At 37.9% G+C, this 144,179-nt stretch overlaps 1 protein-coding gene and 3 long non-coding RNA genes across 4 annotated transcripts; 2 read left to right on the top strand and 2 right to left on the bottom strand.

Annotated features, from left to right (window-relative positions):
- Positions 1-9,799: 9,799 nt before the first annotated feature.
- LOC128020817 (uncharacterized) lies at positions 9,800-31,825 on the top strand. Its single transcript, XR_008185402.1, has 3 exons — positions 9,800-9,900; positions 15,635-16,300; positions 31,115-31,825. It is a non-coding gene; the product is annotated as an uncharacterized LOC128020817 (long non-coding RNA).
- LOC128020816 (uncharacterized) lies at positions 25,381-43,690 on the bottom strand. The gene is made up of 3 exons (XR_008185401.1): positions 43,622-43,690; positions 35,914-37,632; positions 25,381-28,286 (listed from the first exon to the last, which is right to left on the bottom strand). It is a non-coding gene; the product is annotated as an uncharacterized LOC128020816 (long non-coding RNA).
- Positions 43,691-48,520: 4,830 nt separating this feature from the next.
- On the bottom strand, positions 48,521-57,297 carry LOC128020818 (uncharacterized). Its single transcript, XR_008185403.1, has 3 exons — positions 56,962-57,297; positions 53,804-55,063; positions 48,521-48,639 (listed from the first exon to the last, which is right to left on the bottom strand). It is a non-coding gene; the product is annotated as an uncharacterized LOC128020818 (long non-coding RNA).
- A 12,404-nt stretch (positions 57,298-69,701) lies between these two features.
- LOC128020814 (zinc finger SWIM domain-containing protein 6) lies at positions 69,702-137,543 on the top strand. The gene is made up of 14 exons (XM_052607554.1): positions 69,702-70,237; positions 108,469-108,825; positions 110,714-110,862; positions 111,845-111,995; positions 118,326-118,505; positions 119,865-120,041; positions 120,312-120,458; positions 121,496-121,645; positions 124,938-125,204; positions 129,087-129,222; positions 132,973-133,130; positions 134,596-134,759; positions 134,855-134,936; positions 135,938-137,543. Exons 1-14 carry the CDS (start codon positions 69,811-69,813, stop codon positions 136,798-136,800), a joined length of 3,408 nt encoding a protein of 1,135 aa, XP_052463514.1. The 5' UTR covers positions 69,702-69,810; the 3' UTR covers positions 136,801-137,543.
- The last annotated feature ends 6,636 nt before the right edge of the window (positions 137,544-144,179 follow it).

The following is a 144,179-nucleotide window of genomic DNA, read 5'->3' as shown; positions in this document are numbered from 1 at the left end:
TTCACATGTTGGATAAGACTCTTGACCTGAACAGATCTACATGCCAATATTCAGTTATAGTCATAGCGCCACCTATTGGCAACAGGAAGTTACATATTTTACACTGCGACAAACTACTCCTATAATTTTTTTGAGATTAACATATATTTTGTGGTCAGTCTAATCTAAAGGCCTGTGCAATGTTAACTTTTGAAGATCTTGAGTTTTTGTTAAAGGGCGTTTCCATGGCGCCATGACAAAATTTGATGTCTTGCCACAGCAAGAGAAGTTATTGAAACTCAAGCATAAAATGTTCAATCTTCCCCAAACTTCACTTGTTTGATAAGAGTCCTTGCCTGAACACATCTGAAGGCCAATATTCCATTATAATGATAGCGCCACCTGCTGGCAACGGTAAGATTGGCACATATATGGGATATACTTTGATATATTCCACTTATATTTAGGACATTAAATGCATATTTCTCAACGTTCACCTTTTTACTAAAGCCACACGATGGCGGTGAGCCCGGGTGCGAGGGCCCGTTCATCGCTGCTTGCAGCTTTAATTATTAGGGCCCGAGCACCGATGGTGTGAGGACCCTCTTGGAATTGCTCCGTTTATTATTAGGGCTCAAGCCCGAAGGGGCGAAGAGCCCTATTGTTCTTCTAAGGATTATTCTTATTATTATTTTTTTTATTTTTTATTAAACCTTCCGGGGGTTTTTGGGGGCCTTAACATGCTCAAAAACTCTTGAAAATTGGCACACACATTGGAATCTGCGGCCATCAGGACGCCGCAGAGGCTGGGACCCGGGCGTGGCACAGGGGCTCTACAGCGCCCCCTGGAACACAGTCAGAAATCTTGAACCATAGCTCACACACACTTGCATATATTTATATGAAACTCAGTACACTTGTAGATCTCATTGAGCTGAACAACTTTCGCGCTTTATGTCATAGGCTCCGCCCAACAGGAAGTCAGCTATTCAGGGCTGTTTAAAAAAAGCATGCTCTGGAATTTGAAATACTCCTCTGAGGTTTTCAACCCGTTCGCCACGAAACTCGGTGAACATGATCTCAAGACATTGTGGATGAAAAATTGCGAGGGGATTTTTGATATCTCGAACGGTTTGCCCGTGGCGAGGCGTGGAACTTATGGCGAGAAATGAGGAACAGGAAATGTCTAATAACATCCACATACATTTCCTGAATTTGATCAAACTTCATGGGTTTGTTCGTTGTATGATACTGATCGTATATATGTGACTATTAAGAGTCAACGTTATAGCGCCACCAACTGGCAGCAGGAAGTGTGTCATTTTCCAAATGCTTTGAATTCAGCATCTTATTTTTACTCGATTTACTTAAAACTTCATCAGAATAATGACAAAACACGGCCGATGTAAATCTGTTGTGGGGATATTGATATCTGATATAGTGTTGCCATGGCAACGTGTCAAATTTGAATGTTCTGTTATGGTGATTTTGAGGCAGACAACAACCTCAGATTTACATGAAACTCAAAACACATATCAGTATTAGTGATAGCTAGACAATGGCAAAAGCTTTTAAAAGGGCGTGAAGGAGGCACTCTATAGCGCCACCATTTGTCAAAAGTGGGGGGGTTAGTTTTAGCTACAGACACAAAACTTGGTACATAAATTGTTCTTATCAAGACGGACAACTTTCTAATTCACAGTCATCAGCTACGATCAACAGGAAGTCAGCTATTTTGATTTGAATGTGGATTTTTTTTTTACATTTAGCTGTGAATTAATGCATACTGCTCAGAGGAGAGCAACACTATACACACCAAACTTTGTCTACATGATGCCAAAACATTTTAAACAACTTAAATTGCCAATGGATTTTGGATAGCTTGAACGGTTTTGTCTTGGTGATTTTTTTAAATGACAGTAAAAATGGAATTATTAATTGTCCTGCATTTTTAAATTCCAAACACTTCAAAACCTTTTTTCATACAGAAAAAAAGTCATTCTGAGTAAATATGGATAGTTTCACAACTTTACAACACTGTATGGATAACAGAAAATTAAAAAACTGTCAGACATCTCATCTCACTCTGTCCCTCTGTTTGAGTATATGTGCTTCAGACTTCCATTGTCTGAGAGAAATAGCGCCCCTACAGGTTCAATTCCCGGACTTTTACTTTCACTTTTAAATTGGTTAAAATACAAATAAATACTTAGATTTAATTCACACTGACAAGCTAAACCAACATATCTGATTATTACCGGGTCAGGGCTCATTAATAATTGATGTATGGTCAGTGATACGTGAGAAACACGAGAGATGAATCACCGCTCTGAGCATGAGCGTGTGGAATGACGAGCTCAGAAAAAACAAGTTTATTCTTGTTTTATAGCTTTTACAAATACAATATTGCAGCGATATTACACAATTCACCAATTAAAACACACCAAGAGCTAAATTCAGATGTTTTTGAACTGTTTGTGTAAAAATTAAATATTTGCGGCTGCCTATCTGAAATCACCGCTCCGATCAGGGCATAGTGTTACGAGCTGAAAACAAACGAATTTATTCTTGTATAAGAGCTTTTTTAAATAAAATATTGCCACCAATGCACACAATACACCGATTATAACACAACAAGAGCTAAATACAGGTGTTTGTGACCCGTTTAAGTGTGCAAGACTATTTGAAAGCGCGACTGGCAGAATAACATTTCTCTTGAGCTGCAGGTTTCTGCCTTTCGTCGTACGAACGAACACATCACGGACAAGATTATTTCAAAATAGCTTGGCGAATATAAACGAAAACAGCCACGTGAACATAAACTGTTGAGAAATAAATCTGAAGTGGATCTACTGGATTTGAATATTAAAGTGACCACATTTACCACTTGCTTCTGTCTTCAATTTTAATCTATATAAAAAAGGAAACTCATTCGACTTGGCTGCTTTTTTAATGTGTGCGTATTTATTTATTTACCTTTTTATACATTTTGTATAATTTCATAGTTTGTGTATTACAATTATAAAAACAAAAATAAATTTAGCCACTCACATATAAATAGCTTAGGCCTTATCCTTTTTCTGACAGTTTTAGGGATTTTTAAAAATCCTAAAAAAAACCTTATTTGTGCTGCAAATAATAATTTCAAACTCATTTGATACTGACCTATGACATCCTGTAACATTATATTTATTTGAATTTACAAAATCTCATGGATGTAACAGTAAATCTGTTCAGCTCACAGATGAAGACTAAGCTGTAATGCAAGCAGAACTTTCACAAATGCTTATGAGTCATTTAAGGATTTGATAACACTGTAAAATAATGTCTAATTTGTTAACACTAGCAAATGCATTGATAACATTTTATAATAACTGCACTCATTAGTAAATAGTCAGTTCATGCTTTATAAAGCCTTGTCCCAATATTAATAGTCAGTAGTAAGCAGTTTATAAATACAGCTATAAATAGCTTGTCCTTGGTTTATAAGCACATTTATTAAAAAGGAGAGTAAAGGGTCAGTTATCTTCCTATGAAAAATAAAAGATAAAAATAAACAAACAACAACACAGATTGATACAGAAATCAGAAATTTTATTGTGGATTTATGAAAAAATCAGCCTGTAAATGAATTCATACTCCTCCTCATACTACTCCATACTCCTTTTTCAACATGATGCCAATATACTGAAATTGTGAATGGGTTTAGGATAGCTTAAATGGTGTTGCCATAGAGATTTATTAAAGTAACATAACAAATACAATAGTTATTTTACTATATCTTTAAAATGTTTCATTCTAACTCTTCATAATTTTTTATATAAGTAGAAGTCATCATTTGAAGGAAGCACAGTAAGTTTCATAGCTTTATCATTTTCAAGAGCCAGCATAAAATTAAAACTATCATAACTTATAAATCAAGCTTGCAATTCTTAGTACCAATAATGGCCACCAGAGGGAGCTATAGGATTACTTTTAAATAATTATTGTAGAAACGAGTATAATTTCAATCATTTATAGAAATCTTTCAAAAAAATAATATGAATTGTATGTATTTTACTGATAAAGTGACCCTCACTTAATTAGAATAACAAGCTGAAGTATTGTGAACTGTATATTAAGAATAATTCTTTATAGGCTTTATGGACAGATACGTTTTGAGTGACTCTTGAAGGTTCAGCACCACATCCTCTTTTACCACTGTTTAAAGAATTAATCTTACACAACAGGTGTGAATGAATTTTGGATAGCTTGAATGGTTTTGTCGTGGTGATTTTTTGAAATAATAGTAAAAAAGGAACCAGTAAATGTCTTTTTATTTTTTTAAAGTGCAGCTTCTAAACACTTCAAAAAAATGTACACATAGCAGACAAGTCATTCTGAGGAAATATGCATAGTTTCATGACTATACAACACTATATGGATGATAGAAAATTAAAAAACTATCATACATCTGATGTCACTCAGTCCCACTGTCACTGTGGGTAATGTGTGTGTGTGTGTGTGTGTGTGTGTTGTCAGTTCTTCTTGACCTGCTTTTTTCTTCTTCTTTTCTGACCTCATGACCCAGTCAGCATTTTTTGTACAATGGTCAAGTCTTAACTTATCAATTTCTGTATTGCATTTGTGTTTGATATTTCTCATGGGTATTTCATAATTTTCGACCTTACAGTTTGAGTTAAAACTCTATTTTAGCGCATTTCATCTGTAAAAGAAAACATGCCTAATAATTCTGCACACATGAATATAAGGGCCCTATTTAAACGATCTGAAACGCAAGTGTCAAAGCGCGAAGCGCACGTAACTTTGTGGGAGGGTCTCGGCGCTGTTGCTATTTTCCCGGCGGGATAAATGGCTCTTGCGCCCGGCGCAAATCTAAAATGGGTTGGTCTGAAGTAGCTTCATTATTCATAGGTGTGGTTTGGGCGTAACGTGAAATAAACCAATCAGAGCGTCATCCAACATTCCCTTTAAAAGCAGGTGCGCAAGTTCCATTATGGATTGCTATTATGGCGTATTTACCAGGCGCACGCCAGGAGCGGTTCACAGCCGAGGAGACTGATGTTCTTGTAAGAGCAGTGAAAGACAGAGAAGTTGTGTTGTATGAGGATGGGAGAAACCCACCCAAAATAGCGTCTTGATTTCTGTCATCTCATGTGTTAATATTTTTTTAGTGTAACAATTTATGATTTGCAAAAATAACTGTTGCATCTGTGTAGATTACATGAGCAAAGTGTATGCGCGTTGTGCACGCTATACATTATGGTCAAGCATGCGCCCTTAAAACAGCATAATGAACAATGCGTTTGACTTTAGACTAGGTTTTTTCTGGTCAGTGGCGCAATTGTTTAATGGAACAGCAAAATAGCACCAGGGATTGTTTGCGCCGGAACAAGCCTCCTTTTTTGCGCTGAACCGCCCAGGGAGCGCAAGTTCATTCACTAGTTTAGCGACGTTCTTCTGTGGAGGGAAAAGCGCGCTTTGCGCAGGTGCAAAATAGGAATGACACATGCGTCGGTGTACAAAGTCAATTGCGCTGGGTGCAAGATAGGGCCCAAGGAGTTTTTCTCTTCCAGCTTTCCTGGACTATTGTATAGCACTCATAAATGATTAAATAAAAAATAATGGTAGTTATTAAGATTGATATGGTTTGGAATTGGTAAAATGTACTTGGAAAAAAATCACAATAAAACAATGTTTTCATGTTTAAGTTTGGAATATTAACTGACATGAATGAATGCTATATAAATATTGTTCATGTTAACATAATGTTTATAAATAAAATCTTATTGTACAGTGTTACTAAAGTTATATATATATATATATATATATATATATATATATATATATATATATATATATATATTTACATATACATATACATATACATATATATATATATATATATATATATATATATATTGTTCTGTGAATGTGATTTTAAAGTCTAGATGATTCGGATTAACCCTTTAACTGCCGTATCCTATAAAACCTCACTGCCAGAGGGATATTGTGAATGCATGTGCCCGCTGGGCACAGTTTACCTGATGCCATGGGGGGGTTATGGCATTGGTGGCTTGAGCCCGCCATCGCTGCTTGCAGCTATATTTATTAGGGCCCGAGCACCGATGGTGTGAGGACCCTCTTGGAATTGCTCCGTTTATTATTAGGGCCCGAGCACCGATGGTGTGAGGACCCTCTTGGAATTGCTCCGTTTATTATTATTATTATTATTATTATTATTATTATTATTATTATTATTCTTCTTCTCCAAAATGAATCGCATTTTTGAGGGCCTAAACATGCTCGAAAAGTCATGAAACTTTGCACACACCTCAGAACTGGCGAAAATTTACGTCTGATATGGGTTTCAGAAGTGGGTGTGGCAAAATGGCTCAACAGCGCCACCTATACACGTTCAACGGTGTGCGCCTCGAGCTACATTTCATGTACATGTATGAAAATCGGTATACACATGTAACTCTCCAATACCTACAAAAAAGTCTCTTGGAGCAAAATCCGAAACCCAACAGGAAGTCGGTTATTTCTAATATTATGAGCAAATTTTGTGTCATTTTTGTCATTTCCATGCGTTGTATTTTAACGAACTCCTCCTAGAGATTCATTCAGATCAACAGCAAATTTGGTATGCCTAATCTGAAGGCCTTTGCGATGTTAAATTGCGAAGCTTTTGAGTTTTCGTTAATGGGCGTGTCCGTGGCGGCCTGGTGAATTTTGATGATTCGCCATGAAACAGGAAGTTGCTATAACTCAGACATACAATGACCAATCTGCCCCAAACTTCACATGTTTGATGAGACTCCTGACCTGAACAGATTGACATGCCCATACTCAGTTATAGTCATAGCGCCACCTATTGGCAACAGGAAGTGACATATTTTACACTGCGATGAACTACTCCTAGAAATTTTATGACATCAATGTATTTTTTGTGGTCAGTCTAATCTAAAGGCCTGTGCGATGTTAAGTTGTGAAGATCTTGAGTTTTCGTTAAAAGGCGTGTCCATGGCGCCGTCACGAAGTTCGATGTCTCGCCATGGGAATAAAAGATGTTATAACTCAGGCATAAAATGTCCGATCTTCCCCAAACTGCACATGTGTGATAAGAGTCCTGGCCTGAACACATCTGAAGGCCAAAATTCCATCAGGTGTGGCAAAATGGCTCGATAGCGCCACCTATACACTTTCAACAGAGTGCGCCTCGAGCTATGTTTCACGTACATGTACAAAAATCGGTATACATATGTAAGACACCAATACCTACAAAAAAGTCTCTTGGTACGAAATCCGAATCCCAACAGGAAGTCGGTTATTTAGAATTTTCTCTGCAAAATTGGCGTTGTTTTTGCCATTTTCAGGGGTTGTACATTAACGAACTCCTCCTAGAGATTTAGTCAGATCAACACCAAACCTGGTCAGTGTAATCTTAAGCCCTTTGCGATGTTAAATTGCGAAGATCTTTAGATTTCGTTAAAGGGCGTGTCCATGGTGGCCTGACAAATTTCGATGTTTCGCCATGAAAAAGGAAGTTGCTGTAACTCAGACATACAATGTCCAATCTGCCCCAAACTTCACATGTTAGATAAAACTTCTGCCCTTAACAGATCTACATGCCCACATTCAGTTATAGTCATAGCGCCACCTATTGGCAACAGGAAGTGACATGTTTTACACTGCGACAAACTACTCCTAGAAATTTTATGACATCAGTGTCTTTTTTGTGGTCAGTCTAATCTAAAGACCTGTGTGATGTTTAGTTGTGAAGATCTTGAGTTTTTGTTAAAAGGTGTGTCCATGGCGCCGTGATGAAGTTCGATGTCTCGCCATGGGAATAAAAGATGTTATAACTCAGGCATAAAATGTCCGATCTTGCCCAAACTTCACTTGTGTGTAAAGGGTCCTGGCCTAAACAGATCTGAAGGCCAATATTCCATCGAGTGTGGCAAACTGGCTCGATAGCGCCACCTATACAATTTCAACGGAGTGCGTATACACTTTAAACGGAGTGCGCCTCGAGCTATGTTTCACGTACATGTACAAAAATCGGTACACACATGTAACACACCAATATCTACGAAAAAGTCTCTTGGTACGAAATCCGAATCCCAACAGGAAGTCAGTTATTTAGAATTTTCTCTGCAAAATTAGTGTTGTTTTGGCCATTTTCAGGGGTTGGACTTTGATGAACTCCTCCTAGAGATTTATTCAGATCAACACCAAACTTGGTCAGTGTAATCTAAAGCCTTTTGCGATCTTAAATTGCGAAGATCTTGAGGTTTCGTTAAAGGGCGTGTCCATGGCGGCCTGACAAATTTCGATGTTTCGCCATGAAATAGGATGTTGTTTTAACTCAGGCATTAAATGTCCAATCCTCCCCAAACCTCACATGTTCGACAAAAGTCCTGCCCTGAACACATCTGAAGGCCAATATTCCACTATAATGATAGCGCCACCTGCTGGCAAAAGGAAGATTGGCACATATATGGAATAAACATTGATATATTCTACTTATATTTATGAGTTTAAACACATATTTCTCACCGTTCACCTATTAACTAAAGCCACTCGCTGCCGGTGAGCCCGGGTGCGAGGGCCCGTTCATCGCTGCTTGCAGCTTTAATTATTATTATTATTATTAGGGCCCGAGCACCGAGGTGCGAGGACCCTCTTGTATCTGCTTTGTTTTTTATTAGGGCCCGAGCACCGATGGTGTGAGGACCCTCTTGTATCTGCTTTGTTTTTAATTAGGGCTCAAGCCTGGAGGGCGAGAGCCCTATTGTTTTCCTTAGGATTATTTTTTATTATTATTATTATTATTATTTTTTTTTTCTAACGTTACGGGGGCTTTTGGGGTCCTTAACATGCTCGAAAACTCTTGAAAATTGGCACACAGATTGGAACCTGCGGCCATTAGGGTCGGGCAGAGACTGATACACGGGCGTGGCACAGGGGCTCTACAGCGCCCCCTGGAATACTGAGGGCCATATATCATACATACTTGCACGTAGACACATGAAACTCGGTACACATGTAGATCTCATTAAACCAAACAACTTTCGTACTGCATGTCATAGGCTCCGCCCAACAGGAAGTTGGCTATTTAGGGTTTATTATTCATATTTTTGGTCAAAGTTGTGGGGGCTTTTGGGGTCCCTAACATACTCAAAAACTCTTGAAAATTTGCACACACTTTGGAATCTGTGCCCTTTAGGAGCCTGCAGAGGCTGGGACCCGGGCGTGGCACAGGGGCTCTACGGCGCCCCCTGGAACACAGTCATAAATGTTGATGTATAGCTCACACATACTTGCCCATATTCATATGAAACTCAGTACACATATAGATCTCATTGTGCCGAACAATTTTCGTATTGCATGTCATTGGGCTCCGCCCAACAGGAAGTCAGCTATTTAGAGTTATGTAAAAAGCGCATGCTCTGGAATTTGATATACTTGTCATAGGTTTTTTACTCGTTTACCACCAAACTCGGTCAACATGATCTCAAGACATTGGGGATGAAAAATTGCCAGGGGATTTTTGATATCTCGAACGGTTTGCTCGTGGCGAGGCGTTGAAATTATGGCGAGAATTGAGAAACAGGAAGTGTCTAATACCATCCACATACATTTTCTGATTTCAATCAAACTTCATCAGATTATTCATTGTATGATGTCGATCACATATATGTGACTATTAGGAGTCAGAGTTATAGCGCCACCAACTGGCAGCAGGAAGTGTGTCATTTTCAAAATGCTTTGAATTCAGCATCTTATTTTTATTCGATTTGCTTCAAACTTCATCAGAATAATGTTAAAACACAGCCGATATGAATCTGCTGGGGGAAATTGGATATCTAAAAATATTGTTGCCGTGGCAACATGTCAAACTGGAATACTTCTCAGGTGATTTTGAGGCAAATAACATGCTTAGAATTTCATCAAACTCAGAACACATATCAGTATTAGTGACAGCTAGACACTGGCAAAAGTTCATAAGAGGGCGTGGAAGAGGCACTCTATAGCGCCACCTTTTGTCAAAAGTGGGGGGGTTAGTTTTAGCTACAGACACCACACTCAGTACAAAAATTGTTCTTATCAAGACGGACAACTTTCTAATTCACAGTCATCAGCTACGACCAACAGGAAGTCGGCTATTTTGATTTGAATGTGGATTGTTTTTTACATTTAGCTGTGAATTAATGCATACTGCTCAGAGGAGAGTAACACTATACACACCAAACTTTGTCTACATGTTGAAAAAACATTGAGGAACTTAAATTGTGAATGGGTTTTGGATAGCTCGGATGGTTTTGTCGTGGTGATTTTTTTAAATGACAGTAAAGATGGAATTATTAATTTTCCTGCATTTTTAAATTCCAAACACTTCAAAACCTTTTTTCATACAGAAAAAAAAAGTTATTCTGAGTAAATATGCATAGTTTCATGACTTTACAACACTGTATGGATAACAGAAAATTAAAAAAACTGTCAGACATCTCTCACTCTGTCCCTCTGTTTGAGTGAGTGTGCTTAGACTTCCATTGTCTGAGAGAAATAGCGCCCCTACAGGTGCAGTTACCGGACTTAAAAAGGGAGGAGACTCTCTTTTGGTTTCACTTTTAAATCGGTTAAAATACAAATAAATACTTGGATTTAATTCACACTGACAAGCTAAACCAACATATATGATTATTATCAGGTCAGGGCTCATTAATAATTGATGTGTGGTCAGTGATATGTGAGAAACACGAGAGATGAATCACCACTCTGAGCACCAGCGTGTGGAATGATGAGCTCAGAAAAAACGAGTTTATTCTTGTTTTATAGCTATTAAAAATAAAGTATTGCAGCGATATCACACAATTCACCAATTAGAACACACCAAGAGCTAAATTAAGATGTTTTTGAACTGTTTGTGTGAAAATGAAATATTCGCGGCTGCCTATCTGAAATCACTGCTCCGATCAGCGCGCACAGTGTCACAAGTTCAAAACTAACGAATTTATTCTTGTTTAAGAGATTTTTTAAATAACTTATTGCCATAAATGCACACAATACATCCATTATAACACAACACGAGCTAAATATAGGTGTTTGTGACCCGTTTAAGTGTGCAAGACTATTTGAAAGCGCGACTGGCAGAATAACATACATCTCTCGAGCTGCAGGATTCTGCCTTTCGTCGTAAGAACGAACACATCACGGACAAGATTATTTCAAAATACATAATAGCTTGGCTAATATAAACGAAAACAGCCACGTGAACATAAACTGTTGAGAAATAAATCTGAAGTGGATCTACTGGATTTTAATATTAAGTGACCGCATATACCTGCTTCTGTCTTCAATTTTAATCTATATAAAAAATTAAACTCATTAATCTTGGCTGCTTTTTTAATGTGTGTAGGTATTTATTTATTATTTTGCTCTAACAAGACTTAATCTATATTTAATTAAATCAATTACATTTTATTTTACATTTGATTTGTCCATTTCTGCATCTAAACGCCTAAAAACCTAAAACATGCTCTATTATATTATTGTTAGCAATTTCTTTATCGTCCAATTTATCTGGTGTACACACTTATATTTTCATAATAAACTTGTTTGTTAGATTATACACAGTTATAGTGGTCTATAATAAATATTAACAGGTTTTATTCAAGCTGTTTAGAATGATTGCGTAGGCTAATTTTTTTAAATGTAAAAAAAATAAAAATAAAAAAAATAAAAAACATTGGAAAAGAATAACTGTTGTACATTTTTATACATTTTGTATAATTTCATAGTTTATGCATTATAGTTATAAAAACAAATAAATTTAGCCACTCACATAGAAATCCTTTTCTGACAGTTTTAGGGATTTTTAAAAATCCTAAAAAACCTTATTTGTGCTGCAAATAATAATTTCAAATTAATTTGATACTGACCTCTGACATCCTGTGACATGATATTTATTTGAATTTGCATAATCTCATGGATGTAACCGTAAATCTGTTCAGCTCACAGATCAAGACTAAGCTGTAATGCAAGCAGAACTTTCACAAATGCTTGTAGGTCAATAAAATCATTACAAAACACTTACAAATCATTGAAAGGATTTATTAACACTGTAAAATAATGTCTAATTTGTTAACATTAGCAAATGCATTGATAACACTTTATAATAACTGCACTCATTAGTAAATAGTCAGTTCATACTTTATAAAGCCTTGTCCCAATATTAATAGTCAGTAGTAAGCAGTTTATAAATACAGCTATAAATAGCTTGTTCTTGGTTTATAAGCACATTTATTAAAAAGGAGAGTAAAGGGTCAGTTATCTTCCTATGAAAAATAAAAATAAACAAACAACAACACAGATTGATACAGAACTCAGAAATGTTATTGTGGATTTATGATAAAATCAGCCTGTAAATGAATTCATTCTCCTCTAAGAAGACATAAGTAGTTCACACCAAACTGTTGCCATAACATGAAGCCATATACTGAACATGTTAAATTTCGAAAGGGTTTAGGATACCTTAAATGGTGTGGCCATAGCGATTTATTAAAGTAACATAAAAAATACAATAGTTATTTTACTATATCTTTAACATTTTTAATTCCAACTCTTCATAATTTTTTATATACGTAGAAGTCATAATTTGAAGGAAGCACAGTAAGTTTCATAGCTTTATCATTTTCAAGAGCCAGCATAAAATTAAAACTATCATAACATATAAATCAAGCTTGCAATTCTTAGTACCAATAATGGCCACCAGATGGCGCTATAGGATTACTTTTAAATAATTATTGTAGAAACAAGTATGATTTAAATCATTTATAGAAATCTTTCAAAGAAAAGTAATATGAATTTTATGTATTTTACTGATAAAATGACCCTCACTTAATTAGAATATCAAGCTGAAGTATTGTGAACTGTATATTAAGAATAATTCTTTATAGGCTTAGGGACAGATATGTTTTGAGTGACTCTTGAAGGATCAGCACCACATCCTCTTTTACCACTGTTTAAAGAATGTATCTTACAGTACAGGTGCGGATGAATTTTGAATGGCTTGAATGGTTTTGTCGTGGTGATTTTTTGAAATAACAGTAAAAAAGTAAACAGTAAATGTCTTTTATTGTTTTAAAGTGCAGCTTCTAAACACTTTAAAAAATTGTACACATAGAAGACAAGTCATTCTGAGGAAATATGCATAGTTTCATGACTATACAACACTATATGGATGATAGAAAATTAAAAAAACTATCATACATCTGATGTCACTCTGTCCCTCTGTCACCGTGGGTGATGTGTGTGTGTGTGTGTGTGTGTTAATTGAATTAGGTGTGAAACTATCAGGGAGCATTTAGTCTCCAGCGCCAACATTTTACAGAACTGCCACTTTCCTGGAGTCTCAGAATTACAATGTGTCAGGTTCTGAGAGATCTAAGATTCCAAAAAATTATTTAATTAGAATACCATGAAGTATTGTGAAATACTATATATTAAGACTTATATATATATAAGACTATATATAGGCTTTCTGAACCGATTACAGTGACTCGTGAAGGACCAGCACCACCTCCTCTTGTCCGATGGTTTGAGGAATATATCTTCCAGAATCCGGGATTAAGATTTAGGAGCTCATTTTTATTCCACCTCCTTTCCTGAAAAGTCTGTCTTGCAGAATTGACTAAAAATTAATCTTCAAATTAATTCCTAATTATTTTGCAATTCTTTTTGTCAGTTCTTCTTGACCTGTTTTTTTTTTTCTTCTTCTTTTCTGACCTCATGACCCAGTCAGCATTTTTGTACAAGGGTCAAGTCTTAACTTATCCATTTCTGTATTGCATTTGTGTTTGATATTTCTCATGGGTATTTCATAATTTTCGACTTTGAGTTAAAATAGTTTGAGTTAAAACTCTTTTTTAGTGCATTTCATCTGTAAAAGAAAACATGCCTAATAATTCTGCACATGAATATAAGGAGTTTTTCTCTTCCAGCTTTCCTGGACTATTGTATAACACTCATAAATTATTAAATAAAAAATAATGGTAGTTATTAAGATTGATATGGTTTGGAATTGGTAAAATGTGCTTGGAAAAAAATCACAAAACAATGTTTTAATGTTTAAGTTTGGAATATTAACTGACATGAATGAATGCTATATAAATATTGTTCATGTTAACATAATGTTTATAAATGAAATCTTATTGTAAAGTGTTACTAAATATATATATATATATATATATATATATTGTTCTGTGAATGTGATTTTAAAGTCTAGATGATTCGGATTAACCCTTTAACTGCCATATCCTTTAAAACCTCACTGCCAGAGGGATGTTGTGAATGCATGTGTCCGCTGGGCACAGTTTACCTGATGCCACCGGGGTGGTGATGGCATTGGTGGCTTGAGCCCGCCATCGCTGCTTGCAGCTATATTTATTATTATTATTATTATTATTATTAGGGCTCAAGCCTGGAGGGCGAGAGCCCTATTGTTTTCCTTAGGATTATTTGTTATTATTATTATTATTATTATTATTATTATTATTATTTATTATTATTATTTTTCTTCAAGGTTTCGGGGGCTTTTGGGGCCCTTAACATGCTTAAAAAGTCTTGAAAATTGGCACACACATTGGAACCTGCGGCCATAAGGGCCGGGCAGAGACTGATACACGGGCGTGGCACAGGGGCTCTACAGCGCCCCCTGGAATATGGAGGGCCATATATCATACATACTTGCACATAGACATACGAAACTCGGTACACATATAGAACTCATCAATACAAACAACTTTCGTATTGCATATCATAGGCTCCGCCCAACAGGAAGTTGGCTATTTGGGGTTTATTATTCATATTTGTCGTCAAAGTTGTGGGGGCTTTTGGGGTCCTTAACATACTCAAAAACTCTTGAAAATTTGCGCACACTTTGGAATCTGTGGCCTGAAGGAGCCTGCAGAGGTTGGGACCTGGGCGTGGCACAGGGGCTCTACAGCGCCCCCTGGAACACAGTCATAAATGTTGATGTATAGCTCACACATACTTGCACGTATTAATATGAAACTCAGTACACATATAGATCTCATCGTGCTGAACAACTTTCGTATTGCATATCATAGACTCCGCCCAACAGGAAGTCAGCTATTTAGAGTTATGTAAAAAGCGCATGCTCTGGAATTTGAAATACTTGTCATAGGTTTTTTACTCGATTGCCGCCAAACTCGGTCAACATGATCTCAAGACATTGGGGATGAAAAATTGCCAGGGGATTTTTGATATCTCAAACGGTTTGCTCGTGGCGAGGCTTTGAAATTATGGCGAGAAATGAGAAACAGGAAGTGTCTAATACCATCCACATACATTTCCTAATTTTAATCAAACTTCATCAGATTATTCATTGTATGATGTCGATCGCATATATGTGACTATTAGGAGTCAAAGTTATAGCGCCACCAAGTGGCAGCAGGAAGTGTGTCATTTTCAAAATGCTTTGAATTCAGCATCTTATTTTTACTCGATTTGCTTCAAACTTCATCAGAATAATGTTAAAACACAGCCGATATAAATCTGCTGGGGGGATATTGATATCTAAAAATATTGTTGCCGTGGCAACATGTCAAACTGGAATACTTCTCAGGTGATTTTGAGGCATATAACATGCTTAGAATTTCATCAAACTCAGAACACATATCAGTATTAGTGACAGCTAGACACTGGCAAAATTTCATAAGAGGGCGTGGAAGAGGCACTCTATAGCGCCACCTTTTGTCAAAAGTGGGGGGGTTAGTTTTAGCTACAGACACCAAACTCAGTACAAAAATTGTTCTTATCAAGACGGACAACTTTCTAATTCACAGTCATCAGCTACGACCAACAGGAAGTCGGCTATTTTGATTTGAATGTGGATTGTTTTTTACATTTCGCTGTGAATTAATGCATACTGCTCAGAGGAGAGTAACACTATAAACACCAAACTTGGTGTACATGTTGAAAAAACATTGAGGAACTTAAATTGTGAATGGGTTTTGGATAGCTTGGATGGTTTTGTCGTGGGGATTTTTTAAAATGACAATAAAGATGGAATTATTAATTTTCCTGCATTTTTAAATTCCAAACACTTCAAAACCTTTTTTCATAAAGAAAAAAAGTTATTCTGAGTAAATATGCATAGTTTCATGACTTTACAACACTGTATGGATAACAGAAAATTAAAAAACTGTCAGACATCTCATCTCACTCTGTCCATCTGTTTGAGTGTGTGTGCTTAGACTTCCATTGTCTGAGAGAAATAGCGCCCCTACAGGTGCAGTTACCGGAATTAGAAAGGGAGGAGACTGTCTTTTGGTTTCGATTTTAAATCGGTTAAAATACAAATAAATACTTGGATTTAATTCACACTGACAAGCTAAACCAACATATATGATTATTATAAGGTCAGGGCTCATTAATAATTGATGTGTGGTCAGTGATACGTGAGAAACACGAGAGATGAATCACCGCTCTGAGCAAGAGCGTGTGGAATGATGAGCTCAGAAAAAAACGAGTTTATTCTTGTTTTATAGCTATTAAAAATAAAGTATTGCAGCGATATCACACAATTCACCAATTAGAGCACACCAAGAGCTAAATTAAGATGTTTTTGAACTGTTTGTGTGAAAATGAAATATTCGCGGCTGCCTATATGAAATCACTGCCTCCGATCAGCGCGCACAGTGTCACAAGTTCAAAACAAACGAATTTATTCTTGTTTAAGAGCTTTTCAAAATAAATTATTGCCATAAATGCACACAATACATCCATTATAACACTACACGAGCTAAATGCAGGTGTTTGTGACCCGTTTATGTGTGCAAGACTATTTGAAACATATATCTCTCGAGCTGCAGGATTCTGCCTTTCGTCGTAAGAACGAACACATCACGGACAAGATTATTTCGAAATACATAATAGCTTGGCTAATATAAACGAAAACAGCCACGTGAACATAAACTGTTGAGAAATAAATCAGAAGTGGATCTACTGGATTTTAATATTAAGTGACGCATATACCAGCTGCTTCTGTCTTCAATTTTAATCTATAGAAAAAATTAAACTCATTCATCTTGGCTGCTTTTTTAATGTGTGTACGTATTTATTTATTATTTTGCTCTAACAAGACTTAATCTATATTTAATTAAATCAATTACATTTGATTTTACATTTGATTTGTCCATTTCTGCATCTAAACGCCTAAAAACCTAAAACATGCTCTATTATACTATTGTTAGCGATTTCTTTATCGTCCAATTTATCTGGTGTACACACTTTATTTTCATAATAAACTCGTTTGTTAGATTATACACAGTTACAGTGGTCTATAATAAATATTGACAGGTTTTATTCAAGCTGTTTAGAATGATTGCCATAGGCTAATTTTTAAAAATGTAAATCCCCCAAAAAAAAAAAAAAAAAATGTAAATAAATAAAAAACATTGGAAAAGAATAACTTGTACTTTTTTATACATTTTGTATAGTTTCATAGTTTATGCATTATAGTTATAAAAACAAACAAATTTAACCACTCACATAGAAATCATAGGCCTTATCCTTTTCTGACAGTTTTAGGGATTTTTAAAAATCCTAAAAAACCTTATTTGTGCTGCAAATAATAATTTCTAACTAATTTGATACTGACCTCTGACATCCTATGACATGATATTTATTTGAATTTACATAATCTCATGGATGTAACAGTAAATCTGTTCAGCTCACAGATCAATACTAAGCTGTAATGTAAGCAGAACTTTCACAAATGCTTTTAGGTCAATAAAATCATTACAAAACACTTACAAATCATTTAAGGGATTTGATAACACTGTAAAATAATGTCTAATTTGTTAACATTAGCAAATGCATTGATAACACTTTATAATAACTGCACTCATTAGTAAATAGTCAGTTCATGCTTTATAAAGCCTTGTCCCAATATTAATAGTCAGTAGTAAGCAGTTTATAAATACAGCTATAAATAGCTCATTTATTAAAAAGGAGAGTAAAGGGTCAGTTATCTTCCTATGAAAAATAAAAAAATAAAAATAAACAAACAACAACACTGATTGATACAGAACTCAGAAATGTTATTGTGGATTTATGATAAACTCAGCCTGTAAATGAATTCATTCTCCTCCAAGAAGACACAAGTAGTTCACACCAAACTTTTTTAACATGAAGCCATATACTGAAGATGTTAAATTGCGAATGGGTTTAGGATACCTTAAATGGTGTGGCCATAGAGATTTATTAAAGTAACATAAAAAAATACCATAGTTATTTTACTATATCTTTAAAATTTTTAATTCCAACTCTTCATAATTTTTTATATACCTAGAAGTCATCATTTGAAGGAAGCACAGTAAGTTTCATAGCTTTATCATTTTCAAGAGCCAGCATAAAATTAAAACTATCATAACATATAAATCAAGCTGGCAATTCTTAGTACCAATAATGGCCACCAGATGGAGCTATAGGATTACTTTTAAATAATTATTGTAGAAACAAGTATGATTTAAATCATTTATAGAAATCTTTCAAAGAAAAATAATATGAATTTTATGTATTTTACTGATAAAATGACCCTCACTTTATTAGAATATCAAGCTGAAGTATTGTGAACTGTATATTAAGAATAATTCTTTATAGGCTTTATGGACAGATACGTTTTCAGAGACTCTTGAAGGATCAGCACCACATCCTCTTTTAGTACTGTTTAAAGAATGTATCTTACAGTACAGGTGCGGATGAATTTTGAATAGCTTGAATGGTTTTGTCGTGGTGATTTTTTGAAATAACTGTAAAAAAGTAACCAGTAAATGTCTTTTATTTTTTTAAGTGCAGCTTCTAAACACTTCAAAAAAATGTACACATAGAAGACAAGTCATTCTGAGGAAATATGCATAGTTTCATGACTATACAACACTATATGGATGATAGAAAATTAAAAAACTATCATACATCTGATGTCACTCTGTCCCTCTGTCACTGTGGGTAATGTGTGTGTGTGTGTGTGTGTGTGTGTGTGTGTGTGTGTGTGTGTGTGTGTGTGTGTGTGTGTGTGTGTATGTGTGTGTGTGTGTGTGTGTGTTAAGTGAATTAGGTGTGAAACTATCAGGGAGCATTTAGTCTCCAGCGCCAACATTTTACAGAACTGCCACTTTCCTGGAGTCTCAGAATTACTCGGTGTCAGGTTCTGAGAGATCTAAGATTCCAAAAAATGATTTGATTAGAATACCATGAAGTATTGTGAAATACTATATATTAAGACTTTATATATAGGCTTTATGAACAGATTGGAGTGACTCGTGAAGGACCAGCACCACCTTCTCTTGTCCGATGGTTTGAGGAATATATCTTCCAGAATCCGGGATTAAGATTTAGGAGCTCATTTTTATTCCACCTCCTTTCCTGAAAGTCTGTCTTGCAGAATTGACTAAAAATTAATCTTCACATTAATTCCTAATTATTTTGCAATTATTTTTGTCAGTTCTTCTTGACCTGATTTTTTTTTCTTCTTCTTTTCTGACCTCATGACCCAGTCAGCATTTTTGTACAATGGTCGAGTCTTAACTTATCTATTTCTGTATTGCATTTGTGTTTGATATTTCTCATGGGTATTTCATAATTTTCGACTTTGAGTTAAAACAGTTTGAGTTAAAACTCTTTTTTAGCGCATTTCATCTGTAAAAGAAAACAGCCTAATAATTCTGCACATGAATATAAGGAGTTTTTCTCTTACAGCTTTCCTGGACTATTGTATAGCACTCATAAATGATTAAATAAAAAATAATGGTAGTTATTAAGATTGATATGGTTTGGAATTGGTAAAATGTGCTTGGAAAAAAATCACAATAAAACAATGTTTTCATGTTTAAGTTTGGAATATTAACTGACATAAATTAATGCTATATAAATATTGTTCATGTTAACATAATGTTTATAAATGAAATCTTATTGTAAAGTGTTACTAAATATATATATATATGTTTGGGGAATATATATATATATTGTTCTGTGAATGTGATTTTAAAGTCTAGATGATTCGGATTAACCCTTTAACCGCCATATCCTTTAAAACCTCACTGCCAGAGGGATATTGTGAATGCATGTGCCCGCTGGGCACAGTTTACCTGATGCCACCGGGGTGGCGATGGCATTGGTGGCTTGAGCCCGCCATCGCTGCTTGCAGCTATATTTAGGGCTCAAGCCTGGAGGGCGAGAGCCCTATTGTTTTCCTTAGGATTATTTGTTATTATTATTATTTTTCTTCAAGGTTTCGGGGGCTTTTGGGGCCCTTAACATGCTTAAAAAGTCTTGAAAATTGGCACACACATTGGAACCTGCGGCCATTAGGGCCGGGCAGAGACTGATACATGGGCGTGGCACAGGGGCTCTACAGCGCCCCCTGGAATACTGAGGGCCATATATCATACATACTTGCACGTAGACACACGAAACTCGGTACACATGTAGATCTCATCAAACCAAACAACTTTTGTACTGCATGTCATAGGCTCCGCCCAACAGGAAGTTGGATATTTAGGGTTTAGTATTCATATTTTTCGTCAAAGTTGTCGGGGCTTTTGGGGTCCTTAACATACTCAAAAACTCTTGAAAATTTGCGCACACTTTGGAATCTGTGGCCTTTAGGAGCCTGCAGAGGCTGGGACCCGGGCGTGGCACAGGGGCTCTATGGCGCCCCCTGGAACACAGTCATAAATGTTGATGTATAGCTCACACATACTTGCTCGTATTAATATGAAACTCAGTACACATATAGATCTCATCGTGCTGAACAACTTTCGTACTGCATGTCATTCGGCTCCGCCCAACAGGAAGTCAGCTATTTAGAGTTATGTAAAAAGCGCATGCTCTGGAATTTGAAATACTTGTCATAGGTTTTTTTGCCGATTGCCACCAAATTCGGTCAACATGATCTCAAGACATTGGGGATGAAAAATTGCCAGGGGATTTTTGATATCTCGAACGGTTTGCTCGTGGCGAGGTGTTGAAATTATGGCGAGAAATGAGAAACAGGAAGTGTCTAATACCATCCACATACATTTCCTGATTTTAATCAAACTGCATCAGATTATTCGTTGTATGATGTCGATCGCATATATGTGACTATTAGGAGTCAAAGTTATAGCGCCACCAACTGGCAGCAGGAAGTGTGTCATTTTCAAAATGATTTGAATTCAGCATCTTATTTTTACTCGATTTGCTTCAAACTTCATCAGAATAATGTTAAAACACAGCCGATATAAATCTGCTGGGGGGATATTGATATCTAAAAATATTGTTGCCGTGGCAACATGTTAAACTGGAATAATTCTCAGGTGATTTTGAGGCATATAACATGCTTAGAATTTCATCAAACTCAGAACACATATCAGTATTAGTGACAGCTAGACACTGGCAAAAGTTCATAAGAGGGCGTGGAAGAGGCACTCTATAGCGCCACCTTTTGTCAAAAGTGGCGGGGTTAGTTTTAGCTACAGACACCAAACTCGGTACAAAAATTTTTCTTATCAAGACGGACAACTTTCTAATTCACAGTCATCAGCTACGATCAACAGGAAGTCAGCTATTTTGATTTGAATGTGGATTTTTTTTTACATTTAGCTGTGAATTAATGCATACTGCTCAGAGGAGAGTAACACTATACACACCAAACTTGGTGTACATGTTGAAAAAACATTGAGGAACTTAAATTGTGAATGGGTTTTGGATAGCTTGGATGGTTTTGTCGTGGGGATTTTTTTAAATGACAGTAAAAATGGAATTATTAATTTTCCTGCATTTTTAAATTCCAAACACTTCAAAACCTTTTTTCGTACAGAAAAAAAGTCATTCTGAGTAAATATGGATAGTTTCACGACTTTACAACACTGTATGGATAACAGAAAATTAAAAAACTGTCAGACATCTCATCTCACTCTGTCCCTCTGTTTGAGTATATGTGCTTCAGACTTCCATTGTCTGAGAGAAATAGCGCCCCTACAGGTTCAATTCCCGGACTTTTACTTTCACTTTTAAATCGGTTAAAAATACAAATAAATACTTAGATTTAATTCACACTGACAAGCTAAACCAACATATCTGATTATTACCGGTTCAGGGCTCATGGATAAATTATTTCTGGCCAGAGATACATGAGAAATAGGAGAGATGAATCACCGCTGTGATCAGGAGCGTCTGGAGTAAAGAGCTCAGAAAAAACGAATTTATTCCTGTTTTAAAGCTTTTAAAAATAAATTATTACAGCGATATCACACAATCAACCAATTAGAACACACCAAGAGCTAAATTCAGATGTTTTTGAACTGTTTGTGTGAAAATGAATTATTTGCTGCTGCCTATCTGAAATCACCGCCTCCGATCAGCGCGTACAGTGTCGAGCTCAAAACAAACGAATTTATTCTTGTTTAAGAGCTTTTTTAAATAAAATATTACCACAAATGCACACAATAAACCCATTGTAACACTACAAGAGCTAAATGCAGGTGTTTGTGACCCGTTTAAGTGCGCAAGACTATTTGAAAGCGCGACTGGCAGAATAACATATATCTCTCGAGCTGCAGGATTCTGCCTTTCGTCGTACGAACGAACACATCACGGACAAGATTATTTCAAAATACATAATAGCTTGGCGACTATAAACGAAAACAGCCACGTGAACATAAACTGTTGAGAAATAAATCTGAAGTGGATCTACTGGATTTTAATATTAAGTGACCGCATATACCAGCTGCTTCTGTCTTCAATTTTGATCCATATAAAAAATGAAACTCATTCATCTTGGCTGCTTTTTTTTAATGTGTGTACGTATTTATTTATTTATTTATTTATTTATTTATTATTTTGCTCTAACAAGAATTAATCTATATTTAATTAAATCAATTACATTTTATTTTACATTTGATTTGTCCATTTCTGCATCTAAACGCCTAAAAACCTAAAACATGCTCTATTATACTATTGTTAGCAATTTCTTTATCGTCCAATTTATCTGGTGTACACTTTTATTTTCATAATAAACTTGTTTGTTAGATTATACACAGTTACAGTGGTCTATAATAAATATTAACAGGTTTTATTCAAGCTGTTTAGAATGATTGCAGTAGGCAAATTTTTTGAAATGTAAATAAAATAAAAAAAAATTAAATAAATAAATAAATAAATAAATAAAAAACATTGGAAAAGAATAACTGTTGTACATTTTTATACATTTTGTATAATTTCATAGTTTATGCATTATAGTTATAAAAACAAATAAATTTAGCCACTCACATAAAATCTTATAGGCCTTATCCTTTTCTGACAGTTTTAGGGATTTTTAAAAATCCTAAAAAACCTTATTTGTGCTGCAAATAATAATTTCAAACTCAAACAGTAAATATTCAGTTCATGCTTTATAAAGCCTTGTCCCAATATTAATAGTCAGTAGTAAGCAGTTTATAAATACAGCTATAAAAAGCTTGTTCTTGGGTTATAAGCACATTTATTAAAAAGGAGAGTAAAGGGTCAGTTATCTTCCTATGAAAATTAATAAAAAAAAACAAAAACAAACAACAACACAGATTGATACAGAACTCAGAAATTTTATTGTGGATTTATGATAAAATCAGCATGTAAATGAATTCATACTCCTCCAAGAAGACACAAGTAGTTCACACCAAACTGTTTTAACATGAAGCCATATACTGAAGATGTTAAATTTCGAATGGGTTTAGGATAGCTTAAATGGTGTGGCCATAGCGATTTATTAAAGTAACATAAAAAAATACAATCGTTATTTTACTATATCTTTAAAATTTTTCATTCCAACTCTTCATAATTTTTTATATACGTAGAAGTCATCATTTGAAGGAAGCACAGTAAGTTTCATAGCTTTATCATTTTCAAGAGCCAGCATAAAATTAAAACTATCATAACTTATAAATCAAGCTTGCAATTCTTAGTTCCAATAATGACCACCAGATGGAGCTATAGGATTACTTTTAAATAATTATTGTAAAACAAGTATGATTTAAATCATTTATAGAAATCTTTCAAAGAAAAATAATATGTATTTTATGTATTTTACTGATAAAATGACCCTCACTTAATTAGAATAACAAGCTGAAGTATTGTGAACTGTATATTAAGAATAATTCTTTATAAGCTTTATGGACAGATACGTTTTGAGTGACTCTTGAAGGTTCAGCACCACATCCTCTTTTACCACTGTTTAAAGAATTTATCTTACAGAACAGGTGCGAATGAATTTTGGATAGCTTGAATGGTTTTGTCGTGGTGATTTTTTGAAATAACAGTAAAAAAGTAACCAGTAAATGTCTTTTATTTTTTTAAGTGCAGCTTCTAAACACTTCAAAAAAATGTACACATAGAAGACAAGTCATTCTGAGGAAATATGCATAGTTTCATGACTATACAACATTATATGGATGATAGAAAATTAAAAAACTATCATACATCTGATGTCACTCTGTCCCTCTGTCACTGTGGTTAATGTGTGTGTGTGTGTGTGTGTGTGTGTGTGTTTGTGTGTGTGTTAAGTGAATTAGGTGTGAAACTATCAGGGAGCATTTAGTCTCCATCGCCAACATTTTACAGAACTGCCACTTTCCTGGAGTCTCAGAATTACAATGTGTCAGGTTTTGAGAGATCTAAGATTCCAAAAAATGATTTAATTAGAATACCATGAAGTATTGTGAAATACTATATATTAAGACTTTATATATAGGCTTTATGAACAGATTAGAGTGACTCGTGAAGGACCAGCGCCACCTCCTCTTGTCCGATGGTTTGAGGAATATATCTTCCAGAATCTGGGATTAAGATTTAGGAGCTCATTTTTATTCCACCTCCTTTCCTGAAAGTCTGTCTTGCAGAATTGACTAAAAATTAATCTTCACATTAATTCCTAATTATTTTGCAATTCTTTTGTCAGTTCTTCTTGACCTGTTTTTCTCTTCCAGCTTTCCTGGACTATTGTATAGCACTCATAAATGATTAAATAAAAAATAATGGTAGTTATTAAGATTGATATGGTTTGGAATTGGTAAAATGTGCTTGGAAAAAAATCACAAAACAATGTTTTGATGTTTAAGTTTGGAATATTAACTGACATGAATGAATGCTATATAAATATTGTTCATGTTAACATAATGTTTATAAATGAAATCTTATTGTAAAGTGTTACTAAAGTTATATATATATATATATATTGTTCTGTGAATGTGATTTTAAGGTCTAGATCATTCGGATTAACCCTTTAACTGCCATATCATTTAAAACCTCACTGCCAGAGGGATATTGTGAATGCATGTGCCCGCTGGGCACAGTTTACCTGATGCCACCGGGGTGGCGATGGCATTGGTGGCTTGAGCCCGCCATCGCTGCTTGCAGCTATATTTATTATTATTATTCTTCTTCTCCAAAATGAATCGCATTTTTGAGGGCCTAAACATGCTCGAAAAGTCATGAAACTTTGCACACACCTCAGAACTGGCGAAAATTTACGTCTGATATGGGTTTCAGAAGTGGGTGTGGCAAAATGGCTCAACAGCGCCACCTATACACGTTCAACGGTGTGCGCCTCGAGCTACGTTTCATGTACATGTATGAAAATCGGTATACACATGTAACTCTCCAATACCTACAAAAAAGTCTCTTGGAGCAAAATCCGAAACCCAACAGGAAGTCGGTTATTACTAATATTATGAGCAAATTTTGTGTCATTTTTGTCATTTCCATGCGTTGTATTTTAACGAACTCCTCCTAGAGATTCATTCAGATCAACACCAAATTTGGCTTGCCTAATCTGAAGGCCTTTGCGATGTTAAATTGCGAAGCTTTTGAGTTTTCGTTAATGGGCGTGTCCGTGGCGGCCTGGCGAATTTCGATGATTCGCCATGAAACAGGAAGTTGCTATAACTCAGACATACAATGACCAATCTGCCCCAAACTTCACATGTTTGATGAGACTCCTGACCTGAACAGATTGACATGCCCATATTCAGTTATAGTCATAGCGCCACCTATTGGCAACAGGAAGTGACATATTTTACACTGCGATGAACTACTCCTAGAAATTTTATGACATCAATGTATTTTTTGTGGTCAGTCTAATCTAAAGCCCTGTGCGATGTTAAGTTGTGAAGATCTTGAGTTTTCGTTAAAAGGCGTGTCCATGGCGCCGTCATGAAGTTCGATGTCTCGCCATGGGAATAAAAGATGTTATAACTCAGGCATAAAATGTCCGATCTTCCCCAAACTTCACATGTGTGATAAGAGTCCTGGCCTGAACACATCTGAAGGCCAAAATTCCATCAGGTGTGGCAAAATGGCTCGATAGCGCCACCTATACACTTTAAACAGAGTGCGCCTCGAGCTATGTTTCATGTACATGTACAAAAATCGGTATACACATGTAACACACCAATACCTAAAAAAAAGTATCTTGGTACGAAATCCGAATCCCAACAGGAAGTCGGTTATTTAGAATTTTCTCTGCAATATTGGCATTGTTTTTGCCATTTTCAGGGGTTGTACTTTAACGAACTCCTCCTAGAGATTTATTCAGATCAACACCAAACCTGGTCAGTGTAATCTTAAGCCCTTTGCGATGTTAAATTGCGAAGATCTTTAGATTTCGTTAAAGGGCGTGTCCATGGTGGCCTGACAAATTTCGATGTTTCGCCATGAAAAAGGAAGTTGCTGTAACTCAGACATACAATGTCCAATCTGCCCCAAACTTCACATGTTAGATAAAACTTCTGCCCTTAACAGATCTACATGCCCACATTCAGTTATAGTCATAGCGCCACCTATTGGCAACAGGAAGTGACATGTTTTACGCTGCAACAAACTACTCCTATAATTTTTTTGAGATTAACATATATTTTGTGGTCAGTCTAATCTAAAGGCCTGTGCAATGTTAACTTTTGGAGATCTTGAGTTTTTGTTAAAGGCCGTTTCCATGGCGCCATGACAAAATTTGATGTCTTGCCACAGCAAGAGAAGTTGTTGTAACTCAAGCATAAAATGTTCAATCTTCCCCAAACTTCACATGTTCGATAAGAGTCCTGGCCTGAACACATCTGAAGGCCAATATTCCATTATAATGATAGCGCCACCTGCTGGCAACGGTAAGATTGGCACATATATGGGATATACTTTGATATATTCCACTTATATTTAGGACATTAAATGCATATTTCTCAACGTTCACCTTTTTACTAAAGCAACACGATGGCGGTGAGCCCGGGTGCGAGGGCCCGTTCATCGCTGCTTGCAGCTTTAATTAGGGCCCGAGCACCGATGGTGTGAGGACCCTCTTGGAATTGCTCCGTTTATTATTATTATTATTATTATTCTTCTTCTCTAAGATGAATCGCATTTTTGAGGGCCTAAACATGCTCGAAAAGTCATGAAACTTTGCACACACCTCAGAACTGGCGAAAATTTACGTCTGATATGGGTTTCAGAAGTGGGTGTGGCAAAATGGCTCAACAGCGCCACCTATACACGTTCAACGGTGTGCGCCTCGAGCTACGTTTCATGTACATGTATGAAAATCGGTATACACATGTAACTCTCCAATACCTACAAAAAAGTCTCTTGGAGCAAAATCCGAAACCCAACAGGAAGTCGGTTATTTCTAATATTATGAGCAAATTTTGTGTCATTTTTGTCAATTCCATGCGTTGTATTTTAACGAACTCCTCCTAGAGATTAATTCAGATCAACACCAAATTTGGTATGCCTAATCTTAAGGCCTTTGCGATGTTAAATTGCGAAGCTTTTGAGTTTTCGTTGAAGGGCCTGTGCGTGGCGGCCTGGCGAATTTCGATGATTCGCCATGAAACAGGAAGTTGCTATAACTCAGACATACAATGACCAATCTGCCCCAAACTTCACATGTTTGATGAGACTCCTGTCCTGAACGGTTTGACATGACCATATTCAGTTATAGTCATAGCGCCACCTATTGGCAACAGGAAGTGACATATTTTACGCTGCGACAAACTACTCCTAGAAATTTTTTACATCAATGTCTTTTTTGTCGTCAGTCTAATCTAAAGGCCTGTACGATGTTAAATTGAGAAGATCTTGAGTTTTCGTTAAAGGGCGTGTCCATGGCGCCATGTCAAAGTTCGATGTCTCGCCATGGGAGTAGAAGTTGTTGTAACTCAGTCATAAAATATCAGATCTTGCCCAAACTTCAAATGTTTGATAAGAGTACTGACCTGAACACATCTGGAGGCTAATATTCCATTGGATGTGGTAAAATGGCTCGATAGCGCCACCTATACACTTTCAACAGAGTGCGCCTCGAGCTACATGTCATATACATGTACGAAAATCGGTAAACATATGTAACACACCAATAGCTACAAAAAAGTCTCTTGGTACGAAACCCGAATCCCAACAGGAAGTCGGTTATTTAGAATTTTCTCTGCAAAATTGGCGTTGTTTTTGCCATTTTCAGGGGTTGTACTTTAACGAACTCCGCCTAGAGATTTATTCAGATCAACACCAAACCTGGTCAGTGTAATCTTAAGCCCTTTGTGATGTTAATTTGCGAAGATCTTTAGATTTCTTTAAAGGGCGTGTCCATGGCGGCCTGACAAATTTCGATGTTTCGCCATGAAAAAGGAAGTTGCTGTAACTCAGACATACAATGTCCAATCTGCCCCAAACTTCACATGTTAGATAAAACTTCTGCCCTTAACAGATCTACATGCCCACATTCAGTTATAGTCATAGCGCCACCTATTGGCAACAGGAAGTGACATGTTTTACGCTGCGACAAACTACTCCTATTATTTTTTTGAAATTAACATATATTTTGTGGTCAGTCTAATCTAAAGGCCTGTGCAATGTTAACTTTTGGAGATCTTGAGTTTTTGTTTAAGGGTGTTTCCATGGCGCCATGACAAAATTTGATGTCTTGCCACAGCAAGAGAAGTTGTTGTAACTCAAGCATAAAATGTTCAATCTTCCCCAAACTTCACATGTTTGATAAGAGTCCTGGCCTGAACACATCTGAAGGCCAATATTCCATTATAATGATAGTGCCACCTGCTGGCAACGGTAAGATTGGCACATATATGGGATATACTTTGATATATTCAACTTATATTTAGGACATTAAATGCATATTTCTCAACGTTCACCTTTTTACTAAAGCCACACAACGGTGAGCCCGGGTGCGAGGGCCCGTTCATCGCTGCTTGCAGCTTTAATTAGGGCTCAAGCCCAAAGGGCGAGAGGCCTATTGTTTTCCTTAGGATTATTTTTTATTATTATTATTATTATTATTATTATTATTATTTTTTTCCAACGTCTCGGGGGCTTTTGGGGCCCTTAACGTGCTTAAAAAGTCTTGAAAATTGGCACACAGATTGGAACCTGCGGCCATTAGGGCCGGGCAGAGACTGATACACGGGCGTGGCACAGGGGCTCTACAGCGCCCCCTGGAATATGGAGGGCCATATATCATACATTCTTGCTCGTAGACGTATGAAACTCGGTACACTTATAAATCTCATCAATCCAAACAACTTTTGTATTGCATATCATAGGCTCCGCCCAACAGGAAGTTGGCTATTTAGGGTTTAGTATTCAAATTTTTCGTCAAAGTTGTGGGGGCTTTGGGGTCCTTAACATACTCAAAAACTCTTGAAAATTTGCGCACACTTTGGAATCTGTGGCCTTTAGGAGCCTGCAGAGGCTGGGACCCGGGCGTGGCACAGGGGCTCTACGGCGCCCCCTGGAACACAGTCAGAAATGTTGATGTATAGCTCACACATACTTGCACATATTCATATGAAACTCAGTACACATATAGATCTCATCGTGCCGAACAACTTTCGTATTGCATGTCATAGGCTCCACCCAACAGGAAGTCAGCTATTTAGAGTTATGTAAAAAGCGCATGCTCTGGAATTTGAAATACTTGTCATAGGTTTTTTTCTCGATTGCCGCCAAACTCGGTCAACATGATCTCAAGACACTGGGGATGAAAAATTGCCAGGGGATTTTTGATATCTCGAACGGTTTGCTCGTGGCGAGGCATTGAAATTATGGCGAGAAATTAGAAACAGGAAGTGTCTAATACCATCCACATACATTTCCTGATTTTAATCAAACTTCATCAGATTATTCGTTGTATGATGTCGATCGCATATATGTGACTATTAGGAGTCAAAGTTATAGCGCCACCAACTGGCAGAAGGAAGTGTGTCATTTTCAAAATGATTTGAATTCAGCATCTTATTATTACTCGATTTGCTTCAAACTTCATCAGAATAATGTTAAAACACAGCTTATATAAATCTGCAAGGGGGATATTGATATCTAAAAAATTGTTGCCGTGGCAACATGTCAAACTGGAATACTTCTCAGGTGATTTTGAGGCATATAACATGCTTAGAATTTCATCAAACTCAGAACACATATCAGTATTAGTGACAGCTAGACACTGGCAAAAGTTCATAAGAGGGCGTGGAATAGGCACTCTATAGCGCCACCTTTTGTCAAAAGTGGGGGGGTTAGTTTTAGCTACAGACACCAAACTCAGTACAAAAATTGTTCTTATCAAGACGGACAACTTTCTAATTCACAGTCATCAGCTACGACCAACAGGAAGTCGGCTATTTTGATTTGAATGTGGATTATTTTTTACATTTAGCCGTGAATTAATGCATACTGCTCAGAGGAGAGTAACACTATACACACCAAACTTGGTCTACATGTTGAAAAAACATTGAGGAACTTAAATTGTGAATGGGTTTTGGATAGCTTGGATGGTTTTGTCGTGGTGATTTTTTTAAATGACAATAAAGATGGAATTATTAATTTTCCTGCATTTTTAAATTCCAAACACTTCAAAACCTTTTTTCATACAGAAAAAAAAGTTATTCTGAGTAAATATGCATAGTTTCATGACTTTACAACACTGTATGGATAACAGAAAATTAAAAAACTGTCAGACATCTCATCTCACTCTGTCCATCTGTTTGAGTGTGTGTGCTTAGACTTCCATTGTCTGACAGAAATAGCGCCCCTACAGGTTCAGTTACCGGACTAAAAAAGGGAGGAGACTGTCTTTTGGTTTCGATTTTAAATCGGTTAAAATACAAATAAATACTTGGATTTAATTCACAGTGACAAGCTAAACCAACATATATGATTATTATCAGGTCAGGGCTCATTAATAATTGATGTGTGGTCAGTGATACGTGAGAAACACGAGAGATGAATCACCGCTCTGAGCAGGAGCGTGTGGAATGATGAGCTCAGAAAAAACGAGTTTATTCTTGTTTTATAGCTATTAAAAATAAAGTATTGCAGCGATATCACACAATTCACCAATTAGAGCACACCAAGAGCTAAATTAAGATGTTTTTGAACTGTTTGTGTGAAAATGAAATATTTGCGGCTGCCTACTGAAATCACTGCCTCCGATCAGCGCGCACAGTGTCTCAGAGCTCAAAACAAACGAATTTATTCTTGTTTAAGAGCTTTTTAAAATAAATTATTGCCATAAATGCACACAATACATCCATTATAACACAACACGAGCTAAATGCAGGTGTTTGTGACCCGTTTAAGTGTGCAAGACTATTTGAAAGCGCGACTGGCAGAATAACATATATCTCTCGAGCTGCAGGATTCTGCCTTTCGTCGTAAGAACGAACACATCACGGACAAGATTATTTCAAAATACATAATAGCTTGGCTAATATAAACAAAAACAGCCACGTGAACATAAACTGTTGAGAATTAAATCTGAAGTGGATCTACTGGATTTTAATATTAAGTGAACGCATATACCAGCTGCTTCTGTCTTCAATTTTAATCTATATAAAAAATTAAACTCATTCATCTTGGCTGCTTTTTTAATGTGTGTACGTATTTATTTATTATTTTGCTCTAACAAGACTTAATCTATATTTAATTAAATCAATTACATTTTATTTTACATTTGATTTGTCCATTTCTGCATCTAAACGCCTAAAAACCTAAAACATGCTCTATTATACTATTGTTAGCAATTTCTTTATCGTCCAAGTTATCTGGTGTACACGCTTTTATTTTCATAATAAACTCGTTTGTTAGATTATACACAGTTATAGTGGTCTATAATAAATATTGACAGGTTTTATTCAAGATGTTTAGAATGATCGCCGTAGGCTAATTTTTTTAAATGTAAATCCAAAAAAAAAAAAAAAATTAAAAACATTGGAAAAGAATAACTTGTACTTTTTTATACATTTTGTATAGTTTCATAGTTTATGCATTATAGTTATAAAAACAAATAAATTTAGAAATCTTAGGCCTTATCCTTTTCTGACAGTTTTAGGGATTTTTAAAAATCCTAAAAAACCTTATTTGTGCTGCAAATAATAATTTCAAACTAATTTGATACTGACCTCTGATATCCTGTGACATGATATTTATTTGAATTTACATAATCTCATGGATGTAACAGTAAATCTGTTCAGCTCACAGATCAAGACTAAGCTCCAATGCAAGCAGAACTTTCACAAATGCTTTTAGGTCAATAAAATCATTACAAAACACTTACAAATCATTTAAGGGATTTGATAACACTGTAAAATAATGTCTAATTTGTTAAGATTAGCAAATGCATTGATAACACTTTATAATAACTGCACTCATTAGTAAATAGTCAGTTCATGCTTCATAAAGCCTTGTCCCAATATTAATAGTCAGTAGTAAGCAGTTTATAAATACAGCTATAAATAGCTTGTTCTTGGTTTATAAGCACATTTATTAAAAAGGAGAGTAGAGGGTCAGTTATCTTCCTATGAAAAAAATAAATAAAAAATAAACAAACAACAACACTGATTGATACAGAACTCATAAATGTTATTGTGGATTTATGATAAACTCAGCCTGTAAATGAATTCATTCTCCTCCAAGAAGACACAAGTAGTTCACACCAAACTGTTTTAACATGAAGCCATATACTGAAGATGTTAAATTGCGAATGGGTTTAGGATACCTTAAATGGTGTGGCCATAGCGATTTATTAAAGTAACATAAAAAAATACAATAGTAATTTTACTATATCTTTAAAATTTTTAATTCCAACTCTTCATAATTTTTTATATACGTAGAAGTCATCATTTGAAGGAAGCACAGTAAGTTTCATAGCTTTATCATTTTCAAGAGCCAACATAAATTTAAAACTATCATAACATATAAATCAAGCTTGCAATTCTTAGTACCAATAATGGCCACCAGATGGAGCTATAGGATTACTTTTAAATAATTATTGTAGAAACAAGTATGATTTAAATCATTTATAGAAATCTTTCAAAGAAAAATAATATGAATTTTATGTATTTTACTGATAAAATGACATTCACTTAATTAGAATAACAAGCTGAAGTATTGTGAACTGTATATTAAGAATAATTCTTTATAGGCTTTATGGACAGATACGTTTTGAGTGACTTGAAGGATCAGCACCACATCCTCTTTTACCAGTTTAAAGAATGTATCTTACAGTACAGGTGCGGATGAATTTTGAATGGCTTGAATGGTTTTGTCGTGGTGATTTTTTAAAATATTAGTAAAAAAGTAACCAGTAAATGTCTTTTATTTTTTTAAGTGCAGCTTCTAAACACTTAAAAAAAATGTACACATAGAAGACAAGTCATTCTGAGGAAATATGCATAGTTTCATGACTATACAACACTATATGGATGATAGAAAATTAAAAAACTATCATACATCTGATGTCACTCTGTCCCTCTGTCACTGTGGGTAATGTGTGTGTGTGTGTGTGTGTGTGTGTGTGTGTGTGTGTGTGTTAAGTGAATTAGTTGTGAAACTATCAGGGAGCATTTAGTCTCCAGTGCCAACATTTTACAGAACTGCCACTTTCCTGGAGTCTCAGAATTACAATGTGTCAGGTTCTGAGAAATCAAAGATTCCAAAAAATGATTTAATTAGAATACCATGAAGTATTGTGAAATACTACATATTAAGACTTTATATATAGGCTTTATGAACAGATTAGAGTGACTCGTGAAGGACCAGCACCACCTCCTCTTGTCCGATGGTTTGAGGAATATATTTTCCTGAATCCGGGATTAAGATTTAGGAGCTCATTTTTATTCCACCTCCTTTCCTGAAAGTCTGTCTTGCAGAATTTACTAAAAATTAATCTTCACATTAATTCCTAATTATTTTGCAATTATTTTTGTCAGTTCTTCTTGACCTGTTTTTTTTTTTTCTTCTTCTTTTCTGACCTCATGACCCAGTCAGCATTTTTGTACAATGGTCAAATCTTAACTTATCCATTTCTGTATTGCATTTGTGTTTGATATTTCTCATGGGTATTTCATAATTTTCGACTTTGAGTTAAAAACGTTTGAGTTAAAACTCTTTTTTAGCGCATTTCATTTGTAAAAGAAAACATGCCTAATGATTCTGCACATGAATATAAGGAGTTTTTCTCTTCCAGCTTTCCTGGACTATTGTATAGCACTCATAAATGATTAAATAAAAAATAATGGTAGTTATTAAGATTGATATGGCTTGGAATTGGTAAAATGTGCTTGGAAAAAAAATCACAATAAAACAATGTTTTAATGTTTAAGTTTGGAATATTAAATGACATGAATGAATGCTATATAAATATTGTTCATGTTAACATAATGTTTATAAATGAAATCTTATTGTAAAGTGTTACTAAATATATATATATATATATATATATATATATATATATATATATATATATATATATATATATATATTGTTCTGTGAATGTGATTTTAAAGTCTAGATGATTCGGATTAACCCTTTAACCGCCATACCCTTTAAAACCTCACTGCCAGAGGGATATTGTGAATGCATGTGCCCGCTGGGCACAGTTTACCTGATGCCACCGGGGTGGCGATGGCATTGGTGGCTTGAGCCCGCCATCGCTGCTTGCAGCTATATTTATTATTATTATTCTTCTTCTCTAAGATGAATCGCATTTTTGAGGGCCTAAACATGCTCGAAAAGTCATGAAACTTTGCACACACCTCAGAACTGGCGAAAATTTACGTCTGATATGGGTTTCAGAAGTGGGTGTGGCAAAATGGCTCAACAGCGCCACCTATACACGTTCAACGGTGTGCGCCTCGAGCTACGTTTCATGTACATGTATGAAAATCGGTATACACATGTAACTCTCCAATACCTACAAAAAAGTCTCTTGGAGCAAAATCCGAAACCCAACAGGAAGTCGGTTATTTCTAATATTATGAGCAAATTTTGTGTCATTTTTGTCATTTCCATGCGTTGTATTTTAACGAACTCCTCCTAGAGATTAATTCAGATCAACACCAAATTTGGTATGCCTAATCTAAAGGCCTTTGCGATGTTAAATTGCGAAGCTTTTGAGTTTTCGTTGAAGGGCCTGTGTGTGGCGGCCTGGCGAATTTCGATGATTCGCCATGAAACAGGAAGTTGCTATAACTCAGACATACAATGACCAATCTGCCCCAAACTTCACATGTTGGATGAGACTCCTGTCCTGAACAGTTTGACACGACCATATTCAGTTATAGTCATAGCGCCACCTATTGGCAACAGGAAGTGACATATTTTACGCTGCGACAAACTACTCCTAGAAATTTTTGACATCACTGTCTTTTTTGTCGTCAGTCTAATCTAAAGGCCTGTACGATGTTAAATTGAGAAGATCTTGAGTTTTCGTTAAAGGGCGTGTCCATGGCGCCATGTCAAAGTTCGATGTCTCGCCATGGGAGTAGAAGTTGCTGTAACTCAGTCATAAAATATCAGATCTTGCCCAAACTTCAAATGTTTGATAAGAGTACTGACCTGAACACATCTGGAGGCTAATATTCCATTGGGTGTGGCAAAATGGCTCGATAGCGCCACCTATACATTTTCAATGGAGTGCGCCTCGAGCTACATGTCATATACATGTACGAAAATCTGTAAACATATGTAACACACCAATAGCTACAAAAAAGTCTCTTGGTACGAAATCCGAATCCCAACAGGAAGTCGGTTATTTTTAATTTTCCCTGCAAAATTGGTGTTGTTTTTGTCATTTTCAGGGGTTGTATTTTAACGAACTCCTCCTAGAGATTTATTCAGATCAACACCAAACTTGGTCAGTGTAATCTAAAGCCCTTTGCCATGTTAAATTGCGAAGGAATTGAGGTTTCGTTAAAGGGCGTGTCCATGGCGGCCTGACAAATTTCGATGATTCGCCGTGAAAAATGATGGTGCTATAACTCACACATACAATGTCCAATCCGCCCCAAACTTCACATTTTTGTTAAGACTCTTCACCTGAACAGATCTACATGCCAATATTCAGTTATAGTCATAGCGCCACCTATTGGCAACTGGAAGTGACATATTTTACACTGTGACAAACTACTCCTAGAAATTTTATGACATCAATGTCTTTTTTGTGGTCAGTCTAATCTAAAGACCTGTGTGATGTTTAGTTGTGAAGATCTTGAGTTTTTGTTAAAAGGCATGTCCATGTCGCCATGACGAAGTTCGATGTCTCGCCATGGGAATAAAAGATGTTATAACTCAGGCATAAAATGTCCGATCTTGCCCAAACTTCACATGTGTGATAAGAGTCCTGGCTTGAACACATCTGAAGGCCAATATTCCATTATAACGATAGCGCCACCTGCTGGCAACAGGAAGATTGGCACACATATGGAATAAACTTTGATATATTGCACTTATATTTATGAGTTTAAATGCATATTTCTCAACGTTCACCTTTTTACTAAAGCCACACGATGGCGGTGAGCCCGGGTGCGAGGGCCCGTTCATCGCTGCTTGCAGCTTTAATTATTAGGGCCCGAGCACCGATGGTGTGAGGACCCTCTTGGAATTGCTCCGTTTATTATTATTATTATTATTATTATTATTATTATTATTATTATTATTATTATTATTCTTCTCCAAAATGAATCGGATTTTTGAGGGCCTAAACATGCTCGAAAAGTCATGAAACTTTGCACACACCTCAGAACTGGCGAAAATTTACGTCTGATATGGGTTTCAGAAGTGGGTGTGGCAAAATGGCTCAACAGCGCCACCTATACACGTTCAACGGTGTGCGCCTCGAGCTACGTTTCATGTACATGTATGAAAATCGGTATCCTCATGTAACTCTCCAATACCTACAAAAAAGTCTCTTGGAGCAAAATCCGAAACCCAACAGGAAGTCGGTTATTACTAATATTATGAGCAAATTTTGTGTCATTTTTGTCATTTCCATGCGTCGTATTTTAACGAACTCCTCCTAGAGATTCATTCAGATCAACACCAAATTTGGTATGGCTAATCTGAAGGCCTTTGCGATGTTAAATTGCGAAGCTTTTGAGTTTTCGTTAATGGGCGTGTCCGTGGCGGCCTGGCGAATTTCGATGACTCGCCATGAAACAGGAAATTGCTATAACTCAGACATACAATGACCAGTCTGCCCCAAACTTCACATGTTTGATGAGACTCCTGACCTGAACAGATTGACATGCCCATATTCAGTTATAGTCATAGCGCCACCTATTGGCAACAGGAAGTGACATATTTTACACTGCGATGAACTGCTCCTAGAAATTTTATGACATCAATGTATTTTTTGTGGTCAGTCTAATCTAAAGGCCTGTGCGATGTTAAGTTGTGAAGATCTTGAGTTTTCGTTAAAAGGCGTGTCCATGGCGCCGTCGCGAAGTTCGATGTCTCGCCATGGGAATAAAATATGTTATAACTCAGGCATAAAATGTCCGATCTTCCCCAAACTGCACATGTGTGATAAGAGTCCTGGCCTGAACACATCTGAAGGCCAAAATTCCATCAGGTGTGGCAAAATGGCTCGATAGCGCCACCTATACACTTTCAACAGAGTGCGCCTCGAGCTATGTTTCACATACATGTACAAAAATCGGTATACATATGTAACACACCAATACCTACAAAAAAGTCTCTTGGTACAAAATCCGAATCCCAACAGGAAGTCGGTTATTTAGAATTTTCTCTGCAAAATTGGCGTTGTTTTTGCCATTTTCAGGGGTTGTACTTTAACTAACTCCTCCTAGAGATTTATTCAGATCAACACCAAACTTGGTAAGTTAAATCTAAAGGCCTTTGCGATGTTAAATTGCGAAGATCTTGAGGTTTTGTTAAAGGGCGTGACCATGGCGGCCTGGCAAATTACGATGTTTCGCCATGAAAAAGGAGGTTGCTGTAACTCGGACATACAATGTCCAATCTGCCCCAAACTTCACATGTTAGATAAGACTTCTGCACTTAACAGATCTACATGCCCATATTCAGTTATAGTCATAGCGCCACCTGCTGGCAACAGGAAGTCACATGTTTTACACTGCGACAAACTACTCCTAGAAATCTTTTGACATTAATGTATTTTTTGTGGTCAGTCTAATCTAAAGGTCTGTGCAATGTTAAATTGTGGAGAACTTGAGTTTTTGTTAAAGGACGTGTCCATGGCACCATGACAAAATTTGATGTCTCGTCACAGCAAGAGAAGTTGTTGTAACTCAGGCATAAAATGTTCGATCTCCCCCAAACTTCACATGTTAGATAAGAATTCTGCCCTGAACACATCTGAAGGCCAATATTCCATTATAATGATAGCGCCACCTGCTGGCAACAGGAGGACTGGTACAAATAAATGACTTTGACATATTCCACTTATTTTTAAGACTTTAAATGCATATTTCTCACCGTTCACCTTTTTACTAAAGCCAAACAATGGCGGTGAGCCCGGGTGCGAGGGCCCGTTCATCGCTGCTTGCAGCTTTAATTAGGGCCCGAGCACCGATGGTGTGAGGACCCTCTTGGAATTGCTCCGTTTATTATTATTATTATTATTATTATTATTCTTCTTCTCTAAGATGAATCGCATTTTTGAGGGCCTAAACATGCTCGAAAAGTCATGAAACTTTGCACACACCTCAGAACTGGCGAAAATTTACGTCTGATATGGGTTTCAGAAGTGGGTGTGGCAAAATGGCTCAACAGCGCCACCTATACACGTTCAACGGTGTGCGCCTCGAGCTACGTTTCATGTACATGTATGAAAATCGGTATACACATGTAACTCTCCAATACCTACAAAAAAGTCTCTTGGAGCAAAATCCGAAACCCAACAGGAAGTCGGTTATTTCTAATATTATGAGCAAATTTTGTGTCATTTTTGTCATTTCCATGCGTTGTATTTTAACGAACTCCTCCTAGAGATTAATTCAGATCAACACCAAATTTGGTATGCCTAATCTAAAGGCCTTTGCGATGTTAAATTGCGAAGCTTTTGAGTTTTCGTTGAAGGGCCTGTGTGTGGCGGCCTGGCGAATTTCGATGATTCGCCATGAAACAGGAAGTTGCTATAACTCAGACATACAATGACCAATCTGCCCCAAACTTCACATGTTTGATGAGACTCCTGTCCTGAACAGTTTGACATGACCATATTCAGTTATAGTCATAGCGCCACCTATTGGCAACAGGAAGTGACATATTTTACGCTGCGACAAACTACTCCTAGAAATTTTTGACATCAATGTCTTTTTTGTCGTCAGTCTAATCTAAAGGCCTGTACGATGTTAAATTGAGAAGATCTTGAGTTTTCGTTAAAGGGCGTGTCCATGGCGCCATGTCAAAGTTCGATGTCTCGCCATGGGAGTAGAAGTTGTTGTAACTCAGTCATAAAATATCAGATCTTGCCCAAACTTCAAATGTTTGATAAGAGTACTGACCTGAACACATCTGTAGGCTAATATTCCATTGGGTGTGGCAAAATGGCTCGATAGCGCCACCTATAAATTTTGAATGGAGTGCGCCTCGAGCTACATGTCATATACATGTACGAAAATCGGTAAACATATGTAACACACCAATAGCTACAAAAAAGTCTCTTGGTACGAAACCCGAATCCCAACAGGAAGTCGGTTATTTTTAATTTTCCCTGCAAAATTGGTGTTGTTTTTGTCATTTTCAGGGGTTGTATTTTAACGAACTCCTCCTAGAGATTTATTCAGATCAACACCAAACTTGGTCAGTGTAATCTAAAGCCCTTTGCCATGTTAAATTGCGAAGGAATTGAGGTTTCGTTAAAGGGCGTGTCCATGGCGGCCTGACAAATTTCGATGATTCGCCATGAAAAATTATAGTGCTATAACTCACACATACAATGTCCAATCCGCCCCAAACTTCACATTTTTGATAAGACTCTACACCTGAACAGATCAACAGGCCAATATTAAGTTATAGTCATAGCGCCACCTATTGGCAACTGGAAGTGACATATTTTACACTGTGACAAACTACTCCTAGAAATTTTATGACATCAATGTCTTTTTTGTGGTCAGTCTAATCTAAAGACCTGTGTGATGTTCAGTTGTGAAGATCTTGAGTTTTTGTTAAAAGGCATGTCCATGTCGCCATGACGAAGTTCGATGTCTCGCCATGGGAATAAAAGATGTTATTACTCAGGCATAAAATGTCCGATCTTGCCCAAACTTCACATGTGTGATAAGGGTCCTGGCTTGAACACATCTGAAGGCCAATATTCCATTATAACGATAGCGCCACCTGCTGGCAACAGGAAGATTGGCACACATATGGAATAAACTTTGATATATTGCACTTATATTTATGAGTTTAAATGCATATTTCTCAATGTTCACCTTTTTACTAAAGCCACACGATGGCGGTGAGCCCGGGTGCGAGGGCCCGTTCATCGCTGCTTGCAGCTTTAATTATTATTATTATTATTATTATTATTATTATTATTCTTCTTCTCCAAAATGAATCGCATTTTTGAGGGCCTAAACATGCTCGAAAAGTCATGAAACTTTGCACACACCTCAGAACTGGCGAAAATTTACGTCTGATATGGGTTTCAGAAGTGGGTGTGGCAAAATGGCTCAACAGCGCCACCTATACACGTTCAACGGTGTGCGCCTCGAGCTACGTTTCATGTACATGTATGAAAATCGGTATACACATGTAACTCTCCAATACCTACAAAAAAGTCTCTTGGAGCAAAATCCGAAACCCAACAGGAAGTCGGTTATTACTAATATTATGAGCAAATTTTGTGTCATTTTTGTCATTTCCATGCGTTGTATTTTAACGAACTCCTCCTAGAGATTCATTCAGATCAACACCAAATTTGGTATGCCTAATCTGAAGGCCTTTGCGATGTTAAATTGCGAAGCTTTTGAGTTTTCGTTAATGGGCGTGTCCGTGGCGGCCTGTCGAATTTCGATGATTCGCCATGAAACAGGAAGTTGCTATAACTCAGACATACAATGACCAATCTGCCCCAAACTTCACATGTTTGATGAGACTCCTGACCTGAACAGATTGACATGCCCATATTCAGTTATAGTCATAGCGCCACCTATTGGCAACAGGAAGTGACATATTTTACACTGCAATGAACTACTCCTAGAAATTTTATGACATCAATGTATTTTTTGTGGTCAGTCTAATCTAAAGGCCTCTGCGATGTTAAGTTGTGAAGATCTTGAGTTTTCGTTAAAAGGCGTGTCCATGGAGCCGTCACGAAGTTCGATGTCTCGCCATGGGAATAAAATATGTTATAACTCAGGCATAAAATGTCAGATCTTCCCCAAACTGCACATTTGTGATAAGAGTCCTGGCCTGAACACATCTGAAGGCCAAAATTCCATCAGGTGTGGCAAAATGGCTCGATAGCGCCACCTATACACTTTCAAAAGAGTGCGCCTCGAGCTATGTTTCACGTACATGTACAAAAATCGGTATACACATGTAACACACCAATACCTACAAAAAAGTCTCTTGGTACGAAATCCGAATCCCAACAGGAAGTCGGTTATTTAGAATTTTCTCCGCAAAATTGGCGTTGTTTTTGCCATTTTCAGGGGTTGTACTTTAACGAACTCCTCCTAGAGATTTATTCAGATCAACACCAAACCTGGTCAGTGTAATCTTAAGCCCTTTGTGATGTTAAATTGCGAAGATCTTTAGATTTCGTTAAAGGGCGTGTCCATGGCGGCCTGACAAATTTCGATGTTTCGCCATGAAAAAGGAAGTTGCTGTAACTCAGACATACAATGTCCAATCTGCCCCAAACTTCACATGTTAGATACAACTTCTACCCTTAACAGATCTACATGCCCACATTCAGTTATAGTCATAGCGCCACCTATTGGCAACAGGAAGTGACATGTTTTACGCTGCGACAAACTACTCCTATAATTTTTTTTAGATTAACATATATTTTGTGGTCAGTCTAATCTAAAGGCCTGTGCAATGTTAACTTTTGCAGATCTTGAGTTTTTGTTAAAGGGCGTTTCCATGGCGCCATGACAAAATTTGATGTCTTGCCACAGCAAGAGAAATTGTTGTAACTCAAGCATAAAATGTTCAATCTTCCCCAAACTTCACATGTTTGATAAGAGTCCTGGCCTGAACACATCTGAAGGCCAATATTCCATTATAATGATAGCGCCACCTGTTGGCAACAGGGAGATTGGCACATAATAAATGACTTTGATATATTCCACTTATATTTACGATTTGAAATGCATATTTCTCACCGTTCACCTTTTTACTAAAGCCACACGATGGCGGTGAGCCCGGGTGCGAGGGCCCGTTCATCGCTGCTTGCAGCTTTAATTATTATTAGGGCCCGAGCACCGAGGTGCGAGGACCCTCTTGTATCTGCTTTGTTTTTTATTAGGGCCCGAGCACCGATGGTGTGAGGACCCTCTTGGAATTGCTCCGTTTATTATTATTATTATTATTATTATTATTATTATTATTAGGGCCCGAGCACCGATGGTGTGAGGACCCTCTTGGAATTGCTCCGTTTATTATTATTATTATTATTATTATTATTATTATTATTATTATTATTATTATTATTATTCTTCTTCTCCAAAATGAATCGCATTTTTGAGGGCCTAAACATGCTCGAAAAGTCATGAAACTTTGCACACACCTCAGAACTGGCGAAAATTTACATCTGATATGGGTTTCAGAAGTGGGTGTGGCAAAATGGCTCAACAGCGCCACCTATACACGTTCAACGGTGTGCGCCTCGAGCTACGTTTCATGTACATGTATGAAAATCGGTATACACATGTAACTCTCCAATACCTACAAAAAAGTCTCTTGGAGCAAAATCCGAAACCCAACAGGAAGTCGGTTATTACTAATATTATGAGCAAATTTTGTGTCATTTTTGTCATTTCCATGCGTTGTATTTTAATGAACTCCTCCTAGAGATTCATTCAGATCAACACCAAATTTGGTATGCCTAATCTGAAGGCCTTTGCGATGTTAAATTGCGAAGCTTTTGAGTTTTCGTTAATGGGTGTGTCCGTGGCGGCCTGGCGAATTTCGATGATTCGCCATGAAACAGGAAGTTGCTATAACTCAGACATACAATGACCAATCTGCCCCAAACTTCACATGTTTGATGAGTCTCCTAACATGAACAGATTGACATGCCCATATTCAGTTATAGTCATAGCGCCACCTATTGGCAACAGGAAGTGACATATTTTACACTGCGATGAACTACTCCTAGAAATTTTATGACATCAATTTTTTTTTGTGGTCAGTCTAATCTAAAGGCCTGTGCGATGTTGAATTGTGAAGATCTTGAGTTTTCGTTAAAAGGCGTGTCCATGGCGCCGTCACGAAGTTCGATGTCTCGCCATGGGAATAAAAGATGTTATAACTCAGGCATAAAATGTCTGATCTTCCCCAAACTTCACATGTGTGATAAGAGTCCTGGCCTGAACACATCTGAAGGCCAAAATTCCATCAGGTGTGGCAAAATGGCTCGATAGCGCCACCTATACACTTTCAACAGAGTGCGCCTCGAGCTATGTTTCACGTACATGTACAAAAATCGGTATACACATGTAACACACCAATACCTACAAAAAAGTCTCTTGGTACGAAATCCGAATCCCAACAGGAAGTCGGTTATTTAGAATTTTCTCTGCAAAATTGGCGTTGTTTTTGCCATTTTCAGGGGTTGTACTTTAACGAACTCCTCCTAGAGATTTATTCACATCAACACCAAACCTGGTCAGTGTAATCTTAAGCCCTTTGCGATGTTAAATTGCGAAGATCTTTAGATTTCGTTAAAGGGCGTGTCCATGGTGGCCTGACAAATTTCGATGTTTCGCCATGAAAAAGGAAGTTGCTTTAACTCAGACATACAATGTCCAATCTGCCCCAAACTTCACATGTTAGATAAAACGTCTGCCCTTAACAGATCTACATGCCCACATTCAGTTATAGTCATAGCGCCACCTATTGGCAACAGGAAGTGACATGTTTTACGCTGCGAAAAACTACTCCTATAATTTTTTTGAGATTAACATATATTTTGTGGTCAGTCTAATCTAAAGGCCTGTGCAATGTTAACTTTTGGAGATCTTGAGTTTTTGTTAAAGCGCGTTTCCATGGCGCCATGACAAAATTTGATGTCTTGCCACAGCAAGAGAAGTTGTTGTAACTCAAGCATAAAATGTTCAATCTTCCCCAAACTTCAAATGTTTGATAAGAGTCCTGGCCTGAACACATCTAAAGGCCAATATTCCATTATAATGATAGCGCCACCTGCTGGCAACGGTAAGATTGGCACATATGTGGGATATACTTTGATATATTCCACTTATATTAAGGACATTAAATGCATATTTCTCAACGTTCACCTTTTTACTAAAGCAACACGATGGCGGTGAGCCCGGGTGCGAGGGCCCGTTCATCGCTGCTTGCAGCTTTAATTATTATTATTATTCTTCTTCTCCAAAATGAATCGCATTTTTGAGGGCCTAAACATGCTCGAAAAGTCATGAAACTTTGCACACACCTCAGAACTGGCGAAAATTTACGTCTGATATGGGTTTCAGAAGTGGGTGTGGCAAAATGACTCAACAGCGCCACCTATACACGTTCAACGGTGTGCGCCTCGAGCTACGTTTCATGTACATGTATGAAAATCGGTATACACATGTAACTCTCCAATACCTACAAAAAAGTCTCTTGGAGCAAAATCCGAAACCCAACAGGAAGTCGGTTATTACTAATATTATGAGCAAATTTTGTGTCATTTTTGTCATTTCCATGCGTTGTATTTTAACGAACTCCTCCTAGAGATTCATTCAGATCAACACCAAATTTGGTATGCCTAATCTGAAGGCCTTTGCGATGTTAAATTGCGAAGCTTTTGAGTTTTCGTTGAAGGGCGTGTCAGTGGCGGCCTGGCGAATTTCGATGATTCGCCATGAAACAGGAAGTTGCTATAACTCAGACATACAATGTCCAATCTGCCCCAAACTTCACATGTTTGATGAGACTCCTGACCTGAACAGATTGACATGCCCATATTCAGTTATAGTCATAGCGCCACCTACTGGCAACAGGAAGTGTCATATTTTACACTGCGATGAACTACTCCTAGAAATTTTATGACATCAATGTATTTTTTGTGGTCAGTCTAATATAAAGGCCTGTGCGATGTTAAGTTGTGAAGATCTTGAGTTTTCATTAAAAGGCGTGTCCATGGCGCCGTCACGAAGTTCAATGTCTCGCCATAGGAATAAAAGATGTTATAACTCAGGCATAAAATGTCCGATCTTCCCCAAACTGCACATGTGTGATAAGAGTCCTGGCCTGAACACATCTGAAGGCCAACATTCCATCAGGTGTGGCAAAATGGCTCGATAGCGCCACCTATACACTTTCAACAGAGTGTGCCTCGAGCTATATTTCACGTACATGTACAAAAATCGGTATACACATGTAACACACCAATACCTACAAAAAAGTCTCTTGGCACGAAATCCGAATCCCAACAGGAAGTCGGTTATTTAGAATTTTCTCTGCAAAATTGGCGTTGTTTTTGCCATTTTCAGGGGTTGTACTTTAACGAACTCCTCCTAGAGATTTATTCAGATCAACACCAAACCTGGTCAGTGTAATCTTAAGCCCTTTGTGATGTTAAATTGCGAAGATCTTTAGATTTTGTTAAAGGGCGTGTCCATAGCGGCCTGACAAATTTCGATGTTTCGCCATGAAAAAGGAAGTTGCTGTAACTCAGACATACAATGTCCAATCTGCCCCAAACTTCAAATGTTAGATAAAACTTCTGCCCTTAACAGATCTACATGCCCACATTCAGTTATAGTCATAGCGCCACCTATTGGCAACAGGAAGTGACATGTTTTACGCTGTGAAAAACTACTCCTATAATTTTTTTGAGATTAACATACATTTTGTGGTCAGTCTAATCTAAAGGCCTGTGCAATGTTAACTTTTGGAGATCTTGAGTTTTTGTTAAAGGGCGTTTCCATGGCGCCATGACAAAATTTGATGTCTTGCCACAGCAAGAGAAGTTGTTGTAACTCAAGCATAAAATGTTCAATCTTCCCCAAACTTCACATGTTCGATAAGAGTCCTGGCCTGAACACATCTGAAGGCCAATATTCCATTATAATGATAGCGCCACCTGCTGGCAACGGTAAGATTGGCACATATATGGGATATACTTTGATATATTCCACTTATATTTAGGACATTAAATGCATATTTCTCAACGTTCACCTTTTTACTAAAGCAACACGATGGCGGTGAGCCCGGGTGCGAGGGCCCGTTCATCGCTGCTTGCAGCTTTAATTAGGGCCCGAGCACCGAGGTGCGAGGACCCTCTTGTATCTGCTTTGTTTTTTATTATTATTATTCTTCTTCTTCTTCTTCTTCTCCCGAATGAATCGCATTTTTGAGGGCTTTAACATGCTCAAAAAGTCATGAAACTTTGCACACTCGTCAAACCTGGTGAAAATTTTCGTCTGATATAGGATTCAGAAGAGGGTGTGGCAAAATGGCTCGACAGCGCCACCTATACCAAGAAAATCAACAGCCTTCCAGCTATGTTTCACGTACATGCACGAAAATTGGCACACATATGTAACACACCAATACCTACAAAAAAGACTCTTGGAGCGAAATTCTAAACCCAACAGGAAGTCGGTTATTTTTAATATTATGAGCATATTTTGTGTAATTTTGGTCATTTCCATGTGTTGTATTTTAACGAACTCCTCCTAGAGAGTTCTTCAAATCAACACCAAATTTGGTATGCCTAATCTAAAGGCCTTTGCGATGTTAAATTGCGAAGATCCTGACTTTTCGTTGAAGGGCGTGTCCGTGGCGGCCTGGCGAATTTCGATGATTCGCCATGAAAAATGAAGTTGCTATAACTCACACATACAATGACCAATCTGCCCCAAACTTCACATGTTTGATGAGACTCCGAACCTGAACAGATTGACATGCCCATATTCAGTTATAGTCATAGCGCCACCTATTGGCAACAGGAAGTGACATATTTTACGCTGCGACGAACTACTCCTAGAAATTTTATGACATCAATGTCTTTATTGTGGTCAGTCTAATCTAAAGGCCTGTGCGATGTTCAGTTGTGAAGATCTTGAGTTTTCGTTAAAAGGCTTGTTCATGGCGCCGCGACGAAGTTCGATGTCTCGCCATGCGAATAAAAGATGTTATAACTCAGGCATAAGATGTCCGATCTTCCCCAAACTTCACATGTGTGATAAGAGTCCTGGCCTGAACAGATCTTCAGGCCAATATTCCACCGGGTGTGGCAGAATGGCTCTATAGCGCCACCTATACACTTTCAACGGAGTGCGCCTCGAGCTATGTTTCACGTACATGTACAAAAATTGGTACACACATGTAACACTCCAATACCTACAAAAAAGTCTCTTGGTACGAAATCCGGATCCCAACAGGAAGTCGGTTATTTTGAATTTTCCCTTCAAAATTGCTGTTGTTTTTGCCATTTTCAGGGGTTGTACTTTAACGAACTCCTCCTAGACATTTATTCAGATCAACACCAAACTTGGTCAGTGTAATCTAAAGCCCTTTGCGATAATAAATTGCGAAGGACTTGAGGTTTCGTTAAAGGGCGGGTCCATGGCGGCCTGACAAATTTCGATGTTTCGCCATGAAAAAGGAAGTTGCTGTAACTCAGACATACAATGTCCAATCTGCCCCAAACTTCACATGTTGGATAAGACTCTTGACCTGAACAGATCTACATGCCAATATTCAGTTATAGTCATAGCGCCACCTATTGGCAACAGGAAGTTACATATTTTACACTGCGACAAACTACTCCTTGAAATTTTATGACATCAATGTCTTTTTTGTGGTCAGTCTAATCTAAAGACCTGTGTGATGTTTAGTTGTGAAGATCTTGAGTTTTTGTTAAAAGGTGTGTCCATGGCGCCGTGATGAAGTTCAATGTCTCGCCATGGGAATAAAAGATGTTATAACTCAGGCATAAAATGTCCGATCTTGCCCAAACTTCACTTGTGTGATAAGGGTCCTGGCCTGGACAGATCTGAAGGCCAATATTCCATCGAGTGTGGCAAAATGGCTCAATAGCGCCACCTATACACTTTCAACGGAGTGCGTATACACTTTAAACGGAGTGCGCCTTGAGCTATGTTTCACCTACATGTACAAAAATCGGTACACACATGTAACACACCAATATCTACGAAAAAGTATCTTGGTACGAAGTCCGAATCCCAACAGGAAGTCAGTTATTTGGAATTTTCTATGCAAAATTAGTGTTGTTTTGGCCATTTTCAGGGGTTGTACTTTAACGAACTCCTCCTAGATATTTATTCAGATCAACACCAAACTTGGTCAGTGTAATCTAAAGCCTTTTGCGATCTTAAATTGCGAAGATCTTGAGGTTTCGTTAAAGGGCGTGTCCATGGCGGCCTGACAAATTTCATTGTTTCGCCATGAAATAGGATGTTGTTGTAACTCAGGCATAAAATGTCCAATCCTCCCCAAACCTCACATGTTCGATAAAAGTCCTGCCCTGAACACATCTGAAGGCCAATATTCCATTATAATGATAGCGCCACCTGCTGGCAACAGGAAGATTGGCACATATATGGAATAAACATTGATATATTCTACTTATATTTATGAGTTTAAACGCATATTTCTCACCGTTCACCTATTAACTAAAGCCACTCGCTGCCGGTGAGCCCGGGTGCGAGGGCCCGTTCATCGCTGCTTGCAGCTTTAATTATTATTATTCTTCTTCTTCTTCTTCTTCTCCCGAATGAATCGCATTTTTGAGGGCTTTAACATGCTCAAAAAGTCATGAAACTTTGCACACATGTAAAACCAGGTGAAAATTTTCGTCTGATATAGGATTCAGAAGAGGGTGTGGCAAAATGGCTCGACAGCGCCACCTATACGAAGAAAATCAACAGCCTTCGAGCTATGTTTCACGTACATGCACGAAAATTGGCACACATATGTAACACACCAATACCTACAAAAAAGACTCTTGGAGCAAAATTCTAAAACCAACAGGAAGTCAGTTATTTGTAATATTATGAGCAAATTTTGTGTAATTTTGGTCATTTCCATATGTTGTATTTTAACGAACTCCTCCTAGAGATTTCTTCAAATCAACACCAAATTTGGTATGCCTAATCTAAAGGCCTTTGCGATGTTAAATTGCGAAGATCTTGAGTTTTCGTTGAAGGGCGTGTCCGTGGCGGCCTGGCGAATTTCGATGATTCGCCATGAAAAATGAAGTTGCTATAACTCAGACATACAATTTCCAATCTGCCCCAAACTTCACATGTTTGATGAGACTCTGAACCTGAACAGATTGACATGCCCATATTCAGTTATAGTCATAGCGCCACCTATTGGCAACAGGAAGTGACATATTTTACGCTGTGACGAACTACTCCTAGAAATTTTATGACATCAATGTCTTTTTTGTGGTCAGTCTAATCTAAAGGCCTGTGCGATGTTCAGTTGTGAAGATCTTGAGTTTTCGTTAAAAGGCGTGTTCATGGCGCTGCGACGAAGTTCGATGTCTCGCCATGGGAATAAAAGATGTTATAACTCAGGGATAAAATGTCCGATCTTCCCCAAACTTCACATGTGTGATAAGAGTCCTGGCCTGAACAGATCTGCAGGCCAATATTCCACCGGGTGTGGCAGAATGGCTCTATAGCGCCACCTATACACTTTCAACGGAGTGCGCCTCGAGCTATGTTTCACGTACATGTACAAAAATTGGTACACGCATGTAACACTCCAATACCTACAAAAAAGTCTCTTGGTACGAAATCCGGATCACAACAGGAAGTCGGTTATTTTGAATTTTCCCTTCAAAATTGGTGTTGTTTTTGCCATTTTCAGGGGTTGTATTTTAACGAACTCCTCCTAGAGATTTATTCAGATCAACACCAAACTTGATCAGTGTAATCTAAAGCCATTTGCGATGTTAAATTGCGAAGGACTTGAGGTTTCGTTAAAGGGCGTGTCCATGGCGGCCTGACAAATTTCGATGTTTCGCCATGAAAAAGGAAGTTGCTGTAACTCAAACATACAATGTCCAATCTGCCCCAAACTTCACATGTTGGATGAGACTCTTGACCTGAACAGATCTACATGCCCATATTCAGTTATAGTCATAGCGCCACCTATTGGCAACAGGAAGTGACATATTTTACACTGTGACAAACTACTCCTAGAAATTTGATGACATCAATGTCTTTTTTTGTGTTCAGTCTAATCTAAAGACCTGTGTGATGTTTAGTTGTGAAGATCTTGAGTTTTTGTTAAAAGGCGTGTCCATGGTGCCGTGACGAAGTTCGATGTCTCGCCATGGGAATAAAAGATGTTATAACTCAGGCATAAAATGTCCGATCTTGATCAGACTTCACATGTGTGATGAGGGTCCTGGCCTGAACAGATCTGAAGGCCGATATTCCATCGGGTGTGGCAAAATGGCTCGATAGCGCCACCTATACACTTTCAACGGAGTGCGTATTCACTTTCAACGGAGTGCGTCTCGAGCTATGTTTCATGTACATGTACAAAAATCGGTACACACATGTAACACACCAATATCTACGAAAAAGTCTCTTGGTACAAAATCCGAATCCCAACAGGAAGTCAGTTATTTAGAATTTTCTTTGCACAATTGGCGTTGTTTTTGCCATTTTCAGGGGTTGTACTTTAGCAAACTCCTCCTAGAGATTTATTCAGATCAACACCAAACTTGGTCAGTTAAATCTTAAGGCCTTTGAGATGTTAAATGGTGAAGATTTTGAGGTTTCGTTAAAGGGAGTGTCCATGGTGGCCTGACAAATTTCGACGTTTCGCCGTGAAAAATGAAGTTGCTGTAACTCAGACATACAATGTCCAATCTGCCCCAAACTTCACATGTTAGATAAGACTTCTGCCCTTAACAGATCTACATGCCCATTTTCAGTTATAGTCATAGCGCCACCTGCTGGCAACAGGAAGTGACATGTTTTAGGCTGCGACAAACTACTCCTAGAATTTTTTTGAGATTAAAGTATTTTTTGTAGTCAGTCTAATCTAAAGGCCTGTGCAATGTTAACTTGTGGAGATCTTGAGTTTTTGTTAAAGGGCGTGTCCATGGCGCCATGACAAATTTTGATGTCTCGCCAATAAGAGAAGTTGTTGGAACTCAGGCATAATTTGTTTGATCTTCCCCAAACTTCACATGTTCGATAAGAATCCTGTCCTAAACACATTTGAAGGCCAATATTCCATTATAATGAGAGCACCACCTGCTGGCAACAGGAAGATTGGCACAGATATGGAGTAAACTTTGATATATTCCACTTATATTTATGAGTTTAAATGCATATTTCTCACCGTTCACCTAATTAATAAAGCCACTCGCTGGCGGTGAGCCCGGGTGCGAGGGCCCGTTCATCGCTGCTTGCAGCTTTAATTATTAGGGCCCGAGCACCGAGGTGCGAGGACCCTCTTGTATCTGCTTTGTTTTTTATTATTATTATTCTTCTTCTTCTTCTTCTCCCGAATGAATCGCATTTTTGAGGGCTTTAACATGCTCAAAAAGTCATGAAACTTTGCACACTCGTCAAACCTGGTGAAAATTTTCGTCTGATATAGGATTCAGAAGAGGGTGTGGCAAAATGGCTCGACAGCGCCACCTATACCAAGAAAATCAACAGCCTTCCAGCTATGTTTCACGTACATGCACGAAAATTGGCACACATATGTAACACACCAATACCTACAAAAAAGACTCTTGGAGCGAAATTCTAAACCCAACAGGAAGTCGGTTATTTTTAATATTATGAGCATATTTTGTGTAATTTTGGTCATTTCCATGTGTTGTATTTTAACGAACTCCTCCTAGAGAGTTCTTCAAATCAACACCAAATTTGGTATGCCTAATCTAAAGGCCTTTGCGATGTAAAATTGCGAAGATCCTGACTTTTCGTTGAAGGGCGTGTCCGTGGCGGCCTGGCGAATTTCGATGATTCGCCATGAAAAATGAAGTTGCTATAACTCACACATACAATGACCAATCTGCCCCAAACTTCACATGTTTGATGAGACTCCGAACCTGAACAGATTGACATGCCCATATTCAGTTATAGTCATAGCGCCACCTATTGGCAACAGGAAGTGACATATTTTATGCTGCGACGAACTACTCCTAGAAATTTTATGACATCAATGTCTTTTTTGTGGTCAATCTAATCTAAAGGCCTGTGCGATGTTCAGTTGTGAAGATCTTGAGTTTTCGTTAAAAGGCTTGTTCATGGCGCCGCGACGAAGTTCGATGTCTCGCCATGCGAATAAAAGATGTTATAACTCAGGCATAAGATGTCCGATCTTCCCCAAACTTCACATGTGTGATAAGAGTCCTGGCCTGAACAGATCTTCAGGCCAATATTCCACCGGGTGTGGCAAAATGGCTCTATAGCGCCACCTATACACTTTCAACGGAGTGCGCCTCGAGCTATGTTTCACGTACATGTACAAATATTGGTACACACATGTAACACTCCAATACCTACAAAAAAGTCTCTTGGTACGAAATCCGGATCCCAACAGGAAGTCGGTTATTTTGAATTTTCCCTTCAAAATTGCTGTTGTTTTTGCCATTTTCAGGGGTTGTACTTTAACGAACTCCTCCTAGAGATTTATTCAGATCAACATCAAACTTGGTCAGTGTAATCTAAAGCCCTTTGCGATAATAAATTGCGAAGGACTTGAGGTTTCGTTAAAGGGCGGGTCCATGGCGGCCTGAAAAATTTCGATGTTTCGCCATGAAAAAGGAAGTTGCTGTAACTCAGACATACAATGTCCAATCTGCCCCAAACTTCACATGTTGGATAAGACTCTTGACCTGAACAGATCTACATGCCAATATTCAGTTATAGTAATAGTGCCACCTATTGGCAACAGGAAGTTACATATTTTACACTGCGACAAACTACTCCTAGAAATTTTATGATATCAATGTCTTTTTTGTGGTCAGTCTAATCTAAAGACCTGTGTGATGTTTAGTTGTGAAGATCTTGAGTTTTTGTTAAAAGGTGTGTCCATGGCGCCGTGATGAAGTTCAATGTCTCGCCATGGGAATAAAAGATGTTATAACTCAGGCATAAAATGTCCGATCTTGCCCAAACTTCACTTGTGTGATAAGGGTCCTGGCCTGAACAGATCTGAAGGCCAATATTCCATCGAGTGTGGCAAAATGGCTCAATAGCACCACCTATACACTTTCAACGGAGTGCGTTTACACTTTAAACGGAGTGCGCCTTGAGCTATGTTTCACGTACATGTACAAGAATCGGTACACACATGTAACACACCAATATCTACGAAAAAGTCTCTTGGTACGAAGTCCGAATCCCAACAGGAAGTCAGTTATTTTGAATTTTCCCTTCAAAATTGCTGTTGTTTTGGCCATTTTCAGGGGTTGTACTTTAACGAACTCCTCCTAGATATTTATTCAGATCAACACCAAACTTGGTCCGTGTAATCTAAATCCTTTTGCGATCTTAAATTGCGAAGATCTTGAGGTTTCGTTAAAGGGCGTGTCCATGGCGGCCTGACAAATTTCATTGTTTCGCCATGAAATAGGATGTTGTTGTAACTCAGGCATAAAGTGTCCAATCCTCCCCAAACCTCACATGTTCGATAAAAGTCCTGCCCTGAACACATCTGAAGGCCAATATTCCATTATAATGATAGCGCCACCTGCTGGCAACAGGAAGATTGGCACATATATGGAATAAACATTGATATATTCTACTTATATTTATGAGTTTAAACGCATATTTCTCACCGTTCACCTATTAACTAAAGCCACTCGCTGCCGGTGAGCCCGGGTGCGAGGGCCCGTTCATCGCTGCTTGCAGCTTTAATTAGGGCCCGAGCACCGATGGTGTGAGGACCCTCTTGGAATTGCTCCGTTTATTATTATTATTATTATTATTATTATTATTATTATTATTATTATTATTATTCTTCTTCTCCAAAATGAATCGCATTTTTGAGGGCCTAAACCTGCTCGAAAAGTCATGAAACTTTGCACACACCTCAGAACTGGCGAAAATTTACGTCTGATATGGGTTTCAGAAGTGGGTGTGGCAAAATGGCTCAACAGCGCCACCTATACACGTTCAACGGTGTGCGCCTCGAGCTACGTTTCATGTACATGTATGAAAATCGGTATACACATGTAACTCTCCAATACCTACAAAAAAGTATCTTGGAGCAAAATCCGAAACCCAACAGGAAGTCGGTTATTACTAATATTATGAGCAAATTTTGTGTCATTTTTGTCATTTCCATGCGTTGTATTTTAACGAACTCCTCCTAGAGATTCATTCAGATCAACACCAAATTTGGTATGCCTAATCTGAAGGCCTTTGCGATGTTAAATTGCGAAGCTTTTGAGTTTTCATTAATGGGCGTGTCCGTGGTGGCCTGACGAATTTCGATGATTCGCCATGAAACAGGAAGTTGCTATAACTCAGACATACAATGACCAATCTGCCCCAAACTTCACATGTTTGATGAGACTCCTGACCTGAACAGATTGATATGCCCATATTCAGTTATAGTCATAGCGCCACCTATTGGCAACAGGAAGTGACATATTTTACACTGCGATGAACTACTCCTAGAAATTTTATGACATCAATGTATTTTTTGTGGTCAGTCTAATCTAAAGGCCTGTGCGATGTTAAGTTGTGAAGATCTTGAGTTTTTGTTAAAAGGCGTGTCCATGGCGCTGTCACGAAGTTCGATATCTCGCCATGGGAATAAAAGATGTTATAACTCAGGCATAAAATGTCCGATCTTCCCCAAACTTCACATGTGTGATAAGAGTCCTGGCCTGAACACATCTGAAGGCCAAAATTCCATCAGGTGTGGCAAAATGGCTCGATAGCGCCACCTATACACTTTCAACAGAGTGCGCCTCGAGCTATGTTTCACGTACATGTACAAAAATCGGTATACACATGTAACACACCAATACCTACAAAAAAGTCTCTTGGTACGAAATCCGAATCTCAACAGGAAGTCAGTTATTTAGAATTTTCTCTGCAAAACTGGCGTTGTTTTTGCCATTTTCAGGGGTTGTACTTTAACGAACTCCTCCTAGAGATTTATTCAGATCAACACCAAACCTGGTCAGTGTAATCTTAAGCCCTTTGCGATGTAAAATTGCGAAGATCTTTAGATTTCGTTAAAGGGCGTGTCCATGGTGGCCTGACAAATTTCGATGTTTCGCCATGAAAAAGGAAGTTGCTGTAACTCAGACATACAATGTCCAATCTGCCCCAAACTTCACATGTTAGATAAAACTTCTGCCCTTAACAGATCTACATGCCCACATTCAGTTATAGTCATAGCGCCACCTATTGGCAACAGGAAGTGACATGTTTTACGCTGCGACAAACTACTCATATTATTTTTTGAGATTAACATATATTTTGTGGTCAGTCTAATCTAAATGCCTGTGCAATGTTAACTTTTGGAGATCTTGAGTTTTTGTTAAAGGGCGTTTCCATGGCGCCATGACAAAATTTGATATCTTGCCACAGCAAGAGAAGTTGTTGTAACTCAAGTATAAAATGTTCAGTCTTCCCCAAACTTCACATGTTCGATAAGAGTCCTGGCCTGAACACATCTGAAGGCCAATATTCCATTATAATGATAGCGCCACCTGCTGGCAACGGTAAGATTGGCACATATATGGGATATACTTTGATATATTCCACTTATATTTAGGACATTAAATGCATATTTCTCAACTTTCACCTTTTTACTAAAGCCACACGATGGCGGTGAGCCCGGGTGCGAGGGCCCGTTCATCGCTGCTTGCAGCTTTAATTATTATTATTATTCTTCTTCTTCTTCTTCTCCCGAATGAATCGCATTTTTGAGGGCTTTAACATGCTCAAAAAGTCATGAAACTTTGCACACGCGTCAAACCTGGTGAAAATTTTCGTGTGATATCGGATTCAGAAGAGGGTGTGGCAAAATGGCTCGACAGCGCCACCTATACCAAGAAAATCAACAGCCTTCAAGCTATGTTTCACGTACATGCACGAAAATTGGCACACATATGTAACACACCAATACCTACAAAAAAGACTCTTGGAGCGAAATTCTAAACCCAACAGGAAGTCGGTTATTTTTAATATTATGAGCATTTTTTGTGTAATTTTGGTCATTTCCATGTGTTGTATTTTAACGAACTCCTCCTAGAGATTTCTTCAAATCAACACCAAATTTGGTATGCCTAATCTAAAGGCCTTTGCGATGTTAAATTGCGAAGATCTTGAGTTTTCGTTGAAGGGCGTGTCCGTGGCGGCCTGGCGAATTTCGATGATTCGCCATGAAAAATGAAGTTGCTATAACTCACACATACAATGTCCAATCTGCCCCAAACATCACATGTTTGATGAGACTCCGAACCTGAACAGATTGACATGCCCATATTCAGTTATAGTCATAGCGCCACCTATTGGCAACAGGAAGTGACATATTTTACGCTGCGACGAACTACTCCTAGAAATTTTATGACATCAATGTCTTTTTTGTGGTCAGTCTAATCTAAAGGCCTGTGCCATGTTCAGTTGTGAAGATCTTGAATTTTCGTTAAAAGGCTTGTTCATGGCGCCGCGACGAAGTTCGATGTCTCGCCATGGGAATAAAAGATGTTATAACTCAGGCATAAAATGTCCGATCTTCCCCAAACTTCACATGTGTGATAAGAGTCCTGGCCTGAACAGATCTGCAGGCCAATATTCCACCGGGTGTGGCAGAATGGCTCGATAGCGCCACCTATACACTTTAAATGGAGTGCGCCTCGAGCTATGTTTCACGTACATGTACAAAAATTGGTACACACATGTAACACTCCAATACCTACAAAAAAGACTCTTGGTACGAAATCCGGATCCCAACAGGAAGTCGGTTATTTAGAATTTTCCCTTCAAAATTGGTGTTGTTTTTGCCATTTTCAGGGGTTGTACTTTAACGAACTCCTCCTAGAGATTTATTCAGATCAACACCAAACTTCTTCAATGTAATCTAAAGGCCTTTGTGATGTTAAATTGCGAAGATCTTGAGGTTTCGTTAAAGGGCGTGTCCATGGCGGCCTGCCAAATTTCGATGTTTCGCCATGAAAAAGGACGTTGCTGTAACTCAGACATACAATGTCCAATCTGCCCCAAACTTCACATGTTAGATAAGACTTCTGCCCTTAACAGATCTACATGCCCATTTTCAGTTATAGTCATAGCGCCACCTGCTGGCAACAGGAAGTGACATGTTTTACGCTGCGACAAACTACTCCTAGAATTTTTTTGAGATTAAAGTATTTTTTGTATTCAGTCTAATCTAAAGGCCTGTGCAATGTTAACTTGTGGAGATCTTGAGTTTTTGTTAAAGGGCGTGTACATGGAGCCATGACAAATTTTGATGTCTCGCCACAGCAAGAGAAGTTGTTGTAACTCAGGCATAAAATGTTCAATCCTCCCCAAACCTCACATGTTCGATAAAAGTCCTGCCCTGAACACATCTGAAGGCCAATATTCCATTATAATGATAGCGCCACCTGCTGGCAACAGGAAGATTGGCACATATATGGAATAAACATTGATATATTCTACTTATATTTATGAGTTTAAACGCATATTTCTCACCGTTCACCTATTAACTAAAGCCACTCGCTGCCGGTGAGCCCGGGTGCGAGGGCCCGTTCATCGCTGCTTGCAGCTTTAATTTTTAGGTTGTATTTTATAACCAAAAAGCAATGTTGCTAGAACATTCTGGCAACAAAAAATGGTTAGCTGGGATGTGTCCTGTATAATCCCACAATGACAAAAATATCAAAATATTAACATACAAATAATCATATAATTATATATAGTTACCAAAATTAATAGACTTTTAGAAAGAAAAGAGTTTTGCTTTTTATGTCAAATGTAATTCAAATGTCTTTATTCTCAAAAAATATGAGCAACAAAAGGTATAGAAGAAATATTACATTAAATACAAGTTCACTTTCCACCAGGATAAATTACTATTAAAAACAGTGAATTATTACTTATAATCCTGAAGAGAGAATCAACCAATCACAGAATCACCATTACCGTGGAAATGGAATTGAAAAATTTTAATTTTAATTTAAATCTGAAATTAATTTCTTTGCACACTGAATTTGCTATTATATTTAAAGCTGCAGTTGGTAACTTTTGACGCTCTAGCGGTTAATAAACAGAACTGCTAGCGTCTTGCGGAAGAACATTGTTGCCGGAACTACTTCTCTCTGTTTATGTCTATGAAGAATCACAAAGGTACTGGGTTACTCCGCCGCGGTACCCCCGAAGCAATCTAAAATAGTCCGAATATAAACACTTATTATAGGTGCACCCTAGTGATTCAGGACAAGCCAAAAACACGGTTTGGAAAATGGATTCATGGTGTACTCGCTTATTATATACATTTTTCTACATTTTGAACACAAACAAAGTTACGGACCGCAGCTCTGATTGGTTGTTTCTTACCGGGAGCGATGGAGTTTCTGCAAATGGCAATAGGACACTGGGAGGAGCCAGAGGAGCTTGATTTTTTATCACAGATTATCTGTCTCATATTCTACTGTCAGGGCATAATGACAGGATTAACAAATATGTAAAAAAATATATATATATTTTAACAAAAGTTACCTACTGCAGCTTTAAATCTAAACATACAAATGTTAGGCTATTGGAAATAGAATAAATGTGAATAAAACTGATATAATTTATCTGAATATTTTGCAGTAAACTAGCATGTTATACTCATAATCAATGAAAATTGGTCAGTAGTTTTATATAGTATGCTGTTTTTCAGGGCATCATTTGCAGTGCATCAAGAGATGAGTTATTCATTACTTAGAAGTCTTTATTCTAGAATTTGGAAATCCTTTAGATAAAGTGGATTCAGCTCTGTTCCTCCTCGGCCTGTGGAGATGCAGTGATCGCAGGTTCTTCATTGCATTGGTGCTTCTCCATCTTTCTCTCTCTCCACCCCCTTCCCACCATCAGCCGCCCGTCAAAACCCACTCAGCCCTTCCCCAACACCCCAACAACACCTTCCCTCCCTTCCATGAGTGTAGCATTTAGTGATTAATGTGAGTTTTAATTGTCAAGCTCACTTTTATGCTCATTAAAGTGTATTATGCAGCAGTTAGGGTATTAAAGTTCAGTGAGAAATTTCATGCATACTAATCAGAATGCAAATGAGGCTGGCATAAAAGAATCCCTAGGTGCTGGCAGAAGTGTCGTTAGTTATCTCTCGCCGTGGCTGTCTCCAGCAAGTTAAAGAAATGACTCGGGCTAAATAGATTTTTTGGTAAATGTGCAGGGATGGAGCAGGCCATGTAAAAAGCCAGCTTAAGAATGGAAAGGAGCATGATAAAAAGAACTATTCATTGCCATGTAACAATTAGGACAATGGAGTTAGATAGAAAAAGCTCTCTGTACAGAAAGGGGAAAAGCTGCGGCAGCCATTGTGAATGGAAAACATACATTGTGCGACGCTGTTTGCACTGGAATCTCGTGTAAAAACAGCCCAAATTATTGCTTCTTTTGTGAACATGCATACTTATTTGATTATAGGGAAAAGAACTAAAACACATTATTTAAATAAAAACAGACAAAATATTAAACTTAAAGGAATAGTTCAGTAAAACATGAAAATTCTTCTATTTAATCACAATCATGTCCAAACCTGTATAAGTTTCTTTCTTCTGTGGAGCACAAAAGCAGAACGTTGCTCTTCCGTATGATGAAAGTGGATGGGGACTGGAGCAGCCAGGTCCAAAAGGATAAAAAAAAGCATAATAAAAGTAGTCCACAAAAACATTTTTTAAAATTAAAACTAGTGCTAGTGTTCAGATGATATGCATCTTACACTTATGAAACTAAAAGGCTCCAAAAGGAGGTCTTCACAGCAATGGCATAGAAGAACTATTTAAGATTTCCCCCCCAAAAAAACTTTTAATGAAGAGTTCACTTATAGAAAGAAAAGGTACAAAAGCTGTGGTGGTACCTATTCATATACACCTTTGTACTTTATGTGTTCCTAAAGGGTGCATGTAACTAACCCAGTGACCGGTTTTGTGCCTTTTTGTTTTTATCATGGATGCTCTGCAATGAATGGGTGCCGTCAGAATGTGAGTCCAAACAGCTGGTAAAAACATCACAATAACCCACACCACTCCAGTCCATCAGTTAACATCTGCTGAAGTGAAAAGCTTTGTGTTTGTAACATAAAAATTCATCCATCATCCAGTGTTGTCTTGACTGAATCAGGAGATAAATCTGCATAGATCCAACACTGTTTACAATCAAAAACAGGCCAAAACAGTTTTAAACCAATATGTTTGTGGATTGATGACACTGTAATATGCTCTGGTCTTCTCCCTGCTCATCGTGGTGATGAGATACACAGCAGACTGTCGTCACTCAAGTGGCTGGATGTCTAAGTGGTGCCCGCAGAATAACAAAGGTTTCATTGGACAAGTTTTTGGGGCAGACCTGACCTGTTGATAAGAGAAGGTCTTCATCCCTCCAGGGGTGGTACCGCTCTTCTCTCTAGAAATATGGCACATAGAGTTTGTACTTGACTAACTAGAGCCCAGGTCATGAAGCAGACAGACTGAATAAACCAGCTGTCTGCAAGCCGCATCACATCACCGAAGTCTGTTAACTTTCAGCACTGTATAGGAATTATTATTAGCATTTTTAAGTTATTTGGTGAAAAAACAATCTCCTGTTATTGCAAAAGCAAAGATGAATTTATGAAGTGTGCACGTGTGTGTGACTAAGAGCATAAGCGAGTGTCCTCTCTTGCCCCTCACAGTGGCACATACGCGGGGAGAAGAGCTTGTGTCATTATAGCTGCTCCATATTCCTGTCTGCAGGGCAAGATGAAACAATAATAAAGATATTCAAAATGAGGCCCATACATTTTCTCCCCAGCGTGATGAGCGCACAGTGATATGACAGCGCTGGTCCGATTGCGCTGCACCAGCAGGGATTCCTGCTGCTAATGAGATTCACACAGGTATTTGGGAACAATGCGTAATCTTTTTGACTACCCACAATTCTCAGAAGCTTCGGCTTGCATTGTATTGCAGGAAATTAGTTTGTTTTTCTAGTCCCCTTGTCTTTTTTGAGAGCAGCTGTGAGCAATAGTACCAAAGACTGAATTACCAGCTTTACTCTATATGCTTTAAAATAACTGAACTCTACCCTAAAAATTAAAATGCTAAAATAAAAAAATAAATAAAAAACATGATGTTAACTGAAATGTATTGTTTATGTAATAATGTGATAAAAATGATAAAACTAAGTAAAATAAAATAAAATAATGTATTTAAATTTATCATTATTAATATATTAAAGTAATGAAGCTAAAATGATTCTAAAAATACACAGATCAAGATTTAAATCATTAATTTAATGTAATAAAGCTAATAAATAACATATGTATTAAGTATTTAGTAATTAAGTATATAAATGTATAATTATAAGCAGTGCTTTAAGTGGCCCAAAAGAGGTGCCGGTACTCTATTATAGCCACAAAAAAAAATTATTTTCAGTTTTTTTGATGACTCCTCTCATCCCCTGAGGTAACAACAATTGAAGGGCTTTTATATACAGCAGTCAACAGGCAACCTTAATAATAAATCCTTGTATTGTTTTGTGGATTTGCTTGAGCTAGAAAGAACTACTGAACATAAATAAAATGTGCAAAGGGATTTTGAAAAAATCCCCTTAGAAAGAGATTTGCAAACCTGCTCTGACCTCCTGAACTGACTCAAATGATTCGCGATCCTTCTTCGAACTCCCAAACTGACTCAAATGATTCGCGAACCCGCTCCGAACTCTCGAATTGATTCAAATGATCCGCGAAGCCGCTCTGAACTCCCGAACTGATTCAAATGATTTGCGATCCCGCTCCGAACTCCCAAACTGACTCAAATGATTCGCGATCCCCAAACTGACTCAAATGATTCGTGGACCCGCTACGAACTCCCGAACTGACTCAAATGATTCGCGAACCCGCTACGAACTCCCGAACTGACTCAAATGATTCGCGAACCCGCTACGAACTCCCGAACTGACTCAAATGATTCGCGATCCCGCTCCGAACTCCCAAACTGACTCAAATGATTCGCGATCCCCAAACTGACTCAAATGATTCGCGAACCCGCTACGAACTCACGAACTGACTCAAATGATTCGCGAACCCGCTCCGATTTCGCGAACTGATTCAAATGATCCATGAAGCCGCTCCGAACTCCCGAACTGACTCAAATGATTGGGGATCCCGCTCCCAACTCCCAAACTGGTTCAAATTATTCATGCTCCATACTCCGAACTAGGAAGAATTAGGAAGTGTGCATTGTGAAGGGCGCTCTGAAAAGCAGCAGTGCAGGCAAAGGATTAAAACAGATGTCCAAATGAACGTACTGGTATGCTAAAAGCACGTTCTGGGCGCACAGAGAGGTGGTGGTATGCTCAAGAGCTATATTTGGAAGTGGCGGTACTGAGTACTGGTGTGTACCAGCCCACTTAAAGCACTGATTATAAGTGTAATCAAATAAATAATTCTCATATTTTAATGTAACAAAATAATAAATAATACAAATAATAAAATAATATAAATTGTATCAGTAATACTATAAATTATTATTAATATATTAAAATTATTTAAACTCTAATTTCAATTAAATACTAAAAATACACGAGTCAAGAAATGTATATATTTAATACTATAATTTCATAAAATAATAAATAATGCAAATAAAATAATGCAAGTATTTGAATATACAAAATTATTACTAATATATTAAAATTAAACTCTAATGAAAGTCAAATGCTAAAATGTGCTATATATAAAATTACATAAATCAAGAAATTAAATTATTTTGTAATATTAATGTAAAAATGTGTATTTATTTATTTTTCTCAAAAACTGTTGTTTTTACCCGAAGAACATGTAGTTCTTGACACTTCTGAATTTTATTAATTTAAAATATCAATGCTCACAGTTTCTTTTAATTAATTAAAAAATGAGTATTAACCTATTTACTATATCCTATTGCATCTCTTAACCTTGTTTATCTTTCTGGTCAATTTTTAAACTTTTTTTGCATCATTTTCATACACGTTGTCCCAGGTTTTATGTCAGTGAGTCTTGTATCTAATCATGACACACCAAGTTATCCTACGACTTCAGGAGAACACAGCACATGAGTCATATAAACAATATATGAAAAAGAGAAACATAAACACAAGTACAGGCTTATGAGAAAACAATGATCTAGTTAGTTGAGCTATTCTTTTAATTACTTAAACTTTGGATAGAAGCTTTTGCCAAATTAATAAATGTTCTCAGACTTAGTTTTGTTTTATCCCTCAAATAATAATTCTTGCACTTGTGAAATTTTGTTTTTCATGCTGAATCTGACATAAAGCAGAAGAGGCAATTCCATCATAAATGCATCGACACACTTTACAGGGAAACAAAAGTGTTAGAGTTTAATACCAGCAAAACAGTCTTTGTATGATAAATATATGTGTGTCTGTATAATTAAAAACATGGGAAAGATCAGAGTACAGGCGACTCGGGCGGTCCAAATCCCCAGACTCTCTGTTTTGCCAGCTGTCATTTACATGATGCCAAAATGTTGTCAGATCAAACAGATTTGTTTTGGCCAAGCCTGCACGGATCCTTTGATCAATTATCCTAATTAGGAGGGCAGTTATCCAGGACAGAATTCCATATGCATGAATAAAAGTTTGTCCTCTGTGACGGAGCAACCTGAACTTTTCAAGAGAAAAAACAAAACCTGAATGTCACATGGTTTGCAAGGATAGCTTATTGATAATAATTTTATATGGGCAAACTAATTAGATTTTAGATGTTATAAAATATGAAGACAAGATAACACAAAAAAACAAATAAATAAATAATGAAACAAATGCAACACTAATCTAAATTTAAAATTCTAAAAATACTCAAGTCAAGATATAAACTGAAATGTGTTTTGTATATATTATTACAATGTAATAAAATTTGAAATAAAACAATAAAAGTAAAAAAAAATTTAAGGATTTAAATGTATAAATTATTAATATATTAACATAATTAAGCTATAATACTACAATTAAAAAAAAGTTAAAATACTCAATCAAAATTTAAACTGAAATGTATTTTTAATATTACAATAACAATAAAAAATGTCTACTACTAAAATGATAAACATCCATCAAAAGATGTATTTCTTATGTAATATTATACTGTAATAGAAATAATAGTCAATTAATAATAATAATATCTGAATTAACATGCTAAAAAAAGATATAAATTAAGTGTCACAGAGTCATCAGCCATGCCAGATCCTTCAGCTCCACCCACTCTTTCCCAATCTCCGGAATTCTGATTCACTGCAACTGCCTGCACTCATCAAGTCACCCACTCAAAAGCCATCACAGTGCACTCCACCATTGTCTGGACTTGTGGCTACAACTAACCTGCTCTACTCACCTGCTGCGATCCGCCATCCATCAGTCTTCATCTTACTGGTGTGTCTTCACCGCTGTGGACTCATCTCATCTTGTTAATACTCACCTGTTTATCAGCTAAAGCTGCGTTTCCACCAGGAACTTTACCCAGGAATTAGGGACTTTGGCCTGGTACTTGGTGTGTTTCCACCCCAGGAACCAGGAACTAAATAAAGTTCCGGGTAAAAAAATGCCCCTCAGAAAGTCCCTGCTGGCGAGGTGGTACTTTTTCAAAGTTCCGGAACTTTCGGGGGCTGGACTTTGGCGCTAAACATTCTGATTGGTTGAGTTCACACAGCATTGGTTGAGTTCAACCACCATTTATTCAGATCAACATTTTCAAAATATTACTGTTATTGTGTCATGAAATGTAATTTTAAAAGTATTTCAGGGGAGAATGTAGTTGTTTAAAACTCAAATCTGTGGTTTATTTATAAAGACAGCGCCTATTTAAAAATGTGTTTCGCCGATCTCTGAGACGGTGAGCTCAACGCAATCAGTGGGAGTTCAGTCCTCATGTATCCACAGAGAGCAGCCTCTCCTGGGATAGACCTTCTGATATGTGCCGCTGGCTCTGATGTGTCTTTAGTGGTTAAACATAAAATATAATTCAGCTGCGGGGTAAATCTAAAAGGTTTTCTTTTGTCTGTATTCAATTTATCTATATGTTAAAATGAAAATAAAAAAGGCAAATTTGTATAATATTTCATTTAATTGTAATGGCTGCATATACACATATCCCTGAACTAAGTACATTTCTGCAGCTGTTATTATGCTTAAATGAAAACCAAAGGAGGCAGTGGTATTTGATATCCTATTTCGTTTTATTGTAAATACACAGTAAGGAAAATTGCAGTAGCCAAGACGAGCTGACTGAAGTTATCAAGTACGCTGCTGTTTATAGATTTACCCTTGCGTCGTTGCGGACATCACACTCAACAGTCAAATGCACAAAGTCTGAACTAACTACCGATGATGCACGTCCAAAATCAGCGTACTTTCTTTTTTTCTTTTTTTTAAATCAGCGGTACTTTGTATTGAGCGCGGACCTACGTCACCAGTCATTTGCCTAATCTTCCCGGTACTTTACACCACGGTGGAAACGCAGAAAGCAACAGGTCTGGGGGGGAAAAAGTTCCTGGGAAAAAAAGTTCATGGTAAAAATGTTCCGGGTAATTTCGGTGGAAACACGGCATAAGTCTGCATCGCTCATTTGTTTGACCCATTTCTTCTCACCTTTTCAATACCTTTTATGTGGAAGTTCCTGTGTGGTCTTATGGTTTACTGACATCACAATGTAAATGGGAATGTATTATCTTAATAGTTTTTTTTTTAATGAAATTTATAAACTATAAAGTTTAAATTAAATGTTTAAGAAGTAAATCAATCAAGAAAATAATAATAGTAATAATAAATATCTATATCTCAGTTATTTTATTCAGTTAGTTGAAAAGGCAACATTACTAATTTTCATTATAGGTTGAAGCACTAAAATTACTAACTGGAAATAGGTAAAAACTGACAAAAAATAATCAACCTTAATAGTTATATATATATATATATATATATATATATATATATATATATATATATATATATATATATATATATATATATATATATATACATACATAAATATGATTTACAGATTATTTTAATAAATATAAAAACATTCAATTCATTTGTGCATTATAGCTGACACCTACATGAACAATTACAGTTGTTTTTATGACTATAAGTCATTCTCCTCAAATGCTACTGACGTTAGAAAAGTGTATACCAATTTCGCATGTAACTTTAGAGACGGTCCCTAAATTTGAGACTCGTCCAACGTCCAATGTCAAGCCAATTTTATGTCTGGTTTTTTTTTTTTATTATTATTATTTTTTTTTACTTTTAGTTTTCTTTTCTCTTCGCTGGGTTGGATTCATCCATCAATTATGAACATTTAGCCGCATGAGGTGCGAGCGGTCGCGAGCGTGGATGGGAAAATGAAGGAAGTTATTTTTTTTTTTGAGCAACTGGGATAGTGCCCCCTCTGGGAGTTGGTGCCCTAGGCAGATTGATTCAGTTCGGGAGTTCGGAGCGGAATAGCGAATCATTTGAGTCAGTTTGGGGATCGCAAATTATTTGAATCAGTTCGGGAGTTCAAAGCTGGTTCAAGAATCATTTTGAATCAGTTCGGGAGTTCGTAGCGGGATCGCGAATCATTTGAGTCAGTTATGGGGATCGCGAATCATTTGAGTCAGTTTGGGGATCGCGAATCATTTGAATCAGTTCGGGAGTTCGTAGCGGGATCGCGAATCATTTGAGTCAGTTATGGGGATCGCGAATCATTTGAGTCAGTTTGGGGATCGCAAATCATTTGAATCAGTTCGGGAGTTCAAAGCTGGTTCAAGAATCATTTTGAATCAGTTCGGGAGTTCGAAGCGGGTTCGCGAATCATTTGAGTCAGATCGGGAGTTCGGAGCGGGATCGCGAAACATTTGAATCAGTTTGGTAGTTCGTAGCGGGTTCGCAAATCATTTGAGTCATTTTGGGGATCACAAATAATTTGAATCAATTCGGGAGTTCGGAGCGGGATGGCGAATCATTTGAGTCAGTTATGGAGATCGCGAATCATTTGAGTCAGTTTGGGCGTTCGGAGCGGGATCGCGAATCATTTGAGTCAGTTCGGGAGTTCGGAGCGGAATCACGAATCACTAAAGATTCGCTCATAAATTTTCTAATTGGCCATAACCTTTAATTCGTTGCCAACTGGGATGGCAGCAGGGGTGGCAAGGCTTTCTTGTAGGGTGGCATTTCTTGTAGGGTGTTCCTGGTCCCATTGTGAAAGATTTGTCAGCCACAATTTTATTCTCTTATTATAAAGATGTCAAATGAGATGTGAACATTTTTAATGAAGCTTTTGACAATAAAGTCTTGGTCTGAAGTGTGCACATTTTCCTGCAAACTAAGTGAAAAAACTGCTTTATTAAAAAAAGAAAGATAAGTGCTACATTTGTAGAAATATGAAATGCTTTCATCAAAAATACCGCCTACTAAACGCTCTGCCACGCTGCATGTGTCCATTAAAAGCTCTGAAATGACAGATGAGGGAAGATCAAATTGTGCGGACACTAATCTGAAATACATTGCATTGATCGGCTGGAGATTACAGCATCCCAGCAATGAGTTGCAATTAGTTACATCACATTTCTCAATCAATTAAACTTACCCTAAGGCCACACTTTTTAATATCACCGATGAGACTCTTGCATGAAATTGAATTAGCTCTCTCTCTCATTAGGTGGTAAGTTCTCCTTTTGTAGTTTTATCACAGACACCGACTGTGGTCTTCAGATCTGTCTCTTGATCAGATGTACAAGGAATCATCTGGAATGAAAAAGAGAAAAGACTTCGTGGACTGTAGTTAATGGGAATGTGTGACTAGCAAAAGATGAGTTAAAATGGGTGAAATATAAAATACAGGCATGATCCGCACAAAATGACACTGGATCGACTCCTTAAACGTGGCATTAAAGTTGCATGGATTCACCTTCGGGATCTGTGAAGAATAATTCTTCTCTGCATGTGTTTGATCCATTTAAATTGGCAGCAAACTTTTCCCTGTACACTGTACATTTAAGATATCATTTATTGAACTGTTTAGTGTTTAGCAGAAGCCTTTAAACCAAAGCAGCATTGAAGATAAATGAAATTACTGTGGTGGATTTTGCAGCTACATTTGAACACAAGAAGAAATATTCATTATAAGGATGAGCAATATCAGTTATTTTCATTTCGATCTGGGTATAAAAGGTAACTATAGCTTTGGATGAGAATTTAGGATCATTGTTTTTGGATATTTGGGTGGCATTAATAAAACACAACAAGAATCTGTTGCAAAAGAGTGTATTAGTTTTGTGTGTTGTGACTCAGCAACCCACATTTCCTGTATATATATATATATATATATATATATATATATATATATATATATATATATATATATATATATATATATATATATATATCTTTGTATTTAAATAAATCTATATAATATACATATCATATGTATTAATGTTTTAAAAAATATAAATCCCACAAATATACGTGTGTACATAATCTAGGCTATATGTAATTTGACAAATACAATTTACTAATAATTAACCCTACGTTTATAATACCATGCGTGTTGTGCATAATTTTGTACACGTAGTATAACTGGGTCTATATATAGAGCTGTATAGAGGATAATAATATATGTTTGTATGTTTTGGCAGGTTGTGTGAGACGCAGGCTCGAGACTCCACCCATCCTCTGTCCTTTATTTATGGTAACGTTACATGTCTGCTTTTTTAATTTCCGCTAATACCTACAACTTCTATATTTCCTTCATTAGTTTATGGATGGCGACAAAACCATGAGCGTTTCCAAACTCTCATGCCTCTTCCTGTTGAACTTATGACTCCAGCAAGGATTCGCCGACGCGCGAGAATTCCGCCTTCTATTCCTTTTTAGCACGGCTGCAGACACGCAAGCCACGCCCCTTTCTTATTTTGTCTACGCAGAGTCTCCGAAGCCCCGCCCTTTTGACCAAATAAGTTCAGGCTGTCCTTACACGGCGAACAATCGATGCGCGTCGCAACCTTTCCCTTTCCTTATCCCGTTTATATAGTACGGCGACTTCCGCCCTTGCCGTTAAAGCAGTGCGATCATGGCGGAGCGCGTTCAGCAGCCCCCAGCTAAACGGCTCTGCTGCCGACCCGGGTATAGTACGACGTGTAGACAGGGGCAGCGAGCCGGTGGAACAGTATGCGGCGGTTCGGGTTCTGGCCAAGGGGGATCCAGCAAAACCCAGAGCCCCGAATCGCTCCTGGACATTGCAGCGCGGAAAGTAGCGGAGAAGTGGCCGTTCCAACGGGTGGAGGAGCGTTTCGAGCGCATCCCGGAGCCCGTACAGCGGCGGATCGTTTACTGGTCTTTCCCGAGGAGCGAACGGGAGATCTGCATGTATTCCTCGTTCAACACGGGCGGAGAGGAGAACGCGTCTAACGGGGAGAACGTAGACGAGACGCGGTTACCGTTCCGACGCGGCATCGCATTGCTGGAGAGCGGCTGTGTGGACAACGTATTACAAGTCGGTGAGTGTGGATGTAAACCCACGGCTTGGAAAACGTTTAAATCGATTGATTCCAGTCACCCTCATGCAGAAACAGTCGAGAGAAAACCTTCTAATGTCGGTTAAAAGAGGAACACGAGTCAAATGAAAGGCACTATTGAATTTACGGCGAACAAAGGATGGAATACATCGGATTTAAATCTCCCGACAGGGTGCCGGTGATGTCGTTTAGTTTCGTGCTCAGACCCCCAGCGCTCCGGCTTATCGATACATTCCGAGCGTTCTGGGAAACGTTCTGAATACATTGTAGCGCTTTTGTATCTGCGTGAGATAAACAGCGCGGAAGTGGAGCTCGATGTCGCTCGATCCATTCAGTGTTTAAAGCACATTAACTTGACTTTTTCGTTGTTCTTCCACCTCGGACTTGTTTTTTAGTTCCACTTTAGTCGGTGTAGCGACGGTGTAATCGTGTGTTTTGTCGTAAAACGGTTGAAATGTCAAGCCTTCTGAAGCTTGTCTGGTGTGTTTATTTTTCTGAAGTGAAAGCGTTGGGGGGGGGGTATTGGCGTAGTAAATCGACCAACTGCTGGATGTTGAGCTGCCGTGTCAACTAAAATAGCTGGATTATACGCCAGTATATGTTGTCGTTTTTGCAAACAAGACTCTGACGCTTGTTTTTAGCAGCGAAAACACTGTGGGTTTTGTATTTTGTGGGTGCGCATATCAAATAGCCGTCAGGCATCCCTATTGAAATTGACACTTTGTTCCCATTTTCATGTTCGTTTGTGTCTTTTCAGCTTTCTTTTACCCTCCAAAAGGAAGGGAAACAAAAGCGGCTATTTATTTTCTTTCACTGCTTGTCAAATGGAAAAGATTTGGGAAAGGGGTGGGAGGAATAGCGATTTAAAGACGCAGTGCCTCGATTTCTTTTTTTAAATGTCCCCTAATAATTTGCATACGTTCCGGCAGGCCCTCGTGATGTCAGCGTGCGCCTGGAAATTGTCAAAGTAGCTGCGAGTGTGATATTCAACTCTGGCATGTAGTGATTCACACGCTTTGTCATATAGCAACTTTATCCACCTTGGTTTTTAAAGGCCCCGCAATTGACTCCATGCCTCTCCGCCCTTTGGAAACAATTCAATATTTTAATCACATTTGTGCCTTTTTTTAAAAAAATTCGAATTGTAATGCAATCAGTGAACGTAATTTTCTGCATGACCATTCTCCCCTCCTCCATGTCCATAGCCCGTAAGAAAAGAGGTGCCTCAGCTGGGCTCTGTGCCCTCACCCTTCAGCCAAAATGGGTTTGTGCTCTCAGGAAAACGCACACACTGGCCCATGTGTGTCTTCCCTGCCCGGAGCCTCTCGAGCGGACTGGCTGTCTTGGAAGATCAAGGGCTCTTGCCCTTTTTCCAACAGGCTACGTGGAGCTCTCTGCTTTTGATTCTGCTTTCTCCCTTTGTGTGTGCCTCATTCCGAGCTCCGGCGATGGGAAATGACAAGCCTGCTTGCACGGGGAGGGTTTCTTGGCTGATTGCATCCCAGTATGGAATGCTCTGCAAAAATAAAGCCAAGCGGCGATAAATAAAAGATGCAATCTTGCAACGCAGGCAGGGCCGGGGGGTTGCTTCCAGCAGACCCGGATTAGCCCCGATAGGTAGAGCTCACCGTGACGAACGAGCCGAGACTGAATTCAGGACAGGAATTTGTTTTCCTTTCTGTCATATGCAGGGGGAGGGGATGCATTAAAGCGATATATTTCTCATAAATATGGCCGTGGCGTCCCTCGGCTGGCAGTTGGCCATGATACTCTATATTTGCATACCAAGGGCATCTGGGCAGCCCTCCTCTTTTAGTGCATGCAGGGAATGTTTATCGTATTACATGATGTGTAGATGGTACATGCAGCACTGATCTTGGGTTGTGTGTGTGTGTGTGTTTTCCTGAACAATTTGGTTGAAGCACTCTGCGGGACTATTGCACGGTTTTCTGTGGAAATGCAGACGTGATAGCTCTAGGTGGCAATTGCAAACCCAGTAGAAGTTCTATATTTATTACCAGTGTTGATGCTTCTGTTGCTGTGGCTTGCGTCGTATTGATCACGCAGAGCACAAAAGGTCACAGGGTTCAAGTTCAACCCCCTTCTTTCTTTTCCATCTGTTATGTCTTTATTAAGCTGCCGATCGGTGATCCTATTAGCTTTATAATCTGCCTTTTGCTGGTGATATGTTTGCCAATATGCTCAGCTGTTAAAGATCAATCGGAATTAACCACAAATACCATGTTATGCATGCCGTTTGATGTGTAATAACAATACTGAGGCGCGCTGCTGCAAAGATCACAGGTCTACATGGTATATGTCAGTACTTTCAGTTGGTGTAATAACTTGACAGTTAAATCTCAAAGCGAGCCAGTGATGTCATTTTCCATTATTCTAACTCAAGTCAGGACGTTTTGCGGCGTGTTCTCGGAAATGCTGGAGGTTTTTTTTTTCAAATTCTAGCATTGTAGATGTTAATGGCAGAACCATATGTGAGTCCCCAAGGTGTATTGATCAGATGAAGAAGACTGTGTCATAGTGGCGTAATGATATAACGGGACAGAATAAACTGATTTGTTTATTGATCTCTCATCAGAGAAGAGGCACAGTTCCATCAGCCTTATTAAACCAGAAAGTGTGTGTGTGTGTGTGTGTGTGTGTAAAGAATAAAAAACGTGTGCTGCACATGCTGTAATGTGTGTTTCAGCTTACTGGAGCCATTGGAAAGAAAAGCCTTATGTCTGCGTTATCATTTCTGCCATTCATACACAAAAGTGGCAAATTTAAGATGTACAACTTAAATCTTGCATGAGGCTGTTGCTTTTGGGGCCGTCAGAAATGCCATGTGCAAGAGCGTTGCTGAGTGTTTAAAGGCATCAAAGCGTCTAGTTTGGTAGATTCGAGGTCAGTGGGCCTTGCTTTATAATGCTCTGAAAGATGTGACTTGTCTGCAAAAGTGCTGGTACACACACTTGAGACATTTTTGAAGGAAGAATCCTAGACTTTCACATATTTGAAAACCTATTTGCTGTGGAATCTAATTTCACTGAAACTGCTAGTATATTTTAAAAAATAATTACAAAGAAACAGCAAGTAGCATTAAATTACAAATGAAATTTAAAGACTGAAGTACTTTCTTGAAAAACATAGGGTACTTGAATCTTTTTACAGTGTAGAGGAAACTGAGTGTTGGAATATGTAAATTAATTAATGGGTAATGGGCTTAGTATTCTATAGTACTTCAATTCCTACAGTACATAATGTATACGTACACATATTTTTTGTATGCATACAATAGTTGTGATGCAATGTGGTTGACTTGATATTAGTTGTGATTTTAAACCTCTTTCTTTACTTTTTTTGAGACTGTTTAAATTTAGTCAATTGTTTTTTCTCAAAATTGGATTTAAAATGTAAAATAAGTTTATTTCTTACACCGTTTACTATTTGAAATGCATACTTCAATTTATGTTCAGTTTCACATACTATTATAAAAGAAAAATAGAATGATAGTAAGCTAACTTGCATAAAATACTCTACTGTATCCCACAATGCAATGTGGTTGACTTGATACTTAAGTCATAATTTAACATCTCTTTGTTTACTAAAAAAAGTTATTTTCTGCTCAAAATTAGATTAAAAATACTAAATAACAGTTGCATATATTCTAAATCAACAAATATTCTAAATCATTGTATTTGAAAAACAAAATTGAATGCAGTATTGCATAAGCTAATGTTCTTTTACAAATGCAGATAATGAGTCAGAAATGCTGCATGTTGTTATGTGAGGTTTTCTTATATTATTTTAGATCAGTATTAAATCAGATCTTATGGTCTATCTGTAAATGCTTCATTTTCCACAGCAGCTTTGAGAAGTCAGATTGACAGTAAGCCTACAGATTTGCACCATGTATTGAAAGTTAGCGCTCCACCCACAATCCCCTTTGATGTAGGTTGTGGTGGAGGGCATAAGCTCCGCTCTCTGCTGCAGGGTCTGCTGTGAAATGAGACTGTAGTGTTCTTCACATGTCACGTGCTTCAGTTAAAAGGGTTGTTTGAGCAAGTCTAGCAGAGCTTTATTACCAGTCAAATAAATAAAAAAAACAGCAATTCATTCTTGTGGAATTCTGTTCCAGAGATTTGGAGAGCTACACTGTGAAATATCACATCATAACGAACCGCATTTTGAGTTCACGGTGAAGTTTAGCCTGAATGTTAAATTCCAAACTACTGCTGCCACCCAAAGCACTCGATTTCAATAAAACTAGAAATCTGCAGGCGTCAAATGAAAGCTAGTCTTCCTAGTTGGTATGCTCGGTTGAACTCAAATGTTTACATGCGTGACAGACTTGATTTGTCGTGTCTGTCAAAGCAAAGATGGAGGATTCTGGCATTGACCAAGTTCCTGCGCTCATCCGTTCTGCGGGGAAGTTCAGATGTTGTAGTAATGCATGTGATGTGCATTTAAGTGATGTTGGTCGGAATAAAGTGGGCTCGCTGGGCATCTCCATATTTCTATCTGTCTTTTCACTTCCCAATGAAGCTTTTATAGTACAAAAAAAAAAGATTCATTAGGTGTGTAATCAATGCCTTGTGCTTAAGTGCACTGAGAATGATCGGAAATATAGTTTTGCATTATAAACCGGTGAAATTAGTGATCTTTCCTTGCTTGTAAAAGTTAAAATCCACAATGTTTAGTTTTAATTCAAAATGAAAGCATAACTATGATCATTATCAGTGAGCTTTTGATTGGATGTCTATGATTAATCATTACAAGAATCAGTTTGAATTTATTTGCAGATACCCTAAAACTGCCAAACCATTAAATTTTTGTTTATTTGTTTTATAAAGTGAATAGTTCAGTCTCTTAAGTTTAGTTGTGGTGATCTGTGTTCAGATTGTTGTGAAATGGAGACCAGTGACTACACAATCTAGATCCAAATTTTTTTTTACAACTAAACTTTGGTATCTTGGATTGCTTTTATTGCTACTTGAGGTTGTAGAGATTTTACCTTGGTAAAGGGAGTTTGCAGTTCATGTTTCTCAAACTCCTTTGTGAGATAAATGAAGTGCATCCAGTAAGCAAGTTGCAGTCATTTTCTGTAGCGTTTGACCCTGTTCTGGAGGATTGTAGTGTTTCTCTCGGTATGGTAATATCTGTGTGTACTTCAGACTGAGAGCTGCATCACGGTCAAGTATCTGGAGAGGATCAAGGAGTTTGACTTTGGAGTGCTTCCTCTCGACAGGATCACAGAGCAATGACAGACTGCCCTAATATCATTATTTAATAGGCACCCTTCTCGTTTCTCCCTGTATTATTTTGTAGTATAATGTAAGATGTTACTCAGTAGCCACTTGCATATGTATTTCAGACCATGATTGACTGGAATGTGCTCCGCTTCCATCATCTACATACTTGAGCCGCATCCAGTGCCCTGGACGGGTGGAGTTTGGTCACAAGGCCCCGCATGGGCCCTCTTTAAATGAATAACATGGCTATCTTAGATCTCCCCAACAGCCAAACATGGTCCAAACTGTTGTTTTGGAGAAATCTCTATCTTTTTTTAATGCAATTTGAAATCAAGTTCTATTTGAAATCAGTAGTTTTTAAGTTAAGCATGAATACATCTTTATCATTTACATGCTGCATGCCATTTTTTGCAAATGTTTGTACTTCGGTTTAAAATGCATAATGCAGTCAACAATTAAGAACTATTAATAAATATGCTTGTAATATTTATTTATGGTATTTTGCATTACCTCATATTTGTTTCTAGTACATTAATGTTTATTCTTGCAGCTTGAAATAATTGGAAAAAATTGTGGGGGGGTGGACTTTAACCTAGATTAATAAATGTGGTTTAATTTGTTTCATGTTACCCATTGCATTAACTAACATTAACCATATTGCAAAGTCAACGTCTTCATTCTTAAGTTTAAGATGGATATGTGGCAAATAATTAGCAATTTTGTTTTCATGCATTTAGTTAGGTTAACATTTTACTTTTTTTATCAATATTTAATGCATTGGGTTGCTTAAGCAACTTATTTTATTTTTAAAGTTTAGTAATTTGTAGTATTTGGTGTTTTTAATTCATTTTTTGGTTAATAAAACATTATTGTTTACCCTATAGTTAGAAATGTAATTGTGAATGGAAAAATTAGAAACCTAGATTTTAAAAAAATGCTTTTCATTTAATGTAAATATTACATTTAACTAATATTAACCATTTTGTAAAATTGTTCAAGTGAAGTTTAAGATGCATATCCGGTCATCAACTAACAATATTTTATTTATTTATTGGTTTATTATGTTAACATTTGTTAATGCATTGGGTTTCATGAACAAAAAATGAAGAATGTTAATTGTTTTGATTTGTTTATTTATGGTAGTTTGCATTGTTACTTGTTTGTTTTATAATACATTAATATAAATGTATACATCTTGAAATAAAATGAAAATTTTAAATGACAGAAAAAAAGAACCTTTGACCTAGTGTCACAGCATTCACTCTGTGCTCCATCTGTGCATATGGTGTTGTCATAATAAGTTTGACTGTCCAGTGAATACCTTTTTGAATCTCTATCAGTTATTAGTCATCTTCTGGGTTATAGTGCGTTCTGCTCCTTATGGAATTTCCTGTGCTGACGTGCAGCACTTAAGCCCTCATCTGTGAAAATACGGAAGCTGTAGGTGTTTGTAGATGGCATGGGATGTTTTTGGATCGTGTTCAGGCCTGAATGAAGACACCTCACCCTCATTCGCCTCTCATTGTTTCCCTTCATTGTCTGAATCAATACGTTCAGCTGAAGATAATGGGTGATCATTCAAATGCATGCCAATAAGCGATGCATTTAGTGTTTTGAAAGAAGCTGTTGACATGCTTCTCTGTGCATTCATTAGGCGTTTATCAGCATTACTTTAAATGCAAGTGAAATTCAATGTTATTTGTACAGAATCAATTTTTCTTCATGTGGCAGTGATTCTTGACTTGTACTGAGCTGAAGTAGAGAGTTCAAGCACATAAACCCCAGGCCGTGCTCTTCAAAAGGTTTGCTTTAGTTGTCTTTAAGAGGCTTTGAATCTTTAAGCAAGCAAGTTATGCAATAATAAAAATGACAACATCATTATATTCTGTTTATTTGCCAATATTTGACATTGATTCAATATGTTAATGTAGTGGATCTCATGAACTAACAATGATTTTTTTTTACTGTTTTAATTAAAATATATTATTAATGGTATTTTTGAATAGTTGATTCATGTTTATTTATAATACATAATTTACACTGCTTGAAATGATAAAAACAGTAAATATTAACATTATCTAGATTAATAATTGCTTCTCATTTTATTTCATGTTACCTGTTGCATTAACTAACATTAACCATATTGTAATGTGTTACCACTTAATTCATCATCTGGTTCTTCTCTTGAAAAGTATTTAGCATTTTTCTTTCATGTTTGTGTAAAAATGTCTCTTTGCAGTTTAATCAAATCATTGGAACTTATGGTACAGAAGCGCAGATGTTTGGAAAAATAAAGATGGTTTTGAAAGAAGTTTCTTATGGCCAGTTTTTGCTGCATACTATTTTTGTGAAAACCATGATTTATAAATTTTTTCAAGATTCTTTGATGGAAAAAGTTCAAAACCAAAGTAAAGTCTTTTGTAGTCTTTACTGTCAATTTTGACCAATTTAATGCATCCTTGCTGAATAAGTGTTAATTAAATGTTTTTAATGGTAGTTTATCGTGGTTTTAACAAATATTAAACCGCAAAAACACTTAATTATTGCTAATAAATTAGAAATGTTTCAAATCAGAATATTAGAATGAAGTAACGATGCTGAAAATTTGCCTTTGATCACAGAATTAATTTTTTTTTTTTTTTACATAAACGGTTATTTTTAAATAGTAAATTTTTTTAGGAATGTTATTATTTTCACTGTATTTTTAATCAAATAAATGCAACCTTAATAAACCCAAATAGCATATCCTGCAGAAACCGTAAGAGTATTATGATATTCTGAACACAGCAGAGATGCACTTCCCCTTTAAGAGCTTTTCTGTACTAACCTTCAACATGTACTTGGACAAGGAGCATGGGAAGTCTAAATATCATTAGCCCATTCTCTGGTTTGTTTCATAGGGATGTGTTTGATGGAGGAGCGAGCGTCTTTAATTGCTTTTAGGGCCGCAGCTGTATGGGTTTTTTTGTTAGTTAATATTTAGTTAATCTCTAGACTCCAGACCTGCGGGAGAGTTTTCCAGCACCTCTTCATCCATCTTGCGTTGATCTGTATTCCTCCAGCACCATTAACCTTCACCGAGGGTGAGGAAGAGGGGGGCGAGGAGGCGAGTTTGTGGGGGCAGGGATACGAGGACTCTTTCTCTGCTCTGTTTGTTTTCCATTACACGCCTCTATGCCTGGCCTGTTCTCCTGGCCTGCGTTTCCAGCAGACATCAGGGCTCACCACAGGTCCATACGGCACCAGGCCCTATAAAAAGGCTCAAACGTCGGGGCTCAGTATTCCCGTGGTCGCCACGTTGGACCCGAATGCAGGAATTACCTCAAAAGCCAGATTGCCTGCCCTGTCTCTAATACAGGCTACAGTGAGACACTGGCAGCGGATCTGGATTTGGATTGAAACCCCAAAGCGTGCTGACGCACAAACCGGGTGAGTCTCGCAGGGAAACGGGCCGTCGGATCTCGTGACCTCTCACGCTCCATATGGTGATCTATGAGGGACGGCTTCTGGGTTATTTGTCACGAACCCTCTTCTTTTTCGGCGAGGAACCGATCGGTCTTCATTATCTAGGCCGGAGCTGAGACCTGGAAAAGGCACGGTGATGAATGAGACCTTTAAGCTCACATTAATAGCTAACTATTGCTCATAAGGAGTTTTAGATTGGTGCTCACTGCTTGATTGGTGCATCGCTCTTTTTGTGTCTTTGAAGGCAACGAAGAGCGTTTTGAGTGCTTGTGCTTTTGGAATGATAAAGCCACTATTTTGCGTGTTTTGGGTTGCTCAAAGACCGTTTAGAGGCCTCTTGATTGGTAAAGTGCTGCAGGCTTTGACATGTGGTGTCTATAGAGGGACCAAAATATTCAGCGTTGTAAAGATCGACCCTAAAACTGTTCTGCTTCATCAAGTAATGGATATTTCATCCCAAAAAAGTTTTGTGACGATTTATTCATCCTCAGGATCCAATAATGAAATAAAGCACAATAAGAAGTTAATAGAACCCATGCACTATATTCCTTATCTTCTGATGACATATGATCCTCTTTTGTGAAGAACAGGCTCAAATTCTGCTGCATATATTTTACAAATGCTCATTTATACTTGTCGTTTGAGCAGACGTTTGGGGTCAGTAAGTGTTCATCAAGCATGCATTGTATATTAAACCTGAAAAAAATGTCATGCGTATTCTTTGTTTTGGTTCATTCATTGTCTGTTTTCATGAATTGAAATTGAATTATTCAAAGCAGCTTTACAGAAAATTAAGTTTCTACATATTGTTTCTATACAATATATATAGTAGTAGCTTGGTGTTTGACAAATTGAGGTACATATACAGTAAATTCAGTTAATGTTGTGTTCAGACAGATGAACACTTAAAAGCAATGATTATATGTTGCAATCAAACTTTGCAAAGCTAAATTTGTTAGTTTATGATGTTTCAGGGTTGGCATCATCTGAGGTCCTATGAGGGGTTTGCATCATCTCTTCTCCGGTGTTCAGTCAACTAAGGTTTTTGTCTGGATCCAGACTGAAGCTTGTGTAATTCCTAGTTACCAAGGGATGTCAAATTTGCATTTGATCAGATATAACTGCAGTACAATATTATGACATGCATTATTTGAATGCTTGGCCAAAGAGTTGCATCTTCAATCTAGATTTAAACAGAGAGAGTGTGTCTGAACCCCAGTGCAGAGACCATAAATTTGGGGTACTATGATCATATTTTATTGACTTGGTAAGGACTCTAGCCGTTGCATTTTGGACTTCCGGTAGCTTGTTTATTGAAGATGCAGGACAACCACCTAGCAATGCATTACAATAGTCCAGTCTAGAGATCATGAATGCATGAACTAGCTTTTCTTCATCACAAACGGGTAAAAGGTTTCATAGCTTGGCATAGCTTCATAGCATAGCTTGGTGTTTTTAAGTTGGAAGAATGCTGTTTTTGTAACATGGGAAATAAGATTTTCAAAAGACAACTTGCTGTCTAATTTAACAACCAGGTTTTTGACTGTAGAGGAAATTATGAAAAAGCAAACTAATTCTGTATTTTCTAATAGTATTACAAAGGAGGAAAAATGTATATTGAAAATAGTAGAGGACCTAGGACAGATCCTTGTGGTACTCCATATTTTAGTAGTGACAACTGAGATGACTCTCCATTTAAATAAACAAAGAGGAAGCGATCGGAGAGGTAGGATCTAAACCAACTTAAAGCTTGTCCTTGACATACTCATCGATTGATTACTAAACTGTATGGGTATTCATGATCTATGGTGTTGAACGCAGCACTAAGATCAAGTAAAACTAGCAATGAGATGCAGCCTTGGTCTGACGCAAGAAGCAAGTCATTTGTAATTTTAGCAAGTGCAGTTTCTGTGCTATGGTGGGGCCTGAAACCTGACTGATTATTCATAGAGAATTTTTTTTGGTGGGGAAAAGGAGCACAATTGAGCAGACAAAATTTTTAGACTTAAATGGAAGATTTGAGATGGGCTTAATAATATTGAAAAGTGGTTCTTCTGCTACAGGTAACAACTCTTTCAGTAATTTAGTGGGAACCGGATTTAATAGGCATGTTGTTAGTTTAGATGTAGTGATAAGTTTATTTGGCTCTTCCTGTCCAATAGTTGTAAAGCTTATCAGTTTATCTTTGGGTGCACTGAATGAAGCTGAAGTATTAGACGCTGTAGAATCTACATTTGTTATTGTATTTCAGTGAAGAAATTCATAATGTCATTACTATTAAACTGTGAGGGAATATTTAGATATGGTGGCGTCTGTTTATTTGTTAATCTAGCCACTGTGCTAATTAAAAACCTTGGATTGTTTTGGTTATGTTCAATGAGTTTGTGGAGACACAATAGATTTATTTTGCATATCTGTCAGTGTTACATTAAGCAGAAGTATTAATAATGATTTAAACCTGTTCCCTGTTTTCTGGGTAACATTGAGAATATCACTATATATTGTTGCAACACCACAACCAGTCTGACGGGGCTCATGCTTATAACAGTAGTTTGGTGGAGTCGACTCATTTAAACCAAAATAATCATTTGGTTTTAGCCAGGTTTCAGGAAAGCAGAATACACCAAAACTATTAGCTGTGATCATTTCACTGACAGTAACTGCTTTGGGTGTGAGTGAAAAACAAAACCTATTCTTTCTTGATTTTTTGTTTTGTTTTGTTTAATGCCTGATTTTTAGAGCCGTGCAGTACTACTTTTGTTTTATGGAAAAGCACAGTTTAATATCTCCTTTAGTAAAAAGAAAAGAACACAGGTCTGAGGGCGAGTAAGAAATCACGTGATTTTACTTTGGGGGCGAATTCTCCCTTTGAAGAGCCCAGCTGTGAGCGTATGGAGGAGGAGCTTGGCGCAGTACGTTTGATGATCATATAGCAGGCTGTGATGGAGGGGCTGTTATTTCCCTTTTCTCTTGTTTTTCTTCTCTTTGTCTAAGCGTGGTTAACCTGACCACGGAGCAGAGCTAGCAGCTGTGCTCCTGACGATCAGTTTCAAAAGCAAACCTGGGTCACCACTTATCCACCATTTCCTGCTGCAGCTCCCCCTTCTGGGACCCATGTGCTGGATACACTTACACACACTCACCTCCTCCTCCGCCCCTGCCTTCTGTCTGCTCGTCGGCTCTAATGAGCTATGAAGAACAGGACACGGAGAGTTTAACCTCCCCCGTTCAGATGGCCCGTCTTTAGGTACACAAAACAAACGCAGGCTCCTTCAGGGGCCGCACATGCTCGCACAAGCTCTTCGTGCCCCATGTGAATCGCTGTTGTTGATTGAACGCCTCGCCCATCTCGGTCTCACCCTACAGCCGCCCTGTGGAGAAATGAGCGCCAGTGGGTGCGAGAACAAGAAGATCTTGAAGTCAAACAGGTTGAAATGTATCAAAAAGCACAGGACCGGTGACGCGAAGCACGAGATGAACGTAGGCTATTTTATGTGAGCGCCTGGCAAGAACTGTTTGTCGGGAGTCGCAGCGGATTGAACGTGAATCACATTTGGGCATATTTACTTTCTTAATGCATGTTTATAGTTCTGTGAATGATTCATCAGTCATCACAACCTTTCCTTACTTTCCTTATTAGCTGTGTCAACAATCCCTTTTTCATTCTCTCCCCTGGTCCCAGTGTTATTTTCGTGTTAAGCATTTTTGTAGTTCATAATTTTTATTATATATATATATATATATATATAAATTTTTTTTTTTTTTTTTTTTTTTTTTTTTTTTGTAGCTTTTAAGTTTATTTCAGTTTTAGTTTGTCATTTTAGTACTTAAATGTAATTTATTAAAATGAAAAATCCTACTTTTAAGTTTTTCATCTAATATTTAAATTGTTTAATTTGAATCTTATTTAAAATGACATAAGATATACAACACTGGCTGTTGTGAACCATTTTCGCTATCCAAAGAATTCCTGTAGAAGTTATTTGTCACTAAATGTTGTTTTACTCCCTAACCTGTTAGATTATAAAAGTAAAACGAGTTGTGAGCATCGTTTAATGTTGGCTTTTTAGTGTTTAGGGATTAGTATCTACTTTGAGGTTGCAGTTAAGGGTATAATATTAAAATATCTGATTAAATTCAATCATAAAAATGACCTTTTTTTATTATGATTAAATACATTTTACAAAATTTTATGCGTATAAGTGAAGTGAAATTTGGCTCAATTTCAAATAACTGAAAACCAATTTTAGGTAACACTAAAACTTTAACATTATTCACTATCCAATGAATTCCCTCGGATATAATCATGTTTTGTTTTACTTTTTTTTTTGTTTTACTTTTTCTCACTATCCAATGAATTCCCTCGGATATAATCATTTCTTGTTTTACTTTGAGTTGGGAGTAAATGTAGACTTTTTTAGTGTTTAGGACTCCGTATGTTTTTATAGTTCTAATATCAAAATATGTGATGAAATGGGTCACAGATGTGATGCAATGATGATTCTCTACGGCAGGTGATTGTTTTATTGTTTTCGTCTGTGTGTGGTTGGACATGTTTTCCCATCAGGGTTTGAAATGAGGCTGCCAGACGGGGGAAATGGAAACGCTGCGGCACTGCGGTGGCTCGATTTGCTTGCCGAGCCGGAGTATGCAAACTATTGACAGGCCTTTATCATTTTTACTTACTGAAGCGCAGGAGGCAGGAGTGTGTCATTTCACTGGCAGAGCCCAAAACCGTCTGAGATTTATGGGTAGATAAGCAAGACGAATGGATGGGCCTGACTTCCTCCGCTGAGCGCCTTCCGATGGTAGAATATGCCATAAATGACATATTTAGCACTGTGAGAATTGTGTGCCATCCGTTTATTTACCTGGTTATTGACAATGCCTTGAAAACAGGGGGGAAAGAGGCTAGTTGTGAACTGTAAATATGATTGTAATTCCATCTGTGAGCTGCAAGAAAAGCTACAAAAAGGAATAGGATTCAGAAATAGTGTGTGGCATGACAAATCGCCCGTGCCAAACCAAAAGGGTTAGCAGTCTGTAAATTACACCCGGAGAAAGAAAACAAAAGCTTGGGAGTGTTTAGAAATGCATTTATTTTTAACGTCAGTTCACCAGCATGTAATCTGACTTACTCCTACAAGGTGGAATTGTGCAAAATTGCTTGTAAAAGACACCGTGAGCCTTTGTTTAGTTTGAGCCTCTTGCCTAACCTGAACGATTAGTCTTTGTGTTTGGGTTGAAAGGTGAAGTCATCGGCGCATTAAGTTGACGTTAAGTGAATGAATTGTTCGAGACATGCTGGAAGATAAGCGAACAAGTCATTCTTTGTGTTTGACTCCACTACAAGCCTGCTTTTGTGCCTCGTAAGAGTTCACAGTACCCCCATAAAACTAGCTAGTGAGTCAGTAACTGTTTAAACGTGGTTTGGAGTGGCTCATATCCTCTAAACGAGTTTTTCTGGGTAAGGAATCATTTAACACCAAACCAGAAGTCTTTAAGAACTCCCCAGTAAGCGTCTTCTCTAAGAAACACAAGTAATATGTTTAATGTTAAGGAAAATCGGTCTGCGGTTTTGTGACGGGCGGCTACACTGGCATGGCAGGCCTTTGCAGTAAGTCTGCTGTGACTTTGACACACTTTTAAAAAGTTCTTGAGTGGAGCACAGCTGTGCTGATTGTACACACACACACACACACACACACACACACTTGGCTGCCAGCAGGCGTGGGTGGTGTTTGCATTACTAAGGTTTTGGCATGTTTGTCACTGACAAGGTTAAAGTTTTAAATGGGCATTGTGTCACAGCGCCCTGCATCTTTGGAGAAAAAATGGCTGAAATACTTAAATAATTAAACTTTTGGAGATTTGTAGCAAGCGGTTATGAAAGGCTAAGGCCTATTTTTCCTCTCAATCATTGGATCATTGGTTTTGTTTTTATGCTGCATTCACATGTCGTCAAAGCTGTTCACATTCTCAGAAAGTGCTAATTTTCTATTGCTGAAGAGGATCTATGGGAGGATGTGTTGATGATGGCAAAACTACTTTTGTGTCTTTTGATTTATGTCAGTTTTATTGATCATCTTGGACTTTTTGTCCAGTACAAGAATACGAACATCCGTCTACATTGAAATACTATGCAAAAATATGACTTATTTATGAGTTTTAAGCATTTTTTAAGCATTAAACATAAACCTTAAAACAAAATACATTTATTTGAAGCAACATTGTATAAGATATTAAGATTTGTAGAGAGTGTATTTTGTCTTGTTGCACTGGCAACATTTTACCCTCGTTTATATTTTAATGTATTAAAGATATTAATATTACTATACTAAAGAGACCAGCTATGAAAAAAAGTCTTAAAATATTATGCAGTTTTGTTTCTCAAGTAAATTTATCTTGTTTTTAAAGGGTGTTTTTTTTTTTGGATATGTTTTTTATATATATACATATTAAAAACAAGATTCATCAAAGATTTTTAGATGTTATAGACGGGAAATAAGACAAAAATACTAAATATTCATTAATAACTTTTTTTGCTGCATAGCAAATTATGAATCATGGTTAAGATATGCTACTTCCTGTTTAAGTAGGAAGTATGTCAACACAAGGAAGATTTTACGGGGTCTTTAATGGTTTTTGTTTAATATTTAATAACAAAACACTAGGTACATTTGCAAAATTTTGGTGAAAAAGTTTATTAGTAGTGTATTGATGTACCGTTCACACAGAAGTCACTTTCAAAACAAGCAGCTGTCTATTGGCAAATATGTTGAATTTGCGCTGCGAATGTTTTCGCCTTCATGCAAAACTCTTAATTGCATGGATTTCTATTCAAATGAATGGATTTTGGAAAGTTTTGCCAAACAACTGTAAATGTAGTTGCACCTTAACACTGGCTATGATAACATGACGAATCAGTGAGCTGCTACCTTTCTGGGTATTTACTAATTGGAAACTTGAATTCGTATTCAACAAAGACATTTTTTTACTAGTCACAAAACTGTAACTCACTCAACTGACATTGGCTTGACTGCTATTCACATTGAAATAATTCTGTACCGAATAGATGACGGTCACCAGTCAGAACCACAGCTGTGGAGAGAAAACATAAGCAGGCTGCTCACAAAACCCTGGGGGATCTCGGCAGGCTTCAGCTGTCTCCGCGACACACACAGAGAATAATGGATCTGTTTGTGTTGTGCTCTGAATGACACGTTGGTCACAATTTATAGGTTATAACAGTTTGCTCGCACTAAAACACAGTTTGTGTTAATGCACCTTTGCGGATTACCAATACTGATAAGATCTGGGTGCAGGACGTCTTTGTTTGCTGTCTGCGGCGTCCTTCTGGGAAGTGGCCGCATGTGCCTTCAGGACTGATCACACACTGGGAATTAGGTCTGACACGCACATGGCTGTTTGGCTGGCTTGTTCGCTCTGTCTCCCTCTCTTTCTCTCTCGCTCACTCGATCCGGGGGAGGAGGTGTGGAGGGGTGGAGCTTGGCAGCAGAATTCCTTCTTTGTGCTGCAGTTGTAGGCCCGGCTTTGTCTCGAATTTCATGTGGGTTGATGTTGCAGGCTGAGGACATGTGTGCTCGTTAGCTTTAAAAATGGGTCGTGTGGCTAAAATGAGCAGTGGCGGAGGCTATGCCACAAAACCCATCTCCTTAGCCATGTTCCAGCAGGCACAATGAGGGCTTGGCGTGACAGCCTGTCGCCATGCCACTCTACCCAATGGCTCCAGCTGCATGTTGGTCCGGTTCCCGCTATGCAAGAGGACTTTTCCAGATGGAATGAGTCCACCTTCCACTTTCCCCTCAGACAGGAGTGCGCCATCTCCCTGCTGGATCCGAGCTCAGGTTTTGGCCATTAACCTCTACAAACAAATGACAACTGGCTCTTTTTGATCAGGCCAAGTGGGAGCATATGTGGCGGGCCGCTCTTTCTTCTACCAAACCAGAAGGACCGGACGTTGTTTATAACCTCCTTCCTTTGTCTATGAGCCGATGCCACATGTGGTGCCAATTGAGAATCTTTTTCTGGCGTAATAACTCTTTCCAGTCAGCTATGAGCAAACCTCTTTGAAAAGTTTCTGTTAACAGGAAGTGCAGCTGAGTAGCTGGAGGCTGGAAAACGGTCTGTTGAATAAGATTTTCTTGACTGCCAAGGTGACAGACTCTTATTCAAATTTGATTGTTGTTTTCCTTGCCTATTTATGGAGCCTGCACACCTGTTGGAGTTAAAGAGGTCAAGGGTCGTACTGCTCTGTTTGTGCCCTGCCCCCAGTCTCTGAGCAGCAAGTGTTCATTTGTGCAGGTGGAGCAACACTCTCTCAAATGTTCCGGGGCAGTTGACTTTATAGTGACGGACTGTTGACAGGTTTTACCCCAACTGCGCATTGCTAACAGATAGCTTTAATGAACATGCATGCTCTCTGGCTTGTTAAATACCACTGGCCTTCAATGTTTTATGTACTTTTCGAAGTGGTTAGCTCTTTTTAATTTTAATATAAATTGAATATTTAATATTTTTTTTAAATGTTGTTTAAATACATTGACAGCTCTATAGACAATGTAAATATGTATATGTCAATGTTGATTATTGTAATATTGACTTTAAACAACTTGATTCCCAACCGAGATCTGTAGGCACAACTGTAAACACAAGCTCTTTCCAGCTAATATCACTATCAGCCAGTGTTTGCATTTGAAGCGTTTTTCTTTTTCCTCCGTTTCTATTGTCTGATATAGGCATAGGTTCTGTTTCCATATATATATTTTCATTGTCAAAAAATATGTATTTGGCATTTTAAAGCCTTCTATTTCAGTGCATTTCTAAATATTGTAACATAACATTTTAAATTATTAATAAAACTGTTAGCAATGTTATCTATTGCATATTTGACCTATGTTTAAAAAGAAAAAAAAAACTATTTTTAAGTCAAGTAAAAATGTTGGCTACTTATCAAGCTTTGTCGTTGTTTTGTTTTATTTTTCAAACTAAAATAGAAATGGTGTTTTTTTTTTTAGCTTTTATGACATTAATGACAAAATATGCTTTTTTTTCTTCTTTTTTCACTTTTTTTTTCTTTTTCTTTTCTTTTCTTTTTAATTAATTTTATTCTATAATTGTATTATTTCCTTAAATTACTGCTTTTTGCTGTAGGTCCCTGCAAGATTTTTGATATCTTCTTTAATCAAACACAGTATTTCAGCTCATTAGCTCACTAATAGAGGGTCCAAAACCCAAAATAGGGGTGTCTGATATAGTCAAATGTGTGTTGTTTGAGGGGCTTCCAGGAACCAGGTTGTGAAATACAGCTTTAGATGATTTCAGTAGGACGATTGTGACTTCTGTCCTGGCACGCATTGCCTTTTTGTTTTCTGTTGTAATCCGAGATTTTATAATGTTTCACTTCCTCTGTCGTCCCACGCGAGGCAGACTGATGTGTATTCGTGAAGTTCATGAGCATAGAGGTTTTCTCCTCTGATCTGTTGGTAAAGGTCTGAGGGCAGAAGACATCCTTTTGACATTTCCTTTCAAAAGAATCATTTCAGAGGGCAGTTTCTCTCTCTTTCAGTATTGAATGTGGTTTTGTTTAGCTGTTCACTCGTACTCGTGCTCCGCCCATCATTGATTAACCCTTTAAGTGTTTGGTTTGGTTAATGAAAACCTAGAAGAGTGGAGGTCAGGAAAGAAGTTCACCGAACCCTTGAAAGTGTCTCCGAGAGCCTCACAAAAAAAGAAAAGATGGCCGACTAGGCCGGCCCTGTTTAATATGTTTTCATTTTAAGTTGCAGACAGACACTGGGGCTTTGGTTTATAGTGGAACAAAGCTGAAAGCCATATGCCCGAGTCTGATCAATGGGGCTTCGCACCACGTCGATGTGCTTTTATAGCCAGTGCCTATATTTAATTACCCATCCACCCCCATCTGATCATTACCACATGTTTGTCGTTTGTGTTTAGTTGTCTAAAACGTTGTTACGTCTGTGACGACTGTAGAGTCTGGGTGGCAAACTAAGATGTCGTTTGCTTGTGCTCGTATTAATTTGTGTACTTGCGTGTGAAATGCAACCAGACGTATTTGGGTTACAGATTGTAGTGCTCTTGAGAGAACCGTGTTCTTTAAAGCCTGTTGGAGGTTTGCTTTCATATTCAGTGAAATGGCTCTAATGCATCCCTCTTGCCTCTGTCCTCCCCCTTCGCTCTCTCTGTCTCTCTCTCTCTGCTTTTCAGTTGTCTCTCTTGGTCTCCACTGATCCAAAAACTCAAGCACTACTTGTCAAGTTGCTCTTCAAGCTTGTGTCCTTGAGAATCAAACGAAGAGGAGAAAAAAAAAAGCCTTTTGAAATTCAGTTGAGTGTCCGTTTCTCCCGGCTCTTTGGAGGCTTTGTCCCGCTCCCGGTGAGAACTTGGAGCCGAACGCACTGTTTGTTGACATGCCCGAGTGTGTGCGCAGGGTTTCGTATGGCTGCAGCCAGTCAGATGTGGCTTTTTAATTGTAAGATGACCAGTCGTGGTGCTGATAGAGCCTGTGGTACATCAGCGGCACCGATGGCCCTGTTCTCCTGATAACGTGATGTTCCTCTGTATCTGTAACTGCCTCTCTGCCCTCTTACCCCGCTCCTTTCGGACTGGAAGGAGATTCAGGCTCTCAGAGGAACTGTTTTAGCCGTTTTTCCTCCCTTATCATCAAGAGAGAGTCTAAATATGAGTGCGTCAGGAAAATAGGCCTGACCCTGCGTGATCTGCAGCACTGGTTCTCAACTCATGGTTCAGATGGGGCCACGGTCAGCAGGGAGAAAATATGAAATGCAGAAAGCTAGCAAGCAAAAAACTTTAACTCTTTTATATCACTATTTAATATACTTATAACTAATAAAATTTAAATAAATGTATGCATGTATTAGTTATGTCAGTTGGATTATTTATAATATTTACATTTTAATGTTATTTCTATACATTATTCATTTATATAAATGTATTAAAATATGAATTTGATTATTTATTTTCAATTATTGTATATTTATTATATATGTATTGTATTAAAATACATTAATGTAATTTTATTTATAATATTTATATTTATTTTAAGTATATTAAATATAAATTGATTTTTTTTAAATAATTTGGATATTTTAAATATTGAAATAAGGAATATTTGAAATGCATATTATATTTAAATATTTGAAAATATACATAATAATTCTTTTATTTATGTAAAATTTTTTAAACATTTAAATACATATTAATGTAATTTTTTGTGTGGTGCATGTTTTTATATATGTAATCTTAAAAAACACTAATAATTTAATAGGACTATTAAATGTAATCTATATTAAATCTTAAAATGTTAGAAGAATAGATTTACCTTAAAGAATATAATTTTTTCATACATTAAAATGTATATTTTATGTTGTGATGCTTAAATTCCATTGTTGCATATAAAATTATAGTTTGTAGGGCTTTATTTTTAATTTACTTTAATTCTAAATAAATCACAAAATTCTAACATATTTAGTTAAAGATTAATTGTCTGCTGTGAGCACATTTAGAATTAGAAATCGTAAAAAAAAAAAAAAATAATAATGTTTAATTTTTCACTTTGTACAGTGTTGGGTCACAACTCCATGTCCGTGTAAAATCGTGACGCAAACCCAGTTCTTAACCGTGCGTAGTTTACCGTACAGGTCTGGATCTGCTCATCTCTCTTCCCATCTCTCCCATCTGTGACTCTTCGTCCCGACTCTGAGCACGTGAGCTTTCACCCTGTCCCAGTCGTTACACGCTGGTGTCCTTTCTTAATTGAAAACACAGACCTAATGCATTTCGCCACGGAGGAGGACGTTTTGCGCCGCGGCCCCATTGTGGCGGGGCTTCACTCTCTGAGCAGGAATTCTGGGAGTTAAAGGTGAGGGAACTGAAAAGGCTGACTGTGCTGTGTGTGTTTGGATTGCGCCTGATCTGTGTGTCAAAGCGCCATGACTGTGAACTAGCCAGCTGTCCTCCGTGATGAATGCCCGCTGCTTTAACTGCTCTTAGCTGTTGCTGTTGGAAATGCGCAGGACAAAGGGGAATTTTCATAGAGGCTAAAACCAATATCTGACCGGGCATTCACTCTCGGACAGAATGCTTTCAATGTGCAACTAATTAGTGGAACTATGTTTTGAGAGCAGCCTGTTTTTTTTAGCTGGGGGGGTTGTTTAAGATGAGCGATGTGAACGTTTCGTGTCGGGAAAAGGTTCCAGTGGTATTTGAAGAGAGCTAGCTTTTTACATTTACAGAAGAAAATGTGCATGTCAATGCAAAACTCGCTGCCAGGATGCCAGGAGGTTGTGAGTGCTTGCCAGGACGTTGCTATGCAGTTGCTAGGGTGTTCTGGATGGTTACTAGGTGATTGTTTTCTGGCCCAAGTCTTTGTGATGCTTGAGTCCCTCCACCAGTTTTAGTCTAGATTTATTTTATTATTGTTTATAGTTTTTTTTTTTATTTGATTCTGTTTTATTGTATTGTTTTTTTTTGGTTTCATTTCTGTTTTTCATTCTGTTTTATTGTGTTTTTATTTTATCTTCTGTTTTTTTTGGTGTTCGTAGTTTGTACGAACCCTGAATGAACAAACAGAACTAACAAATATTGCTACAAGTGTGACTGCATCATATAATAATTATTAATTAATAATGTTAATAATGTTCATCGGCTAGCTGACTACGTCTTGTATTCATTTTTTCTAAAAATCCTGTCAAACGTGCACAAACTGACAGTCACCAACATAAGCTACTACTAATAATTGTACAAACATAATTTTCTGTAAAGTTACATTGTAACGATTCGTATTATAAAAAGCACTATACAAATAAACTTGAATTTAATTTGTACATTGTTTTATTTGGTTTTCTTTTAGCTGTTTTATCAGTCATTTTTATTTATTTTTTTTTTCGTTTGTTATATTTTATCTCTTGGTTGTTTTATTCTTTGTTTCGTGCTCAGAAAAGTAATTGCACACCTCTCTTCAACAAGCTGCATGATTCAACATGTCATTTGTTGTGGAATTAAGGCCATAATTCAAACCGTGAGGGACGAGTTACACTGAAAAGTTTTTACTACCTTAAGTATAAGCAAGAGTAATCACGATCCTTGCTTTAGAGAAAACCGCTAATAACTTGCTGCCATCCATTTTGCTCATGTACGCCAGTAGGGTAACAAGCACATATTAGAATCTATTATTCAGAGAGCTGAGTGCATGAACTTTCCCACCATTTAGGCCTAAGTGTTGGTTGCACTAAAGTAGAGATTTGAGCAAACACTGTCATATTTCAGTTCTAAAACTGAAATTCTCTCTCATGTACATGCTAAGTGGTTGCGTTCAGTCATGCTACTTGCTTTCCAGTAATAAAAACAATAAAAATAGACGGCAGCAGTTATAGTTTCGGTAAGAAAGTCGATTTGGTTATGAATGTTTTGGTGATTGTAATGAGAGTCATTCCAGCTTGGCATGTGTTAACATCACATTTGTGGTCACCAGCATGCTTGTTGAATCAAGCCCAGACTTTATAACCAGTCTTACGGGAATGGAGACGTCAGCAAATTCCTCTGGTTTTCTGATGAGATTCTGTATCCCATAATAACCCCTGTGATCCCTGATCGCTAGCTAACTAATCGCTGAAGAATCTGAACATCATTCATTTCTGATGTTGGCGGCTCTCTCTAGGCCTTTAATAGTTCAGCGATGCATGTCACGGCTGGAATTAACACTGGTTAAAGCAGAGTCATTAGTCAGTGATCCTATGCAGCTGATAGAGATGCCACTGGCCTTTTTTACAAGCTTACACACTTGAACACAAATGTTGTAGTTCCCTACATTTCTGTACGCCGTTGTTTAAATAATCTGTCAGCTTTGTTTTGAAAGAGAAGACTCAAACTGTGACCTTATTATTGTACGTTGACCTCACTTTCTCCACCCTGTCTCTCCACCCACAATGCAGTTAGTGAATTGCAGTAAGCGTGGTAATCCCCATTCGGATTGGTCATTCTGTCAACTCAATCTCCTCTGTGCCTCAACCATCGGTCTTCTGTTGCTGAAAGTAAAAAAAACTATCATTCCCATGCCCAGATGGAGCTCTCTTATTTTAAAGCTAATGTTTGAAGAGGAGCCAACCAGTTTCCTCCCAAATGAGTCTTGGCATGGTTTGGTGGAGTCATGATGGTCGCAATTAGACCCAAAATGTCACCGGACCACCCTCCGAGATGAGTTCTGAGTGGTTTTATCGGTTTGCTGCCAGTAAAGTTGATGTCATTTTTATCAAAATCTGGCCAACATTAAGTTCATTCGGGAGTTTGAAATGGCTTACCAAAGCAACCTTTTGTAAAAGTTTGCTCTAACTGGTAAACATCTTCAAGCTACCGTTGGTTCATGGCAATTATGTAATAGTTAGGCTCTGCCTTCTTTGAGGAAATCTTCACTGGTTCATATCTTCAGTTCAATAAAAACATGAATGCACAGGAGAGCTGCTTCAAAGCATAACCTGAAGTTGTATTTTCTATGGAACGTGACCCTAGCTATGTTTTCATCCAAAGTTGCAAAGTTAACTTATGCGAAAAATTGGAATATCGCATAAAATATTTGCTAATTAAGCACCGTTTCCATTCGGTGAGTTGAAGAAAACAAATTTGTAACTTCCTAATAAACTGCTGCCAGATATTAGATATGTAGATGGGTGCAGTCTGTTTGCTGTCTTCCATAGTGTGTGTTTTCCACCAACTGGCAACCCGAGGTGTTGAAATATTATGGATTAAATTGGCAGTGGGCGGAGTCACACAGACCAAAACAAAAACAGACCTTCCGGAGCGAGAGTGAGCATCCCAGAGTCCAGACACGGACCTCACAATTCAAAGTAGAATAACTGGCAAGTAGCATTGTTTTTCAGACATACATTTAACATATATTTCCTAAATATCTGCAACCTTATGCTTTATCAAAGTCAAAAATTACAGTCACATCATCCATTGAGGCAATGTCACGTGAGTTTTTGTTCTTGTGAATAGAGAAATTTATTCGGTAAGTGTGCTTCCATTGCAGATTATTTGCATGACTTAACTCTAGCACTCAATTGAGTTTTCTTTATGAGCATTTTTCTAATTTAGCCCCAAATTTGCATAAAATTAGGTAAAAGTTTGCTTTGGAAAGCCGTTCCAAACTCCTGAAACGTATTTTTGGCCTGATTTTGTTCTTTGAATTCGTTTGAAGTATATCAGGGCCTGAACTCCTCAGATTCAAGCTGGCGAATGTACGTGGCACACCCATCCACCCTTGTCTCCATTTGTTTCATCAGGCTCCAATTCACCAGTGTTTCAATTGACCTACTTTAGGGGGAAATCCTCATTGACCTAATTTGTGGATTGCTTGCTTGCATATATCCCGGTTGCTCCCCTAGCTCCCGTCACATGCTCCTCCATCTCTCATTGTTGTCGTCGTCTCGGAGGTCTTTGGCATTTTGGGATGGAAGGCCTTGGCGGCTCCTTTTGTGGTTCTCCAAGGGCCGTGGAGAGGGATTGGAGGCCTATTGTTGTCGAATCTTTAGTTGCAGAGACACTCACTCTTCTTGACAATTACGTACTGACCCAAACCCCACCCCCTCCTCAGTTTGACCCCTCCAGGGGCAGAGATTGGGTTCTCTATTATAAGCGGGGCTTACAGCTACCTTACACTAACAGCACCTAACACACCTAACCCCGCACATTCAGTTGCACACAATGCAGGGCCGGGAGGGGAGTTGGAGGTCTTGTAGGAGGGGTGGGATGCTGTTGAAGGAGGTGGGGAATGCTATTGTGTCCTGGGCCTGCAGTTAAAGACAGGTCTGGTCACAGCAAGTTGAGAATGACCCCCTCCAGACAGTCATGTCAACCATCTCTTGAGGGCCGCGGCCACCACCGCTGCTCTGAATGGGGGAGGAAGTGCCTTATGGTGCCTTGGCTCTTTTACAGCTTCTTCTGGCTGGTTTTGGCTCAATGGTCCAGTGAAGTGGTGGTGCCATTTTGTTTGCTAAAGCGATTGAAAGATGAACCTGTTTACAATCCATTTCAACAGGCAAACAGACAATGGCAGAAATGGGCGAACTATTGAGTTTTGTCAACTGATACGAGCCTTTCAGCTGCAAATGGTGGTGATTAAAAAAAGCAGGGTGGGAATATAATGTAGACTGTAACAAAGACATGTTTATATCATTCTTTTCTGCTAATTAAATAGCTAATTTACATTTTATCACTTGATGTAATATTTTTGGGTTTAGTGTGTGTATGTGTGGGTGTGTTTTTGTGACATATCAGGACACAACTCTGTATAATGACATGGGTATGACACAGGTATTACAAGGAGAGGTGACTTATGAGGACATAACCCATGTCCCCATTTTTCAAAACGCTTATAAATCATACAGAATGAGTTTTTTTGAGAAAGTAAAAATGCACAAAGTTTCCTGTGAGGGTTAGGGTTAGGTGTAGGGTTGGTGTAGGGCCATAGAATACACCGTTTGTACAGTATAAAAACTATTACGCCTATGGGATGAACCCACTTTTCACAAAAACAAACGTGTGTGTGTGTGTGTGCGCGCGTGTGTGTGTGTCTGTGTATATAATATAAACACACACACACAAAATAATTATATAGTCAATACAAAAGTGAATATATTCACTATAATGATATTTAAGAATTAGATCCCAAATACACAAGTGCAGGACACAGGCAGACTCTTCTAACCCGTCCACGTTCAGGGACACAAGGCTGCCAGGTGCAATTTGTAGGCAAGGGGACCTTCCTCCTCAGGGGTGACATTTAAATCTTATTTGCGGGCGATGCAGTGAAGTTTCACCTTTTCAGACATGTTATTTGCTCTCCTTATTTTAGCCGTGTGCACGTCTCTCTCCCAGCACTGGAGGATATTATAGATCCGGGCGGCTGGCGCTGTATTAATGCACCAATGAAAGGCGGATAAACATTTATGAGATGCTGTAGTTTTATGGCTGAATTGAAATTCTTCCCCGCGCACACAAAAGGAACTAGATTAGACTCTTTAAAGGTGTCCACCTGCACAAAGCTGAAGCACTTGAGTTTCCCAATGCAGATGTCACATGTCTAAACTCATGTCAAACGCCATTACGTACCCTTCTTCTCCATCTAAGGCTGTGTCTGCTGGTGCTTCGAGCTCCAGCAGGATATTTTCACATCTGAAATGGCAGTGAAGTAGGCGTAGGGCAAGAACTTTGTGTTTCCAAGAGCTGCAGGACGTGGGTATTTGAGTTCTGGGAATGAGATCTGCTTGTTTATTTAGTGTTTTTGGTGTAGCACACATCATGCATTCATTTTAACCCTCCACACGGTGTGTGCACAAAATAGTGACCAGAATGCAAAGAGTTAAAGGTTGGCGGCTGAGGCGGCCGGTGCTATTATGCAAGCTGTTAAGCAAAAAGGAAGTGCATTACAAAATGCTGAGCTCAGAGGTCTGGCGTGCGGCCAAGCCTTGGTTTTTTTTCTTCGCCACAGCTGAGGGCTTTCTAAGCTTCCCACCAGTGGGTTTGTCTACTGTTTAGGAATTCTCTCTCTCTCTCTCTCCTCCCTCGTGTGCCTGTGACGTCAGCAGGAGCTGAGCAGTTCAGCTCGGGGCCAGGCACGGTTCGGGGCTGGGCCACACAGGGGAGTGTCTGTGGCACGTTTGTGTGTGGGTTTACTTGGCTCTACTTTCAGTATGAATTTTCCCCCAGATGTTAGAGAGATTTGACTCCTTTTGAGGACATCTTCATTTTGAAACGTTTCAGCATTATGTTTTTTATTCTTAAAATGCTGTTTTATTGAGTGTTTATGAAAATAAAGGCCGCAATGGCAAAATGCTGTGACGCATTCTGTCAATTGAATTATGATGATTTTCTCAATCACACTGAAATGTATTCATATACATTTTAATCTGTAGGTGTATGTGAAACCATTTAATAAATAAAATGCTTTGTGATGAGAGAGAAAATAATTCAAAATAAATTAATATATACAATATTATTTATTCAAATGGTCACTTATGTGCACTACTATAACAATACATAGTAATGGACAGAAATATTAACCTACAAGTATATATTTTTTAAAACCAGATGCTTAAAGGTGAAAGATTTTACTCAAGATTGATCTATATCTGTGTGTATATGTATGTGTATATTGGGGATATGCCGTATCAAATTTTCATGTTGTGATTAATTGCTAATGCTTTTATCACGGTATATGGTATATCACAGTATTGAAATTTGTTTAAAAAAGTGGTCATAATACAGTATAACAGGTTTAATAACTTTTTGGTTGGTGGAAATAAACTCTGCAATGTTTTAATAATTTAATTATTCCAAATGAGGCATAATAGTGTGTGTGTGTGTGTGTGTGTGTGTGTTTGGCAGATAAGTAGTGGGCAGTTCTTAGTCTGTGAGTGGCTGCTAATGACTGCACATCCCGTGTGGCCTCTGTGTCACCTGACTGTGCAGCAAAACAGGGGCGGGGTTTGTCTGGGGAGGTGGGAGGAGCTTACTGGCAACACCCACTGCTCTCTCCACATCCACTACATATTTCTCAACCCCTCTCATCCTCGGGCCTCTGTACGTGTCTGCTTTTCTCTTTTGTAGATTATTAGTCAGGTTTTCCAGTCTGTTAGTCTGGGTGTAAATTCCAGGCATGCTAACCAAGAGGTTTCTCTAAGAGGAAGTGAAAAGCTAGCTGAAGTGTGCACATCTTCACTACTGTTTTCGGCTAATAACTGCTTGGTTCGTGAAGCCTAAATTTAGTTTTGAGACTAGGAAAGTTAAGACTTTAATTTGTAGCTACATCCCATCCTTACAGCCCTTAAAGGCTTTTGTATGTGTTTATATAAACTTACTAACAAAGCTTGTGTTGCCATGTTTTGTTAAAGATTATTCTGCCTCTAAATGTCTGACTGATCTGCATTGCTTGGTGGATGCATAGATCATTTTTATTGTATTTATTAACAATATTATTTTATCATGTTGCAGTTTTCTACCATTTTAGACCTACCTATAAAATGCATTTTTGAATTGCATATAAAATTTCCATCTATTTAGATTAGTTTAAACATAAACTAACAATCTTAATGTGATTCATATTTGTCAGCCATACAAACAGATTTTTAAATGCACAATCACCAGATTTATAATTATCATCATTAAATCCAATTTGTTTCAGTCTCATATATTTTAACTAATGGGACTGTAACCATGCTCATACTTTATAACTGAATAAATTAAATTAATATATATATATATATATATATATATATATATATATATATATATATATATATATATATATATATATATATATATATATATATATATATATATATATACATATACATTTTTTGCTAATTCTAAGCATTTGAAAAAAAAAGTGTTTTGAAAATGTGATTATTTAGATAAAATCAAATAGATGCAAAAACTGAAATTATGCCGTGATTATTTTTGAGTGCAGAAATCGTATTTGTTTCATTTATGTATGACTAAAACATATGCTTCATATTAAGTTGATTAGTTTGTTAAAACTGTGCAATCCAATCCAAATGAAAGGACATTTTATATGCAATTAAGTTACTTAAATCTTTCATATATGATTTATGAAAACAATATAGCTAATAAGCAAGTATATAAAAGCAATTAGCCTTTGTCTTCCTCAGATGATTCCTCAGCCTCTTTATTAAATTACTACTAAATATTTTAGTTTTACAGATCTTTATCCTTCTATATCATAAAAGAAACCACGTTGAACATGTAGTATGTTGAGCAGAAATGCTCTCTAAAGCTTCATGCACATCTAGCTAGCGATCACTGATGTTATGTGGTGTGGGGCGTAAACTCCGTTCATCCCATCTTACGTGGCTCCTTCCTATTTTTAAAAGGCATTTGGCCCTCACCGCTGGGACCCTAATGTGCAGGGAGGGGTCCAGATGTGAGGAGAGCCGGACGGGTGGATAGCCGTGGCCTGGCAGACGCGGCGCTGACATTACTCATACGGCCCAGTCACGTCAGACTGTGTGCACGGTGGTTAGACGGCCACATTTCCACCCTGTTTATTCCTAGAAAGTCTCTGGCTCCAGCAGCTGGAGTCCGTTTAACCAAAAGCTAGTGAACGGCCCACCTGGGCGCCAATTTTAAGCATCCTAGACAGACTCCCTATGTGAAGTCTAGGCTAAATTCTAGAGCTTTGGTCAAAAATGGCATTGCATATGATTCACAATTAAGAAGAGCCCAGAATGCATTGTGACCAACTGGTGAATGATAAATTGTTTATTCTGGATTGAAAGTAAAGATTGAATACAAACATCTTTAAATATATTTGGAAAAAAGTAACAATAAAATTATAAATGGACCGTGACCCAAACACACACACCCTTTCAGAGGTCCACCTGTGTACTGCGGTGGGCTCTTTTTCTTTTCTCTTGCGTGTGTGTGTGGAGGAGGGGTGTGTTCCTCTGGAGTACAGCCGACTATCCGCTCCTCCTCTCTGATGTGTTTTGGGAAAGCGATCCGCTGAGCCAACGGAGCGGTGGAGACCCGGTTGCTGGACAAGGACACCGTGCGGCATGGTAAAGGCTGATTGTTGTTGAAACACCGCTAGGAGAAGCGGTGAGAGGAGAAGACCTGTGGCACGCTGTTTACTGACGGACCACACACCAAGACTTTTACACACTGCAGACTATCAGCACAGGAGGTGGAAACACACCGAGTAGTGCTTTTGTTCATCGTTAAGCAGGTATATGCTGCGGTTTTGTCATGTCAACATAAAATCTAATGCAAAAAAGCATTTTGCATTGCATTATGGGAGTGAAATGGGTTATGAACAGCATTTCATGTTGACTTTAGATGTAAACATAAGGTAAATAGCTGAATGTTGCTGTGGCGAGTTCCTGTAGTATCTATTGTCAGTGATTTCAGGAGGCCAGATGTAATACCAGGACCATTTTCTGGTTATTTTCAGTCGGCCTTTCACTGAGACAATATAGCCAGTCCAGTACCCAGAATGCAGCTCTCTGCGGGTCAGAGGGGGATTCATTCATAACATCTGACTGACCGTGCTGTGCCAGTGTCCATGGATTCACAAGCTTGCCTGTGCTTCTGAAAGAAGTCTCTGCTGTTCACCAACGCTGCATTTATTTGATGTAAAATACAGCAAAAACAGTAATATTGTGAAATAAAATATAATTTATTCTTGTGATGCGCAGCTGTATTTTCCAGTCTAAAGTGTCACATGATCTTCAGAAATCATTCTGATATACTGATTTGCTGCTCAAAAACATTTCATATCATCAATGTTGAAAACTTTTTTCTTTTTTTTTTTTTTTTAGGATGCTTTGATGCATGGAAAGCATTTAAGAAAACATTTAAGCTTTTATGTGAAATAGAAAAAATCTATGAGACGCTCAATAAATAAAATACATTTTAATGAAATTTTTTTTTTAAATGTTATTTATTTTGCTCAATATTTTTCAACTTATGTTTTTGATCACAGGAGTAATCATTTTATATAGTATAGATGTTACTTACAAATCGATGTTTATATGCATTAATCAAACTGTACGTACAAATATATTTTATACTCTCATCATAATCATCACAGATCTATTATGAATATCTAAAGTATTGCTTTAGACTTAACATTAGATTAAATGTCAAATTTGAACATGCATGTTAGATTATTTTTATTCTTTTGCGTATCTATGTCATTTTCCTGTTAAAGACCAACACCGTGCTGCAGTCCACTGGAGGATGAAGAAAATATCCCAAATGTATGTCAGCGACAATCTAGCATGTTTTCATTCAGTTTATTCCCAGATAACTCGCAGCTGAGGACGTCGGTTATTTTTACTTCACTGGGATTTTCCAAACTCAATTAAAGAAGCATTTGGCTATGGAATTGAATTTGCTGAAGTATTCTCGAATATAAGATATAGGGCTGCGATTGCAGTCATTAATGTTTTCCAGACATCTCATGAGATTAATGATTTGATTTGTAAGCAGGGAAGGAGCTCAAGGTCTCCAGCTCCTCTCTTTCATTTTGGGAGTGTTATATACTATATTCGGCTGCTGTTATTTGACTTTGAATTGATATTTTTAACATCTCATTTTTTCTTGAAGTGTCGAGCTCTGAGGAGACGTGGTAGTATTCGCTCCATCGACCGGTTTAGCAGACGTTAACTGCTGTGTTAAAAATGTTTTTGATCTGCTCCCGTGTGTTTGGGTGGTCCGAAGAAAAAAACAAACTGGTTTGTGTAGAAATGGAGAGAGGCTTTCAGTACGGTTAACTTGGTTTCTGGGACAACATCGCAGTGTTGTGCTAAAATGGTCTACTTTTGAAACACACTGGCTTCTTTGGGAACGTAAGGGTGCGGAGGGGTTGAAATGTCAGTGTTTAATAACTCACGCATGAGATACTGAAACACACGTGTTTTCTAATCATGCTGGGTTGAGGAAAAAAGAGCGCAGACATTTTTTCTTTATAGAGAGTTCAAAGCTGCATTTAAATGAAATATCATTCAAATTTAATTTGAATGGAAATGTATTTTCCTCATATTTTTAGCCTTTTGATCAATCTGTGTCATTTAATTATGTTTTTGATTTGATGGCTTACAAAATAAAACCTTTTTTCCCTCCTTTTTCTAGATTAAAGGAATAGTTCACCCAAAAATGAAAATGTGCTTAAAATGTACTCACTCAGGTCATCCAAGCTATAGAGGAGTTTGTTTCTTCATGGGAACAGATTTGGAGAAATGTTTCATTCCATCACTGTCTCACCGGTGGATCCTCTGCAGTGAATGGGTGCCGTCAGAATGAGAGTCCAAACAGCTGATAAAAACATCACTATGATCCACTCTAGTCCATCAGTTAATGTCTTGTGATGTGAAAAGCTGCATGCTTGTAAGAAACAAACCCATCATTAAGACATTTGTACTTCAAACCTTTGTTTTTGGCTAAAAAGTCCATCCCCTTGTCTTTTCACATCAAAATCCACCCACATATTTGTTTAGGAACGGTTTGTAAACGGTGTTTGATCTTTCCATATTTCCCTCTTGATTCAGACGAGACAAACTTTTTAATGGAGGAAGCAATATTATGAAAAGAGGGCTCAGATTTTAGGTAGAAGCAAAGTTTTGTAATTAAAACGTCTTAATGATGGATTTGTTTCTTATAAACATGCAGCGTTTCACTTCACAAGACTTTAATTGATGGACTAGAGTGGATTATTATTTGATGTTTTTCTCAGCTGTTTGGACTCTTATTCTGACGGCACCCATTCACTGCAGAGCATCCATTTGTGAGACAGTGATGTGTTGCTACATTTCTCCAAATCTCTCACCAATAACAACTCTTCTAGATCTTGGATGGCCTGAGGGTGAGCACATTTTCAGCAAATCTTCATTTCTGGGTGAACTATTCCTTTTCAAAAACTGGATTGCCATCCTCGACACTCTCAAGGTTTTCCTCTTCATGACCGAAGCGCTTTATAAAGCAGCCAGTGGGCTGACAACACACAGCACATTAGATTCAGTTTGTTCTTGCAGGAATAAGACGATGGCCAGATACAGGCCTACAAAGGTAAACCCCTAAAACAAGCGTTGCATCATGAAGCAGGGTGTTTCGAATCGCTGTTTTTGTCCCCAAAGCAAACATTTCCTGGCTCCGCTATCTTCCAGCATAATGGAAAGCACTTGTTTGTTCTCACGAGCGATGTTGAGCAATGCATTGTGGGTTTCCTTGTGAAAAGTGTGATTGGTGTGACACAGATGTAGGCCTTTCCTTTTTTATCTTGTTGTGAAGTTGTTGTTTTCGATATGAATTGTTCTGTTCACGTACACAAGCATGTGTGAAATGTTTGTCATCTTGTTTAGTAGCTGTACTGCATTCCTCTGCCTTTTCAAATGTGTAGGTCCGCGCTAATTGGACATTTTGAGACACAAATACTTGAAAGGTTGTTTTGGGGCGGGAAAGGTTAGATGCGCGTCTGTCTGAAGGCCGGTATGGGATGCAGCGCTCCGGTGTTGGACAGGAGAGGATTTACAGTGGAGATTTGCACAGCTCTCAGACTTGTCGATCTCTGGAAGCGCGAGGCTGTCTGCGCTCATTTCTACTGTGTTTTTCAGGGGTGGGAAAAAGCCCCAGCCGCCATTCTTCTTCATTTACTTTGTCAGGGTGTGTGAGAGTGACTAGCCTCGCTGTCGGCCAGGAAACGAGGAGTTATCAATCTCCTCGACGCTGTAGCATCAGCTCCTCTGATGGAGTCTTAACCTCGCTGGTTGCATGGATGTACATATAAGCCCTGATCTGAGCATTTTAATATTTGTTGTTTTGTATAATAGTTGTTCAAAGAAACCAAAACCTGATTGTATTTTCTTAGATTTTTTTTGCGTAGTTTCATTCATGGTTCTTCAGGACGTGGGCATGTCTCACAATCTTTACATGATGACATTGTCATCATTTCATAATATCAAGTGACCAATGAATTTCTGGCAATTTTTGACATCAACAACAAAATGCGAAAAGGTTTATAATGCCTATTTTGTTTATCTTCAAGGTACAAAAAAAAAAAAGTTATGTAAATATATATATATTTGTATTTTGTATATATGTGTGTGTGTGTGTGTGTGTGTGTGTGTGTGTGTGTAAATGAAGAGTTCTGATGCAAAAGCCTCTAAGTGCCATCTGTAATTTTCATCTAAAATTAGCATTTTTTTTTTTTTATCAGGCTCATATGTTTGTTCAGTAATTTTACTCTAATTGCAATGTATAGGTCTTTCTATGCAATTAAGTGAAATAGCTGAACATAAATATAGGAGTTAGAAGAAAATTTGCATCTGAACTCTTCATAAACAGTTGTTTACGTTTATAGTAATTAAACTAAATTAATTATTTATTTTGTTTGTATTAATTTATATGTATTTTGCATTAAGAAAAAGCCTATTTCGGGACTATTAATGTATTTTGGTTTGTTTTTTGTTTTGTGACCTGGAATGCTTCTAGCAAAAAAGAAAGTCATGCATGTTGGGAATGACACACTGTTTTCATTTTGGGGTTACCGTGTCTATGGTTATAAAAGAAAAACAACACAACAGTGCAAAAGGCCATACTGTATGCAGCTATCCTCCAGCTGATAACCGCCACACCATCCGTAATCTAAACCTTGACCTTATCAGCAGTCAGACAAAGTTCAAAAGTCTCAAATCAGCTCATTTGCGCTTCTTGTAGCAGCATTGTGTTAGCATTTCTAGCATGTTGTAATTTCCCGCCGTCCCAAGCTGCGTATTAGCTATAGATTGTCCTGCCGTGCCAGTCTGAAGTGTGTGAACTCCTCTGGGTTTTACCTAAGTGCTTTAATAAAACTGACCACAGAGAAAATATCTTAATTAAAGTTATACTAATTGTCTTGTTGCTCCAGCTATTCCATTAAGTCTACCTTAAACATGATCTGTCCGGACAGTAAATCCCCCTGCAGGACGGGCGCTGACATAACTCACACGGGCATCCACCAGCTCCGGCTTATAGAAGCATGATATACAACATGAGCTACAATGATTCGCCATAAAACCCCAATAAATGTCATTGTATCATGTGAGAGGTACACTGAAGCTGCTTTCGCCATCGCATCGCGTACCAAGTGTAATTCTAATACAAAATATCTTCACTTGAAATACTTGACATGCTGCGTACTGTGACATGCTGTACTTTTATGCATAAAAATATTTTTGACTGTACATTTCTTAATTTTTTTTATTTATATTAAAAAATATAATATTTTTTAAATATTTTTCTACATGTATATATTTAAATATAAAAGAATATGTAAATATTAAAATTACTTTAAATCTATTAGATATTAAAAAATATAAATGTGTAAATGTTTTTAAAAAACAACTGTTGATAAAGACATTTACATTTCAAAACATTAAAATGTAATTTATGTAGCTCAAAAATATGTAAATATAAAAAATCTTAAAATAAAAAATTACATGTAATTTTTAAATGATGCAAATATTTTAAAATGTAAATATTTTTCTCAAGTTTACGTATTTAAAAAAGTAATTTAAAATATTTAGATTCAATATGTAATTTTTTAATCTACATTTTTGTAGAATTACTTTTTTTCCCCTCATGCTTACATGAGCATAATATGTACATATTATTGAAATAAATATGTACATTTTGAAATTTATTTATTTTTAACAATTTTTTATATACTTTTTTGTCATGTTACATTCTCATATGGATTTTACAAATTTGTAAACTCTAAAAAAAAAAAAAAAAAAAAAAAAATGAAAGCATTAAAAGTATTTGCTGTAGGATCGACTGCTTGAGTGAATCTTAGATTAAGTAGCTTCCACTGATATGTCATTCTCAGCAGTGTGATGCAGGGAGAGTCTGGTGTTTGGTGGAGGTGAAGCTAATGATTTATCCGTCTGTCAGAGAACAGCAGGAGGCTCACAGCAGCCTTTAACCCGGTCTAACAGATGGCTCCGTTCTGATGAACCGTCCTGGAGACACGGCTCCTCGTGTGAGACCAGGACTCTGGAGACTCTGCACTCTCCCCGTACGACATCCTCTCCTGACGCCGCTAGCTCGTTAAAGAGTTCTCCCGTCTCCAGAAGTGCCTCTATGCCAAGAAAACCATTCAGAGTGTGTGTGTTTGTGTGTGTGCTGGTGTGTATCGTCAGGGTCTGTCTATGGGCGAGTCTCATGAAACTTGCAGGTCATATTTCACCCCGAAATCAAAAATACATTTGATAATTTCATGAAGTAAGGTGCCCCAGAATGGTGCGTCCGTCTGTAAATGCAGCGATTCACAACATCGTTGCCCACGTGCTGCTCCAGATTCATTTGGGTCATGATGAATCGCAGAATCTCTTCTGCCTTCGTTTATATTGGCTTCCAAATCTGCGCTTGCTTTCGTTATTACCTTCCCCGTCCTCGGGGAGCGTTTTAGAGGAAAATAATTTTGATTATGAAGCACGCTGCTGAGCCTGTCGTCTGAGATTTAAAGTGTTTGTGTCTGGTGATGAACACAGCACTGGAAGTGGCCACCTTGAGACCGCATGCGTAATTAGTTGATTTGCGGCGTGATATAAGAAACATGGCTGCTTTTGTTTGCATCCCGTGCAGATGAATAGAAGCGCTGTTTCCTGAGGCAGAGGGTGGTTTGAAGTCTAGACGTGTGTCACGTGTTTATTTAGGATCAGACCGTCTTAAAACACTAACCGGGGTTTGATGATGCATGTCCAAACGTGACACAAAGCGAGTAGTTAGCGCGCTAGCTGGGTGTATTAGCCGCGTCGTTTTGTTTCCTCACAAACCTGCACATGCAAACAGAGGATAAAACGGCGTCTTACGCAAGTGTTGTTGGCGAAAACTTGGATTAGAGCACCGTCAGCCAGTTCCTTTGTGTTCGGCCCTCTGTAAAGGCTTTTCTTGAACTCTGTTTTGAAATCGCTTCTGGCGTCTTCTTCCTCCACATCCTACCAGCTCAAGCTTTTCTCAAGTGATCGAATATATTTAGTGTTGTGGAAAGGCGTATAGGTGGACACTGCTGGGTCAGCGCTTTGGGAAAGGAAGTGAAACTTGAACATTCATTCTTTTTCTCTTGAACCAGTTGTGGGCTGTTCCCACCGCTAACAGGATATGTGCTGTTTAAGACTGAGGAGGCTTTTTACCCTTTAGAAAAGAGCGAGCCATTAAATGGAAGTAGTTTATGGTTTCATTTTCTGGCAGGTTGATGGTTTTTATATGTATGTGTAATAGTATATAGTAGGATAGTCACAATACTAAAACACTAATAAAGAACGGTGCTTTATGTAAATGTTTCTTTTAAATATATGTATTACGTAATATGTGATAAATAAAAATTTATTTCTATTAGATTCAGATTTTATAAATATTTATGAAATTTTAGTTAATTTGTTTAGATTCCTTATTTTTTTTTACTTATGTTATAAATATTTTCATATTTTATTTAAATAGGTAGTTTTCCAAGTTTTTAAATAACTTTTATTTTTAAAAGTTTTATTGATTTTATTTGTCATTTTTGGTTGTTTTACTTTTTTTTTATATATATATAAAAAATTATAATTGTTCATTTAGCGTTAATTTTTATAAATACTTTCATCTATTTAATTTTTTTAAGTTATTCTTTCTACATTTATTAAGGTATACTTTTGTAACAATTATAAGCAGTGGGATAATTGAAAAGAGTATATTTTAAATATTGATATTTTATTTATTTCTAGTTAGTTATTTTTTTATTTTAGTTTTTGTATGTGGTTATTGTATGTTTCTTTGTTTTTATGAATACATTTTTGAATAAACTGTTCTATTGTTTTCATTTTTCCTACTGCTTCTATTTTCATTACAAAGGCACATGTGAAGTACACGGTGCTTTAAGTGTTTAAATATTGGAAGCAGTCTGAGCAGGAAGTGAAGTCAGTCGTAGACGGGCACATTTAAACTCCCTGGGCGTTGGGCGGCTGTGACACGCTCATTAATGTCTGCTTTACTTCCTAGTAAATGTACGATTCTCCGCCTCTTTTGGATTGACACTTCAAAAAGTATTCAAATGAGCATCTGTATTATGTAGTCCTGCCTTTGTAGTAGCACACGCCAGTCACAGAGCAGCTCCGCCCACATTGCCCTCACACCACACACACACACACACACGCACACATATACAGACATCTGTTCACCAACAGGAGACTGAAACCTCCTCATTCTCTCTCTCTCTTTACAGTGAGCCTGTATCCAATTTCACTTTATAATGACATTTAATGTTTAAATAATTTATTTGCCATTATGTACTTTGATAACTTGAGCAATTTAAACAGAGATTTGAAGCTTGATGGTTGCTAAGGTGTTCCAGTGGGTTGCTAGGTGTCTGATCATGCAGCCAGATAGTTTAGAATTGGATTTTTTAAGATTCTGATTTTTGAAATGTTCAAGAATTCATTTCTGTCAGTGGGATTTATTTGTTTAGTTTATTTTTTACATTTAATTTAGATTTTATTTATTTTATTTGTATTTTTTTGCTTTTAATTTTTACAATTTTTTTTTAGTTTTTTTTTGTTCATTTTATACATATTTTTTATTTTTTTATTTTTTTATTTTGCCTTTGAGTTTTTTAGTTTTCAAATCAAAGTATTTTTATTTAAATATTTATTTAGTTTTTTATTTTAGTTAAATTGTAATTATTTTTTTCTGTTTGTTTGTTTGATAATCCACTAGACTAGAGAAAAAATTATCCGTTTGGAAAAATAAAGCCTGATCATTCGTTTGCTAAGCATAGCATCAAAGCTCTTAGAGAAAATAGATGAAAATATTTATACAATGTTTTTGGACTGTCCGATCAGTTGAAAAAAAAATATAGCATACACCGTTTCCAAAATATTAACTCTTTCTCTCTCTGTTTCTCAGGTTTCCATCTGAGCGGCACAGTAACAGAACCGGCCACACCGTCAGAACCCGAGATGGTGTGCAGCGTAGCTATTAGCTTCGACCGCTGCAAGATCACCTCCGTAACGTGCGGCTGTGGAAACAAGGACATCTTCTACTGCGCCCATGTGGTGGCGCTGTCCCTGTACCGTGTACGGCGGCCCGAGCAGGTCAAACTTCACCTCCCCATCTCAGAGACTCTATTCCAGATGAACAGGGACCAGTTGCAGAAGTTTGTGCAGTATCTCATCACCGTCCACCACACAGAAGTGCTGCCCACGGCCCAGAAACTGGCCGATGAGATTCTCTCCCAGAACTCAGAGATCAATCAAGTGCACGGTGAGCTCCGGCTGCATCTAAGAACCGCGCTTGAAGCACCCTCCATATCAAGAGCATTACTGCTTGACATTCCTACTGTCTAACAACGCTAACTACCAGAACCAGGCTAAGCTCGCTGTCTTTTGTAGTTTTTATAATATAATATTTGTTATCTGTATTTAAGAAAATTTAAAAACATTATTTGTATATATATATATATATATATATATATATATATATATATATATATATATATATATATATATATATATATATATATATATATAATAAAATACATAAATCAGTATATGAAATAAATATATTTTTGTCATGTTGAGTTTAAAACCGATTTAGTTTAATGAGGTCAGAGTGTCCATATTCTGATTTTTTTCTTAAGATAATTCTATTCCTTATATTTAATTTTTTATCTAAAAATACATATTTTTAATATCCTTTGAATATTATTCAGAATAATACATTTAATTTATTTCATACCCTGAAATGGTGTAGGAATTATTATGAAACTATTTTCACAGTTAAATTTCACAACACAAATTTCAGTAACACAAGTAAGAATTAAATGTACAATTTTGAAGTAGAAGGACAGAAATAATATTTTTTTTGTAAAATGCACTCCAGTAGTATTTGTTTGAAAAATATATATATATTTTTAAGTGCAGTTTTATATACATTTTTGTTAAACAAAGATACAAATAAATAAAATACAGAACAATTTATCATTATTTATTTCTTTTTTTTTTGTTGAGTATAAAATAGATTGTCCTTTTTTTATTTATAGGGGCCATATTCTTTATTTTGTAGCATTATTTTATTCTTGTGGTAATTCTATTCCATATTTATAATTTGGTTTAATACATTTTTGCTTTTGTTATTCCTTAATTTATTATTATTATTATTATTATTATCATTATTATTATCATTTAGTTGCATTTTTTACTTCAGTAATTAATTGATCTATTTTACATAAATAATTTCCCATCCCCTCTTTCTGATCCTTTAAATTAAACAAGTGTTTTTTTTTCTACTGCACCTTTAAGATTTCTGTTTAGTAATGACCATTGATTATCCAGTTTTCAATCTCAAAGGCACTGAGAAATATGGTTGTTAATATTAATTAGCTCCTAAATATGGATCACAAACATTAAGATATCATCTGAAGGCTTCGCTTCAATAGATCCCCCGAACTTGAAAATATCTAACAAAATCCTAAAATCCATAATCGAACCCTTAAAAAACAAGAATGAGTTGGCTGATATTGTAAATCACATGTGCATTAGCATTAGATCTGTTTCTAGGCTCTGGAGCTGTTGGTTTGAGTATCATGGTCCCAGACTCTGATGACATAAATCTAAAAGGAATGAAAGACTCTTCTGATCTCTCTTATCATTTCGGCATTAGGCACACAATGGGCATATTATATTTCACTTTTGTCGGGAATGGGAAATCTAAAGCGGATGTGTCAATTATAGGGGGGAAAACGCATAAGCAAACAGCACATTGCAGAACGGTGGGGGAAAGGAAGTGCTTTCATCAGGCCGGGTCTGTGTGAGGTCATGGCTGGAATGCAGGAAGTTGGTTTGATGTGGCCTCTAATAAATCTTTACTATAGAGCCTCAGCGTTATTGACGGCGCTTGAATCATCAGCCGTTGTTTGGCGTTCGGGGGTTTCCTCAGTCACGCTTCTGCATCGCATTAAGGCTCCGTGTTGATTGCACTAATTGCGTTGAAGAATTTTGGCTGATAAATGATCTCTGGTTTAGATTTTTCCATGACTATAAACTGTAATGCCTCATTTTATAGACTTTATTGAGCGAAAATCCCATTTGGTCGACGTAAACATCATCACCATGATGTTCACTGATCACTTGGTTGTATGTTTGTAAACCAGGGGCCCCGGACCCCACGGCAGGAGCCAGCGTGGATGATGAGAACTGCTGGCATTTGGACGAGGAGCAGGTCCAGGAGCAGGTCAAACTCTTCCTGTCCCAGGGGGGATACCATGGCTCGGGCAAACAGCTCAATCTCCTGTTCTCCAAGGTGGGCTGAAGCACTGATTTGAAGAGCTAGTTTCTGTCAGCATTTACTCACCCTCATGTTGTTCCAGACCTCTCCGAGTTTCTTTTCGGCTCAGAAGATGATGTTGGTAATCAAACAGTTGACGGTAGACATTCACTTCCGAAAAAAATAACAAATTGTTGATTTCTAAACGTTTTCTTCTGGACAACAGAAGAACAAAATACTTCATGCAAGACGTAACCTTGAAAAAAAGATATTCTTTTTGGAAATAAAATACTTCAAGATGTTACAAAATCATACCCAGACGGTTAAACAAGATTTCATGTTTAATGCATAAGTTGTTACATTTTTGACCAATGAGATTTCACTGTGGGTGGAGCCACACTACTGTGAAAGAAATGCATTAAAATTGTGCAAAAGTGACATTCGTTATATTATAAAAAGTTAATGGTGTTTCTATTCATTTAAAGAATCCTGAAAAATAAAATGTATTACTATTTCCACAAAGCATTGGGCAGCACATCTGTTTTAAACATAATAAAAACAGAAATAACATGATAATAATCAGAATTGTTTCTTGAGCAGTGCTTCAGCATATCAGAATGATTTCTGAAGGATCATGTGACACTAAAGAATGGAGTAATTATGTTGAAAATACACAAAATCACAAGAATAAATTACATTTTAGAAGATATTAAAATGAAATTCATTTATTTTAAATTGTAATAAAATGTGATCATATGCATGCAGCCTTGGTGAGGATAAGAGACTTCTTGTAAAAAAAATAAAAATAAATAACATCACCAATCTAATGAAGCACTTCTAAATGGTAGCGTGTTTTGCATGATTCAAATCTGAACAAAGCATCGAATAAAATATTCTGTCATCAAAAGTGCAGATTAACATTAAACGTGGAGGACTTCTCATTGTTAGTCATATCCAGTTTGGAGACATTTTTGGTGCATGTGCTGAAATCTTGTGTGTGTTTGGATGTGTTCTTCAGGTGCGGGAGATGCTGAAGATGCGGGACTCGAACGGCGCTCGCATGCTAACGCTAATCACAGAGCAGTTCATGGCCGACCCGCGGCTGGCTCTCTGGCGGCAGCAGGGAACCACCATGACAGACAAATACCGGCAGCTGTGGGACGAGTTAGGTGAGAACAACACAAACAACAAACATTTTGCATTCAGCAGCAGAATTTCAGCTGTATGTTTATTTATTTTTTTTGCATGTAAGACTTATTTTGCTAGTTGCATGTAGGTCTTAAGTGACATCTGTATGGGAGCGTTCAAGTTGTGGTTCAGCAGTGATCAGGCTCAGTTGGTTGTGTTGTTTCTCTCGGTTATCCGTGTTTTTCGAGTCCATCTTCACTGCACTCAGCGTCTGTGCGGATCTCCGTTTAAAATCCACCTGCGTCTCTGAGGACGGCCATTTAGAGGATGCTGCTGTTGCCAGATTGCATATTCGTAGCTTTTGCTCTTGATCAATATTGCATATTCTTTTCCCACTTAAAACCCTCTTGGGTGTTTCAGTCTAAAAAATACTGTGGTAAGCACACAAACAGACCTAAGCACTAGAAAGCGGCGACGCACTTTAGGCCGTTTCCGAAGTGCTGCGTCCTGCTTCCATTGCTTCAATTACTGTAACTGGATCAAAATGCACAGAGCCAACAACAAATGTTGTTTTACTGCCATTTATTCCACCTAGCATAGTATAAATAAGGAATATATCATGCTTTTTCCACCTTTCCATTTCAATCTCCTGCTATCAGCACTATTGGAATGAAAGCGGTGAAAATTGGAAGGACGTGTAATCATTTTAATTGTGACTGGCTCACCGCATCGTGTCAGCCTGCCAGTTCTCAAATCCTGTGATGTTTCATCAATTTTGCCTTGGCACTCGGCGGCAGTGGGCACAATTGCTGGCGTCCAGGTCCCTGGGTGCCAAGCGCAGAAGCAGAGCGGGAGATAAGCACTAGACCAATGGACCTGAAAATCGGACGTTCAAGCATTTGATGAGATAACTACGCTAGTATGTGAGCGCAAACGTTTCTAGATACTCAATGCTTGATCTCATGTGTTGAAATGTGGCCAAATGCAGTTCATGATGTGATGCAGGCGAGATTTTTCCCAGTGTTTTTGCACTGGTGCTGCTGCATGCATTAGAGTAAACTTGTACTTTATCTGCTGTTAGAGAATAAGCAATGCATAATGTTCATTACCATAATAAAAAAATAAGACTTTTATTCAGCAAGGATGCATTCACTTGATCAAAAGTGAGAGAAAAGACATTTTGTAATGTTAGAAAAGATTTATATTTCAAATCAATTCTGTTCTTCTTTTGTACATTCTGAAGACTGGAGTAATGATTGTGAAAATTCAGCTTTGCATCACAGGAATAAATTTCATTTTACAATATATTAAAATAGACAATGGTTGTTTTAAAGTGTTATAATATTTCTGTTTTTACTGTAATTTATGATCAAATAAATGCAGCCTTGGTGAGCAGAAGTTAAAGTACTTGTGTAGAGTATGTTTCTGTCCGCTGTTTGAAAGTTTAGGGGCTGATGTGTTTGTGTCCGAGCTGAAGAATCTACGGGGCTGATCAATATTAGTCTGTGTTTGTGTGCAGTGAGGCCTTCTGTCTCACATTTTTTTTGACGGAGGATGAGGAAAGGCTGCAGGAAAGGGGAAGAGAGACCCTTTGTGTGTCAAAGGGAAGTGTGCTGTTCAATGAGTGGCCCCTGGATGAAGGCTCCCAACCAACACAAATCTTAAATGCTTATAATGTTGCATCATACAGGATTTAAGGGAAATTCAGTTTGCAACATGTATTGTGTACTTGAGATTAATTTGCACGTCTGGTCTGGTTTACGGTTTCTTTTAGCCAAAAACGGCCCACAAGGTTATTATTATTATTATTATTATTATTATTATTACACCTTTTTAAAACCCTTCGGGCATACTTTATATTATAATATATATTATAATTTTAATAATAATAATGATTATTATTATTACTATTATAAGTTCTCAACAAAAATCATTTGCATTCATGTTTTTTATTTTATTTCTATTTTATAGAAAAGTTTTTGCATCCTGATTACTGTGAGCTGCTTAGCCAATAAACGCAATCTGTCTGGAGCTTTGTTAAGCTCTCAAGATTTTATTTTCGTGTTTTGGGGCGATTTGGCAAACTTTCTGTGGATGTGTGGACCGAGGCTGAGACTTGATCCAGATAAACGCTGGAGGTGTTTTTTTCAAGCAAGCTCCTCAACTCTGCCGCCATTTTCAGAGTTCGTACACCCCTGAAGAACCCGTGGAGGGGCCCTGGTTCATTAAAAAGAGGAGGCGAGCGAGATCGGAGGGGCACATCTTCTCTCTCTCCCTCTCTCAGATGAATCATTACGCCTGTCAGGTCCTCTAAGCCCCGGCGTAATTGGAGAAGTCTTCGTTATGAAGGCTGCCCCCTCCTCTTCCTCCCTGACAGGCGCGATAATGTGAAGACCGTTTCATTAAATCCCGGACACTTAATCTGACACCGGCGGTCAGGTAGGCTGAGGATGAGGAGCGGAGGAGACGGCTGCCACTGAGTGCGAGAGGGAGATTACAGCCCAGATTTATACGCTCTCCCCTCCCAGCATCCTTCACTTCGCTGCGAGCCAGTCGCTTTTGTTGGGGGAACAAAGGCACGCTTGCATCAGGCAGGTCTCGGATCGCTTTTATTCATTATTTTCACGATTCGGTTTGGTGCTGCTAGTGGCAGTCGCTCTGCTCTCCATTGGCCCCACACTGCTCGAGCGTTTGCTATGTTCATACTCTCATAAGAGTCATTCACTCACCAGTCGAACTCTACTGGTTGTGTGGATGCCGTTTGTTTGTTGTTGTGAAGACATCGACATTGATGTCTTATTATTTTATCAAGCATTATAGAAGAGTGTGTCGACATTCAAGAACCGAATCTATTATATTATATTGGATTAGCTTACATTACATTCTATATAGAAGATTGATTTTTTTCCAATGTATTATCCAATATTATATACTGATGATGATTATTTCCTAATATATTATTACTTTTAATCATATATTATAAATTATTTCCCAGCAAAAACCTTAGCACTCGTATATGATCTGATATTAAATTGAAGATGAAGATTGTCCATCTTAATATTATCATTGCTATTATTTACTCCTCATATATTATTAGATGCAATGATAATGATTGTTTCTGATATATTATTTTACTTTTATGTAATTTTTTTTAATTTTCCAACAAAAAACGTATGTGTTATTATTGTTTTGGTCGATCTGGGGTGCGTTTCCCAAAACCATAGTTGCTAACCTGAATCTTAGTTGGTTGGTAATGGGAAATTGCATTGCAACCAACAAAGTTGCTAACTTAGATAACAACTATGGTTTTGGGAAACACACCCCTGCTCGGTGTCGACCCCATAGAAAAGCCCATATTTCTTGAGCATTCGCTATGTTTATGCGTGTGTGTTTCTGAAAGAGTGGAACCCTGGGATGCTCTGGGTTCGAGGCAGGCGTGCTGACAGCAGGGATGAGATTTAGAGTGAAAGCTCAAATTAGGCCCGTGAAAGACACGGTCAGAGCGAAGGGGGAGGTATGTGTGCATGTGATTGTGTGCGTGTGTGGATGAATTTATTCAGCGAAGCTCAATATTGTTTTAATTAATCTGGGCACAGGGGCCTGTGTGCTGAAAGCGACTCCTTTTCATCTAGGTTACATATGACAGAGGAGGCTGGAAATTAGGCCACGACTTCTCTCAGCTGACATAATTACACTAGCGAGCGCTAATCCTTCACATTGTCCAAACACAAAGCCATGTAGCCAGCAAGTTTCACTTTGCTTATTGTGATCTTGTTGTAAAATAGTTTTTTGCTTTTTAATCAGACATGAGATACTGGACCGGACGGGCGAGTTTAGCTTTGGTTTAGCCATAACAAATATTTTGAAATGTTTTATTATATCTTATTTGCTGATGTTTGTGGTATTTACTGACTTACGCATAGCAGATTCATTACTACCTGTCTAGATTAGTAATAATAAGGAATCGTCCAGTTCTCGTTTCCACTTTATACATGTTTATACCAATGTTTATAAGCAACCTTTCGACTTGAGGTTCCCTACACTGGAAGTGTTGAAGATGCCGTCTAAGAATGTTCACTAGCTAGTTATCGGCAAGTTATGGGGGATTGGAAAATGGGTGAACTAACTTTTTTTTGTCTGATCTAGAATCAGTTTAATTTAGCAAATCTAAGCACTGTTTTAGTAGCATTTATTAAAATGGAACTCCAGATGTGAATCTTTTACTGGATCCATGACTCATTCAAAAGAATCGACTCACTCACAAATCAAGCTATACAAGTTGTGGGGATGTTGTTTGTAAGGACATTGAATGTGACGTCTTATTATTTTACATTATTTATTATTTAAGTTTTTGACAGAAGAATGCTGATGTTCATGAACCAAGCATCATTAATTCATTAAAATTAATTTTTCGGTAATATTCAATTGATTTCTAGCCCTAATCCTATTATAGAGGTATTATATTATATTATATTATATTATATTATATTATATTATATTATATTATATTATATTATATTATATTATATTATATTATATTATATTATATTATATTATATTATATTATATTATATTATATTATATTATATTATATTATATTTGCACCCTGACTTCTGTCCCCAGTCTTCTCTTGTCATAGAGAGGAATTAACGTCTCTGAGATTTGCATTTTTCAGATACACCGCTGCGTCTTGTTTGCATGTTCTGTGGTGCATGTTTCCTCATCTCTTCCACGTCTGTTGTCCTTCATGCCCAAACAAAGAGCCGAGACTCGGTCCCATCCCCCCACAAGTCTCCCGTGCTCCTCCAGATTTCCTCACATCTCTCCCTCCTGCTTTCCTTCTCTCTCTCTCCTCCTTTGTCTTCCTCTCTTTTCTCTCGCCGCTATCTAATTCTTCTTCTGTCACCATGCACTTCTCCCCCTGTCTCGTTGTTTTCTCCTCCGCCCTTCCTCCATCTCTGGTTCTCGTTCTCTCCGCTGGCTCTTGCAGGTATTCTCAGTATGTCATTGTGGAGCACTCTGGGAGTGATTAAACCATCATACACAACCCGTATGGCACGGCGCTCGCGTCAGGCTCCATACATCACTGCCTAATGCAGCCAATGGGATGAATTAGAGGCGAGATGAACCTCGTGGGTTACGGCTGCTCGGTGGTGACGTTCTGCAGCTTTGTCCTGTGAGGAACGTACACATATCGATCCGGAGCTTTATGCCCAACTTCTTTTTACCTTTGGCTTGAAAGAGGCCTGTATTTCTTGATGGATGTCATCTAACTTATTTTTATTATTTTTTTAAATCAAGGATTGTGAGCATTTGGTGTATTTATAGAGTATAAAAACGCCGCTGGCTGCCATCATTTATTTTATTTTTTCATCAACCAACATTTCAACTGGACTTGCCATCATTAGATTATTGCAGTTAACAGAAGTGCTGTTCTCATTGTATCAAGATTGGCAGCAGCCATTTGCACAGATATTGTGCTATAATAGACTGACTTTTTTTTAGATTATCGGCCAATAATAGTGCCAGCTTGCCCAATTAGAAGTGGTTTTCCTCCTGTCAATTCCTAAATCCACTGACAAGCTGGTTAACGGATGAGAAAAATATTATATTTTACATATATAAAAATACAAAGAGAAAGAAAACCAATTTCAATGGTTATTTATTATTTTGAAATTGCATCAATCAAAATTAAACACTTAATAAAAACCATTGAATATTATGTTGACTCATCTGCATGTGAATATGTAATCATGTTATCAATAAAAAATTTAGTCTGATTATGGGTATTTTACAGCGTAATGTAATCTAGTTACATTTTCCAGATTACGATTATGTAATCCAGACTACATGTCATCATACATAAACGCACAGATAGATACATACATACATAGATAGATAGTTAAATCCCAACAATACATATGTCAACAGTGTATACACAGGATGTGAAAAAAAATCAAAAAATCATATTTTAGAGCTGTACATCCAATCAAAAGAATTGCATTCCGTTCCTTGTCAATTTCAGTAAGCATGAGCAAAAATATATGATGCTGATTCTGAGAAGTTGCTGTCATTAGTGACTCATGGTTATAGGATTACAATCAAATTTAAAGTGGGGCAGAAAAGACATAGTTGGGCGAGCTCTTGGAGGTTGTGTGTGTGTTAAAAGTAACTGCGTTCAGTGGAGCGGTCAGCTGACCTATTTATCTGTTTGTCTGTCAGACGTAATGAAGCTCTCGGTCTGTTTGTACCGTATCAACCTCCCAGGCCGATTCGGAGGCTGTTTGGTGAGGTCTACATCATTTATTTCTTAAGAAACCGCCAAGCAGCCCTCCATATTGCTTTGTGTTGAAGCTCCCTGTCTTTCCCAGGTGCCTTGTGGATGTGTATCGTGCTGAACCCCCACTGTAAGCCGGAACAGAAGGCCGCTTGGCTCAGGCAGCTCAAGAAGTGGAACAGTGTGGACGTGTGTCCCTTGGAGGACGGTAACCATGGCAACGAGCTGCCCAATTTAACCAATGCCTTGCCTCAGGGTGCACACGGCAACCAAGGTAAGCATGCATGCATGTGTGTGTGTGTGTGTGTGTGTGTCGTGGTGGTGGTGGGGGTAGAAACGAGGTGTTTTAATCAACCGTGCCTCCGTGCGCCCCTTTTATTAGGCTTTGTGTGACTAATGGAATGCCCCTAATAACAGCGGTTCAGTACTTCCTCCCTGGCTTTTGTCCTTGCTGTGCTAATCATAACTCTGGGCGAAAGCGAGGGCTGGGGCGGGTGGGGGGGGGGAAATAGCTCTATTGAAACTTTTAGATTAGTCAGGTCTTTTATACCGAGGCGACAATGTCTGCAGAGATTTTTTTGATGTGTTTTGTTATAAATATTCATGCTCCAGACAGGTAATTGCAAAGAAATGACTTCCCCTTTTCCTAAGGCATGGGTATTTTGAGCTCTAGACTGGTTAGCACAGAGGTTGAATAGATTTAATTAGAGTTTTTTTTCTGGGATGCACTAAGGCTGGGTGATACAGTAAATTCTTATAATAAATTGTATGTTTTTGTTGACATTAAAAGAATGAATCGATGGATTCATTAATTCAGTGTGCTTCATGTGCTGTTTAAATGTTATTAGACTGTTTGGGGTCAGTAATATGTGTATTTATTGTTGAAAGAATTTAATATCTTTATTCAGCAAGGATGCATTAAATTGATCAAAAGTGACAGTGAAGGCATTTATGATGTTACTACTTATTATAAATAAATGCTGTTATTTTTAACGTTCTATTCATCACAGAATACTGAAAAAAAAAATAATCAGAAAATGTTTCTTGAGCAGTAAACTAGCATATTGGAATGATTTCGGAAGATCATGTGACAATGAAAACTGGAATACTGATGCTGAAAATTCATCTTTGCATCACAGGAAAAAATTACACTTTACAATATATTTAAATAAAAAGCAGTTATTTTAAACTGTATTTTTATCAAATGCATTGCAGCCTTGATGAGCAGAAGAGACTGACCTCTGCAAATAAGACCCCAAACTTTTCTGATTTAATGTTTCAATTGTGTTATCACTCAAAAATGTTAATGGGTCTCTGCATGGCATTGTTTACTTAGTTTGTGCATATTGAATATGGTCAAAAGGTTTAATGTAATAATTATTACAGCTATATCACCCAGCCCGAGTAAAGCCACCTTGCAGCGGTCAAGTTGGTATCTGCAGCACCTGTGAATGACAGTTCAGCTCGCTGCACTAATCTACAGACTTATTCCAAAGGTTTTACTGTTTGCCCCTGACTGACAGACCCCTAGGGGCCTCGCTCTCAGAGCTCGCATTGAGAATGACAGAGCAATTTCCTAACCATTTTCCCTGTCTCTCCTTCTCCTCCTCCTCCTCCTCTTCTTCATCCTCAGATTTGGGCGCCCGGCCCCACCGGACGGTTTTCACACGAGCCATCGAGGCATGCGATCTCCACTGGCAAGACAGCCACTTACAGCACATTATCAACGACGACCTCTACACCAACTACTGTTACCATGACAACACTGAAAATTCGCTCTTTGACTCTCGCGGCTGGCCCCTGTGGCATGGTGAGCGGCTCGACCGGAAAAAGACGTTTGCTTGACTCGCCTCTTTGTGTTCTGCAGGCTAAAGCATTAAGGAAAAAAGCACAGCAATGTTTAAGAAAAAAAAACCCAATGAATAGCAGCTTTATTGGGAGCGAGAACAAGAATTTCTAATAATATGAAAGACATTATTATTTTCTGTCCTGCTAGGCTTTTTGCGTGCGTGTGAATATGTTTCTATTGTGCCCATCTGAGGTTTGTTAAAGGATTTTTTGGGGGGGGTTTCTATCACAGAACACGTCCCTACGGCCTGCGCCAGGGTAGATGCACTGAGATCTCACGGTTACCCACGGGAAGCACTGCGATTGGCCATCGCCATCGTCAACACCCTGCGCCGGCAGCAGCAGAAACAGCTGGAGCTCTTCCGAAACCACAAGAAAGGTGAGTTCTAAACTCAAATGGGCTGTATTGCTGGTCGAAATGGTTTCTTGCTGCTAAAATTGAACATTTGGTAGGGAAAAGCATTTGATTATAAATTGCAGTAGTGCATGATCTTTACATTAGCACCAATGGTGGCATGCTTTTCCATGCATCTTCTGGTAATGTAGATGTATGTGGGAGGAGACAAATCAGATGCACCGCCATGTACTTGCCAACATTCACCAACGGTCTCTATGATCAACTTAGCTCATAATGCTTCCATTTTTTAGAATGGATATACCGTCATTGCATTGCTAATAGCCAGTCTTTTTCCTAGAAATCAACAATTTTTATTGTACACAATGATTTACAGGTGCTTTGATGCTGCACATTGTCTCTTATACATGTGATTTAAATCTGACATGTTCTCTCTATAATTTCCTGTTCTTTTTCTGTTATCTGTATCATTACCAGTGCCAGAAAAGGCCAAAAATGGTAGCATTGTCACCCAATTATCTTTTCAGTACTGTGTCCTGTGCTCAGTATCTAATGGGCAGGTAACGGTTTCATGCAGCAGTGCTCTTCAATAGAGCTGAATGTCCACTCATGCCCAGCAGGGCTCAGGTCAATTGCATTTAAATGCAAATGACTGCTTGTTGTGGTGAAAGTGCCCACGCATAATTCATATTATTCAAATGAGGCAGCTCTGTGGCCCGGTTCTGGGCTTTATGTAAAACACCAGTGCAGTGATTTGCACAAGCGACAAATGCTGTAGGAAATCACAGTCTTCCATTGTTCGCCACACACTGTCAGACTCTAGATATGATTTTGTCTCTCGGTAGGTTGTGTGCTATTTTTATCACTGTTATGTATTTGTTTCTTTAACTAAATATTTATAATTTCTCTCGATTCATCTTGAATTACAGTTCTTCATGATGCATTCTGGGGTTCACGTGAAACTAATGACTCAATAATACTCAATAATAACCAGATTATGACTTATTAATAATGACCCACCCTTTTTACCATCCAAAACAAACAATTTTATCTCTTTCTAGATCTGCTTCATAAAGGGGTGACCTCCATCACTAATCCAGAGGGATGGGTGGGCCACCCTTTGGACCCCATTGGAACGCTCTTCAGCACGCTGATGGAAACGGGCCGTGGGGATGAAGACCTTTTGCAGGGAGGGTTCCTAGATTTCTCAGGTACATAGACATGAGATGCCGCAGCATGAATCATGTTATTTACAGAGTGTTTTTATGAATTATCTAAAACTGTCAAGTCTTATTAACACCTTGTTAAAGCGTTAGGCGTCTTAAGCATCTTTTGTAATATTTATAGTTAAAACTGTTAATGTAAACATATATATATATATATACAGCATATTTCATGTGCCATGTGCTCCACTTAGGAAAAGTCAGTCTGTAAACCATAGACATAGAGTTTTTGCTGTATCGACGACATCCATTTGCAACAAGAGTTTTCAACGTTTTAGACCACTGCAGTAGAACCGATCAGCCCTCTCTCAAATTAACCTCACGTATGCTACTACTTTAGACTCTGATTAAAAAGATATGGTATATATTAAGAGTAAAGCATAAGTCTCTTTTATCTGAGCCTAAAGGTCTATTCTTCCCTTCTGCATTTTTAATGCACTTTTAATTTTAATGTTTTCAGTTCCCATCTCTTATTCATGAGCTTTGATTGGAGAGATGACTGTATCACAATCAGAGAACACGGTGCTGCAATTAAACATCATTGTTGCTTTTGGGTTCATGCCCATTCTGATTGGCACAAGTAAGGGTAGGTGTGTTCACCCGTCTAGAGCAAGCCCACTCGAGATGGAGACCGTTGAGCCACTAGTCTAGAGTATGTGCAAAGTTCTATCCACACTAGAACCCCTAACAGGTGCTAAGTGCAAGTTTTTGACTTTACTAAAGCATAAAAATGTAATATGTTTGCAGATATTTAAGAAATATGCTAAGTTAACATTTGTTTATCTGAAAAAAAAAAATGCTACAGTCAGTTATTCTCGTTTGAAAATGTGCATTCCAGGCCGAAAATGTCTCTATTTTGGTTTGTGAAAGCCGCCCACTGTCAGTTTATCCAATTGTATTTCAGCACCGCGGGTTGCCAGTTGGCGGGAAACACAACATATTTAATTTCAGTCATGGAAGCTGGAAAATTAAAGTGTTGGTGTCGTCAATCTGGCAACCTGCATGTGCGTTAAGTCTGAGGAGGATCGGGTGAAAAACAAAAAACAAAAACAAAAATCTCCAATATTTTTAATTTGGAATGCAATACCTAGTTCAACCACTCGGTGTCAATCCTACATTCAGCTCCTTTAACAAATTTATACCTGATTAGGAGTCTTGGTCCAAAAGGGATTTTGATGAGGATAGGATTTTGCATGATACCGGATCTGTGGATTATGTAGGGGCTGTAACTTTGCCTGAACTTTGCCCAATGTAGCCCTCTTAACCTCCCAGCTTGCTGTCTAGGGCTACCTTTAGATTCAGTCAGTCCAAGAGTAGACAAGGCACTCCTTAAGCCAAAGCACTGGCTTTTATATCTCTCTCGCTGTGGTTGGCTCTGAACTTTGAGTTTATTAGGGAAGGAGTAAGAAAAAGATTTGGTTGATGGTGTGCAGAATAAAAGGTGTGAAGCCTCGAGCTTCCCTCTTTGTGATCCTTTTTGATTGGGGCGTTTAATCCTCCCGGAGCCAGCCGCACAGGTCCAAAGAGGCATCATTAAAACATTATGATGCTTCTCATTATTAGCCTCAAATGAGTCGCCAGTGGTATTAATGTCTAACTGAGGACAGAGAGCTCTGGATTCACTTTGCTGTTAAAAGGGATAGCTCACCCAAAAATCATAATTCTGTCATTAATTACGCACCTATATGTCATCTTAAGTAATCCATAAGGCCTTTGTTTATCTTCAGAACACAAATTAAGTTGATGTTTTTAATTGATGTTTTTTAATACATGGCCCATTTGCTGTTTTCTCAAGGTTTTAAGAGAGGGGTTTGCGCAAAAGTCCTTTCGTTTTAAACTAAGCATATCTTTAGGCCTTCATGCAAATTGCACCAAATTTTGGCCTTGTATTTGCTTGTTGGAAACTCAGCTTTAGAAACCTCTGGGATAGCTCATTAGGGCAAATTAAAAGCCTAGAATTAGTGCTGGGGGATTGATGATGCCCAGCCAACCAGATGTGTAGATTTGGTTCTTAGGTTCAGTTGCTTACAGTCAATCAAAGTATGAGGGATAAGTTTGGATTTGGATCCAAGGGACTGACTCCCTAACACCAAATCCAGCCTTTTGATTGGCTGTAAAGGATTGGTTTCTCACAGCTAATAAAATGACTGGACTTGTGCTGAGGGGTCAACCTCTCAGCTATTTAAAGGAATTGATGTAAAGTAAATCACAGCCAATCAAAAGACTGGTCTAGGAGTCGATGCATAGCAACATATCCAGCCTTTTAATTGGCTGAGAGGTCATTCCCTTGGCTCTAAAAACAGCATTTTGATTGGGTGAATGGCCAATCCTCAGCAAAAAGTCCACCCTTTTCAATCAACTCCTGTCCAACCGATTAAAAAGCTCTATTTGGTCCTAAGGGATTGACCTCTTATCAAATTAAAAGGTTGAATTTGGTGCTAATCAAAAGGCTCAGTTTGGTCCTGATGGGCTGCCTCCTCAGCACCAAATCCAGCTTTTTAATTGCATGAAAAAGGTTTTGTTCCTCACAACCAGTAAGAAGATTGGATCGAAGGATCGACTTCTGAGCCTATTATAAGGCTGGATTTGGTGCTGAGGGATCAACCTCTCAGCCAGTTAAACGAATTGGTTCAAGTAAATCACAGCCAACCGAAAGACTGGTTGAGGCATCAATCCTTATACCATTTTCAGTCTTTTAATTGGCTGTGATGTTGATCCCTCTGCACTAATTGTAGCCTTTTGATTGGTTAAGGGGCTAATCCTCAGCACAAAAACCAGCCTTTCCAATCGACTCCAGTGCAGCCAATTTAAAAGCTGGATTTGATGCAGAGTTGGTAGGAAGGCTTGCGAGGCTCAGAGCTGCATGTCGGAGGCCATATAGCTGGAGATCAGTGAAGAGTTAAGAGCAGGGCCTCAGCCTGTCTTTCTTGCGCTCTCCTGGTTTCTAAATACAGCCTGGGCCTCGTCATATCCAATAGCATTTTGCACAGAATGAATGTGATGCATGAACCATCCAATCCATTTGTAAGTCCAGGGTACAGTGTATTACCTCAGTCACTGAGGAGCCTAATTGAGCATGCCTTGCCTGATGCCCTATCAGGCTGAGCTGCTTCATTAGACCAGGCAGAGTCCAGGCACAGTTCCTCTCTTGTGCCTCATTATACAACAATACCTGTCTAAGAACCAGTGCCTGGGAGGGAGGTCGCACTACAGTGGTTAACTCTGGAGGTGTCACCACCTCCTAGTTTCTTATGCACTTTCTTTTTCTTGCCTTCTGCAGCCAGCAAAATGAGCTCGAGCAAGCACAGCGAGCTGCACTTGTTTCCATCCACGCGCCGCTTCCTGGAGGAGGGTGAATCATATTTGGCCCTGGCGGTGGAAACGGCCCTGATGGGACTGGGTCAGCAGAGAATCATGCCCGATGGACTTTACGCCCAAGAGAAGGTGTGCCGCAACGAGGAGCACCTGATCGCCAAGCTGCAGGAAGTTGACCTGGATGACACCCTGGTCAAGATCTTCCGCAAGCAAGCCGTCTTCCTGTTAGAGGGTAAGTCTTGGCGATTTTGCACGTATGCAGTGCGAGAGAATGACAGCAATGCTTTTTGTTTTTCATTAACTGAGGCTGAAAGCAAGAGCCTGGGGTAGCAATTTGGACATGGCCAGCAATTCTGGAATAGGTGCATCTGATTTCCTTATGCGTCAGCTTAATATCTAGCCAAATAGTTTCTGAAGCATGTCTTTAAATATCTGCTCTAGAATAGCATGCACTGTATACCAAGGGTGTCCAATTCTGCTCTCGGAGGGCTGCCTTCTTGCATAGTTTAGCTACAAACTGCTTCAACACACTGTGACTGAAAATTCCTAGTACTCTTGAAAACCTTGATTAGCTGGTTCAGTTGGTGCTACTGTATAAGCATGAAAAATACAAAGTAAAATCAAATTACATTTTTACTAGAGAAAGTTAGCATGTTGCTAAGCTAATCTTTCTAGGGATCACAACATCATGGATGCTTTCCCTGCAAAATTCACCACCATGATGTTGAAGTTATCTTAGCAACATTCCCAATATAAAAATCCATTTGTAATGTTTTTGAATAATTTCTAGGGCATTGGTTGGGTGTTTTGGGTGGATGATGGTCAGATGCAAAGGTTGGGCCTTGTTAGATGGTTGCTTACTTTGCAAGGCCCTAGTATCACTAATGGTGCTTTTCCACTACATGGTACGGCTCAGTACAGTTCACTTTTGGGGGGTTTTCCACTGGGTACGGTACCATTACCAAAATGTGATGTGTAAATTCTTTTGTTCACGGATTGACCGGAGAGAATCATCACTACATACATCACTAAACTTGCATCACAAACACAATAGAACTGCTAATTTAAATCAGCACAACCAGCGAAAGATCGAACGCAACTGTTTTGAAAGAGTTGACCTTTTTTAACAACCAAAAAAATTGATAGCCAAGGAGCGGATTCAGCGAGAGCTTAATCGAGCGACACGGAATGAAAAATTTGTTTTTAGGAGTTGTGGCAGTAGAGGTGGCGCAACTATAATGATATGTGAAAAATCCCACCCACTCTAAAGCAATACTAAACTGCAGTGGAAACTCAAAACGTGCCGAGCCAAGCCATGCTGTGTCGTACTGAGCCGTACCACGCAGTGGAAAAGCACCATAAGAATACCTTAGCAACTGACTCTTAACCACCTAGAACTGCATAGCAATTTTGTAGAAACCATTCAGAACCTTAAGCAGTATATTAGCTGCGAAATTAACTTCAACATCATGGTGGTATGTTTTACAGGGTCAAGAACCATTCTTGTTTTTTTTTCAGAAAACCTAGTCGTTTTCCTCTTTTAACAAAGTTTCAGACTCCATTAAGTTGCATTTCCCTCAGAGCGGTGTTCAGCATGTGTAAAGACGCTCAGTGGTGGACGAGGCTGTTTGTTTCACTCGCGGCTGGTGTTGGGAGTAAAACGAAACAGTCTTTGCCACCAGAGCCGCCTCTGAACGCCACTGGGTTGTTTTGAAAGAATGAAGAGAACTGATAAACTGGCCCCGCTGTGTGGATCCCTCCACCCAGCGTATGCCAAAAGCGTGACGGGGGCACAATAAACAAGAAGGCGTGCATTCTACTGGCTACAGGGTTTAAGGGACCAAATGTGAAAATCTATCAAAACAAGAGCATTCTCACACTGAGAGACATCCATAGCACATCACCCCCTTCCAGCACAAGCTGTAATAGAGTTAGCATGCTCAGCTGTTGTGTGTGTGTGTGTGTGTGTGTGTGTGTGTGTTTTCACTTAGTGTATTCGGGAAGAAGTGACTGTAGCTCTGTTCCAAGCCCAAGTGATCTGCCTTGCTGTCAGCTGGCTACATAAGCAGATAAAGTTCAGTTGAACAGAGTTTGACCAAACACTCTACGTATACTAGCCTATATGGGAAGATTTTCAATGTGCAAAATGGCAGAACATGTCCTGTATTTTATTTTTTCCTCCAAGCTTGTCCAAAGGCATTTTGGGAATGCATTTTCTGTGATTGAAGTATACATGCAGTGCTGTGTTTATAATTTAACCAAAACAAGAGGCAGCATGATCATGCTCTGCAAATACGGCAATCCCAAAATGCTTTGCAACAAGCTTTGTGGAGATCATGAATCATTGATGGTTACTTAGTCGAGATAAATACATCAATATTTAGTTATACTAATATATATAATTTTATAAAATGTTTGTGTGTAATTTGTTTTTATTCTTAGAGTTAGCTTAGCAATATGCTAACTAGTGAAGTCTCATGAGCTTTACATGAGGAGCATTATTTGTGAGTCTCTATGTAGAGCATCACATTTGAGGTTTTATTTTGGTTCAGATGCTGCCTAGGTAGCGGCCTGTGCAGGCAGCATGTATGCCTCTCATGAATGTTTATTTTGGCTAGTTTGTTGGTGTCTGTTTGTATGTCCAGTGCCATGTGTATTTGTGAAGTGGCTTGTGGTCGCTGCCCTCTCAGATGAATATAATATAATGACAGGGAAAGCTAAGCTCTCACATATGGCTTCTAGCATTGCAGTTGATATTGTAGGCAAGTGTGAAAAAGCATACATGCTTGAAAGTGGGCGTGTGGTTTTCAACTGGTTTGAGGATGAGGAGGGGGAGGGTCTAATAAAACGATCTGTGAGCAGATTACCCACGATGCAGCACTCGCTTTTTGTGCATTTCACCTGAAAATGGATAATGTTACTTGTTGCTTTTCAGAGAAGATATTATCTGTGTTCACTCTTGACCTACAGTATGCACAAACTATTATGTTGGAAAGAAACGCTTACAATACCATAGTAGTATTTGAAGTAGAATGCAAACACCGTTAAAGTTATGGTAGCATGGTAGCACCACAGTACTTCGTAGTTTTGAAGTGTCATGCAGGTGTTTCTTTCTCACACTCTTACACCCTGTTTGTACCTACAAACATGATCATTTCTAACCACATCTCACACCTTCAGGAGGACATGTGCTGTATCTTCTGAAGTTGTACGACAGCTTTCTTCAAGTCAGTTGTTCACACTTTTGCATTTTCAGACTTGCTGTTAATATTGGTGAATGGAAATAACTAATAAAATGTTCAAAATAACTTTTTCTAGGTTTTATCTACATCTTATGTGTCTGTATGTGTTTTAAACATTCCACAGAAGTTTTACACCTTAATAAATTGAGAAGTGCATATAAATTAAAATTACTGTGTTCATTTAAATCGGTGTTTCCCAAACTGATGAGTTGATGCAAAGCTAATATTTAATTACAGTTATAAAAATATAAACTTAAAATAAATCTGTAATTTAAATCATAATGGAAAACAAATCTCTACTTTCATGTCATAGGACTACACTGAAGAACCAAATACATGTGAATGTTAAATTTGTCATTAACTTAAATCTGCAAACATTAAATAATAGAAAAATAATGCAATGCTGAAATTTGAAATGCAATGGTTTATTGAACCTTTAAAAAACATCTAAAGCATCTGTGATGTGTCATATTTGAGAATCAGACATGATTTCATGATATCGTGAAAAATTGGAGCTCAAAAGTGGAACAAAAAAACCCCTCAGTTGTATTAAAAAGGCCCAGCTGAGCAAAAGTTTGGAACTTGGTGCAGTTGTTAAAAGCCTTTTACTTCAATCAGATGACAGAAGGCATGTTTTTAAGTGAAGTTTGATCATGTTGATCATTTAGATGTCTTGCGTTTTATGTATATTTAAATATACACATAAAGAAATCTGTATATATGTGTATTAAATATTCATTATAGTAGGCTTTATAGGGTTCAAATATCAGGGGAGACATTAAGTAAATATAAAAATTGGCTAACAAAAATTGTAACTGGGATTTTGTTCCTGGATGTTTTTGTGTATCTGAACAGCTGTTTTTGTCTTGCAGGTGGGCCCTACAGTGGTTTGGGAGAGCTCATCTATAGAGAGAGCGTTCCGATGCACACGTATGCCAAGTATCTCTTCACATGCCTCCTACCTCACGATGCCGAACTGGCGTACAAAATTGCACTGAGAGCAATGCGGTGAGTTTCCACAGGCCACACGGGCGACACTCTGCTGCCAAAACTGTCACGTCCACCTACAGTATTGAACACACCCACGGCTGTGGCTTAGTTTCCCCTCGCGGATCTTGTTTTTACCGTCTTCACTCACTCTGAGAAGGCACGGTTATGTCTTCGCTGCTTCTCAGATGTGTGTGTGTGTGTGTGTGTGTGTGTGTGTAGGGCGTGAGGTTATCTGGGGCACAGTTTAATCAAAAGGCGCCTTTTGCTTTGAAAACTGCTAAATAATTCATGGCCACTGAAAATGAGTTTTTGAAAAAGTGTGAATAATAAATGTGTCGTTGAGTCTAATTTGGGCTGCAGAGGTAAGGCAGAGCACTCCTTTCACCCCACACACCCCCCTCAACTCCCTGTGTGCGTTTGTGGCCGTTTGTGTACAAACCCCATGTGTGTGTTGGCATCAGTTTTACATTAACAGCAGCAGTTATTCATGAGCCTTTACAAAACCTGTTTAATACATATTTTGAATATTTAAATTAAGTCTTTGTCAGCATATACACACACACAACATAAAATTCATGAAACTACTATTCTACTATTCTTGCGTAAATTGACACATTTGTTTCAAAGCAACAACTTATGCTTCGTTTTACAAATTATTAACACCAAAATCAGTTCTACTTGTTCTTATGTTAAAAATTGGATAATGTAAATTTATATGTTCGTTTAAAAGCAACAATGTGTTTAGTTTTACGAACTAACACAGAAATCAGTTCTGTTAAATTGTTGCATTCACCTAAGTAGAGATGTTTCCAAGTTGCAAAATTGGAATCGTGTGTAAATTGGTGTTTTCATTTCGAAGCAACAATTTGCGATTCGTTTTATGAATTATTAACACTGAAATCAGTTCTGCTTGTTCTTATGTAAATTTTCTCATCCACTTCCATATGTATGTCTCCATTCAAGTTGCAAATTTAATATATGCGCAAAATCGAAGACACCCATTTCAAAGCAACAATATGTTTAGCTTTACAAATCAACACAGAAATGAGTTCTGCTTGTTCTTATATACATAAATATGGATGTTTCCATCCAGGTTGCATATTTAATGTATGTGCAAAATTGTGATCTTGAGCAAATATTCCATCCCATGTGTTCAAGCAAACAAAATTGTCAATTTCAGGAAAATTGGTGCAAAAATAGAAATGCAAGTGAAAGGTAATAGTAGCCAGTCATCTCAGCGAATTAAAAAAAAAATCTATTGATGGAAACTCCTGTGAACATTTATGCAAGAATGTTTTATGAATGATTTACACTGAAATTCTGTTTTGCTCGTGTTTTATTAAAGAGTGCCGATGTGCAACAGAAATTCTTAAACTGTGTCATATGTAGGTGTGATGCAATGATTTGTCCATCCACACTGGAAGTGAAAATGCTGCACAATGCAATCGCATTGATGTTTAAATGCAGTTAAGCACAGTGGGCTCAGGAGATTTTGATGTGACTATATCAGTGTTATCTTTGATCATATGTTGCTTTATGGCTGTTTCTGGCAAGATTTTCAACTTCAGGCCAGTCCAACAGATTTATATCGACATCTTGTCATGGATTTCCTCTCATATGTTTTATTAATTTTCCTTTTTTGACCAACCTAGATTCACACACACACAAACAAAAAACCCTGTTACCAAATCTGTCTGGAATTGTATTATATCTTGATTGGATTGTGTTTACTGGGGGGATAAACTCGATGGTATCAAACAAAAATCCTCGTAAATTTAACCAGCGCAGGAGCTTCGGGCTCAGTATTGACTTTCTCTATAAAAAGACCGTGGTCTCCAAATAACTGCTCTCCATGGCTTAGGCTCAGACGAGGGCTGATCTCCTCCTAATACAATTCCCTTTGTTAGATGGCTTGGTAATTAGCTCCATGCCAGGACATGATGCTTGGACTTATTTCTACTGCACTGGAGGCAAAGGACAAAATTCCGCTCTGACATGAATATGCATGATCAGATAGATGACTCTTAGTAGCATATGATCAGAAAGTCAGGGTAGCCTCAGCAACCCATCAAAGATCCCCAGCATGCAACTAACAGCCAATTTACAAGGTCATATTCGACATCTGTGCATAATGAGGATGTCCATTCTGTAAGTGCACAGCAAAAATGCACTCCTATTTGGAGTATGAAAGATCTCTGAAGATCATTCATGGTTAATATATGGTCGAATCCAGTCGGATGCGCCTGTTGGCCTCGTTGTAGTATTTCAGAAGTGCAGTAAGTGTCCAGACAAACAGGATGGTCAGTAATGGAGTGTGTAAAGGCCACGGGCCGCCTCCAGGCTCATGTTAGCTGGCTAAAACAATACAGCAAAACCTCTGCTTGAGAAGAACACGCTGTCCTTTCCCAGAGGAAACTACTGCTGTGCTTCTAGAGCAGGTGAAATATTCAGTATTATCTTGTGAAAATAAATCTCCATCATTAACCATTTTGATCTTTATAAAAACAAAATCACATAAATCTATCCTTTCATTGGAGAATACAATTTTTAAATGGAGGGAAATATCATTATGACATGGTTTCTCATAATACACATTGGATACAATCAATGGCACCCTTTTATTTAATACTTTGAAACCTCCATTTGCCAGTTTAACAGATTTAATGTTCTCCTATAATGCCTGATGAGGTTAGAGAACACCTCACAGGAGATCAGAGAACATTCCTTCATCCAGGAATCAAAGATGCCATGTGTCTAAACAAGATGTCCAGGACCTCCAGCAGAAATATAGGCCCACAACATCAAAAATAAAGCAGTTTATTTCATTGTACACATGGGGTACTTTTTAACCCTGTGTTCACCAAATCCATCTTGAGTGTTTGTTGCTAAAAAGCTAATTTTTTAGATCATACCATACATTTTCAGATCTGACCACAGAAGTTCCAGTCATGTCTGAAAAACAGAGTATGCTGGGATTGTTTTTGGATAAGAGCGTTTTCTTTTCTTGATTTGTTTCTTTTCTTTAAGCCCTCCCAAACAACATGTAGGTTAGGTGCTGTTTGATTTTTTTTTTTTTTCTTTTTTTTTCTTGTTCAGGTTTTCTGGTTATTTTCCGCAATTCTCCAGCTGTGGTCCTTGGAGAGTTAGGACGATATAGACACACATGTCCTCTGAAAGGCAGATTCGTAACATCTTCTGTTGATTGGAAATTCTTAATTATTGCCCTGATGTCGGAAACGGGAATTTTCACTGCTCTAGCTCTTTTCTTAAAGTCACTTTCTAATTTGTGAAGCTAAATTATGTTTTGCTGCAGATCAGAAATACATTCTTTGGTTTTTCTAATTGTGATGGATGATTTAAGGGAATTTGGCCTTTGTTTACCCTCCTATTTATATTACTGTGAAACAGGAAGCCATGGCTGGATCATTTTATGTTCATAATTACCCTGGTATGCACAAAATTGTAAACATGAATGGAAATGGAAACTTTACAGATATTATATATATAAAATATAATATTTAATATTGTCTACATGTAATGATTAGTTTAAGCTGATTAACAAATATTTGAATGAATCTATACCTGAGATTTATTTATTTTGTTGTACGGTCTGTGAATGCACATTAGTTGGAAAAGCCTGAAAAATAGAGTTTTAGGCTAAAGATGCAACATGTATTTATACCACTGTTGTGTTTTATTGATGATTGACTGTACTTGGAAAATAACGCTGGTGTTGATCTGTATGTCTTTTTTTCTTTTTGTCTGCAGGTTACCAGTGTTGGAATCCACAGCTCCTTCGGGCGACATGTCCCGGCCTCACCATATAGTATCAGTCGTCCCCAATCGTTACCCACGATGGTTCACCCTCAGCCACATCGAGTCCCAGCAGTGCGAGCTGGCCTCCACCATGCTCACTGCAGCCAAAGGTTAGAGCGTCGCATTCGCCAGCGCGTCCATCACTCACACGCAGGCCGCTATTACTGTGACAACAGCAATGTTTGCTTTAATGGCAGGCCTGTGTACCACATTTCCGCTAGCAGACTGCAAAACAACGAGCCCCGACAGGAAAATCAAACCTGCATTCGTCTCCTCGGTTTGGAGAAACAACACCCTTGGAGAAGTTGCAAATTCGAAGCACTATTTTTAAGATCTAATCGCACCGCAGTGCAGAGAAGCTGAAATCAGAGGAAATCAACATGCTGGCGATAAATAGAAATCCTGTCCCAGAACTGAGCGTTTGAAGGTTTTCTCAGCGTCTTGTTTCACGTTGGGCGTCTGGCGCTAGTGCTGACTCACGGCTCATTATGCAGCTGTGTGTGTGTGTGTGTGATGCAGTGCTGTAGACGGGGTGAAAGGGTTTCTGAGTGTTTGATGTTTCTCCAAGGTCACTGGTGACTGTTTGCAGGGTTTACAAAAATGGCCAGTCATGTCAATTTCCATCACTTTTGTGATCCATCATTTCATGAACTTAATGTTCATTCAATTATTAATATATTGACAGCAATGTTTAATCATGAATGCATAAATATTATTTATAAACAATTTATATATATTAGTATATTTTACATATAACAAAATGAGATTTAAGACAAATTGTGTTTTTAAATTGCTGCACTTTTTTGTGAAACTCAAATATGTCAAATAACAAAACTAGATTGAAATTCTAAATAAAATAAAATAATACAAATAAAAGAAATATATTCATACAAGCAAACTAAGGCTTTGTCTGGGCTCTTTTTCCATTTAAAATTAGAGGCAACCACTGCATTTTAATCACGATCCAAACAAAGATGCTGAATAAATGCAGCACGAGCAATTTTTTAATCTAATCTTGTTCATCTAATTTTGAAATTTGAAGCAAGAACAGAATGGTCTGACCTTAGCTTTGTGAAACTATACTACATAAAATATCTGGTTCTGCACAAAACAAAAACAGCAGATGGGCTTAGAGAATGCTAATTCACTCTCTGACAGCAGATGGCGCTTCTGGAACAGCATTTCCTTGGTTACTGCTGTAAATATAGCAGCACTGCTCTAATGAACACAAAAAAATGTATTATACAGAGGTAAAATTTAAATACCATCTAAACTTTTCTAAAGACCGTCAGTTCCCCTCAGAGAGATATTCATATAAACCCTCCCACCCCCAACTGCATCGCGATTTGTTTAAGCTCGGGGTGCATTCTTATATACATAAACACATACATATGTAATACATATATTAAATACATAAATTATGTATATATTAGAATTTTTTTTTTTTGGTCAGTGCATAATTTGCATACTTCTGTGTGTTATATTTCATAGTTTTGATGGCTTTACTGTCTGGAAAACATTCATACAGAACATTCTTACATCTTAACATGCATTATTATTCGGTGTTGTTTGCAGGTGATGCTCGAAAGTTAGAGACAGTATTAGAGTCCATACAGAAGAACATTCACTCCTCGTCTCATATCTTCAAACTGGCGCAGGATGCCTTTAAGATAGCGACGCTCATGGACAGTCTGCCGGACATCACTCTGCTGAAGGTCTCCCTGGAGCTGGGTCTTCAGGTATTCATCCACCTCTTCATCCATCAGCACACTGTGATCTCAACTTTACCTGTTTTTGCTCATTTCCTTATGTTTTCTTTTCGAATAAATCACAGGTAATGCGTATGACGCTTTCAACGCTGAACTGGCGGCGGCGAGAGATGGTACGATGGCTAGTCACATGTGCCACAGAAGTTGGTAAGTTTGAGCCTTCAGCTTTTACTGTTACCAGATTAGACCGGACGCTAGTTACAAAAACTCATTTAGGCAATCGAGGCTGTTACAATGATTTTACCATGGTATGGTAGCCAAGCTGGGTTGAATAACCTAATAAACAGCCATGAGTGACTTGCTGCTTAAATAAAATTGCAGCAATTGAAATTTAAACTAAAAATGACTGTACAATAAATAATTCAGTGTATTAATAAGTTTGTAAGTTTTAGCCTTCAACGATCACTATTGTGTGGTTTTGGCTAGTTATAAAAAAGCAGCTAATCAAGACTGCAACTTAGTGATTTTACCATGATATGGTAGTAAAACAAAGTAAAATATCCATAATATATGCCATTAGTGATTTATTTATTTTACCAAATTGCAGCAGTTGCCTTTTGATTTAAAAAACAATGTTCAATAGTTATTCAGTATATTAATTGTAAAAAATATATATATATATATATATATATATATATATATATATATATATATATATATATATAATTTAATTACTTAAATTAAACCATGAAATAATAATTGTTCCACAGCCACTGCAAAAATTATAATAAAAAATGAATCATTAAAATCATTATGAACGCATTAATATTAATTTAATTTAATATTAATAAGACACATTCTAAAATGTATTTAAAAGTCAAATATATACATTAAAAATCTAAAATAATGTAAAAAATAATATAATTTATAAAAAATACTTACATTTCTTTATTACTATCATTTATATACTGCCAGTTAAATTAAACTATATATTTAAATTGTCGTTATTTAAATGAATCAAAATCATTTAGAAATGGCAAATTAATTAGTATGAGATTTTGTGTATAAAAATATAATTTATGACTTTTCGATGAAACTGATGTGTTCTGACAAATTGAGCACAGTTCGAACATGTATAAAGACAGTAAATGGGGACAGATTTGTTTTGTGGAAGTTGAGTGATAATCTACTTCCTCGTGTGTCTGCAGGGGTCTACGCACTGGACAGCATCATGCAGAGCTGGTTCACCCTCTTCACGCCCACCGAAGCCACAAGCATCGTGGCCACCACGGTCATGTCCAACAGCACCATCGTCCGGCTGCATCTGGACTGCCATCAGCAGGAGAACCTGGCAAGCAGCGCGCGGACGTTAGCCCTGCAGTGCGCCATGAAGGACCCTCAGAACTGCGCGCTGTCAGCCCTCACACTCTGCGAGAAGGACCACATCGCCTTCGAGACGGCCTACCAGATCGTGCTGGACGCAGCCACCACGGGCATGAGCTATACGCAACTGTTCACCATTGCGCGCTACATGGAGCATCGCGGCTACCCGATGCGCGCTTACAAACTAGCTACGCTCGCGATGGTGCATTTGAACCTGAGCTACAACCAGGACACGCATCCTGCAATCAACGACGTGCTTTGGGCTTGTGCGCTCAGCCACTCGCTGGGAAAGAACGAGCTGGCTGCCATCATCCCACTAGTGGTGAAGAGTGTTAAGTGCGCCACCGTGCTGTCGGACATATTGCGGCGTTGCACGCTGACCACGCCCGGCATGGTGGCCCTGCACAGCCGCAGGAACTCTGGGAAGTTGATGTCATTGGACAAAGCCCCACTAAGACAGCTCTTGGACGCTACAATTGGGGCCTACATCAACACAACGCACTCACGGCTTACGCACATCAGCCCACGGCACTACAGCGAGTTCATCGAGTTCCTCAGCAAAGCCAGAGAGACTTTCCTCATGGCGCACGACGGACACATTCAGTTCACACAGTTCATAGACAACCTGAAACAGATATACAAAGGCAAAAAGAAACTCATGATGCTCGTGCGCGAGCGCTTCGGTTAGTCTGCCTTTCTATGCTTTTTAAGTCAAAAAAGAAACGACAAAAACAATACAAACCACACCGGTATTATGTGTATAGACTTACGTTTGCGTAAAAAAAAAAAAAAAACGTAAAAAAAAGTGGAACGTTGTCATGTTGTGGAAGTTTGTGCGTTTCCCCTTTATTTGTGTGAAAGCGTGTGAGAGTATGTCACGATGTTTCGGTTTACACTGAGTATATGTTGTCCAGTGGCGAAAAGTCCACACAGCACTCCAGATCTCTCTGTTAAACATTCACAGCCTCAAAGTGAAAAAGAAATATGGCTTTAAACCAAACAACACCTCCATCCTAAGTGACAAGTACCTCGTACGGCTTCAGCTTTACTCCTTCCTGAACCAGTCACACGTTACCAGTGTACTAAAGAAGTGTTAGAAACGAGAAAAACAAAAACACGTCTCCATTTTTTTGAGTTTCCTTTTCAGTTCACCAGGCTAATTGCGTGGCTTTGCAGTGCTGTTTCGTCCAAAAGCATGTCTCGCGCGCGCACACACACACACACACAGTCTTCAACCCCATTGTGCTTGCGCTTGTGGAAACTTAGCGACTGTCGACATACATCTCAGGGATTCTCTTTGAAAAAAAAAAAAGGAAAAAAAGAAGAAAAAAATCGTCATGAAAGAATGAGAGCATTTTATTGTACTGTATATATGATAGTATATGTCTGAATATTGAAAAAATGTATACGTTAACTAATTTATAAAAAGAATATTCTATGTAATGCAAAATACTTGAAGCTGCAGTACCTTGGTTTGAAACAAAACATATCAGAGGGACTCAACGCGAGCCTCAGGCTGTGTTCGGAATGGAAGGCTAGCGTATGCGAAACAATAGGCATTATTCCGCAATTAATCTTTCACGTGATTTCATGACATTGTTTAATTCAGTTCATCTTGGATATGGGTGTTTTTCACATTTGTGACCCTGGACCACAAAACCAGTCTTAAGTCGCTGGGTTATATTTTTTTTGCAATAGCCAAAAAAAAAAACACTGTATGGGTCAAAATTATCGATTTTTCTTTTATGCCAAAAATTATTAGGATATTAAGTAATGATCATGTTCCATGAAGATATTTTGTAAATTTCCTACCATAAATATATCAGAACTTAATTTTTGATCAGTAACATGCATTGCTAAGAACTTAATTTGGAAAACTTTAAAGATTATTTTCTCGGTATTTAGATTTGTCTATGCCGTCAGATTACAGATTTTCAAATAGCTGTACCTCAGCCAAATACGGTCTTATATATATATATATATATATATATATATATATATATATATATATATATATATATAATCTCAATCGAAAGCTTATTTATTCAGCTTTCAGATGATGTATAACTATCAAAATAGAAAAATGTACACTTAAGACATGTATGTACACTTCTGTGGTCCAGGGTCACATTTAATCCCATTTAAAGTGCATTGCACAGTATCCATACCACACACTGCAGCTGCAGTAACCGTACGCTAGCGTGTTATTCCGAACACAGCCGTGCTGTCGGGGCTTGATTCGGGCAGTGAACCTGTGTGCTGGGTATTTATGCAGAGCCACCTCCGATGCACAATCCGAGTGGTCCGGGATACGTTGGCGTAGACGCAACTGCACAGGGCACCAGTGGTTAGGACAGACACCCAGTGAACCAGAGCAGCAAGCCTTAGCATTAAGAATTGGGAATGCAAGAAACGCAGGCCCACGTGCCTCAAAAAAACGCCTAGAAATGTAGATCCAACAGTATCGATGTTAACGCAAATATGCCGAGCGATTGGCCTGACGCTCCTGTTTCTTTCCACAATAATCAAGTCACGACAAAGCTCCATTTTTATGCACAATAACATTTACATGCCTATCTGCTGACATCTTAACTTTTGTGCAAGACAGAAAGTTGCTGTGTAGGTCTGACTGTTCAAACGTTTTTTAAATGCTTTGCTTTTTCATGTTTTTTTATTTTATTCTTTTTGTCGTTCCTATAGGATTCCTCAACGAAACGAAAACAGCCTTCTTTCTTGCCTTGTCTTAATGCTTTAAAATAACCAAACTGGAGTTCTAACTACCAAACTTGTTCGTTAAAAATGAAAGCCAACTGACTTTGGTTACAACTTTCCTGTCTTTAATTTTAGCTGAATGGTTCTGTATTTTGTGCTTTAAAAAGCAGTTTTCCTATGTTTTTGTTGAGTGTCCCCTTCTTTAGAGGTATGTCTGTAGCTCTTTCTTTTTTTGTTCGTTTAGAAACAGAAATATAATTTTTCTTCATTTTATTTATTATGAAAGGTAAACGATTGTACTTTCTTCACCCGTGTCAACATTCTCATGAAGTTGAATTTAAGATTTGATACACCGATATCAATTTATTTATGTAACTAAATCACTGTTTTATAAACTTGTTAATGATTCAACATTTTTGTTTTAATTAAAATTAGTTTTTTGAGAGGAAGCAAATCATTGAGTCATTTGTGTGCATGACACTTTTTACATGACCGATTTTTTTTTTATAAATATATTTTATAATTTACAGTATAATTTATTATACTTTTTTTTTTTTTTTTGCATGTATTTGTTCACCAAACTTGTAATGCATTCTGGGATTAAGAATAAGGCATAATTGTGCCGTCTGAATTTTGGAAAATTCTTCACATTGAAAATCTGCTTAAAATGGTAGCAACTCCCTAGATTTGGAAAACAAAAGGTTAGTGTAAATAATGAGAAAATGCTCTCAGTTTTAAGTAAAGTCTTTATAGTTTTTCCAGCAATCCCTCCTTTGGCTTGAGCTTCTGTGCTTTTGGGTTAGATTAGTTTATGATTTACAGTTTGCTAATTTCCAGATGCCAGTTCTACAAAGATGTGTCCTTGTCTAAACTAAACAGGAAGTGGACAAACAGGCTGCAGGGGAAGATTATGACACTTGAAGCAGAACGATAAGGTAGACCACAGTTACATGCAAACAGATCCTCTCACACACTTGATTGCTTTTAATGGAGAACTTCCAGGAATTACCAGCAAAGAGCTCAAAACCATTGAGATGTCAAGGACTGAACGACATTAAATACTGCAGGAAAAACTCATTCTCACACTGTTAGGGTGGGCAGCTTCACACTGTAGATTTCATTTGTCACAATTTGCTAAATTTACGATATGCAGAAACCTGAGTAAATGCCTTTAACCCACTGGACCTCTTCAGTCACTTTTGACCGACATTTTTATAATTGTTTTGCTTCAGTGGAATGAGATTACACTTGCACACATGCACAATATTGGAATGTGCACGGATCCACACTTTACCTGTAGTAAATAGTAGACCATCCGGGGACTTTTGGCATACATTTTTCAACATACTATGCTGTGGGACACACTTATTCTATCACATGTTTAGGATGGATAGTATGAACATTGGGACGCAGGGACAGTCTTGTGCTTCATTCCTGAATGAATCATCCATTTTGAACAAATCAGTTTAATGGATGAATCAATGACTCACTCAGTAAGACTTGCTGAAACCCAGTGGTTTTAGTTTCTCATTTAGAGTAGGGTTTCACTTCATTTTCTCCCAATGTTCCATATTATATTCAACACACTGAATCCGTTAATCCTGAAAAGGTCTTTCTTTTTAGTGGCCTCCCTACTGACTGTTTAAAGAAAGCACCAGAGTTTACATGCTCTAGTCACCTCCAGTAGTTTTTTAATTGTATTATTTCAGTACAGGAAAAGAAAAACATTCTGCCCCTTTTAACTTGACACTAAGAAATTAATGTTTTAAAAGCATGCATACGTATGATGATTCTCCACAGAGTTTTGCAGTTTTTCCACCTCTCTTCATCAGCGGAATGGACAGATGGGACGAAGACCCGTGCTGACCAACACTTTTCACTCTCATTTTGTTACTGAGAGCACAGATGCACCGTCAATCCAAGATGGAGCACTTTGCCCAGACCATCAGCCCCTCAGTACATTTGGAAGAACAAACTGTAATAGCCTCAGCCATAATTCCCATGAAGCATTTTCGGGCCTGTGAGGAGATCTGTTCCTGCCAAAGCGGTGTGGAACAGGAGGCCGAGGGGTTCGGGGGAAGAGATCCAAGTGCTTGAGTGAAGACAGTGACAAATTCAAGCTTTTCTGTGACTTCAGGCCTGGCACATCACACCACCGACTGTGGACACAGGATGAGACGCTTCAGAAGACTCGTGCACTGAAAAACTAACACTGACATAAATGTTTGCTAATGTTTAGAGTAGAATATTAACTTACTGCATACTTTAAGGTTTAAAATAATATGTGGAACAGCGGCTTTTCACACTGTGCTAAACTTGGTCGTTCTAAACCCCACTTTTATCCACTGCTAGCCCTGATAGCACACTTACATCACAGAGATGTCTATTTGACGTCTACATTTACATCTGCAAGATGTATGTTTACTCATCTCCAATATGTCTATAGAAAGTTTCTTATTAGATGTCAAATATCAGTCCAATCAAATGTCTATCAAATGTCTATCTTTAACAGACATCTTGGATCTTAAAGTCCCTTTAAGACAAGTCATGTCACTCTGCGGCCATCTATGAAATGCCTCTCGGGCATGCAAGTGCACCTCCTATATTTTTGAATGGGGAATTAGCAAATTCTCCAAAACTGCAAAGCTTACGATTAAATTTCATATTTGAAGTCCCTAAGGAAATGTAACGCATACATGTTCTTTCTTTTGCTCAAATAACATAAAAAAATGTGCATGCACAGTCCTGCTTGTGTCTCAGAACGCTGACTGTTTATATAGCAAACACCTGTGCGTCCAAAATCGTGTACTGTCTGAGTAGGTACAACATTTGAATTTGAATTTACTACATGACTGATTTGAATGAGGGTGATATGAATGAAACCCGATGTAATACATCTGATATGTTGCTACTGTCACGTGACCAAACAGTGTCTGTTACAAACTTGCAACCATAGATATATAGGCTATATACTTAGATGCCTCGTTAGCGACTGTTAGCATTAGCGACTGTTTCTATGGGCCGCTATACATAAGCTGTCCACCATATTGTAAACATATACGTTCAACTTGACAACATTCACCATAGTAATCACCAAATTTTTCAAAAGTTGCCACAATCCTGCACAGAACAGCTCAACCGCTCTGTGAAAACCTAAAGTATGGTGAATGACGTCAAGTTGATCTTTCCAAGATGGCGGCCACATCTACCCACTTGAAGCTGTTGAATGGGGCATCTATACATTTATATGCTTGCAACCTTTAGCCAAAAAAGCATAATGGCTTATGCTTCCACTTTGTCAGTACATTGGAAAGGAGACCAAAGGCCTTTTTTTATGTCAAGTGAATTCAATGACATCAAGGCTCTGATGTGATTGGTTATTAAGGCACACTGGATCCACGTTGACAGATAGTAAGTAATACAGACTCTCTCAACTCTCTATAGTAAGGCAATCTCTGGCATTGCTTCCCTCCCATTCATTAATTCTCTCCTGTGGCATCATGGGATGGTGAAGTGTCCATCGTATGCACGCTTCAGAATCACCCCGGAAGTAATAGGTCATCCGGGTACTTCTCACCTACTGTTTTTCAAATACTGTGAATTCAGACATATTACTTGCACACATACTGTTTTCACATACTTTAGAGTTGGCAAGTATGCAATTTTGGATGCAACTTCCGACAGCATTTGCAGTGACATGATGACTTTACCGATTAGCAATTGGCTCTTTAGATTAGCAATTGGGCTTCCTTGGATAGAGCGACCATATTGAGAGTTGTATTTTTTCCTACTCAAAACTATACGAGTGACACGTCTTGGTTATTCTATAGGTTTTGGTATCGATGCTGTGTTATAATGTTACAGCTAGATGCTTAGCAACCAACAACCAATCCCATCCCTCTTATTCACATGCTTTTAAACTGTCACAGGAAAATCGTTGCAGCTTTTGAAATGGAAAATAAATTAGAAAAACCACTTCATTTGGAGCAAAACGGTTTCATGCCTGTATTGTCCAAAAAGTCCATTCAGGAAAAACCTGATAGTACATTATATACAAGGATAGAGCCATTATGGAAACAGGCCATGTGCTGCGTTTGTCCAATCAATGACACCAGCACAGACATAGAAAACCATTCTGAGCATATATCCACTGATATTTTAACATGCACTTTAAAATGAATGCATCTATAAAGCATTAAACATGTTCCTTTTTTACCTTTCATTGCTTGTGAGCCATTGATGGCATTTCCTTTTCTTCAACTCATCGACCATGCAGTGCTCTGAACAGCCGGATAAAGAGATACGGTATCTATTGTAACGGCAGCAGAGCGGTGTACACTTCCTCCTGGGGAGGAAACGCTGGTTGTAAATGTCGTCTGTTGACATGTGTTGCTAACACAGGAGTTTAGTGCTGGGCAGTGGTCAACTTTGATCCTTTATCACAAGACAACCAGACCCAAACACCCTACAATTACTGCAGAGCCAGTCGGGCCAGACAGAACCCCTCACAGCCTCAACAGGAAGTAGAATCGCTGAAACAATGAACGACTGCAGCCAGGAACACCACAACCTCCTGCTCTCAGACACACATCCACAGAAAACTCCTCAGAAAGGATTCCAGGGTCACATAATATATCACGTCCCCCATTAAATCTATTAATATACTGGATAAAACATTACACTCTCTTTTTTTATTTCAATATCACAATTAAGTAAACATATCAATGAATTGTAAAGCACTTTGATTTGAGATGATGTTGTTTTTTCAAACAACATTCAAGCTGTTTATTCATTTAATTGTTTCACATAAAACTTTGAGCTGATTTCCTTGGCATCCTGTTAGTATTTAACAAATCCCTTTAACAAACACTTCCTCAATGACATCACTGCCCAGGAAGTGACACGATTTTGGAGGGAAAACAGCTGTACTAGTGAGTATAAGCAATGGAATAGGCAATTTATTGTGGCATTTTGTGATTTTACTTGGTTTGTGTCACTCTTCACTCTATCCTGTCTTCTCAAACAACACAAAAGTAACTTTATGGTTAGATTAAACTGTTTATGTCCATCCTTTTCTTGCATCATTTGTATATTATCAAGTTCTGATAAATAAGGTTAAGTGTCTGAGATTGAGCAGAGCATGTGAAATGTTGAACCCTTTTATAGAACTGCTTCTGTAAATTAGCAACATAATTATGTTTTAAAATGCACAGAATTCAGTAGGTTCTGAATTAGGTCTAATTCGGTTTGAATTAGGGTTGGTCTAAGAACTGTTGTATTCCAAAATAAGGCAGAGACTCAATGTTTTATATCGTTGGAGCTTCACCAGCTGGCTGTTGTGCTTTGACAAGAATA

Source organism: Carassius gibelio, chromosome A10, assembly GCF_023724105.1.
Source record: "Carassius gibelio isolate Cgi1373 ecotype wild population from Czech Republic chromosome A10, carGib1.2-hapl.c, whole genome shotgun sequence".
In the NCBI taxonomy this organism is placed as follows: Eukaryota; Metazoa; Chordata; class Actinopteri; order Cypriniformes; family Cyprinidae; genus Carassius; species Carassius gibelio.
The sequence above is the reverse complement of the archived record's forward strand: the minus strand, read 5'-3'. Positions and strand labels throughout refer to the sequence as shown.

Coding starts and splice junctions, on each gene's coding strand:
- LOC128020814 (XM_052607554.1), top strand. CDS start 69,811: ATGGCGGAGCGCGTTCAGCAGCCCCCAGCTAAACGGCTCTGCTGCCGA. Junction 125,205..129,086: donor AGCCGTCTTCCTGTTAGAGG/GTAAGTCTTGGC, acceptor TTTGTCTTGCAG/GTGGGCCCTACAGTGGTTTG. Junction 134,937..135,937: donor CACATGTGCCACAGAAGTTG/GTAAGTTTGAGC, acceptor GTGTGTCTGCAG/GGGTCTACGCACTGGACAGC.